Genomic DNA, 116507 nt, shown 5'->3' with positions numbered 1-116507 from the left:
CAATCCAAACGGACCCTCAATAAACTAACAAAAATATTTTAGCGATCAACAGTGATCACCACTTGTAGTGAGATAGTCTTCCTCGCCAGTCCTAAAAAAAATGTTTTTTTATTCTCAAAACTCTCTCTCTCTCTCCACCTAACCTCCATCCGGTGGTAGATGAAACATACCTTCTAAATTGGGAGATGCAGTGGATGGCTTCTTCAAATCAATGTCTCAAACACACGAGGTCCAAGAGTTTGAATCATTTCTTCCTTTTGATTTGTGTATTTTGTATCCAGTGGATGGCCACAATAAATAAAAAAATTCTTTCATTTGGGGTTCTTAGGGTCCGTTTGGATACAACTTATTTTGTTGAAAATTGAAAACACTGTAGTAAAATAATTTTTAAATGTGTGAATAGTGTTGTGATACCTGTGAATAGTGCATGAACAGTGCCTTTTGTCTCCTGCACAATGAATCCATGTGATGTTACTGTTTATACGCGTTGAAAAAAAAATGCAGAAAATGCAAACATGAACCCAAAATGTGAATCCAAACACTCACTTAGTTAAACAAGTTTAGTATTTTGATTTGGATTTTGGGGTTTCGGGTCATATTTCAATGATTTTGGGTTTTCTATTCAACTATTTTGGTAGCATGGGGTGGTGGGATTAGGAATTTAATTGTATAGAATTGGGATTTGGACAAAACTTATGTACAATACCTTAGGTGGTGTTCTTTAAGTTCCCTTCTTAAAATTTTGTCATGTAGCTACTTAACTTAAAAAATACACTTCCATTCATTAAAAAAAAGTCATATGGCAAAATCTTAAGAAATGAACCTAAAGAATAGCACTTAAATACTGTACCTAAATCTTGCTTTTGGGATTTTATTTCTGACCTCCCATATGTGTGGGTAGTTAGCACTTAAGTATTGTACCTAAGTCTTGCTCTTGAGATTTTTATTTCTGAACTCCCATATGTGGGTAGTTGATGATTGGGTCGCATTGGACTTAATTTAAGGTGGGAAGTTGAGTGGGCATGGGGCTTATGACATGTAGGATTAGTTAATTATTATTTTAATAAAAAAGCTTGACAAGATGTTACTTCGTTTGCCACGTATGAATTTCTCGTTACTGAGACCAAAGTAGAAATGGTTTTCAATTTTTAGGGACTAAAGTAAGTGCATCTAAAAAGTAGGGACCAAAATGGGAATTGGCCCAAAATATAAGGACCAAAAGTGTTTTTTCCAATTTTAAAAGTTTTGTGACCAAAATGGAATTTCATGCAAAGTTTAGTACAAAAATAATATAAAAAATGTTAAATTTTATTAACTGACCTTAAGGTTTGGGCTAATGCAAACCAAATCCAAAACATTTCAAAATTGACCAATTTGGTCCTTAAAAAACAACTTGTCCCTAAACGGACCAAACATCATTCCTGATTCTCTCTTCTCTCTCATCTACCTCTCTCTCTCTCTCTCTCTCAAACCTTCTCTTCTCTCTTCTTTTGCCCTCACTTTCTAATCTGATACACCTAGAAAAACCTCCAAGAACCCTCAAATAATCCTAGAGTACCAGAAAAACCAGCACAACTTTAACCCAAAAATACCCAACCCTCTCTGAATCCGTAAAAATAGTACCAAAATCCCACAAAGGCCCTCCCTGAAAATGCCACCAAAAAATCTCTTTCAAAACTAGGAAATCTCTTTGTAAACCACCATTGAAATCTTTTGAAAAACCCAACAGAGACCCCAAAAATCCCAGCCAAACAATACACAAAAAATCAACACAAAAAGAACCTAAGATGACCATTGTAAACCTCAAAAGAGAAACTAGAAAAATCCATGTCACACCCCAAGATTGGCGTCATAATCCCGTAAAGAACATTGCCCAAATCTGAAATGCAAAGCCCATGCCACAATCCATGACGCCGCCATAAAGACAACAAAAGAGTTCGTTGACGGCGAGATTCAAATCTAAGCACCACCACCACCATCGTGTGGGTTCCGATGTGAGATAGAGAGAGGGATGAGAGTTAGTTGATGGCATTACTAGCTTACGTGGTGGTGTTGCTAATGGCAGTTTCGTTGGTGGCCAAGGCTTGGAGAGAGAGAGAGAGAGAGGAGAGAGAGAGGAGAGAGGAGAGAGAGAGAGAGAGAGAGGAGAGAGAGAGGAGAGAGAGAGAGAGAGAGAGAGAGAGAGAGAGCATTTACACTCTCAAAATCTAGTTTATAACTTGGAGTTTGAATTCTAAGAGAGATCAATTGCAAGTGAGTGTTTTGAATGCAATAACTTTAGATATTGTTGCAAGTCTTGATCTTCTTCAAGTCCCCCTTTTCTTTCTCATTTCTTTTGTTTCTTGAATTTGCTGAAACCTTGAGAATTTGAGTTGGGTGTAATGTCTAATAGGGGTTGCTGTCTTGGAAACACATTCTCTTGTATTTCACTTTTGTGAACAGCCCACTTAAATGTATAAACCAGCTTCGTTTTACTTGTATTTATGGAAATTTTGAGCTTGTGCTGTCATGGTTAGTAGATGTAATTTGTATGTTGTATAAAGAAACACATATAAGATGTCTAAACATGTAATTTTGAATTTTGGAATGAAACGAATGATTTGTACCTCAAAGATGTGAATAGTTTGTATTTTGTACCTTGAAAATGAGTTTGTACCCTTCTTTGATAGGCTATGAGCATGTTTTTGTTGTGAAAACAACTCTTGTATGCCTCAACTGGGAGGCATGATTGAACAGAGAAAAAGATTTTTATTAAAATAATATATTTTGTTTTACATTCATTACTATAGTACGTTGTATATTTGATAACTCATTGTTCATTGTAAAAAATATAGCAATACATACTTAGATAAACATGATTTTGGGTGCATTGGATGGTAAAATAGCAATGTGGGGGAGGGGGGTGGGTTACACCCTAATGCTTATGCTCTAACGGTGTAGAGTGGGGACATGAGGAGGGGGTTTAGGTTCTTTTTGGCATTTAACATTATTTTTGGAACATTTTAGTAAGTTGCCAAATTTATAAAACTATTTAGCAAACTAACATCTTCAATACTCGAGTTACAAGTGGTGGTAATTTGATGTGGAAGAAAAAATACATGTGGAACTCGAGTTTATTCCAATTGCTTTGTTTACATTTTTTTTTTTTTTTTTTTTCATTTGCACGTACACAATTTTCTTGCTAAATAAATGTGTTACTTTTTTATTTTATTTAAAGAGAACATAACTGAATGATTGCTTTTTTTTTTGTTTGTCACTCTTTTTTTTTTTAATTGAACATTATTTTTTAATAAAAAAATATAAGTAAATTTATATAGGCTCAATTTTTTTTTTTTTTTCACTCCTATAAATAAATTATTTATTTAATTTTTTTATTTTATACTTTTTCTGCCCATCCATCATTTTCTAGGACTCAAGAGCATTGCACCCCTCCGAGCAAAAGAATAGTTTGCCGTGCACACGCGGAAACCTCAACCCCAAAAGTATTCCTCGACATATCTCCTATCAACCCCTTCGGCTTATCTCTTTCTTTTTGAATTGTCTGAGCTTAGAAAATTGTGATGGATAAATCAACCTTCAATGAAGACGACGGCGGATCAGATTCAGATGATATCTCCCACTCTTTTATCTGCTGCGTCTGCAGGTCACTCTCGTCCTTAACCAATCATTTCTTTTTTTCTTTTTAAGTTTGATCGCATCGATATTTATTTCTCAGTATCAACTTTATAGAATTGCTTTGATTTTTTTATTTTTAATTTAAAAAAATACAAGTTGTTGTATTGGAGGTTGGTCAAGAATGGATATGCTCTCAAAGCATTAGTTTTTCCAAGAAAGCAGCTTAATAGATAGAGACTGAGTTAGGATTGAGGAAAAGATCTCTTGATACGATCAATTAGGATCCAGATCATCTCAAGAGTATCATATTTGTTTCGAAACTTTGCTGTGATGAAAGTGATTTTGAGGAAGAGTGGCCCATAAGGGAGGTCCCAGGGATTATGGATTTTCCTTCTGTTGTTGGGTTGTAAAGTTGGGTCCTTGCCTATGACTTCTTTGTGATTGCCTTTCGGATCACCCTAACCCTAAGGGTTAGTTCAATCAGCAGGGGACCAGTGGCGGAGCCAGAATATTTTTCAACATACTATTATTACATAGTACATAAAAATTATTACATTTCATAAATTCGACAAACTATTATTTATTATTATATTAAACAAAAACAAAACTATTATAGACTTTTATATAATGTGTGAAATGCTGTACGGCTAGTTAACTGGTTCCATCAGAAAAAAAAAAAAAAGTACAGCTAGTTCACCATCACAATTTATTACAATACATTCAGCCAAAGTTTTTACTTTTAGTCAGCCAAACAGGTAAATGTCATTTGTGATTTGTGAACTGCTTTACAGCAGTTTTAGCAGACAGGACTCTGAAGCAAGAGAGAAAACAAAGATAGAGTGAGAGAGATGTACCACCGGTTGGACTGGTTTAGCAGTTAAGTTGAGCAGATGATCACAGACTGCAAGGGGTAGACTTTTTTTTTCTTCTTCTTCTATTTATTATAAATAAATTGGTGATTTGGGATTTGTTAGATGAGATCTGGGGTTTTGTTAGTATTTGGACTTTGGATGATCATGGGCAAAGGATTGGGCCAGAAGGGGGGATCTTTTTTTTGGGCCTTTTTTGTACCCATTCCATTTTATTGTTATTTTTTAAAGGGGTTTTACTCTTACTGTGTTAGTTCAAAATTATGAGCTTGAAGGAGCAGATCCTATAATTTTAGGGGGGGGGGGGGGAATGAAGAAAATTTTCTTTAATTTCTTTTTTTTTGATAGGTAATAAGAATATTATTAAAACAAACTACAAACAAAAGCAAGCCCATACAAGGTGTTCATGATGGTGAACACAAGGAAAAGCAACAAACACACAAACAGCAACAAAGAACAAGAACAAACTTAAAGAGCAATACTAAGAGAAGAAATAAACTCGAATATAGTGGAGCAATTCGAAAAGCCCCAACACCTAGACCAATCAATAAGGTCTTCTGGCATAGAGCTTGTAATTGAACCAAGGATTTCTCGGTATCCTCAAAAGAGCGCCGATTTCTTTCTGTCCAAACAATCCACATCAAACAGCCAGGAACCATATTCCAAATGTCTGAATTAAATTTTCCCAACCCAAAACTCCAACAATACACCAAGCTTTCCATAGAGCCTGGCATGACCCATTGTGTCCCAAAGATCTGAAGCATATAAACCCACAGAGAGTGAGCTACCGGATAGTGGAGGAGAAGATGATCCACAGTTTTCTCATTCCGATGGCACATACAACACCTATTCACCAAAATGCGCCCCCTAAGCATAAGATTATCCAATGTAAGGATCTGCCCATGGACCGTTGTCCACACAAAAAAGGCCACCCTCCTAGGGATCTTAGCTTTCCAAACACCTTTCCACGGAAAATTGGAGGCAGCTGCACTCCTAATGATATTGTAATAGGACCGGGTTTCAAACTTGCCTTTCCCTTTGAGACCCCAGTGAGAAGTGTCACTCCCACCACCCCTAGGGATCCGAGATTGAATTAACTCAAGGAAAGTTTTCTTTAATTTCTAAGTTTATTATCAATTATACTGACAAATAATAGAGATTTCAAAAAGCTGGGGGGGGGGGGGGGGGGCATGGTCCCCCCTAGCTCCACCACTGCAGGGGAATGACTTATGAAACTGATTTTACTAGTTGAATCTCCTTTTCCCCTCCCCTTCAGTCCAATACTTCACTTACTTATAAAAGGGGGAGCTGGCTGCCCCCCGGGGGGGGGGGGGGGGGGGGAGGTGAGATGATCATGCTTTTAAAGAGCACCATATTTCCCTTCTCTTTTTCGTATGTCCCCATACATGTTACTAATAGGATAGAGAAGTTACAGCAGGAATCTTTGTGAGAAGGAATAGGGAAGGATTTTTAATTTCATTTGATAGATTGTGCTGTTGTGTGGTTTCCTATTAGTATTGGTGGATTGGGTGCTAGGAAATTAAGCACTTTAATACAGGTTTATTTGGGAAGTGGTTGTGGTGTTATGATGTGAAATGTAATTAGTTGTGCATCTGAATATATTAGGAGAGCATGATCGGTTGGGGACCGTACCTCACAAAGCAGAGGTCACTAGTTTGAATCTCTCCTTCCTTCTTTCCTTGGGGCCAAAAACAAACTTATAAAAAAGAGAGATTCTTTAGTGGCTTCTTATATGGGGAGATCAGAAGAGGGTGGTGTTCATTATTGGAATCCATTAGGATTGGGAAGTGGTGTGATTGCCTTTTATATATTTTCATTGTACTCTAATTTCCTTTCGGGTGATAAAAAGAGTAGATTATGTTGGAAATTGGCATGTAATGGAAATTTTGAGATTCGCTCTTTTCATGCAGCTGTAAGAGGATTAGTGATTCCCTTCTAAGAGCATATGGTGTGTGATGGTTCCATTGCAAGATGTATTTTTTGTGCATACTGCCTTGGGTAAAATATTGACAGTGGAAAATCATATTAAGAGCAGAATAATTGTTGTGTACTGGGGTTGAATGTGTGAAAATTCTAGTGAATTGGCTGATCAATCTTCTGATTCACTGTTTGATGGCAGCAGATATGTGGTCATTAGTTTTTTCTCCATTTGGTATTCATTGGGTGATGCCAAAGAGGGTTGTTGAATTGCTGGCTTCTTGGAAATTATGATTTGGTTGTCAAAGGAGTGGTGACATTTGGAATGATATTCCGCATTTTCTTACATGGTCTACTTGGAGGGAATGGAATATTCAAACATTTGGTGGTGAAAAAAATTCTCTCATATTAGAGTCTTCCTTTTTTGAGATTATTTTATCACTTGATGTTGACCTTTAGGCATGTTAACCCCCCCCCCCCCCCCCTTTTTTTTTTCTCTTGATTGTTTTTATTTAAATTTAGTATTGTGATTTTGTAGAGACTTTCTTGTACTCCTGTGTACTTGGCATTTTACATATGATGTCTTTACATGCTGTATGCAAACTTTTTTTTTTTTTTCATTAATGGCTTAATAATGCTATTTTTGGACTTAAAAGAACCAAAATGTCTACATTGACTAATTTATGAATAATATTAACTTGGCTAGTTTTATATTAGTAGGTATTACTCTATAGATTTTGTAGTCCAGTTCTATTCTTGTATTTGCTTATTATTGGTTTTATTTTGAATGGAAACCTTACAAATTGAGTTCACTCTTATGTTTCAGGGATCTTTTGTACAAGCCAATAGTGCTGTGTAAGGGTTTACTAATGGCTTGAATGGTATGAATTTTGAAATGCTTTTACTCTTCAGTAAATTATATCATTTTCTTGCAGCTTGTGGTCACATATCTTGTTTTTGGTGTGTTCACCGTTCCATGAGTGGAATAGGCGAGTCTCGCTGTCCTACTTGTAGGCATCCATATATTCACTTTCCTACCATCTGCCAGATGCTTCACCTTCTGCTCTTGAAGATGTATCCCGTTGCCTATAAGAGAAGGGAAAATGAGATTCTTGGTGAGCTTCATAATTTTTATTTGAGGTGCTTACATTATGCATGCATCCACAGTCAGATGACACTATTCATTGTTAATGACATATATGACAAATGCATTAATATAAAAAACACTCTTGAACTTGAAACTTGTACGAACCTTTCAATCACCTTCAGAAGGATTAAGAATCATGAATTTTTATTTACCACCATATCATTAAATTCTTCTTGAATTGATCCATAGCATTTTTTTGCTGTTGATAAATAATGGAATTGTATTAATCAAAACTCCATGTACACTGGGGGTGTACATGGATAACAGAACATCAAACGCTTAAATTACAATGATCAAGCAATTCTAAAAAATTAGAACAAGAAAAAAGATTAAAGGACGAACTCCACTCTAGCAAGGTGTGAAAAAGGAGAGATTTAAGTTCCAAAATAGACCATTCCTTCCCTTTGAAACATCTTGTGTTTTGTTCTCGCTAAATACACCATAAGACACAATGTGGTACAACCCTTCATAAATTAATGCTCTGATGTCCACTGAAGGAACCTTGCCAACTAGAAAATAAATTAGTAACACTGTGGCATAACCCATAGAAGTCCAAATAGAGTCCACACCATAGACCATAGCTCATAAGCAATAGGACAATGAAGAAGAAGATGATTCACTGATTCCTCACTCTTTTTACACATTCAGCACCAATCTACAACTATGACATCCTTATACCTTAAGTTTTCAAGAGTCAAAATTTTACCTAATGCGGCAGTCCATGAGAAGAAAGCAAGGAGGGATCTTTGAACGCCACATAGGTTTTCAAGGGAAAAGAGTGTCAGGAGTGGAGGAAATAGAGAGATAGTACTCACTCACTTTAGAACTCTTATTCCCTGCCGGTTTCTTACAAAGTTTGTCCTGTCCTTCACCATTAAGAGGCATAGAGTTGATAAGATCCAGAAAAGTGTAAAATTGTTCCATTTCCCAATCTTGAGCATCACTAGAAAATTGAGGATTGCAGCCTTTGGTTAGGAAAGTGCATAACATCCTCAGTAGAAGACCCCTTATTATAACTTATAAAGCTCCGGAAATGCCTCCCGGAGAGTACAACCCCGACACCACACATGATGCCAAAATTTAATTCTATTAACGACAGCAACCTTGAACTGAATGGATTTCAAAAGGGCTGGTTGGCCTTGTCTTATGGTTCTCCAAAGACTAACACCATAAAGATTATAGACTCCTTTTGTACACCAACCACCCCGATCATTCCCATATTTAGTCTCAATGACCCGCCTCTAGAGGCGGGTTGTCTTTGTTCCATATCTCCATAACCATTTCCCCAACAAAGCTTGATTGGAAATTCTCAAATTTCTAATGCCCAAACCGCTGGACTGCAAGGGTGTACAAACTTGGGCCCACCTAACTAGACGGAATTTAGGGGACTCATCTATCCCACTCCATAAAAAATTCCTCTAAAGCCTCTCAATACGATTAGCAATATCCACAGGAATAGGGAAGAGTGATGGGAAATAAGTTGGCAAACTTGAGAGAGTGCTTTTAATTAAAGTAATCTTACCTCCCTTTGATAAATATAATCGCTTCCAACTCGCTAATTTCGCTCCATTTTTTCTTGAATAGGTTCCAAATCGCCCTATCCTTGAATTTAGCACCCAAAGGAAGTCCCAAGTATGTCATTGGCAGAGGTGACTGTCTACAACCTAGCAATGCCACAAGCTCCCCCATTAGACCTCCCTAATTGGAACTAATTCTGACTTAGCCAGGTTAATGTGCAGCCCTAACATCGCTTCAAATGAGGATAAAATCTCCAGAAAATTATCAATCTAACTAATAGATGCATCACAAAAAATTAAAGTGTCATTTGCAAAGAGAAGACAGGGACACCATATGGGGAGTATTAGTCCTAGTACCAATAGTGAAACCATAGATGCGTCCAGCCAGAACTGCACCATCCAACAAGTGGCTTAAAACCTCCATAACAATAGCAAATAAGAGCAAGGAGAGAGGATCACCTTGGCGCAGCCCCCTAGAGCTCCCAAAGAAATCCTTAAGGGTGCCATTTATCAAAATTGAAAACTGAAAATCTCATCATGGAGATACAAAACAAAATCCACTCTCCATTTCTTAGAGAATCCATAGCATTGCAACATATACATAAGAAAATCCCAATTGACATGATCAAAAGCTTTCTCCACATCTAACTTACATAAAACACCTGGTATCCTTGCCTTGAGTCTGCTATCCAAACACTCATTAGCTATTAAAATAGAATCTAGGATTTGCCTATCCAGAATAAAGGCATTCTGACGCTCAGAGATAATCCCAGTAATCACAATTCTTAGCCTGTTAGCCAACTCCTTGGAAATGAATTTATAAATATTGCCCACTAGACTAATAGGTCTAAAGTCTCACATTAACAGCATCTACTTTCTTTGGAATGAGAGCAAGGAAAGTTGCATCAAGGCTTTTCTCAAAGGCAGCTTGTGAATGAAAGTTTGCAAGAATCTCCATAATTTCAAACTTTAAAAAGCCCCAACAAGCCTTAAAAAAAGCCCCAACAAGCCTTAAAAAAAGCCATTGAGAAACCATCTTGTCTTGAAGATTTATTGCTATTACAACCTTGGATGACACTATATACCTCCTCTTTCTCAAAGGGTCTATCTAACCAAACAGCCTCCTCCGCAAAAATCGTAGAGAATTTCACTTTATCTAGCATAGGTCTTTGATCCTCATTCCCGGAGTATAATTGTTTGTAGAAATTGGAGATGCATGCTGATATGGAATTTGGATCCGATGACAACTCACCATCCACCATTAGATTGTTTATGGTATTAAACCTTCTGTGGGAGTTTGCTATTCTATGAAAGAACTTTTTTTTTTTTTTTTTAATGATAAGTAAGATGAGAATATTATTAAAAAAAGAATAGCAAGAAAAGCACAAAAACTTCACGATAGTGAACAACGGAAAAAATAAACAAAAAAACAAAACAAAAAGACAGAAGCAGCCTCTAATCTATACTAATAGATGAAAGAAAATCCAAAAGGGTAGAACAATCCGAATAGCCCCAACAACGAGACCAATCGAAAATGGTCCGCTGGCAATATTCTAATAACTGAACCATAGTTTTCTCCTCATCCTCAAAAGACTGTTGATTCCGTTCAGTCCAAATAGTCCACATTAAACATCTTGGAACCAAATCCCAAATATCTGAGCTATGCTTCCCAAGCCAATGATACTAGCAAAATAATAAGTCCACAACTGAACCTGGCATGACCCATTCCATCCCAAACAATTGAAGCATATACATCCACAAAAAATGAGCTATCGGACAAAAAAGTAACAGGTGATCCATAGATTCCGCATTACAACAACACAAACAACAACGATTCGCCAAAGGGCGACCACGAAGCATAAGGTTATCCAAAGTTAGAATCTGACCATGGGCTGCTGTCCACATAAAAAAAGCCACCCTTTTAGGAACCTGAACTTTCCAAATTCCCTTCCAAGGGAAAGTGGAAGGAGCTGCATTTCGAATTTTATGATAAAAGGATCAAGTATTAAACTTCCCACTACCATTAAGATCCTAACAAAGTCTGTCACACCCTCCTTCCCTAGGAATTCGGGTTTGGATGAAATGAAGAAAGGAGTAGGAAGCCGCCAACTCCCAATCATTGAAGTCCCTATGAAAACTTAAACTCCACACTCTGTCATTATTACCCACAGGAGGGCTTAACACCTCAGAAATACAAGCCTTCTTATTAGCTAAATACAAAAATAACTGAGGATAAAGAATTTTGAGAGGAACATCACCAGTCCACTTATCATACCAAAAAAGAATGCGAGAACCATTCCCCACCACAAAAGAGAAATGCTTAGCGAAAGTTTCCCACCCTTCACTAATACTCTGCCATAACCCACAACCATGAGCCCTACTACAAGCTCTAGTGCACCAACCCCCTTTTCTTTCCTCATATTTCATGGCAATGACCCTTCGCCACAGATGTGAGGTTACATGGCCATATCTCCAAAGCCATTTCCCTAATGGGGCCTGATTAAAAGGCACCAACTTCCGAATTCCTAAACCACCCAACTCACGCGGTAAGCAAACCTTTTCCCAAGCCACCAAAGAATATTTGAAACATTCAACTGATGAACCCCACAAAAAGTTCCTTTGGATGCATTCCAATCTAGTTGCCATAGCTTTAGGGATGGTAAAAAGGGAAAGGTAGTATGTTGGAAGGCTTGAAAGGGTACTCTTCAACAAGGTGAGTCTATCACCCTTTGACAAATAAAGTTGCTTCCAGCCTGAAAGCTTCTTTTCCATTTTCTCAAGGATCGGATTCCAAATAGAGGCTGTTTTGTACAAAGTACCCAATGGCATACCCAAGTAAATCATAGGCAAACTGCCCACCTTGCACTGAAGGATATTAGCCAAATACTGAATGTTACGCACCTCCCCAATAAGGACAATTTCACTTTTCCCCACATTCACCTTTAGACCAGTAAAAGCTTGGAAACAAGTCAAAACTAGCCTAATAGAAAAAATCTGCTCTCTAGAGGCATCATAGAAAAGAATGGTATCATCAACAAATAGGAGGTGAGAAACTCGGATACCAATAGAATTAACATGATCCATATGAAAACCCTGAATGAAACCCCCTTCCTCAGTTTTCTTTAGGATACGACTTAAAACCTCCATGATCAATAGAAAGAGAAGGGGAGACAAATGATCGCCTTGTCTGAGACCTTTAGAGCTACCAAAGAAAGCAGCAGGAGATCCATTAACCAGAACTGAGAAGCGAACGGTAGAGACACATGTCTTTATCCATCTCCTCCATCTATGCCCAAAGCCCATCCTCTCCAACAGATAAAACAAAGCGTCTCAATTCACATGATCATATGCTTTCTCAATGTCTAGCTTATGCACCACCCTGGAGTACGACATTTTAGTCTACTGTCTAAACATTTGTTAGCAATAAGCACCGAATCCAAAATCTGTCTGTCACCAACAAAAGAATTCTGTGACTCCGAAATAAGTTTATCCAGTACCTGCCTCAATCTGTTAGCTAAAACCTTAGACAACAGCTTATATACATTGCCCACTAGGCTGATAGGCCTAAAATCTTTGATATTTATAGCATTATTTTTTTTTGGGATCAAAGATAAGAAAGAAGCATTCAGAGACCGTTCAAACTCTGAGCTCCTATGGAAATGATCAAAGAATGCCATCTACTTCCACTACACTCCAGCATTTTTGAAAAAAAGCCATAATGAAACCGTCAGGATCTGGGGCTTTATCACCCTCTCTCATGAAGAACCTTTACCACTTCCTCCTTAGAAAAATCCCTCTCTAATTCAAGCCGCTCATCCTCCTCAATTCTAGCAAACTCTAAACCGTCCATAGAAGGGCGCCAAGAAACTGACTTAGAGTACAACCTCTGATAAAAATTGACCACCCTAGACCGCACCTCTTCTTCATCCTCATAGAGGACTCCATCTACCTCTATACCCCGAATATGATTAATTCTTCTATGGGAGTTTGCAACCTGATGAAAGAAGCGAGTATTATTGGCCCCTTCCTTCACAAATAAAATCCGGGACTTTTGTCTCCAAGAAATCTCCTCCAAAGAGACAAGATGAGCAATCTCTCCTTTAATGTGAATACGACGAGATTGATCCTCTGGAGAAAGACCAGACAAGTTCTCCCTGGCATCCAAACCCAGCAATTCAGATAAAAGACATTTCTTCCTAAAGGCCAGATCCCCAAATTCCTCTTTATTCCACTTTTTCAAGTCCTCTTTAAGAGCTTTTAATTTACGAGCCAGAGAAAAACTAGGAGAACTCGAAAAGCAATACCCATTCCACCAATGCCGAATCCTTTCTACAAAACCCTCTTCTTTCAACCATATATTCTCGAACTTAAAGGCAGTCCGACCTCTTTTAACATTACCTGCCACTACCAAAAGAGGGCAATGATCAGAAACTACCCGAGGGAGTACCCTTTGAGACACGTTTCCAAAGTGATCTACCCAATCCACCGATGCCAAGGTTCTATCAATTCTTGACATACAAGCAGACCCCGAATCTCTAAACCAAGTAAACGAAGCCCCTTCAAGGGGTAAGTCCACAAGGTAATTAGCCTCAATGAAGTCTGAAAAAGCAAACATAGCTGGATTAAAAGCCTCACAACCAAGTCTCTCACTCGGGTATCGAATGGTATTGAAATCCCCAAAAACACACCAAGCCGTATTCCACCTAGAGTGCATCCTTGAAAGTTCCTCCCACAGAGCACCTCGCATATTATCCTCATTAGGCCTATACACTCCTGAACAAGCCCATACAAAATCATCTGTAACCCCTTTCAGTAACACATTAACAGAATACAAACCAACAGCACAATCAACTTTTTCAAAAACTCTCTTGTCCCAAACCAGAAACACCCCCCTGCTGTATTGACTGCATCTAGAACAACCTAATCCAGGAACGGACTACCCCAAAGGCTCCGAACAATAGAAGAATTTAAAGAAGACAGCTTAGTTTCTTGAAAGCAAACTATATCACACTTCCACTCCTTGAGAAGGTTTTTACATAGCTCTCGTTTCTAAGGATTATTTAATCCCCTAACATTCCAAGATAATAGCCGTAAACTCATTTAAAATTGGTAATCGCCCCTTTACCTACTGAGAGGTCTCTGTTCCTCCCCTTAGATGTTACCCCATCATAATTAATAGAAGAAAACAAACCTTTGAGTTCCCTAAGCCCTTTCTACTTAGAGTTCACAATATCTATAGAAGACCCAACACTAACAACATCAACACAATCTTGTTCAAGAAGACGGAACAGAGCCAGGCATTGATCTTCGTGCTTAACAATAGGAAACCCCACAATTCTACAGAAATTTTTCATCAAGCTAAAAACCCATTTCGAGTTTTTCACCGCTGACCCTCGAACCTCTCTCTCACCACCTTCCTGGATCACCTCCAACTCCTTATGATCATTGGGATCGCATTTAGATAAAGGTGAGCACTCCAAAGAACCATTCTTGTCCTCTCCATGAAATAAACCACTAGGATTAACTTCACTGTGCTTCCATTGCAGCAGAGGATGCTCAGGCCCTTCCTGTAACATCTCAACCCCATCCAAATGGCTCCATTTTTCTCCCTTCACACCTGAAACCATCATGGATTCATCTCTCTCTCCAAAATAGAGACCCTCCTCACTACCTAGACCCAATAGATGAGAAAAAGAGTTTTGGGCAGCTCCCTGATGCCGAAGATCAGAAGGAACAACATACCTAGGTCCCATCAGCTTCGCCGACGACCCATCCTTCAAAACACCAACTAACGAAGTCTGGTTCTCTACCCTCAACCTCCAATTTGACACCTCCACACCAGAAACCTTGGACCTGGACCCTTCCGTTGCACTTGCCGGCGACCCAAAGACCTCCGTCGCACTCGACAGTGCCGCCGCTATCATCGGCGTTGTTGCTAACATCGGCGACACTGCAGTCACTGGCGACCTAGGAGCCTCCATTGCACACAAGCTCTCCCCTTGTACCCACGAGCGCTGACCATCGCATCTCTCTATTAAAGGTATGGGTTGGACCAATGTACCCTTAAGTGAAGAATCTGTCTCCACGGGATGGGCTTTGACAAGCTCACTAGATTGGTTTATAGGTTCTGGCCCGCCACTTGAAGCCTTGGGCCAACTGAGAACCTTTGAACCCATATAAGTTACAGATCGTTTCTCGCCCTCAGGTTTACTCACTCTCAAAGCCAATAAAGCAGGAGTCAGCTTAAAAGTAACAGCTTGCGTGGGTTTGCCATTAATGACTGAAACTTTGCCATTTAAAACTGAACCATTTACTGAAGGTAAGCTAGGATTCCCGTTTTGCCTCAAAATTGCTCCAAATTTTTCAAAGTTCCTGAACTTTTGCTGATGACCATAAGCAGAAAAAAGTTTCCCACTCTGGTCACCACCAACGGACTGACCACCACCACCACCACCATTTTTGGATGAAACTTCAGCCAAAGAAACCGGTTTAGCACCAGTGAAAAAATTCTTCAACTCTCTCTGAAACAAAGACCAACCTGCACGGTTGGAGCTTGTTGGTATCATAACACACCCTTGGCGAGCCCCACCATAGTATTCAACTATGACCACAAAAACACCAGCCTTATTCGACCTCCCACAAAATTCCAACAACTTATTATTTTCCCGGAAACGTTTGCAAATGGAAACTTTACCGGAACCCAATCACAAATATCAGCAAAACAAGAAAGGATCCACTCCAATCCTTTACGTCCTACCCAAATAGTGTGCTTGACATGCTGGCTGCTCTCATGTATAGCATACGAATCATGTCGCCCACCATTGAAAGAAAAAGAGAAAAACTTTGCATCAATACGGAAAGGAAACTTTCTCCCCCCCTGAATCGAAGAAGATGGAGGGGTAATAAGGTTTGAAGCTGGTTTGGTATCAGTTTTAGGTAGGGAGATAACGGGTAACAGTGGAGGTGTAGGCACAGAAGGTTTAAAAGGCAATGTGGATGGCTGTAAGGGGTATGGCAGTGGGCAAAAACTAGAAGGGATAGAGGGATGGCAAAAGGTGTATGAAGGTAGACCAAAAGGTGGGAGTTGAGGTGGAAATAGAAAAGGATAGGGAGGGAGGGAAGGAATATTTGGGACAGTCGATGGTAGGAGGGGGAAGAGAGAGGGAGTTGGGGGGGGGGGGGTGTTGGTGGTGAAGGTAAGGGAGGGGGAGGGGTGGGGGAGGGAGAGACTTCAGGTCACCACCCAGCATACTCAACGAAAAAGAATAAAAGAAAAAAGGAAAAAAGTTGTAGAGCCCCGCACTTCTATGGAAGAACTTAGTGTTTCTATCCATGTCTTGGATCCAAAGGGCCCTAGATTTCTGTCTCCAATAGATCTCAAACATAAGAGTTACGTTTTCAAGCTCAATGCAAAGCCGTTCTTTTTCCAAATTCTCATCATCGGTTAGAGGACGACTATCTTCCATCAAATATAGCTCTTCAAGATCCTTCCATAACTTGTGCATCTTATTCTCTACATTGCCAAATTCTTCTTCATTCCATTTCTTCAAATCTATCTTTAGAGCTTTCAATTTGCTAGCAATCCAAAAGCTAGGGGAACCTTGAAAATGATAGGACTCCCACCAGGTTCTCAATGTCTCCACAAAACCCTTGGCCTTCAACCACATATTCTCAAAGTGAAAAGGGCAGCTGCCCCTGTGAAATTTTCCTCCTAAAAGAACTGGAAAGTGGTCTAATAATAACCTATGCAGTCTTTTTTGACGAATGTTAGGAAAGTGCTCTTCTAAATTAGAAGATAGATGAAACATATCAAGCCTAGACCACAAAGCCACCTCTTTAGAATTAGACCAAGTGAAAGTAGCCCCTTCCAATGGTAAATCTATAAGACTGTTCAAAAATAAAATCTGAAAATTCAAGCAGAGCCTAAATATAGCCAATCCAAATGTTGACAACCCCACAAACTTCGTATCTTCCGCCTTGTTATCAATTCCATTTTTGTTTCCTGAAGACAAATAATGTTAGCACCCAACTTCTGATCATATTCTGAATCCAAAGTCTCTTGTCACCATCTTTCAGCTCCCTAACATTCCAAGAGATAATTTTCAGATTCATTGATGCACCATTGAATCCTGTTCCTCACTTGCACTTCCTGACAAAGCAGATTTTTCCTCAAGATTCCAAGAATTTAGCAAACTATTCAATTCTCGACGCCCTTTAGAACTTGTCTTAGCCTCTTTCTTTTGAGAGCATTCTCCCTGCACTTTAGTTTTCTTCCTAGCCTCCAAAGCTAAAAAAATCCTTTATTTCTGCTTCAAAGCCTATTAAGGAGGTACCCAAAGACTTCCTAAAAGCTTTAATTTCATTTTTCAACCCATGGTGATAATTGTGCGGAAGCACCCACCACATCTACAAGTGGAACATCTGGGTTAGCCATGGCCAAACGTTGCACAACCAAAGATTCTTTCATCTTTTCCCAGTTTACAAAAACCCCATCAGAGTCCCACAGCTCACAGTCCAACCCTAATACTACAGAAATATTATCCAGAGCACCATCACATTCATTTGCCCAACTAACAATATGCCTTTCTTCCTTGAAAGTGGTGTTACCTTGTCCCTCAGGTCCCTCAAGATCATCAAAATCCAACATGCTCCTAGGTGAGTGGTATAGTGAGAGAGGGATAGTTATTTGCCTCCCATCACGAAGCTCCAAAATCCATTTTTCTGAATTGCCCTAGGTGTGCTCAAGATCCTTAACGAAATTCTTAATTGAGGGGCAAGGCTCAACATGACCTTCTTCATCAGTAACTAGCACCAGAGCCGTAGGAAAATCGGGCCGTGAACTCATGTGAACCGAGACTGTAGCACTGTTCACTGCAGAAATGCTCGACTGAGAGGGGAGAGTGATGCCATTGGTCAACAGTGGAGGATTAGTGCCCAACAAAACACTGGCAGCCTATTGGTGATCTAGTGCAAATAGGTGAGGTTTGACTTAGAAGTACTTGGCTTTTGTGAGATGGGTTGGGCTTTGGGCTTAGGTTTAGGAGCCTAGTTTCTGTCATTCCCATTTTGGACCTTGAAAAATTTCATGTTGGGCCTCATTTCATTGTTATTTTGATTGGAGCCCACATCTTTAATATTAGAAGAAACAACAACCCACTGCCCCTCCTTTCCACGCCCCACAAATAAAAAGATGTCTAGAGTTAGTAAATCTCTTCTGGCAATTACATTAATATTTGACAAAATATCCACCCCAAACTTTGCTCCATGCTTCCCAATATACTTTCCCCTTTCCATTATTTCTTGCACCACCATGATTTTGATGTCCATTAGCCACCACCACCGCAGCCTTCAGTGCACTCTGTATTCTATGTAACGTTCCTTGATTGGTAAGAGAAGCTGGTTTTAAAGTTTTCCTCAAGTTGAGGCCAAAGCCTTGCTAGCCACTACCCAACCTTCCGTCAGGTATCTTTATGTTGCCCTTCCTTCAACCATGAAGAAGTTCAGAAACCATTATAAATGTGCCACGGGCGTTGGACCCCAATTGAATGATGAAAACCATATCATTCTCTCTATAATCGTTCTTGCATAATGCCAGGTGATTGCTTATAAATCAAATCCTCCAGGTGGAACAAAAATATGTTTGCACTCTCTTTCCCCATAAAAACAGAGTGCAGCAATGTGTGAACTCTCTCAAAGATCTGTAACAAGAAAATAAAACCCCCTTCCTCAATGGAGAACTCAAATGTTTTGGATTCAATGAAGAAAAACGTGGAACCACCCATTGCAAATAGAAACAAAGCAGCAGCAAACAAACAGAAGAGATGGAAAACTACCGAAATTCCTTTAATTTGTTGTGGTTTTAGAAATCACATTTTGGTCCTCCATACAAAATTGACCATAACTTATTAAATAAAACCCAACTTAGAAATTGTTTTAACCCTTTTTGATTAGTAAGTTACACATGCTTCCAATGTGTCTTGAACCCATGACCTCACATAAAACTAGAGTTCATTGGGAAAAAAATTGTTTTACCCTTATAACTAGGCCCTTAAAATAACACTACTTTGGAAAGTAGACATTGTTTGTGTTCAGGGAACTAAATTGGAGTTAATTACAAGGGGAGTTATTCATAGTTTGTGGGGAGGTCAGCATGTGGACTGCATGTGCTTAGGCTCTGTGGGTGCTTAGGGAGCAGTGTCAGTGATGTGGGACAGTTGGAGGAAGCAATAGAGAATTTTTCAGTTTCGTGTAAATTCTAAAATGTGGCTGATCAATTTGAATGTGCATTTACTGGAGTTTACAGGCCTAATTGCGTTAGAGACAGAAGGCTTTTATGGGAGAAGCTACCTGGGTTGTGCAGCTGGTGGAATGTTCCTTGGTGTGGTGTGGTTTCCCTCTGAACGTTCTGGCTCTGACTATTTTACTCAGGCTATGTATCAGTTCTCTTATTACATTTCAAAGCAAGGCTTGATTGATCCCCCTTTGGAAGGGGTGAATTTCACTTGGCCTAATTCTCGTGAGGTGATGTCAAGGTCTAGGCTGGGCAGATTCCTTTTCACAGCTAACTGGGAGGATAAGTTTCCATCTATCTGTCTAAGGAGGATGTCTAAGTTGCTATCGGATTATTTTCCAATTCTTCTAGAGGGAGGCCTTATACATTTGAGAATATGTGGTTAAAGGAGGAGGGCTTTGTGGAACGGGTACGCTCTTGGTAGGAGTCTTATCAATTCCAAGGAGCTTCTAGTTTTATTTTAGCAAATAAATTGAAGGTTTTGAAGATTTTGATATAAAGAGATGGAATGTGGAGGAGTTTGGGAATATAGAAGAAAGGGGGAAAAGCTGGGATTGATCTTCATGAGTTGGAGTGTTGAGGACAGTCGTGATCTTATGGTGGAGGAAAATTTGGAAGGGAAAAAATTCAAGGTGATTTAGAAAAAATGACACTTTTTGGAGGGAATTTGTTGGAAGCAAAAATCAAGAGTTCTTTGTATTAAAGAAGGATATAGGAATACAATTTCTTTTATCATATGGCAAACTCTCATAGAAGATTTAATACCATTGATACACTTATGGTGAATGGGGGAGATGTCTATGGATCAAGGGACTAGCAAAGTGTATTACTCAATTTTATAGAGAGCTGTTTTCTAAAAATGAGGTTCATTGACCTGTTTTGGGTGATGTGGAGTTTGGAAGGATCCTATGTGGATAGATACGACCTTTTGAGGAGGATGAGGTGTTTGGGGTGGTGAATGGTTTCAATGGTGATAAGTCGCCAAATCCAAATGGTTTCTCTATGGTTCTTTTTCAGTCATGTTGGAGTATTCTGAAAAATGATATTATGGATGTTTGGCATAATTTCCATGCACAAGCTGTGCTCAAAAAGAGTATTAGTGCTTCTTTCATTGTTCTCATTCCTAAGAAAACTAATGTTGTAGAAGTGAAGGATTTTCGACCTATTAATTTGGTGGGAGGGATGTATAAGATTATTTCCAAGGTGTTGGCTAATCATTTACATGGGGTGGCGTATGGCCTTATTTTAGATTTTCAAAATGCCTTCATTAAAGGTAGGTAGATTTTGGATTTTGTTTTAATTTCATCTAAATGTATAAACAGTAGGTTGAAGTCGGGAGTGTCGGGGTGTTATGCAAGTTGGATGTAGAGAAAGCTTATGAGCATGTGAATTGGAGTTTTCTCAATATATATGCTCCAGCAGTGTGGATTCTCAGAAAAATGGAGAAGGTGGATAATGTGTTGTAGTTCCATTATCAAATTTTCTATTATGATTAATGGTGCCCCATCTGATTTTTTTGGGAGCTCTAGGGAAGTTTCTCAAGGGAGATTCTCTTTCCTTGTTACTTTTTGATATTGTTGTGCAGGCCTTGAGTCGTATGTTGGATGCAGCTGTTACAACGGGTCAGTTTTTGGGCTTCTCAATAGGTTTAGCTGGTACATTGATGATGGTGTCTCATCTCTTATTTGCAGATGACACGCTTATTTTTTATGATACTAACTCCAATCAAGTAGTTTTTTTGCATGGGATCCTTGCCAGATTTGAGGTGGTGTTAGGGTTGAATATTAATTTAGGGAAGTCAGAATTGGTTCCAATTGGTGATGTGCAAAATATGCAAGAATTAGTGGAGATGTTGGTTTGTAGGCAATCTTCACTTCCTCTGAAATATTTGGGTCTACTATTGGGTGCTACCTTTAAAGATAAAGACAATTTTGAATCCTATTTTGAAAAAGATGGAGTAGACATTAGTTTGTTGGAAGAGATTGTATTTATTTAAGGGGGGTAAGGTAACTGTTATTAGAGTACTCTTTCTTTCTTTTTTTTGATAAGTAATAAGTTATATTGATAAAAAAAGGAACACCCTAGTGCACAGGGAGTGAACAAGGGATAAGAAATCAAATACAAAAATTGCAAGAGTCTAGGAAATCAATAAAAGAAGGGAATGATTGTTTTTGCAAAGCAAACAACCAATCCCTTAAAGTTCTAAAAAAGAGTAGCTTGAGGTCCGGAATAGATCTCTCAATATCTTCAAAACATCTACTGTCTCTCCCTCCAAAGACACCATAATAAGCAATGAGGAATGATGGACCAAATATAACCATTTCGATGACGACCAAAGCTGCCTTGCCAACATCGTAACAGTCCCAAAACAGTGTGCGGCATAACCCAAGTTACTCCAAATAGACCCAAAACCATAGACCATAGATCCATAGCAAAAGGACAATGAAGGAATAGATGGTTAACCGATTCACCATTTCTCTTACACATGTAGCACCAATCCAAAATCCACACCTTCCTTTTTCGTAAATTATCAATCGTCAAGCATTTCCCTAAGGCAGCAGTCCATACAAAGAAAGCTACTCTAGAGGGAATCTTTTGCTTCCAAATACTTTTCCAAGGAAAACCATAGAAGGTGGTGCCAACTAAAATTCTATAATAATCACTAACTAAGAAACCCTTATCTTTGCCAGGTATCGAACACATTTTATCCTCACCTAGCCCCCTTATAGGAGAACCATATATGGTTTCCATGAAGTTTGACATAGCCTCTAGATCTTGAGCATGCACACTCCTAAAGAATCTCACATCCCAAAAGAGGACACCATTGGTGGACATCATAAGCTCAGCCACATTGGCATCCTTATTCCTGCAAAATCTGAACAAGTTCGGATATCTAACAGCAAGAGATGTCTCTCCACACCACCGGTCTTGCCAAACACATCCATATTTCATCTCTATCACTTGTCTCCAAAGGGCATCTTCCTCAATCCCAAATCTCCAAAGCCGCTTCCCAAGTAAAGCTTCATTGAAAAGTCTTATCTTCCTTATCCCTAAGCCACTCGAAGAAATAGGAGCACAATCAGTAGCCCATTAAACCAAATGAATTTTAGTATCATCTCCAAAACTGCCCCATAAGATTCTGCTAGAGCCTCTCAATTCGGTTAGCCACACTAGCAGGCATAGGAAATAAAGATAGAAAATAAGTGGGTAAATTAGATAGGGTGCTTTTGATTAGGATGACTCTACCTCCCTTGGATAAATATAAGCATTCCCAACCCGCCAATCTTCTCTCCATTTTCTCTAGAATTGGATTTCATATGGTCTTATCCTTGAATTTAGCACCCAAAGGAAGACCTAGATATTTCATTGGGAGAGAACCTTGCTTGCAGCCAAGAACAACTAGGAAAAGGTCAATATTATGGACTACCCCAACCGAAACCAATTTTGACTTGCCCAGGTTAATCTTTAGACCCGACATTGCCTCAAACCAGATAAGAATCATACGAAGAATCAAAATCTTTTCTAAATCAGCCTCACAAAAAATTAGCGTGTCATCCGCAAAAAGGAGATGAGATACTGCCATGGATCTTCCCTCCAAGTTACCCACACTAAATCCCGACATGCGTCATTCATGAACTGCTTTATCCAACATTCTTCCAAGAACTTCCATCACCAAAACAAACAACAATGGAGACAACGGATCACCTTGCCTCAAACCTCTGGTGCTACCAAAGAATCCACAAGGAGAGCCATTAATCAAGATGGAGAAACAGACTGTAGATAGACAAAAGAAGATCCAATGTCTCCATTTGGCAGAGAATGCACTTCTTTCTAACATCTGCAGTAGAAAACTCCAGTTTACATGGTTAAAAGCTTTCTCAACATCCAACTTACAAATCAACCCCGACACCTCAAACTTCAATCTACTGTCAAGACATTCATCAGCAATAAGAACAGGGTCAAGGATCTGTTTGTCCCTCATTAGAGTATTCTTTCTAGCTTGCCTATAATTCCTGTCTCCTTCCTGTTCCAGTGAAGGTAGTGAATCCTATGGAGAAATTATAGAGAGATTTTCTTTGGAGTGGTATTGGTGATGATCCAAAGTACCTATGGAAAAAAGGTTTAAGGCTTGTAAGCCAATGCTAAATGGCAAGTTAGGTATTAGGTGTTTGAGTAGATTTAATAGTGCCTTGCTAGGTAAATGGTTGTGGAGATATGGAACAGAGAGAGATGCCCTTTAAAGGAGGGTCATAGAGGCGAAATATGGGAGTGAATGGGGGTGATTGTGCACAAAATCGGTGGCAAAGGTGTATGGTACGAGTGTGAAGTTTTGGGAGGATGTATGGTGTAGGGATTGTTATCTTAAGGTGGCTTTTCCTGAATTTTATTGTATTAGTCAGGCAAGTGAGTCTTTTGTGTCCGAGGTCATTGTATGTTTCTTTGATGGGAGGATACATTAGGGACATTTAGTTCTGTCGTCTAGTGTATGATTGGGAATTAGAAGCGTTGACCTTGTTTATGGATATGATCTATTCCACAGATGTGTAGGGTGTTCGTTCTAACAAAGTTTGTTGGAAGCTAGCTATGATTAAAAGCTTTGAGGTTCAAGGTTTTTATCGCTCTTTATCCCTTGCTTCTCTCATTTCATTTCTATGGAAAATGGTGTGGCAATTGAAGGTTCCTCCTAGAGCAGCTTTCTTTTCATGGTTTGCCTCTTTAGGTAAGATTTTAACTATAGATAATCTTTGAAAGAGGCATATTGTATTGCTTGATTGGTGCTATATTTGCAAAAGTTGTGGGGAATTGGTGGATCATCTTCTTCTTCATTGTCCTATTGCATGTGAGCTGTGGTCTATGGTTTTTTGTTTGTTTGGTATTCATTGGGTTATGCAGTATGGGGTTGTCAAGTTGGTAGCTTCTTGGCTGCTCAGGTTCAGTAGACATCGAAATGTCACTCTTTGTAGGTTTGTGCTGCACTGTTTGCTATGGTGTATATGGCAGGAACATAATGCTAGATGCTTTGAGGGTTATGAGTGGTCTCTTCTTGAGATAAAGTCTTTGTCCTTCCTTCTCTCTTTGAATGGAGTCTAGTTTTGCCATCTTGTTCTTGTTTTTCTCTTGCTGTTTTAATTGATCATTGTAATCTAGGCTCTTAATTTGTACCACTAAAGTACATTTCCAGTGTACTTGGGTTGTCTGTTTTATTAAAATTTGTTACGTTACTTATCAAAAAAAATTTATACTACACACAACACTTTCTTAAGCAATGTGGGACATATTCAAATAATGCTTCATAATTTAAATTGTTTTACACTAGCTCAATGAGAAAATTTAGAAGTTTTGAGCATGACCACATTATTTCTCAATGCCTTCGAAAATTAAAAAAAAAAAAAGAAAAAGAAAAAGAAAAAGAAAAGAAGGAGAAAAGATTTATTGATGTTTTTAATCTGTTTCTCATTCTGTTAGCTTGTCATCACTGTAACTGCTGTTGTAGTGCTCTTTTGTTTTTTTGCAGCAAACAGTCATCAAATCATTATTTTTAATTTGGCACTTCTCATATTTCATGAAAATTTAAGTTGTTGCCTTCTCTTTTTGCAGAAGAGGAAATGGAACAAGACACATTCTCACCACAACTTAATTCTCAAGCATGTAATCATTGGGGTGATCCAGCATCTTTCTCTACCATGGTTTTTGAGTCAAATTCATCATCAGACCCATCGTCGACTAGGAAAGGGGAAGCTTATGCAAATACGGAGGTGTTGATGTCCAATTTACAGGTTCAAGATGATGGCATAGGCACTCTTGTAGAAATCTCTGATGGGAATTCTGAAGTAATCAGGAACATTGTTGTTGAAGAAAAGTATTGCAAGCAGGTTTCAGTTGCTGATGTTCTTTGTTTGGAATGCAAGCAACTACTATTTCGTCCTGTGGTTCTTAACTGTGGCCATGGTAGACTGTTCACTTAAGTTATTCCTCTTATATGTGATCAGGTTTCAAGTTATCTGTTATGGAAAATATTTTTTAGTTTATTTGTAATTATGCTCATTTTAATTTATTTTATTGTGCAGTATATTGTGAAAGTTGTGTCATCATCCCAGCTGTTGAGATGCCTAAATGTCAAGTTTGTCAAACTTCACATCCAAGAGGACTTCCGAAAGTTTGTTTGGAGCTTGATCATTTCTTGGAAGAACAATTTCCTAAAGAATATATGCTGAGAAGAGATGGTATTCTGCTCAAACTAGTTGATGTTGAGCACAAGCATCCAACTATTTGTATGCCTGAATACTTGATTTCTCATTTTAGTGTTCAAGTATAAGTATGAATTGGTTCTTAAAAATATATTGGGTTGTAGAATGTGCCATCTGTTTTTAGTTTAGTGTAGCCATATAGGTGACATCATGTTTCCTGAATTCATATAATCTGTTTTGCTGTTCTTGTTACATTTTTCACCCTTTTTTGTAAGTTGAAATCATCAATCTTGTTCATGTGGTAGATACTAGAGTATAATCAGCCCTCCAAACTTGTTGGATCTTTAGACTAAAAATTTGCTATGTGTGTGTGTGTATATACACACACACACATATATATACACATAACAAATTACATACACATATATATACGTGTATATATATACATATATATATATATATATATATAGAGAGAGAGAGAGAGAGAGAGAGAGAGAGAGAGAGAATAAGTCCCATTGTAATTAGAGTTGAAATCAAGGTACCAATGATGTATGGATAAGAACAAATGAGATTAAACATTGAGTAGTGATACAAGAGGGTGTTTTGTGTCTTGTACACTGTTTAAAATTAACCTACACTAGCATACTTATTGATGCATATCCTGAATACTTCAAAGTTAGACCTGTCTGTTACAATGCTAGTATATGCTTCCAGGTTCAACAGGGACTGCTAAACAAGGAGAGCCTGCTAAACAAGGAGAGAACTTACTACATTGGTCTGGCCCTCACTCAAGTGTTCATGCAGGATATGGTTGTGATTCTTGTGGGGTAAATTTTCTACTTCCATTTCCTGCACGTGCACTGATGCCTAGATTTTGGTAGTATATGCCATATTTGGTGTCAGACTTGCAAAAACCTGTTTACTCCATCCATTCATCTTGGGTTAGTTGCCACTCGGCATGGAAATTATCTTTTCAATTAATTATATGTTGGAATTATTGTTTATGCATTTGGGCACTTTCACAATGTTGTCCATCTTCATTTGCTTGTGTCCATAATGTGAAGAAATGGGTTAAGCCCCCTCTTTGTAGGAGAAACCATATTGTTTCAGCTTGATTATTTGATAGTTTTTGATGCATTGATGCCCCAAACAGTGTTATGATGCTTACTCTTTTTTAATATTTCTTGAGTAGATTTGTTAATGGAACTGTCAACTTGACATGCACATGCTAAAACTTAAATAGTTGTATTTATGTTATGTGCAAAATATGCATGTATATGTTGCAACTCCTAGAGTGTGGCAGAGCAAACATGTATTTTCAATGATGTTGGTGTTTCATATTGATGTGGTCCTTTCATTTATTAGAAAAAAAGACCCTTATTTTGAGCAAACAACATAGATGTCTCTCTTTTAATTACAATATTTTTATCAGCTGCCTGTTGTAGTGTGTTTGGCATCCTTCAAGTGATCTGCATGATTCATTTTCTTGATAAACAAAGTGATCTGCATGATTTTTCACTGCATTCATTGATTATTTACACTTTATGCTGTGAGAGAGAGGTATCTTGAGACCATATAATAAGATGATTTTCCCTTCCCCAGGTGGTGTTTACATGTTAATCAATACTAGTTTGTCAGAAAGTTGGGGTTAGGACCCTGTTGGGAATTGTGAAACATAATGTTCATAGGTACTGATAGACTCAAATTTTTCTACATTGGATGACTCAACTTCTAAGTGGCACCAAAAATTTATACAATATATTTTTTTTTGGGGTTAAAATTGTATGCAATATCATAATATCTCAGGTTTGTGTCTCTAGATTTTCCCCATAATTGGAGACAGATACAGATGCAAAGATTGCAAGGAGAGAGCTGGTTTTGACCTTTGTGGTGATTGCTATAATACCCAATCCAAGCTTCCAGGGCGGTTCAATCAGAAGCATACCCCAGAACACAAGTTTGAGCTTATAAGTAATGCTCGTAATATGTTGAGGCTGACTTTACAGTACAACTCCATTGTAATTGCCTCAGAAGATTCAGAAAATGGATCTCCTGCTTCCAATTTGTCCAGTGATGCTCAGGAGAGTGATGAGAATGATTTGGCTGATCCTGTGGCCTTCCATGATGCTGGAGATGATCAAACTGGTTCCCAATCAACCTCTTGAAAATATAGATCCAACTGAAGCCATGAGCATCTTTTCTTGGTTATGGAAGTTGCTTCCAAGCCAGCAAAATTAGGCTTCAACCATTCAAGGCACAGTATAAGCATTTCTGGTCTCTTATTTCCTTTTGAATTGGTTGCATTGTTACATAAAATATCTTTGGACTCTTATTTTTATCTTTGTATAACTTTTTGGTGTTTATGCCCTTTCAGATTGAAGCTGCTCTTGGTATGTGAGCACAATCAACCTGGTATTCTCATCAATTTTTTGTACCAAGTGTCAGCTCATTTGCTTCATGTTGGTCACACCAGGGTTGAAGACTTGATAAGATATTTATAAATTCATGTGATGTATAATGGATTATATGTAAAGTGAAAGATAAGTTCGTTTTGTGGGTGATGAATGATGACAATACGTTTATGTATAGTAACCCAAACACAAGATCTTCCTAGACAACTTGTGAGTGTTCATGTTAGGCCGATATGTAATACTATAATCCGTGTGCTTCCTTGTGACATTCCACACTCTTATCTAGTCGTTGTATGTGTGTAATTTGTTGGTATCCCATAAGTCATCAGTTAGTACTCATGTATGAGATTGGCTGGTGCACATGGATGCAAATAGTCCAATGGGAAGAATTTTCGGAAACATTTCATTTCTAAACAGGAGTTTTCATTCCAACTGTTTTGTAAATGAAGGGGGATTTTTCCTACACTGGGGGGTATCAATTCCCCAAAATGTGCCATATTTTTTCATAGTTGTCACTGATCAGCTGATTGTCCTTAACCTCAATGAAATGGGTTTAAGCAAAATAGAAGGGTAAATTAAAATGCATTTAGCAAATTCCATTATCCAACCTGGAAGGAGACTAAGCCTGATGGTGATCTCCAGGTGATATTCTATGGAAGACGTGCTCAAGAAAGAGTGATGAAACTAGCGTGGTAAAGGCCAATAAGTCAGATCACCCTCATCAGTAACCCAACTACTGTATCGCAAAAAGGACAACGTCCACATACAACCTTGGGTATAAAATTTGTAATGCATTTTAGGATTGCTCCAGATAATCCGTCCCCTTTTTTTTTTTTTTTTTTTTTTTTTTTTTTTTTTTTTTTTTGAGGTTCTCTACGAAGCAGGGCCTCCTCCATTTTAGGGAAGAGAATTCGCATAGGCCCTAGGTAGTGTTCATACTTCATCGTCCTTTGTATCATATTATATGTATGATAGAAAAGTTGCCCAAGTCCTGTATTTGGTCTCATAATACTGTAGTCTTTACTCATTGACATGCATATTGAAGCCCACCAGGAATATGAAAACTTTTTGAACCCATTTCTAGTGCAACTCAGCTTGCAGGGTATAACAAGTTGAACCACCGTTGGAAAGCTGCTTTTGGTCACCATAACTAAAGTCTGGATTTCTTTTCGGAAGATGAGCTCTAAGCTGTATAGCTTTTAAGACAAAGATGCTTGAATCGAAAAGCTCTTTGCACATAGAACGTTTGACAAACTACAATGATAAAATACTTTGAAGTAGTTACACCTGTTTAATAACCAAATTGATAAAAAGCTTTTTTAAGTGTGAAAAAAAGACCAGAGAGAATAGAACAAAAGTGCTTTGTTCTTCATACTTAGGGTCTGTTTGGATACCACTTATTTTGTTGAAATTGAAAATTTATTTCTAAAAGTACTGTAGATAAAGGTAAAAGTTAGTTAAAATAGTATAATGGGGCCATTAATAGTACCAAAAAGTGCAGTGGGGTCTATGAATAGTAGCAAAAATAAGTTGCATAGTAAAATATTTTTAATTTTTCATTGGTATTCAAACACACACTTAACAATGTGTTCCAACCTTATTCCTTGTACCTTTTTGTGTGTGTTTATTTTTAAAAAATAAATCCAGTTAATTCAATTAATGACCTTATTATTGTTGTTGTTATTATTATTATATTAAGTTCTTGCTCTTGTAGAAAATGATGGACAATATGTGCCATTTGAAATATAAGAAAGGGAATTTTTCTTAATTCACCCTAAACTATATCCAAATTACACTTTACACTCAATTGTCAATTCTACTGTTATCTTGGATAGAAAACTAAAATTTAGGTTGCATAGTATAATCGATGGAGTATAGTTTAGGGTGAAAAATTGCAATTTCTCCTTTGTTTTTAAGGGATTGAGAAGTGCAATTGGGGCATTTCACGTGGTGTTGTCCAAGATAATTGCAGAATTGACGGCAAAGTGCAAAGTGTAACATAGATTATAGTTTAGGGTGCTAACTATGCATTATGAAAGTTTAGGGTACAAAGTGTAACTAAGGATATAGTTTAAGGGGGTAAAGTATAATTTTCCCTTAATTATTTATATTAAAAGTTGGAATAATGCTAAACAAATTTTTAATTCAAAAGCTTCAAATTCCCAATTTTAGGGAGAGAGAAAATGATCTTTAACAAAATTGCCAAACGAATGATAAATTTTACTAAAGAGACTATTAAGCCCTCTTAAAGCTCTTTTCCCCTCTAAATGCAATGCCAGACGGGAGCTTGAGTCAATAAAGTCCCTTATTAATTACTACAGGAACCAAGGGACATGGGAGAAATGAGAGAATAAGGGAAAGTAGTCGAGATTTAGGCCCTATTTGGTCCTCATCTCATCCATCTCTCATAATTCATATTTTAGTTCTCATAACTCATAAATCATAATTCCCTACTTTTTTTTCCCTTAACTCATTCCAATTCCTATTGGACACCTGAAATTCCCTTGGTTTTTGGTTTGTAAAAAATAAATTATAACTCAGATGGTGGGGACTATGTCAAAACAACTACTTGTGTGAGACAGGATTCATTGTCTCTCTTGCCATAGCATAAAACCTGTAGAAAACAAATTGCAAATAAACATTGCGATCTTAGAAGAAAAAGCCATTGAAACCCATAGACGCTCACTCAAGTCTTCCACCCAAACCCAAAGATCGGCGGCCTTTCTCTCTCCCCAGACTAGCGGCCCTTTCTCTCTATTGTGCGATGTTGATTTCCAAAAGTTGGTACTCTCTCTCTCTCTCTCTCGTTTTAGGGTTTGGAGGTTTTTTTCCCTAGGTTTTATGTGTGTTGGGGAAGAAATTTGTGAATTTATGCATGGATGAAAAAGGTTAAGGGTGAAATTAAGTACAATAGGGTGGCGATGAAGTTTTATAAGGAGAAATTTTTGAAGCATGACAAAGATCCAAATGAGATCATAAAGTCTTTGAATGACTACAGCAAAAGGCAAGTGGCAAAGGTACAATGGAAGAGAATGGTGGATGGTTTGTTAAAGAATGGCAAGTTAAAGATTTTCCTAATGTCTCTAGAAGCATGAATGGGGAGCCTATGGATGTTTCTATTGCATTGGGAATATTGGTTTTAGAACTTAGTGAATGGCCATGGTGACTTTCAACAAATTCGATGAAGTTATTTTTAAATAATGAGAAGTTGTAGACACCTTATTTTGCATTTCTTACTATTTGAGCCCTTGTTCCCCAATGACAATATCACTAAAGGGCTTATGATTGGTCAAGGGCTTAGCTAAGAAAACTCTTTAGGTTGAGGGATGTTTTGGTTTTTTAAAAACCTTATAGAAACCCTAGTTATGCCTACATAGGAACACAACATGCATACGAAGCCTTCAACCCTACGCACACAGCCTTCGGGCCTACTTGCGCAGGTAGGGGTTAGCAGAGTTATGTAAGAAAACTTTTTGATGGAAACCGTGTAAAGGTAATCCCACATAGTCGATTCAGTTAAAACATCTTTAAACTAAGTTTTCTTGGCTAAGACCATTTTATGGTCTAAGTCCTCTAGTTAAATTTTACTAGCCTTCTAGTTTCTGTCTTATAGATTGATGAAGGGGAGCAGTCAAAATCAAGCTCTAAGAGCTTCTTGCTTAAATAATTTTCTTACCTTTCTCTTTCCTTCTCTTTAAGTTTAATTTTTGTTTTAATGCTTTTATTAATTTGCTTTGTAGTGTATGTTTACAATTTTAATAATTAAAAACATGCTAGGTTAGTTTAGATGTATTTTATTTGGTTATTGTATGTTTAGGTTTTGAGTCGGGTTGCATATGCAGGGTCGTCCCTATGCACACAACTCCACAAGCTTGCATACACTTGCTTTTATATGTGCGCAAAGGCTTAACCTAGAATTCTAAAACTTATTAGTTTTGTGCCTTCCTTCTATTTAGATAGTCTAATACATGTTCTAGCTCTCTATTTGAGTTAGTTTATGTATGTTTAGGTAAGTAGTCAATAGGTGACCTACCCACATGATTAGATTGTTTAAATTAATGATTAAGGTTTGATATATTTGGAAGAACACATGGATATGAACATGTATCTATGTATTGGTGTTGTGGTGATGCAGTGAGGTAAGTCAGGTATGTGCATGCATTATGACATGAACATGCATATATGATATGATGATATGATGAATACACAATGATGTGATAAACATGTGATGATGAATGCTTGTTGCCTTATGATGACATGATGATGTATTCTTGCTGCCTTATGAGTATATATATGCTTACATGTATGCTAGGACATTTATGTATTAGAACTAGAGTATTTATGAGCATGCATGACTAGGATAGCCTATTAGAGGACCCCTTAATAGAATTAGGGTATTGAACACAATGAGTGAAAGCCAACCCATGGGCCAGGCAGGGTTAGGTGCTTAAACACCTTCCCATCCCAGTATCTTAACTTTGAACCTAGATTTTGGATTTACAAGGTCTTTTACAAGGGGCTTAAGTTTGGTTCTTGGGACTAAATCATATGGCAACTCCCACTAAACCATTTGCCCTTGGTCCACTTAGCTGCAGTGTATTCCCTAGAGCATGGCGGCATGCACAACAAGGGGAGTTAAGACCCACAGATGGGCACTTGCGCCCATAGTGGCGGCTTTGTTGAAGATAGAAAGTTAGAATCCGATGTATTCTATATCCTAAATCTAATAGAAGCTCCTTTAATTTGGTTTCACACAATTGCACATTGGTTCACCATTGTTACCCCAGTTGGAGGTGATTGAGAAAGATTCAGCTCCATTTGGGCTAAACCTTTTTGAAGTTCACCCCAACAGTCCATGTCATTGCCTATAATAGGCTTTGCGTACAATAAAGGGTTGCTCACCAATCCATTTTGGTCCATGTAGGCCTTAGGTTGGAGCATAGCCCCTCTTATTGTAAGTGACCTATTGATCTGGTCCTACACTTAGAGTGATCTTTGATCTTATCCAAAGAGGATACCCTCGATGTATGTGTTTGTTCAACCTTATCCTTTGGGATCATAACCTTTAATTTTAAGGACCAAAAAAAAATGGTCTATAAGGTATAAAATGAAAGAATGACCTAGAAAGTTATGACATACCCCAAGACTTTTGGATGAAAAGAAATGAAGCTCTCTCAAAGTCTTATCCTAAAGCACATAGGGCTTGCCATAATCATAAAGTTTCATAGGACCATAGCCCATTTGGTGTCATAAACCCAACCAAGTGTTTTTCAAATAAAAATCTTAGGCCTAAAATAATATGCTATAGTCATTGCATCCAAAAGGATCCTACAAAGCCTTTCAACATCTCTAGTCTTGGGCTTCGTTGATGCATGTAAAGGCTAAGATGATGTAAGAATCATAGACCTTGAGAGAAAGGTCATAGTGCCTTCTAGCTCAAGGGTTAGTTCCAAAAAAAAAAAGTTGATGATTAATAAAGATGTGAAAAGCCCATGAGTTATGAACATAATACAGGCCAATATTTGAAACAAAGGGTTGGGAATCTTTAAGCCCACTTTGATGAAAGCCCATGAGTGTTTAAGATGAGTGCATCATGTAAATGGACCGAGCCCTAATGAAACTACAGGCGAGGGTCATTAAAGGAAAGAGATCTTTTGTAAATGGTTTCATCAAAATGAACTTAAAGATTCCTAAGAACATCTAAAAAAAAGATCAAAAAGGCTTTTAAAGTTGGGACATGGACTCATAAGAGACTTTTTGATTTCAGGCATCATAGCACTACCCACTCAAAGAAATCATGTCCTTGGTTCCACTTGGGTCCAACCATCCGGCTCGACTTGTTTGATAAAGATTGACTTTAAGACTACAAAAAAGATGGCTAAGTGGGGGCTCACCCTACTCAACTAGAGGAGGCAAAGGATAAGAGGCCTATAGATGAACAAGAGGAAAGAGAGAAGTGGGATGATGGGAATAAATTTGACTATGAGAAGAACAAGAAGTTTGATTAACTCATTGCTAATTCCTTTGCAATGAAGGAGAATGTGAAAATTATGCAATTGACCTTTTGTACGGCCCAAGCAATGAATGACGTCCTTTATAGCATTTGCGGTTTGAGGTCCAAAGCTACAATTCCTCTACCTCCCAAGTTTAAGGTTTATGATGCTAAAAAGTTTGATGGGACTGGAGATGCAACACAACATGTTAGATGATACATAATCCTAATTGAAATGAATGGATTAGATGATAACATAACCTTTTATGCAGTTCCTTTGTCACTTACAAAGGGTGCTTTAAGGCGGTACTATAACTTGAATCCAAGTAATAAAATTGTGTGGAGTGAATTGGTGGATCTATTTGTGAAGCAATTTGTCTTCAACACCATGATTGATGTGACGTTAAACGATTTTAAGACAACTAAATAAGGATCCAATGAGACATTTTTTTAGTATATGACAAGGAGGAAGGGTAAGGCATCAAAGATGGTCAATAGGTTTACTGATAAGGACCAAATCAACATGATTATCAAGAACTTGCTTCCTACATACAACAATAGACTTCTGTCAATGTCTATTAGTTCCTTTAGAAAGTTATGTGATTCTGGAACTTGGATTGAAGATGCTATCAATATTGGATAGTTGGATAAGAATAACGGGATGCCTCCTATCGAGAAGACATATTGAGGAGGTAGGACCTACCATAACATAGCCAAGAAAGCTTGTTGAGGCCTGAGAGTTCTTCGACATAGGAATGACCCTTGCTCAAGCCTATGCGAATCTAACCTCCAAAGGATACCTTAAGCCTTGAGATCCAACACTCATGCCTAATCCTATGCCTTCTAGCTAAAATCTCAATGAGTTTTGTCAATTCCACCAGAAACTAGGCCATAAGAAAAACTGTTTCCACCTTAGGCATGAGATATAAGATCTTATAGACAATGAGACTTTACTGAATCCAAACATCATCACCAAGCCCAACATCCAAAAGAACCCCTTGCTTAATTACTATTAAGCTACTCCCTCGTATCAAAACTTCATTAAGTTAGAAGAAGGTGATTGAGGTTGTTCCCAGTTGATAGAGGTAATGGAAATGGACATGGTTAAGGTTCAATTTGGAGGAATTTGGGATGAGGAAGAAGAAAAACTCTTGAGTGCTATGGCCATTTGGGAATTTGCTTCCAAAGGAATGTCCAAGCTTAAGAAAAAAACCCAAGAGAAAGTGTAATGAATGTCACAAGAAGTGCGAAACATTACAAGCCATCCTTAAGGCAACTGAAAAACAAAATGAAGAAGATATGGTCCTTTAAAATCTGAAGAGGACTCAAGCTCATATGTTATGGGGAAACTGATGGTTTCTCAAAAGCACCGAATAGACAATGGGTCCACATTGAATGTATACCCATTTAGGGCTACTCTTAAGATTGGTCTCAACACGGATAGTCGAGATTGCTTGCAAGATTGTCCCATTGGATATAACTATAGAATTCATATGGTGGACACAACACAACATTATAATATTTTGCTGAGTATGGCTTCAGCCCATAGGGGTTGTTTCCTCCACCTAGCATCATAAGATTAAAGTGCCATGAAAATGAGGAATTATATTGATACATGGGGATGAAGAGAATCTAGATCCTGTGTGTGAAATCAAGGGTATGGCTAAGGAACTCTAGATGAGTGAATTTGAGTTTGTGAGCAAGATTGAGTATGTGATATAGGTTGAGAACTAAACATCAGATTTGCTTCCTTTCTGCAAATAAGAAGTGATAATGATGATGAGGAAGGTGGGTTATATGCTTGGTATGGATCTTAGTAAGATGGAAAATGGGATATTTGAGTTCCTTGATTTCAAGACTCAACTGACTAGAGAAAAAGATTTCTCGAGAGCTTTAAAAGGACCATAAAGAACCCAGATACCCTCAATGAGAACTTTGTGAAATAAAGGGGAGTCTTTCCCTTACTATAGTTGCGGTTGAGGAAGACCAAGAGGAAGCTAATTGGATGGACTACATGGATTTAGAGGTGATGACAAAATTGCTGACATTAAAGTGGGAGAGGGACATGCTGACCATCATCTGCGAGGAACCAAGTGATCCTTCTATAGTCATCATGCCTGCACTCTAGCATTTGGACTTGGATTGGTTTTTCTAAAGTCATAGGAAAAATGTCTTGTAAGTTCTAACCTTAAGAAGGAGTGTTTTTGCTCTTCAAGTTTTAGGGTGGAGTATCAATTGTTATTCCCCAAAGGATGGGAATGTAATTACAAAAACGTTTTTGCTAACGGGAGCTGATTGGCTATTGTTAAGGATGCATTATAGAATAAACTAATCTTAGTTTTGGGGAGTAGAAATAGTTTGACAATTGTTGTGTGTGTGTGTGTAAAGTTGGTAAAAATTTAATCATTTTAACACAAAACTATAATGCCCTTTCAAGTTAGAATTTTCATCTACCCACCCCACCCCACCCGATTTAGCTTTTATCATTTTGTATTTTATTATTTCACTATGACGCCACCTTCCCCTCCTACCAACATAGAATTATTTTAAAGTTTATAATTCAATGTGGTTTTTTTTTTTTTTTTTTTGGTATTTAAAACATAAATATGTTGACTATGATATACATTAAGTTTTCAATAAAATTCAAATATTTAGGTGGATTGAATTTAGTTTTTTTTTTTTTAAAAGAACTAATGTTTGTATTTTATTGATTAATGCAACTAAGTATTTAAATTTAATTGGAGAAGTAACTGTAGGTAGTGATATGCTTGAGTCTGCTTTTGGTTGCTTAGTAAAAGACACTTTGTCTTATGTAAACGCTCTTCAAATTTGTTTTTTATGCTTTGACAACTCATCTTTAAGTATTTTTGAGATTACATCTCCTAAATTCAAATATATTCATGATATTGGAGCAATTGAATAATGGTTTATAATACATATATAAGTATATTGCATAGATAAAGTAAGTCATTTTTATATATTTTACCTATAAAAGTACACCAAAAGTCTTGCAACTCAATTAGTTGACACCTCTTAGTTTTTATAAGATATTTAGGGTTTAAATTGCTCTTCCCCTCTTGTAACTATTGAAATATAAAAAAATAAAAAAATAAAAGTAAAATGCAATCTCATATATAATAGTACAATTTAGTCTCAGTATTATCTCATAAATACATATAATACCATTAAAAAAAGGGAAAAGAAACATAAAAATCATAGTATATTGCATTCAAAATTTAAGAATTAAAAAAAAAAATCTTTAAGTACTTCGCTATTTCTGTATGTGTGGATGAGCCAAGAGGTTATTGGGGGGGGGGGGGGGTAGAAGCTGTACATGAAAGTTAGATTATCAAAACTATGTGAGGGGATGGGTGATGCATCTAATAGTACATTTAAGTGAAAAAACTTAAGAACATTAAAAATGAAAAATTTAACACTTTATTGTCGAGAGAAATGGAAAGCCTAACATGAAAGTAAAGAAGACAAAGGGGAGTACATGGAAAATCCTTTGGAAGGGATGAAAAACCACCGGTGAGCAATGGGAGAATGTCCCTCACTCTTTAGAGCTCTTTTTTATGTAAAAAATGAAGGTCTTTGTACAATGGTAACGTTCTTTCCCAAAGAAAGCCTTTTCTCTCTACCTCACTTTTCTACCCAAACTTTCTGCTCATTCTCTTTGTTTCTCTAGGTTCTTGTCCTAATTGTTCAACAACATGTTTCTCTTATAGTATGAGGAATGTTGTAAAGTACATATAGACAGATGTCAAACCATGATTCTCCATTTGAATCTCAATACAGCTATTGTACTATATTGAGCCTGGAGGAGAGAGAAAACACACTAATGTTAGGGTAGTGGGATGGAAGGCGGTTCTGCTACAATGTGGGGAGCAAGCCTTGGACAAGAAAAGGGACATCAGGGGCACTAGGATTGATACATGTGTCTTCAACGGTGGTTTAACATGAGCTTAGCCAATAAGAGGTGTTCTATAGCATCTAACCATAGGGGGTCGCTATCTCCATTTTGTGCAAGTTTTTGGGTGTCTATGTCAGGTAAAATCTGACTATTCCCCAAGATGGTCGCCCTGTTGGCACAAACCAAAGATCCCTCTCTTCAGCTAGCTTTTCCTTTCCTTTGCTCACAGCCATTCCACAGGTAAGGTCTGGATCCAACCACATCAGCACTCTCACGTGCCTTTGTTGGTGTAATGTACAGAGGCCATTTAATTTGATAATAAAAAAAGAAATATTTTTGTATGAGTTAATTTTGGTGAAGTATAATCAAGATTGGATGATCAAATGGAGAACGATGTGGTCAAACTTTAGTAGGGATTAGTTTAACCCAAGTCAAACTTGGTCAAACTTCCGAGATGGTCAAAATAGTGTGCATATGTGTCATGCAATATTAAAACCCTTGTTAAATAGGCTGGTCTCACCTTACCAAGCTGTCTTTGTCCCTAAAAGATGGATGACTGAGAATGTGATGGTGGATAACAAATAGTACACTCTTTTAAGAAGAGTAAGAAGGGGGAAAGAATATTTGAGAATTAATCAGACATGCAAAAATATGATATGATAGAATTGAATTTTCTCAATTCACCTTTGAGTGGATACCAAGACAAAGCAACAAAGTTGCTCATATGTTAGCAAAGTGGGTGAAGTTCAACTCTAGGTTGGGTTTGCTTACTCTTTGGGAACCACCTCCCTCTATTTTGAATCTGGTTATTTGTAAATGTTTAAGCTCCTAGGGTTTGTTGCTCTTATTCTAGCTTGCTGGCTAGCTCTTATTTTCAATTGCTTTGATGTTGCTAGTTTTAATAATATGTTTTTGTTAGTTGTATTGTTGATTTTGTGTCTTCTGTTATGATAGATTTTAGTTTTCTTTGTTTTTTGAATGATATCTACCTTTCGACAACCATAAAAACCCAATTTACCTCTTTCCCTTCTACCACATCTCACAAAATACAACAAAAATCACAAACTCAAAGCATTCTCTCCTCCATTGGCACGATTTAGTTTGAGACAACAAACACTATTGATTATTTGAATTTTAAATTATATATTTATTATTAGGCCAATATATTAATCAGTTTTTGGCATAGGCGGGAATCGAACTCCAAATCTCTTTATCATTAAAAGACAAAGTTTAAAGGTTATATGGGTCCTTTTGGACAATGCCCAGGCCCAAGTAGGAACAAGGACCCCGGGCCCTTTACTTGTTGTTTTAAGGAACTAGGTTTGGTTCACAGCAGCTAAATGGGCTGATTACAAACCAGATGGTGCACAAAACATGAATCCTACAACACATACATGCTAGCAAGCAAGAAATATATGCATTAAACAGCAAGAAACAGTAAAGGGGCAATGTGGTAAAGAAAAACACAAAATAAACCGTTAAGAATCCTAAAGACAATGTGAAATATTCCATTACTTTCTTGATTGTGTAATACATTATGCTCACTAGGATGTGTTACAAGGTCCAAATAAGTTCAAAAATCACAGACTTAGATGGCTCTTCAAGCCTCTAAGACTTGTAAAGTTTGAATCCAAGTGTGTTCTCCAGTGGCTGTTTGAGGATACTGGGCGGTATTTCCCTCTTTTTTCATTCTTTTTTGAATTCTAACAGAGTTTTCTCAATGATTCTACTCTAATTAACTGTTGCTGAATGCCCTTCACCGTTAGCTGCTTCCCTTATTTATAGTGTCATTTTAGGGTTCCCGGGATACCACTGATTCCCCCCATTTATTCCCTAGGTACCAGAACCAATGTTGTGCTAGCAACATTGGTGGCTGGACCCTTTTTCATTTCTCATAATTTTCCTCTTTTGGTGTTTTCTTCCCCAAAAGTCTCTTGCTGATTGTTGAGGTCTAAAAAATCACAACACCTAGGCCTAAAGAAATAATACAAGGGACCATAGAAAGTGAAGCTAAGAAAAGGTGGTAAGCCCAAAAGGCTTGAAGCCCAAAAGCCATAAAGGGACAAGCATTGAAGCCTATGAGAAAAGAAGGAAGAAAAAGAAAAAAGGCCCAGTTTGTCAAGATCGGAAGATTGAAGAGAGACCAGCGTAAAGAGCTGAGTCGGGATCCTCAGAGGCTACCAAAGGCTTAGGATCCTCGAGACGTGTAACACAACTAAGATAGGATTAAGACAGCTCAAAGGAAATGTTAAAAGAAACACAAGAAACGAAGGACAGAAATGTCCTTATCAGGCACCAGAGATGCAGCAAGAAAAGTAGAAAGCTTAAAGTAACCACTCACAATGTAAGGGAATGGTACTTCAGGGAACTAGAATAAGGAGCTATAAAAAAGGAAGTAGCAGCAAAGACCTTCGAACTAGCAGAGATGGATTCTGCTCACTTGGGAAAAATGACAAAGAGGAAGGACGGCCAAAAGCTGAATCATAAGGGGTAAGAGGTTTTGAGGAACGTGAAATTAGGAACAAATGCACTCCGGAAAGGAAAGTCAGCCATGGGCTTTCAAAGAAACAACACCAAAAGGAGGAAAATATGAGAAACAGGGAAAGGCTCAACCTTCTAGGTGATGGGCACAAAATGGGCTCTGGTACCCTAGGAGCAAAATAGGAGAATCAATAGTTCCTCGGGAGCCTAGAATGACACTATAAATGGGGGGGGGGGGGGGGAAGGCAGTCAACAAAAGGGAGGAATTTTTGAGCGAGCAATAAAAAATCTCGACAAGAAACCATTAAGAGAACTTTGTCAAATTTAAGGGAAAACAGTGAAATATCTCCTGGTATCCTAGAAACAGCCACTATAGCACATACTTGGATTCAAAAGGGTTCAAATTTTAAAAGTCTTAGAGGCCTGGATAGCCATCAAAGTCTATAATTTTTGAGCTTATTTGAACCTCGTATCACGTCTTAGTGAGCGCATTGTAACCATAATTAAGAAAAACTAATGAAGTATTTCTTATTAATTTGAGGATCTCTAACAATTATTTTGTGTATTTCCTGATTACTTTGCACTCCTTTGCTGTTTTCATTGTTGTTCAATATAAATATTCTCGTTTTGCTAGTTTATGTGTATTGTAGGAAACATGCTCTGTGCACCACTTGATTCTTAAATAGCCTCTTTAGCTACGGTGAACCAAACCCAGTCCACCAAACCACAACTATTTAACCCGAGATCCTTGGGCCAGTGTGTTGAAGAAAAAGATACTCTTACATTGACTTTCCGTTCTGGGGTGTCCTTAGAAAGCTGACCTTTGGTCTTTCTTCCTTCAAGGCTTCTAAACCTCACATTCTTAGACTCAGCTTTTGGCTGCCTTTCCCTTTGTCATTTTCCCAAGTGAGCTGATTTCTTCCTATCAAGTTGAAAGTTTCCCAGCCACTTCCCTTCATCGTTCTTCTTTCTGCGTTGCCCGAGGTACCAGCCCCTTGTTCATGAATTGTTGGTTCCCAAGCCTTCTGATTTCTTTTTGCATCATTGGGTGGCTGATAGGGACATATCTGTTCTCATTCCTTGTGTTTCTTTGCACCCCCTTCAAACTGTCTTAATCCAACCCTGTCTTTGTTGCATGTCCCGAGGATCCCGAGCTCCCGGCAGTCCCCAGGTATCCTGGCCCAGTTCTTACCACTGGGCTCCTAAGCGATTTTCTGACCTTGGTCGGTTGGGCTTTTCTTCTTCCTTTCGTTTCATGAGTTTTAAGGCTTACCCATTCGTGGGTTTGGGTTCCTCCTTAAAACCCTTAATGGATTTGGGCCTACCATCTTTTTTCTTTATTGCAAGTTCAAGTATTTTATTTTTTATGGAGTTCAATTCTCTATGCCATTTTAGGCCTTGGTGCAACATTGTGACTTTTTAGACCTCAACAAATGTTAATCTTAAACTTTGTCTTTTCTATGGCATACTTGTTCGAATGCTCTGCCAACAAAAAAGAACCTCAAGAAGCGGTAAGTTCTTGATAATCCCCAGTGCAGCCAATGTAACAAGTCCCCTAAAGATACCTAGCATGCATTATGGAGTTGTGATGAAATTAAAGGCATCTAGGATTTGACTTTCAATTGGATTCAGAGAGATTATCCACACCTCACCAATTTCAGTGATCTAGCTAATCTAGTCGGACAATAATCCTAGAATCTAGAACTTTTTTCTGTTGTGGCTTGTTCAATTTGGTTTCGTCGAAATAAAATTCAGTGTCAAGAGGAAACAATCTCCCTCCTAATAACTTTTGAGGTAGCCACTACTTTGTTGATAGAAATGAAGAACAACCCCAGGACCCATGTGATCCTGCCACAGAAGAAAGAGATAACATGGAAGCCACCGAATCATGATATGGTGAAAGCCAATTACAATGGAGCTGAGTTTAAAGACTCTGAAGAAGCTGGGATAGAAGTGGTGTTTCAGAATGCTTGTGGCGAGGTGATGGCCACTATTTCAGAAATAATTCTTTACCTCCCATGGTGGAAATCTTGGAGATATTGGTTGCAAGAAGAGCTGCTACACTAGCAGTTGAACTTTGATACTATTGAGTAGTTTTTGATGGAGACTTTGAAATTGTTTTTAAGGCCTTGTTGAGGGGTGTCTCCCCGCTCTCGTCTCTTGGTCTTGGTTATTCGGTAAAAGACTATAGGTCTATTAGAGCATCCGCAGTTGGGCTTCTAAATGCCATATTTAAGCATGTTTTAGCATTAAGGCATTAAAAGTGAGCTCCAGCTAGACTTGTCAAATTGTAAAATTGTAAAAAAATTTACAATTGTGCTACAGTACCATCTTAAATGTAAGATGGTACTGTAGCTCAATTCTAAAAATAAATATTGTTTTTTATGCAGCACTCTCTCTTTACTCTCTCTCAGCATTCTCACTTTAGCTCTCTCTCTATGTGACGGTGTACTCACTCCCTCTCTTGTTCAAGACTTGCCACTATAGCTACTTGGGCCTTTTGCATGGAGTTCATCGTGGGGCATGTGGGTTGTGGCTAGTCGTGCGTGGAGATCAGTGTGGCGAGGTGGGTTCTGATTTTGGGTGGGTTCAGATGGGGTTTTGATCGGCGGAAGGAGATCGGGTTTTGATTGCATGGGTTTTTTTCCGATGGGGTTTTGATAGAGTGGATTTTTTCGGTGGGCGTGGTGGTGGTGATCAGTGGTTTGTTGGGGTTTGGCGGCAGTGGCGTGGGTTTGGTTTTTTACCGTGGGTTGCTGTGTTTTTTTTTTTTGGTTGGTGTTGACGGTAGATTATGCGTTGCTGGTGCTGGTGGTGGTCTCAAGTGTGTGTAGTGCAGTGGTGGTGGTGATTGTGGTTCTTGAACAGAAAGAAAGAGAGAAAGAATAAATAATGGGTTGTATTGTAAATGATGGTGAATGTGTGATATATTATTTTATTGTGTTGAAATATTATTTTAATGAGTATAATAGGAAAATAAAAGTTGGGATGCTGGGAGTTTTGTAAAATTGTATTGTATAATTGATAAAGTAGTTTTTTGGAATGGTAAAATAAGATGAGATGGCAAAACCGGTTGAAGATGCTCTTACGGGCTCCCTAAGAGCTCCTATATTGAAAGGCAGGGCAACTTTGTGGCCCGTGCTTTAGGTAGGAAAGTTAGACTTTCTTTTCCTTTATTAGATTAGATGGAGTCTGTTTTGCTAGAGTTTTTTTAGCCTTGTTATTTCTAATTTTTCAATTTAATGAATAATCTATAAAAAAAGAAAAGAAAAAAGAAGAAGGTAAAATGTGGTTAGAAGTCACTGGATTCATATGAGCATAACATGTTTGAGTTGCAAGATCAAATCAAAACATTGAAAAAGGAGTTGAGGAAGAAGCTGTTTCAAATCTTATTTTGAAACAAATACCATAACTAGGGCTGTCCAGACCTGACTAGAGCTCGACAAGAATTGACACTAGCGGGTCGAGTGGCGGGTTTGATTCCCCCAAACCCGAGCAACCCGAACCCAATTGGAGTTATATAAAAAATCTAGCCAAATCCTGCAAAAACAAGCTAGATCTGGCGAGATCTCGACCAGATTTGGCAAGATCTCGTCTAGATTTAGTGGGATTTTGCCAAATCTAGCCAAATTTTAGCAATTTTTAGTGAAAAAATGTAGATTCCGAAGAAATTTTCTAGATTCTGGCAACATTTTTTTTTTCTTCAGATTTCAATGACTTTTTTATTTTTATTTTTGGCGACCGACCGAACTTGACTTATGCTCACCCTCACTCGAAACCAACTCGACCAATTTTTCCAGCAGTCAATTTTGGGTTCCTCCACACTTCACCCGATGCTGGGAGGTTGAGTTCAGGTTGGGTCCAAAACTAACCCAGCCCGACATGTGGATAGGCGTAACAATAACAACCAAATTAGAACTTTATCCGATGATTGTTGTAATACACTTTTTTTTTATGCCATTTCATTACATACGGTGTATTTCTTTGTTGTGGAATGCTTTTTTTTTTTTCTTTTTTTTTTTTTAAATTTTTTTTTATACTAACCACCTCATGGTATGTAAGCAAAAGTGAAGAAAATTTTGCGTTAAAAATGTCTAGACATGGATTTATATGTGCTATGTAGACATGGACCGTTTAACAGCAAAATTAGGGAACTTCAACCTCTGTCTTCTACGATGCACCATTTTTCCTTCACCGTTTCATTCTGTACAATTGCAGTGCTTTCTTTTTTCCTTTCTTTTGTCGAACAACCCTAGTGTATAGTTCAAATATGATATAAATCCGTGCATCACACGATTTAACAACTAATTTTTTTGGTGTACATTTAACAACTAATTTATTCTATATTAACAAGACCCTTTAAAAATAATTAAAAAAAAAAAAAAAAAATGAAGAAAGAAGGAAAGAAAGGGCCCACCAAGAAGAATATGAGGAGAATATTAATAAAGTGCTGCTGCTGTTAAATGTTACCTAAAAAGACCCCTTCCTTCCGGCCTTCTCTATCTCGTGTCTCAAACCTAACTCTGTTTATTTAATTTTCTCCATTGGGAGAGAAAATGGGAAAGTATATGAAGAAATCGAAGGAAGGTGAGGTGGCGGTGGTGATGGAGGTGTCCTCCATTGGTATATGTACAAGAAGGAGAGCCAAAAGTTTAGTAGCAGCCCAGAAACCTCAAAAACCTATATCTAAATCTGACTCCTCTTCTCTCTCCTACCTTCAGCTCCGCAGCCGCCGCCTCCACAAACCACCTCCTTTACTCCTTACTACTACTACTACTCCTTCAAAACCAAAACCAAAACCAAAACCCCACACCATTTCCATTTCCAATTCCACCCTTTTTGATTCTTCTTCCTTTGGAGATAATTATTTGGACTTTGATGCCAGTCCCAGACACAGGTTCATTCTCTAATACAACATGCCCTTTTTCTTTTCTTTTCTTTTTAATCATTTTTATTTTTCAATGCATATGCATGCAAATGTGATTTTCAATTTGAATGCTCGGTTGGTTGGTTGGTGTCCTTTTTTTCTTCTGTTCTGTAAGTATTAGTAAGATCATCTTTTTAATAAATCTTTGGCTTCAGCTTTTTCTTCACTTTTGTACTAAATACCTCTTTGTGCTTTAAAAAATAAAAAACCCTCCTTTCTTACTTTGTCCTTAGTTTTTATTTTTTAACGAGGAAATATACAAGAAAAATTGGGCTTTTTACTGTAAATTTTTTTTTTTTTTTTTTTTTTTTTTGGGTTAAAAAATCCTAGCTAGCTTGAAAATTGGAATTATTAAAATCTTGGATTTTTTTTTTCCTGTTCTGCTTATGCAACTTAAAAAATAGAAAAAGAAAAAAATAATAATAATAAAGGAGGTACATTTCTCCACAACTTTGGTGGACTCAGGGAGGGCCTTTTTCTTTCAAATTATGTCTGGTCTTTTTTTATTTGTTATTATCTTTTAATTTTTTGGGTGGATTTCATAACTTAATGTACTCCTGGGTGTAAATTATGTCGTGTCCAATCACAATCTTTTTGTTTTTTTCATGATTTCTCTTTGGCATGTTAACTATTTTCTTTGGATGGGTCTGCCTTTGTTTCTGATGTTTTCACTGTTCATCTGATCTATCAATGTTTGCAAAATCCGTGATATAAATTATTTCATGAAAAGATGGTGACTTTCTGAGAGGGCCTTTAATGCAGTTAATGTATCTGCAACTTGGGTATCTCATAGCATAGCAGGATTCAATAATCGCAATTTTTGCGCTTACTGCTCTACTTAACTTAAAAGGTCAACAAGAAAGTCGTTGTCATTGAACTTTAGGGCCTATATATATATATATATATATTTTTTTTTTTTTTTTAATATCAATGTAAATATGGCCCTTCCTTGAAATTGGATATGCAAATTCAGTTCACCTTTTGGTCTTTCTAGAGGTGCTCGGTGCTGCTTCAATGATACTAGAAAGGGGTAATGAATGTAATACTTGCAATACTGTCAGCAATTGTCTTTTGTGTTAGCAATAAATATATCCTATTCATGGGGCCTTGTTTCTGACCAAAACGCGTATCTGGGATACTCTGTTTTGTGGGGGTGGGGGGGGCCTGTATTTCGTGACAAAAAAAGTTTGTAGATCTCTTAACTCTAAAAATTATTCCTTGTTAGGTTGTGTATTCAAAATTTAATACAGTTATGCATGCAATGTTGTATTGTGATATATATCATATATTGGTGTTTTGTATATAGGAGTAGCAGCAGGGAGAGCACGCCCTGTAGTCTGATAAGGGACGCGGATTCTATAGGAATCACCCCGGGTTCAACGACCAGTCGAACTTCTACTGAAACTAACCGAAGAGTTAGGAACATCCCAACAACACAGGAGATGGAAGAGTTCTTTGCCCGTGCCGAGCTGGAACATCAGAGAATATTTATTGACAAGTAAAATTGACTCTTATTTATCAGCAGTGCACTGCTAGTTCTTCTTTCATGTAGAACTGCGATAATAACTCTCTTTTTAATTGTATTTATGATTTTTCCAGGTACAACTTTGATTTTGTGAGTGATTTGCCCCTCCCAGGACGGTACGAATGGGTGCAGATAATTCCCTAAGCCGAGTTCGTTTAATTGGATTTATGGTGGAGCATTGCAAGTGCAGGGAAGTGCATGTAAAGTAACTAGCACTAAGACATACGATTTTAGTTATCGGTAACATAACCAGAGCTTATGAATTACACACTAACCAACTTAGAAAACCAAAAATCCCTCCTTCAAGAGGAGGAATCATTGGAGAGGAGATTGGGTAGGGTAGTTATCGGTTTTGGATAGATTCATCAAGTGTAATTTTTAAGCAGTATGTCTAATTAACTAGATTTTCATTTCCAGTATTTTCTTAATATTTCAGTTTTGTCTATATTTAGGTGAGGATGAACAATCAACTGTGTCTCTTTGGAAATAAATCAACTCTTCTCTTTATTTGTGTTTGTTTTATTCTATGTTTTGTACCATGAATTTTTTGATAATGCCTTCTGTGAACTGATATATTACCTGCGTCTCTAATTTAAGTCTTGATGTTGATGTTCTAATTAAATCATATGTGAGATTGTTTTCTTCATTGGATGCTTCAACTTCTTGTGAGTGGTCAAGGTAGTGGCAGTCATTGCTATCAGCTATCAGGGGACCCAATTGGACTAGCTGGTTAGGTTGACCATCGTTGGTTTAATCAATTCAACAACTTTTCTTTCTTATTTCTTATTTCTTTTTTCTTTTTTCTTTTTTCAAATCCATTTTGCATGAAGCTCTAACATAATAACAACATCCTTCACTAGTGATGTTTGAACATTTTTATCCAGTTCCTCTACGGACACACAAAATCCTTTTCACATCTTACCTACATGACATTTGAGGTAGTGTTTGATTAGGTTCACCCTAACAAAAATAAAAACACAGATGGTGTGAAAAGCTATGAAACTCTGGGTGTAAAATCTCTCTTTTATATCCAACAATACTTCAGACATAACCAATTTAACTACTTTTTTCACAAAACTTTTAATTGGTCCAACGTTATTTTCACATAGACTACCATTAAAATCATAGCCTATTGAGAGAACTATCCCTAATATTCAAATTGAGCACGTCTATTGTGAAGCCAATCAATGTGAAGATGTTCCTGCAAAATTTGAAACATATCTAATATCTTAATGGTACCTTTGATAGAGCCGAGCATTGCTATAATAGACTAGTTAATTCTTAATGTTATGCATATCTTGTTTCTACCCAAAAATAAAAAGAAGAAGAAGAAGAAGAAGAAGAAGAAAATCACCACTTATTTCTCAAATTAAAAGTCTGGCGACTGAATTGGCAACTCGGCCCCCGTATACTTTAACTTAGCAAATCAATATCTACAATTTAAAAGCACCATTAGTGGTGGGGTAGTTGATGCAGTTTTGGATTGTTACCTTTCTATCTTACTTGAGAGTTTCACAGATTCTTTCTGACATGGAGTTCTGGTTGATTCTTAAAAGATTTCCCCTGTGAATTTATTTTAGTAAAAAGTAAAGCTGCTTGAGTTTGTCAAAGGGACCATTACTAGGGCCTTGTGGTTGTGGAGCATGAGAATTGGTTCTTATTAAAGCCTATTCACATGGGACACTGTACGTTTCTGCACTGATTACGTCACAGACTGCAACATAATGTTCAACATAGATTTGATGATGATGTCTTCTCAACGTTTAAATGATGAAAGGCCTCTCTCTCCTCTTCTATCTTCCATCTTCTATTCCACCCACCATATATTCTTTTCTTTTAGCAAATAAATAAATAAAATGTCTTCAACTTCTTTTCGAAGACTGGTAGTTGCAGTGCCCATGCTTTGATGCTTCTTCTTTTTTTGCCTCTTCGTTTGGAAATCTAACACAAAGACATTTATCAAAATACCTTATATAGGGCTAGTGGGTATCAATATGTCATGGCCTTGTTTGTTTGTTTTTTGACCTTTTCCTTAGCCATGCATGGCCATGGTTTTAAACTTTTCAAGCTCCTCTTTTTTCTTCTTCCACTCTTAATTTTTTTATTGAAACATATTTAGTTATTCCTCATTTTATAGTTGCATTCAGTATTCCTACTCCACTAAGCAAGACATTTATAATATCCAATTGTTCCTCACATGTCCAATTATTTGTGTTTCTGAACTTGATGATTAGGGAATAAGTGGGAGCTTTTAGATTCAAACTTTCAGAGTGTTAGAAAATAATTAGATAGCTGTTTCATATTTAGTAATCTGACTGATTAGATTTATAATATTTTATGAAATTGACTAAATTATTTTCTCTAAACTGCAAAGCTTTTATTCTTGCATGAAACAAAAGTTCACATGTACATATCTTTGTTGGTGTGGGTGTGTGTTTCAAGCACTTTTATTATTTTTTATTTTCTAGCCATTGGAAATTTATGTTGGGAAATAAAAGATAAAATAGCCATTGGACTATTATGAGAAAAATAACATTTAGGCAATAATGGTTTGAGCTTTTATGAGTGTTATTAGTAATCAATAACTATGGGTTATTATTGAGTAGCATATTTAATACTCATCACACTCTTTCCTATAAGTTGTTCTTGAACCTCCGTGAGTGGAAGTGCGTCCATCACGAACGTTGACACTATAATCTAATCCTGAAGGGTTATTTGGCCAAGAGAACCAGTTGTCCTGAGTTTTACTTCGGATAGCACAAATCAATCTTTAATGATAACGCTTTTGCAGCGTGATTCTATAGTGTTGTGATATTGTTCATATATATATATATATATATATATATTTGTTCTTTCTAATTTGAATTTTAGATAAAATACTTGAGATAGTATTTGTTGTATTAAACTTGTTTATTCAATGATATATTTCTAACAATCTTAAAGTTTGACTCGTGTTTTAAAATGGATAAACAAGTTATTAATACATTTTCGGATGGTTCTCACCTTAAACGTTTTTTGTACTGTGATGTATACAAAACTCTTTTTAGATATGTTAAAGACGTTTAACAATCATGGGTCAATTGGTTTTATTTTTTATATATACAACAGTCATTCTATTGGGTTTGATTAAAAATTGTTATTATTCTATTCAATACTGCCATTTTGTGTTTTTTGTTTTCATAAATATATATACTCAATTCATATGAAAGATTGTAGTTTATTTCATATAATATTATAAAAGAGTTTCTACTTCCACGTTGGCCGTGAACATTATTTGTTCTCTCTTATGGTATCTTCATCTAGATAACGAGAAAAAGCTATCAGTAAATATATGTGGTTTAAGAAATATTCTTTTGAGGGAAAATTATCGTGTATTCCTAGAGTATTATAAATGCGTACTCTCTCCTCTTACATGAATGATGGGTCACACTAATTAAATTCACGATGGAATCTACCATTCATGTAAGAGGGAAGACTACGCATTTATGGTATTCCGGAAGTATCTAATAATTTTCCCTTTTTGAGATTCATAAAAATTAATTGACGATATATTTCAATTATGTGAATTCTCATAAGAAATGAGATAAAATTTTATTTTTGGTACAACTAGGAAAAAAATGGTGTAGACTTATGGTGAAAGCATTCCTATTGTTAAGCGGGAATAATGGTGCCTTATTAACTTGGTATCATATTGTATGATGAAGGATTCAATGACACCATAATTTAATTAAATATTATCTTTCGTGCTAAAGTATTCAAGTGATCACTTATGATTGTGTGAAGGAAATGTTTATAAAGTAAAAAAATGAAGTTAAAAATGACATAAGCCTATCTTGGTATATCTCAAATTGTAGAGGGTGGTTGGCTAAGATGTTAACAAAAGCTAAAAGAAGAATACCTCAAAGTGTGGGGCACTTGCCTAAGGTCATACTACATGAATCTAAAAGGAGAAAACTTAGTTCGCAAACATGTGTTTGTGTATTTTTTGCCTATGTTTGTTGTAGTTCATGCTATAGAATTCTTTTCATCAAGAGTGATGTATTTAGAATTGTATACTAGTATTGAATCTTAAAATGCTATATTCTTTAAGTATGTGTTTCCTTTGGAAAATAAGGAAAATGTGTTGCATGAATTTATTGATACTTCTAATGATCTTGTTGTAATGTGCAAGAATTGAGAAAATGTATGTGAGCTAGAAAGGAAAAGAGTTACCATAATGATTTCCTTACATGTGTTGTTGAAAATGAACATGTAAGTAATTATGATACAATTAAATTTGTTGATGCACCATTATGGTTGGAAGCTTTTAACAAATTATTAGATTATGTCTAATCATACTTGGAATGGGTTGAGCTTCCACCTAAGGTTAAACCTATTGGTTGCAAGTGGATCTTTGAAAGAAAATTATAACCAAATGAGATTATAAATAAGTGTAAGGCATGCTTCGTAGCTAAGGGCTATAAGCTAAATTATCATGTTGATTATTTGATACTTATTCTTCAGTTATTAAGGTTGCATATACATGAATTTTATGTCATTGCATTTATTTACGAACTTATTGTACATCAAATAGATGTTAGAAATTCTTTACTAAATGATGATTTAGAGGAAGATTTATATGGAGCAACCCAATGGTTGTGATGTCTTTAGAATATAAAGTTTGTAAATTGGTTTTAAATCATTGCATAGATTAAAATAAGCACCTAAACAATGAGAGTCTCTTCTTTCTTCAATCACTCTGCTTAGACAACCCCCCCTCCCCCACCACCTTTTCTTTGAGAAAATTTAAGTCTTAAACCCTATTCCTTGATATTGTGAGAGTGCCTTTTTTTGTGACACTCAGGCCCAAGGATCCCAGGCCGAATAGTTTGTGGTTTGATGGACCGGGCTTTGATTCAACACAGCTAACAGGTTGTTTAAGAATCAAGTAGTGCATAGGGCATGTTTCCTACAATACATGTAAACTGACAAGTAAGGATATTTGTATTGAAAGACAAATCAAAACAGCAAGGTAAATGCAGAGATCAAAATAACAAAAGCACAAAACAACGCTATAAGGATCCTTAAATCAGTGAGAAATATTTTATTGAAATTTTCTTTGTTATGGTTACAGTACGCTCACTAAGACGTGATACAAGGTTCAAGCAAGCTCAAAAATTACAGTCTTGAAAGGATACTGGGAAGTAATATTACTAACTTTCCCTGAGTTTTCTCTTCTTTACAAAATTTCATCAATAGTTTTTCACTCCTCAAAATCTCTCTGCCTTCTTCGCAACCTTCCCTTCCTTTTATAGTGATATTTTGGAGTCTCAGGAGAACCATTGGTTCCCCTGTTTTCTCTTCTGGTTAACAGGGCATGTACCGTGCCCATCACTCAGCAGGTTCTATTCCCTGTTTTTCATTCTTCCCTTCTTTTCAACTTCGATTCCTTTGAAAGTCCATGGCTAGTTATCTATTTCGGGATATGCTGAGGTCACGCCTTTCTCGATCCCACTGTTTGGCAGTTCTTCCTTTTTGCCTTTTTTCCCAGTCGGGCGGAATCCCATTCTGCCGGTTTGAAAGTTGTCTGTTGCCATTCCTTTTTTCGTACTTCTCCATTCTGGTTCCCCGAGGCGCTTCCCACTTGCGCCATGAGAGGTCGTTGATTCTTTCTTCTTTTCTTGTTGGGTCGTTTGGCGCTTGTGGCTTCTACTCTGTCTTTTTTTTTTTTTTTTTTTTGTCTTTTTCTTTCGAACTGTCTTAATCTTTCTTTGACTTTGCTTATGCGCCTAGGAGGATCCGCACCTCTTGGTAGTCGCTGAGGATCCTGGCTATTTCTTCTTCAATCTCTTGACGTGGGCTTCTCTTCCTTCTTGATACTTCTTTTAGGCTTCAAGCCTCTTGGGCCTGCCACTTCTTCTCTTTCGTGGTCCCCTTGCACCTGTTTCCTTGGGCTTGGCTTATTTTCTTTTGGGCTTGGGCACTGTGATCTTTTTTTTAGACTTCAACAGATACAAAAATAGGTATAGGTGAGCCAATATGCTTGGACTCCATTGGCTTTTTCCTGATATAAAAGCCTGCCTTTTAATTTGGGCAAAAATAGCCAAATAATACATTTTTGCAAACTATGTTGCAATCTATCATTGCTTTGAAAATATGTAGGATCTATCACTTTTTGGGTACTTGAGTTTGGCAAAATCGAGTTTTCCATAGTATTCAAGTTCCACAAACTCGAGTATCATAAAAAATTTTCCAGCAAATTTGAAGTTTTCTTTTTCAGAGAAGTTGAGGTTTTAGAACTCGAGTTTCAAAAAGGTGGTAGATCCCTACATATTTTCAAAACAATGATAAATTGCTAATTTTTTTTTTTTTTTGCTAAGTAGTGATAGTGGGCCATTTTCACCATTTAATTTGTCTAATAGTACTATGATGCACTTACTTTGAAACAAAGAAACCAAACTTATGTCAGTTCACCATCTAGCCAGACTAGCCACAGAAGGTTGGTTATCAAGCACTATTCAAATGCTTCTGTTCTTTGGTCTCTATCTTGCAACATCAGCATACATTAAGTGGGTAATGGAAGAGCCACTCCTATCTACCATGATCCAGTTTTGAATTTGTCATTGAATCCAAAACACTTCAAAACTGACATTATAAGGTGCTAGTCAACACGATTACAATGCTTTTTTGGTAAATCCACCTTGATTCCCACCATACCAATTTTTTATTCTCTCTTCTTTCTCAAATTCTGGATTAGTTACTGCACTAATTACATTTTTCAGTAATATATCTGCCTAGAACAAATGCAATAATCAGTTTGCAAAGAATTTTTTACTTTTAATTTATTAATTAAAAATAATCTCACAATATAAATTATTCATTTCCTTCCACTATTCCCTTTATAACCATAAAATTTTTCCTCTCTCTTCTATTTCCTTTTATTCCTCTCTCTGCCTTACCTTTCTCTTCCCCTCCATTTTGCCAAACAATGTTGTTGCTTCTTGAATGCTATTTACCACCTAACTCTGAGTTTGGTTGCAATAGAAATAAGGAAAATGAAAAGAAATGAATAAGGAAAAAAAAAAAAAAAACTTTTCATATATATGTTTGGAAATAGGAAGGAAGAAAAGAAAAGAGAAAAATATATTTCTTCTTTCCCTTGTTTGGTTTGCAAAAGTAAGAAAAATGCATTTTTGTTTTTTTTTTTTTTTTTTATGCCCCCATAATTTGAAAGGGTTAAAAGTTATGTGCATAATTGTAAATTTTTGGTTAATGAAAATTCAAATGTATATTGCCTAAATTTTTTCATGAATTCTCTCTCTATTTCTGCCTTGCCCAAAATGGACATATTGCGCACAATGTGGGTTAGATCGGCATCCTTTTCTTTTCCCTCACATAAACCAAGCAGAGGAAACGTCTTTTTCAACCCAACCCAACCAAACCCTTCCCTTCCCTTTAAGGGATCCAAACGCGGTGTAAAAGGAATAAAAGTCTTCCATGGAAACTAGTGTACCACATAACGGATAATAGTCTTTTCAATCAAAAGACCTAATCAAGCTAAGTATTGCCACATATAAAAATTACGAGACTACTGCATTTTCTTGTTTTCATGTCTATTGATCCACTGCATCTTCTTTTGCATTGCATGGCAAAGCACTACAATCCTGATCTCTTTATCTGTTTGTCATTTAATTCTTGCTATACTCACTAACCGCATACCATGAGCAAAAGAAATTCAAACACAATTCTCTGCTACCATTCTACCAAAAATTGTACAAATAATACTAGTCCATTAATAGATACTGATTTTGAGACAGCAAAAAATAAATAATAAAAAAACTGGGGGAGACTTCCAAAAGTAGGACATTGTTGTTATGAAACCTCATTTGAAAGAGGACGACAGACACAAGCACACAGATGCAAATTCATTCATTCAATCTTCTTTGACATACTCAAAAGCCCTCAACAGAATGCTTCTTGTATTAAAGATTCATATAGTTCCTGCCAAACTGAATAACTTGGTTTCAGAAGAACACCACTTCAGACAACTAAAATTCTTTATAATAGAGTGGAGGATTTTCAGTAGGTAATATATTTTGGGATAGATATATTCCCCTTTCCAAACAACTAATTAAAAAACAACTTAAACAAGCATTCACATTGGTGGTGCTAAAATAGCTAACTCAAAACACCAAAACCACCCAACATTGGAGGTGTTATATCTAAAAAAATTTAGCTACATGCTACAATAAGTTGCTACTAGTAGCAACTTACTATAGCATATTGCTAATTTTTTTAATTATATTTTATATTCTCTCTCCAGTCAGTCTCCTCTCTCTCTCTCTCTCTTTCTCTCAAGTTAGTCTTTGCCTTGCTCTCTGACTCTCTCACTGACTCTCCTCTCTCTCTCACCGTCGATCTCGCAGCCAGGTTTGTCAGGTTCATGGTCCGTGGCTTTGTGATCTGATTTTTGGTTTCGGTGGTTTTGGGTTTCAGTTAATTTTGTTGTGGGTTTCGGTTGTCGTGGTGATGATGGTGGGTTGTGGCTGTTTGTTGTGGTTGGTGTTGTGGTTGGTTTATTTGTTAATTAGAGTTGCAGTGGTTTTGGTGGGTTTGAGTGGCGGTGGGTTGTGGGTGATGGTTGGTTGCTAGGGTTTTTCCTACCAGTGGTGGTGGTTGGCAGTGGGTGTGGGTTTGCTGGGTTGAGAAGAGGTGGTTTGCTGGTTGTCCTTGCTTCAAAGAAGAGAGAGAGAGAGAGAGATGGAGAGGAAGATAGAGAAAGAGACAGAGAGGAAGAGATAGAAAGAGGGTGAAATTAATACATAGAGAGTGAAATTAATAATAAAAAATGAATAGATTGAAAAAATAAGAGAAGAGATATAGGGTGTATTATTAAATGGGGTGTTAAAATAGATAAAACTTTTTCGCACCACCGATGTGAATGCTCTTATAAGAACCTGAGTGTTTATGGTTTGTGAGGTAGATTGGCTAATTCACAGTAGCCAAGCCTCCAAGAGAAATAAGGGACAGTTGAGAGAAAAGAGAGGAAAAGACTGAACTATGCCTAAAAATTCATGAATTCAACTTACAAGTACAAATCAGTAGTTATGGTCAAGCTATTAAGCTCTTTACAAGACAAAGTCAAGAGAGGCTCAAGATTGATTAACTAACTTCCAGCTCAGCAAAACTGACTTCTACTACAATTATCACACATGCTCAATTACAAAGTCACATGTCATATGTGCTTTTCTTAGGCTACACCTGATTGCACAAGTCAAACACACACACAGCTTACACTTGCATGCATGTGTATGCCAGGCTAATGCATCACTTGGTCATCACTTGATCTGTGACAGCTTCGTTAGTAAGTTCAGCTCATGTTGGCTATGTGAGATCCTTAACAATGCTTCCACGTTTAGAAGCAAGGAAAGAAGAGATGTGTACTACAGTTTATATATCCTAGTAAAAAAATGCTTAAAAAAAAAAAATGAATGTTATAACAACCAAAAGTTAGTCCCAAAATTTGGGGGTAGGCTAAATCTGATGAAATCTTTCAGAACTTACAAAGTAATAGTAATGTAATGTAGTCAGGACAACCCATAAAAGCCATCTTCAAGATGTCCTTCAAGATCGAAAAGTGTTGCAATTTAAAATCTTTACAAGGTCCCATCCAGTTACAGCCAAATCATCTAGTGAGAAGTCAACATCAAATAAGCCAGCAAGGTAAGCACGACATACCTAAAGCAAGTAACCTTTAAGCACGTCATCATATTATGTGCAAGAAATGCCAATGGCAATCCTTCATAGTAAAACAGAGATTACCTGCTCCATCCCTCTAAATGAAATACCTATGGACTGGGGGGCGATATGTGCTCTGTATGCTTTGTCTCAGCCATTTCAACTTCATATGGACTGATATCAGAAGATTTCTCATTCTCTGTTGCCATTGTTTTCAGTTTTTCTAGTTGAATTGCGCACAGCTCATATCTGATAATTGATGCAAGAAATCACATCTCATAAGTTACATTTTGAAAGAGAGAGCATTCAAGTGGTAAAAGAATTATTATCAAAAGAGCAAAAAAAAAAAATCAATACTATTGTTCCAAAATTTTCCTCCATTGTACCTCTTCAATGAACTTTTAGCAAAGGGACAGAGAAGAAAAAAAAATGTGCAAAAAGGTTTAGCATAATTTAAAGTTAGCTTGAGCTAGTTTTATTATTCTAGTTAAATGATTAAATTTACCATTTCATCATAATTTAAGCTTTTGGGACAATCGATTATTTATTTATTTATATATTAGGAGAAACATAGCCAAAAGCCACAAACCACTCATACAGTTTTCTTTTATTGGTAACTATTCATGTACAAAACACTAACTTGTTCACAATTCCTTATTTATATATATATATATATATAAAGTAGTCAAGGCCCAGCTAAACTTAGAACTTAGAAGCCTCTAGCTGAGTCAAGTGCGATTATAAAATAATTGGCTTAAATGCAAGGACCATGGTGAAAAAAGACACCCACAGCCAAACACTGTCGGACAAGTTACAAGTTTAGGTAATATCTGATCCGCACACAGCACATTTCATCCTCTCAGGGAATTGTTCATTAGATAAAAGATTCTCATGGTGTTCTGTGAGAAGTTAAGGGTTCACAGGCAAGAAAAGTAATATTTGAAATCAGTTTCATGCATAATTTAAGCTTTAGTTTCAATTATATTGGTGCCAGGTATATGGAGTGTGTCATTTTCTATGTATCACTGGAAGTGACTAATTTTTCTACACTGCTATTGGTGTGTGAGGCTATATAGCAAAATTGAAGAAACCTGTCTTGTAAAAGGCATGGAGATGAGAATTTGGACTCGAATAAATATGATGTTCATCTACTTATGTAATTGATTGGAAACTGATCACTGCCTTTTCATTTTTACAGACAATGTAAACTCAAACAAAAATTCTAGCTACCTAGCACTCTTCTGCTTGGGTGAATCATTTGAATTTTATTTTCTAAAGATAGAGTTTAAGTTGAAATAGTTGTGGTAGTGATTATGGTGGTCCGTGGTGGGGATGGGACAATAAAAAAAACATTGTGGTGGAAGTGTAGTTATAGTTGATAGTGGTGGAAGTGGAGGCAATGGCAGTAATTGGGGGGGGGGGGGGGGGGGGAGAGGGGGGTCCACTGTGGAGGTAATGTAAATGGGCTCAACGGCCACCCCCGCCTGCACCAGGGGGGGTAAATCAAAGATTCTAGAGTTGGTAGTATTAATGGTACTGAAGCTTGCTAAAAGGTAATGATGATCCCAAAGCATCATGGTACAAAAGCAGCTGTGACGTGGTCACCAAGCCAAAGTCATGGTGACGCATTGCCAGTAACAGCACAGATGAATACATGTCACTAAAACAGGGGGCAACTGTTGCCATGGTTGTGAAAGCTACGGCATTTGTGGCAAGGTGGCTGCTGAAAATGACAGCAGTCACCAGAAATTATAAGCAAAAGAGACAATGATATCCATTTTCAGTCATAATATGCGGTATCAGCCTTTATACACACACTTCTAATACCAGGTGACTAGTTCTTCTTTGCTCCTTCAGTTATCTTTAGATCAACAATATAAATAAAGTGAATCTTGATCAAGTCAAAAACTTGCTTTAGCTTCCAATTTAAGAAGCTAATATTGACTTAATAAATATTTAAAAAAAGAACACTTGGCTGACCAGAACACACCATCATCATCCATACTTGGCTCGAACTTATTGGAATAACATTGAAACCTGACACCATTCATACTATACTAGCTTGTTTGGATGGAGGGGAAGTAGAGGGAGGGGTATGGTTTTATTAACCTTGTTTGGATGTTTTTTATTAACCTCCTAACCTCTCTTTTCTAATTCCCCAAATTGGAGGAACTTAGACGGTGAGGGGTTCCTTTTATATCAAAAAAATTTAAGTGATCAATTTTTCCTTTATGATGTGAATTTATATCAATTTCTTTAAAACTAGTAAGTTACCAATGCAATGCACGGATAATGTTGTAAAGTTTTATGTAAGATGGTTTTGGAGAATGTTTTATATGTATTATAGCATAATTGTAATAGAACTTTATTAGTAATGAGTTCTTCATAAAATGTAACAACTATAAATTGCACACATATATTTATTATAATTATTCAATTAAAGTAATGAGAAAATAAAAAAACAACTTTGGAGGAATATTATAGAACAAAAGTTGATATAGAATGTGTCTTTCTCTTTCTCCTTAGTTCTAAAACAAAATAAACATCTCAAACTCAATCACATTATTTACAAAACCCACAAATCTACAAAGTCCAACCTTAACATCAAAATCGTAATTGCCGCTGTCACTCAATATAAAATGTAAGCCCCCTTTCTTAGTTGTAGCCAACTCATATGGGTTAAAATCAGATGAAACAACAATGTCAGAGTTCGGTAGGTGTTGTCAAAAGACTGAAGGTAAATAACATCGTTTTTGGTCTGTGTATATTTGACATGGGATGACATAAAGGGCTATGGGTAACTATATATAGTGGGATAGAAGTACAAGAAGTAAAAAAAGTGAATTAAAATGTAAAGAGTTTTGTGTGTATGTGTGAGGGATGAAAAGTCTTAAAACAAAACATTGAACCAAAGGATACAATGAATATTTATTTTTTAATTAGAAAAGTCTTGAAACATGAAACCAAATGAAACAAAATATCAATATTTAATTTCTTCTTATCTTTAATGTGGCACTTGAGAATATTTCAATTCTCTTTGCATAGAATGCCCCACTTGGTAGAATCTCATGCTTTCCCATATGAGGTCTCTATTTTATTTTATTTTATATATATATATATATATTGATTAGCAAATGAGAGTCATAGTTTTCAATTTATATGATCAATCCCCTCCCCTCTCCTTTCCGTACTTAATTTTTATTACATTCAAACAAAGGGAAGGAGTAACTAGTCCCCTCTCCTCTCCTCTTCTTCCTCCCTTACCCTCTACTCTCTTCTCCCTCTAGACTTCCAAACACAGTGCATAGTTTCTCAACACCATTTACCTCACTTTTGAATGAGATACCCATTATTTATGAACTCTCAAGGATTTATAAACCTATGATTGATGCCTATTTTTTTATATTTGAATTTACTTTTAAAAAAATAATGGTGCCTATTTGGTGTGTGTAGGGAAGTGGTTTTAAACCCAAGTAATGTTGCGCGCCCCAAGTAAGAATAGGCCCAATATTGACCGGCCCATTCCGAAGGTAGGCCTTTCTATGGGAATCTAACCTCAGACCATGGGATTAGGTCCGGCACTCTTCTCACCCAGTAGATCGGAGATTGGTAAGCTAAGGATGATGTGCTTGTCAAGCTGCCGAGGAAGAACTTGGAGAGATGCAGAATTGTCTGAGGATTCAATCTGAAGCTTCTTGATAAAATAACAATCACCTCTGCATTAATGAGATTTACCTGCTTGGCACAGTCATTTTTATTGATGAATGACTGGCCTAAACAGTGTTGAAGGCCCCAAAAGTCTCCCTCCATCATGAAAATTGGGATGCTTGGCACAGTCACATTTATTGATGAATGACTGGCCTAAACAATTTTGAAGGCCCCAAAAGTCTCCCTTCATCATGAAAATTGGGAAGCAAGAGCCTGATGGGACAAGGAGCTCCCAACTGTACAGGGACAGCACATTCCAGAGAAGAAGGCAGGGCAGATATAAGAGGGCAAAGAGAGGGGGGACACAGAAAATTAGAGAGAGAGAATTGTAGAGAGAAAATACAGTATTATAAGAGATTCAGGAGCCTGTTCTTGAGCAAATTGTAACAAAGTGTATTATGTTGTCTCTTGCATGAATAATACAGTCTTTTCTTTGTAATTTTACGTAGAATCTTGTTCTTGTTCAAATCTCCCATTGTGGATCATTAGTAACCCCTCCTATTAAATTAATTGTGGCATTAGGGGACTATTTGGATTGAGGAGGGAGGGAGGGGGAGTGGAGGGGAGGAGAGTAGAGTTGGCTGAAAATAGGCTAATTTTGGGCTAATTCTTATCAACTCTACTCCCCCTCCCTCCCCCTCAATCCAAACGGACCATAAGAGTTTAACTTAGTTTTTTGACTCTCACATGATGTATGACAATATTTGTTATATCCTTAAAATGCACTTTCAAGGTAGACATAAAACACTTGATAGGCATGTTGATAATAAAAATATTTGAAATAGAGTATATACATGATTCCAAAACAATGTCAAATTTCACAATTGATTAGCAAAGTTTTTTTTTTTTTTTTTTTTTGTTGAGGGGGGGGGGGGGGGGTGTTGAGAAGAACAATGCAACATTTCAGGCATGTAACTCAGGTTATAAAGAAACAAATTCAATAATTATAAGAAAACGTAAGCACAAATGCACCCTCTTCTCATGTGGTCAAGCTCTGGAGTCGAAGAAACTTATTGAAAAATGGGGTCCAATTTATTAGATAATGTAATGAGCACAACTAGATTTTAATTATTAAAACTTGAAAACTTACTCAGCTATGTGGCTTTTGACAAGCTTAAAATATATTCTCCAAAACTGTCTTTCCTTCAAGTGACGAGGGCAAAGCATATATCGAAGTTTGGAAATTTCCTGAAAAAAAAAGAAAGTGTTTAAAAAGAACCACTTCAGGTATCAGTGTTACTGTTTAGGCAGCTTAAACAGTAACAGCTACTAAGTGTTAGGTAATGACAATCAAGAAAGATTTGACTTGGGTGTTCAAGGCAATGTATTGGACATGGGTTCTATAGTTCATTGAGAAAATATGAAGTTTCCCAAAAATCCAAAAAGTGCAATGAAACAATATTCTTCTACCCAGAGAAAAAGACCCTGTGAAGGGATTTTTCCTTGTCAACCAGTTGGCACAAACACCCAAAAATGGGGGAAAACAAACGCAGCCTAAAAAAGCACTGAAATTCAGATGCAAATCATCAATTGGAGTATGAAGATAATATGTAACAGCACAATACTAGACTAGATAGAACATTCCAAAAATAATTAAGCATAGCTGAAAATGCAAATTATACAGAATTCCTTGGCACACAACACAACTACCATAGTTGTTAGTTTAGTTTAGTTGATGATAGTGATACCCAAAGTAAAAGTAAATATAAACAAATAAAAGAAAATGGTGATTAGAAAAAGAACCTTAATTTTGGAGAGCACAAGAGTAGCATGACTTTGTTGCCACTCTGAAAGATCATTACGGACATTGCCCCTACTACTTGTTGTCATCACGGTTTCACTACCACCATCGTCATCGTCATCTGCAACCACAACCACAATCACATGAATGAGAGTCATTTTATTTATATATATTTGTGGGTTTTCATTTCATTTCATATATCATGTGTTGTTACCTTGGAGAGGGAAATTCTTGAAGGTGTCGAAAGTGAAAGATTTGACGAAATCAATGAGTTGCTCCGTGATTCCAAGTTGTTCTTCATCTTGGGGTTTTGGGGGATTGGGATTGGGATTGGGATTGGGGTTGTGTTGGGTGCTACTTTTGGTTGTGCGTCGGAACCACCAGGACAGGTCCATGTGATTGTGATGTCACTCACAAACACAGGAATCAATAATCACTGATCAGTGATTATATGAGGATCTATATTCTCATCAACTCAGCAACAACTTACTAGTATTTGTATTTGTTTGTGTTAAGAGATTGATCTTTGGGACTCGTAAAGACAAGAGAAGTGAGTGAGAGAATTGAGAGAAAAAAGTGATGAGAGAATTTTATTAATTCTTTGCTCAACTTTGTATCCACCCAAAAATAAAAAGGCGAAGAGTTTTGCCTTAACATTTGAGAATGTAGGGAAAAAAATTTTGGTAAGTCTGGGATATTTTTGTTGGTTAGTCCGCGTGTGGGGATAAGGGCTTTTTTTTTTTTTAAGTAAACATTAATATTTATTAAAATAAACACAAAAATATTAATATTAGTGTTTTAAATCGAGTTTATAATACATTATATAATCCCACATTAATAGTATCAAAATTCAATAAGTGGGTCCCACTGCTCATGTGAGAGAAAGGAGGAGGAGGAGGAGGAAGCCATGCTCCTCCAGACTATACAGTAACTACTCGAATGCAAGATATTGTAACTCTGCCTTTTGTTTTCTAACAAGGACCTAGACCTAGTGTAGCACTTTTTATCTTTCTTAAATTCTAGTCACTTGTTAAGATTAAGAAAGGCCAATTTTACTCACATAGACATAGTCCTTATACCTAAGGTGAATCTCAGCCAACCAACAAAAAAGTTTTGTGCAATATATTGTTCAAAATTATCTCTAAAATGCTAGCTAACAGATTAAAACACGTGTTGCTAAGTATTATCTCACCTACTCAAAGTGGCTTAATCGCTAACAATGCTCTTATTGCCTTTGAGTTGCTGCACACAATGACAAATAAGAGATATGGCAAGGAAGGAAGGGGGTATAGCATTGAAGTTGGATATGGCAAACACCTATGACTGTGTGAAATGGAATTTTTTAAGGGGTATTATGGCCAAATTGGGCTTTGCCAACAAATGAATAAAAGTAGTAAATGCAGTGTGTTTCTTTTTTCTATCCTAATTAACGGATCTCTAAAAGGGGTTATTTTCATTAAGACAAGGGTACTCAGTTCTCCCCCTATCTCTTCCTCTCATGTGTTGAAGGCTTTATCTTCTTCATTGCTTAAACAATCCCAATTGGATGGATCTTTGAAGGTTTTGGGTGCGAGCAAGTTAGGTCCTAAACTGTACCATTTATTATTCACATGATTGCATTATTTTCTATCGAGTCGCTATTCCAAAATTGTTCAAACATCCAAAATAATTTGGATAAGTATGAGACAGCTTCTAGTCAACATGTGAATATCTCCCCACTACTCGGATTTTTCTTCAGTCCTAATACCAACTACCAAGGCAAGACATAGACATCAAATCCTATTATTGTTAGGTGCACAGCACAGGAGAGAAATTGGTTTGATCAATATTTGTGGCAGATCGGTTCTTGTTTCCCCTTTTTACATACAAAGTTATTTCTCCAATCCAATAGCTACTGTAGATATGTTTAATTGATCCATATATAAGATCTTGGAATATTCCTCTGCCTGAGCATGTTTTTCTTCAAAAGGGTGTGGAGAGCACAAAATCTGGGGAGTTCTTTATCCATAGTACATTTGTTTTTGGAAGGAGAAAGTTCTCGAGCAGTCCAAAATAAAGATAATTGGAAGCATGTTTGGTGTTTAAAGCTTCCTTCAAAGATCAAAAATTTTCATCTTGCTAGATGAGGTGTTCCAGTTAAGAACCTATGCCCTGTATGTACTAGCCTAGTGATGTGGGATATCTTGGCCAGTCAAATTCCAAAAGGTTAGATCCCTTTCAGACTTAGTGGAATCTGTTTGAGAAATTTTTTAAGGTCCCCAGAATTTGATTGTAAGAAATAAGGACTTGCAACAGAATATAAACAATCGGTTTTTCGACATACCTCTCTTGGCCTAAACCGACGATCACACAGGAGCTTTGAGATTGTTCTACGCTGTCTAGAGTCAGCCTAACGTAGACCAGCTATTCAAATACGTTCTAAATTCCAGTTTGTATAACCCACGAACCAAAAACGTTTATCTGATGGTGTTGTGCACTACTAGAGTGATGCAAACATAAACCATAACCTAAGAGCATTACAACACTCTGTAAACATTATGAGAAATGCAGAATTTGTTCACTGTTCAATGGGTACCACTCTTGGTGTTTATATACACACTACTCTATTAATATTGAGTGGGATAATGGACTTAGTGGAGTAGAGTAACGATCCTAACCATTACTCCATAACTTTTGGGTGTTACAATTTTCCTAAGGTATACAGAAGGACATGCCCACTTTGGGTGTCCATCCATATTCTTTTCAGTTTCTAACACCTCCCACTCATCCACTGTGGGCATGGCCCTATTGTTCATCTCTCAATGTGTTTCTCAGTGCATTCATACTGGCAAATAGGTTGTGTGACCGCCGAGCACACCTAAAAAACATATTTGGGAGCACTATACTAAATCTTATACCAAGACCAACATAGCAACATCCCTAAAGTGTCTCGTTATGCCCTAGACATTTATTAACACATCAAGTCAAGCATCTCTAACCCCTCTTGAGTATAATACTCAGACTTATGCTTGATCCATCATAGCTATCTAGATGTACTCACGATTATTTCGCTACCATAAGCGCTATAACCTGTCGACAGTGAGTACAAATATAAGGATGGGTTACAAAAATAGTCTTTCCTTTGCACTCATGTCCTTTAACTTTGGTCCAATCGCTTTCCCAGCACTATCCCTTTAGACCAAATCCAACATGGCCATAGGTAACATGCCAAAGTAGCAAACGTTAAAATCTCAGCTTCATGACATAGTCAAAAGTGACAAGGGCATAAGTAGGATCTTAATGAAAGATCCATGGGACTCACATGGTGAAGAAGTAGGGATTTATTCTCTCACCTCCATTTTTGGTCGAGCAAGCACATGTAGTATGAAATACATGCTACGGTGGAATTCTCTTAAGTAAGAGCGTATGTCTTAACTCAATACACTGTACAAATCTTAGTCTAGTCGCTACTCAAGTGCCTAACTCAAGTCCTTTATTCGCTTGCTACCTCAGGCATCAAATAAGGTCTCGCATCTAGCTAACCACAGGCTACATGGACAATGGGTTATCCATGTAAGGTCTACTTAAGATAAATATATTATAGACCTCATCTTAGTTCCAACTAAGGCGGCATCTGTTTGTGTCAACCATCTATATATGCTACATAAACATTAAATGACACAATGTCTCATCTCTACTCACTACTTAAGCGCCAGAAGCGATCGCTCGTGTGAGTGAACCGACCTAAGCCTGCCGACATACCTTTCATACCATAGAACTCATCATATGGTATATGTGTGTGTAAACATACATATTATTAACTGAATAACATCATATACATTTAAAATAAAATATCCCAAAAGAGGACAATAAATGGTAACTAAAAACAACATATCATCATATTCTACATAACCCTAAACTCTTAACATGAGCCTGAAAGGCATCCCTTCCTATAGGCTTTGTTAGGGGATCAACAATCATGAGGCTTGTAGAAATGCATTTTAGAACCACTTCAATGTGAGCAACCATGTCTTGAATGTAGTGATATCATATATCAATATGTTTAGTTTTACCATGATACTTAGGGTCTTTAGCATAGGCAAGTGCTGCCATGTTATCACAATGTACCGTAACGGGATCTGAGGCATCCTTGACAACCTCAAGATTCTGAAAGAACCTCCTCAACCAAATTGCTTCCTGAACAGCTACTGAACATACTACATACTCAGCTTCCATAATTGATAATGCTATACAGGGTTGTTTCTTGCTACTCCAAGTGATGACGCTATTATTTAGCAAGAAAACATATCTAGATGTAGATTTGCGTTCATCTAGGTCACTGCCCCAATCAGCATCACTATAGCCAATCATAAGCAAATCTGAACTCTAAAAACAAAGGATGTAGTCCGCTGTCCCTTTAACATACCTTAATATCCTCTTGACAACTTTCCAATGAGCAAGTCCTGGATTAGACTAAAATTTATTGAATAATCCAACAACATAACATATATCGGGCTGAGTACACATCATTGCATACATCAAGCTTCCAACTGCATTAGCATAGGGAACACGAGCCATCTTTTCTTTTTCATCTTTAGTCTTAGGACACATATCCAGGCTTAAGCTCTCATTTTTGGCAACTGGAGTATCTATGGATTTGCAATTATGCATTTGAAAACACTCAAATACCACTGTCTAAATGACTGCTTTAAACCATATATGGATCGCTTAAGTTTGCACACTTTGTGCTCTTGACCTTTGGTCATAAAGCCAATAGGTTGATCCATATAGATTTCTTCATCTAGTTCTTCATTGAGAAAAGCTATCTTAATGTCCATTTGGTATAATTCCAAATTCAAGTTTGCAACAATGGCCAGGATGAGTCGAATAGAGGCAAACCTCACAACCAGAGAAAAAGTTTTCTTGTAGTCAACACCCTCCTTTTGAGTGTATCCTTTTGCCACTAATCGAGCTTTATACCTTTCTATTGACCCATCCACTTGCTTTTGATTTTAAGAACCCATTTGTTTCCAATTGCTTTTTGCCCTGACGGTAGGTCTACCAGATCTCAGACCTGATTAGTCCTCATAGACTCTATTTTATCATTCATTGCTTTCATCCATTCATCACTAACAGAAGATGAGAGAGCCTCTTGCACAGTTCTTGGCTCATCATCATCCTGTGAAGCAATCATGAAAACTTACCCCTCAATCTCAAAACGACGATGAGGAACATTACCACAGGTGCTTCTATGTGGCTGAGGTTGTTGTGGATCAACTTCTAGTGGTGTGCTCCCACTAGGTTGTGAGTCGCTCCCACTGTCTCTAGGAGTTTCAAGAATATCTTCCTTGTCTTCTACTAGTCTACTTGGAATGCCTCCTTCTTGATCCATCATTTCATAAAGAGTTAAGTTCTTTTCAACCTCACTTTTTTTAGGGAATTCACCTTCAATGAAATCAACATCATGTGACTCCAAATTAGTCACACTTCCATTAGATTGTTCACCTATCAACACATAGCCTTTAGAATGCTCAGAATATCTTATAAAGATAAGAAGTATTGTGAACATAACCTGTTGAACCCCATGGCCGCAAGTTATTCAAGTCAGGTTTCTTGCTAGTCCATAGTTCATAAGGTGTGGAAGATACTAATTTAAAGGGCACTCAGTTAAGTATATAAGTTGCAGTCAAAAGTAGGGATGGCAACGGGTCGGGTTCGGGCCGGGTTTTTTGAAACCCGGACCCGACCCGCGAGTCTACTCATGTTACCCGGACCCGACCCGTTTAATAAACGGGTCTTTTTTTTAGCCCCATACCCGGCCCGTCGGGTCTCCGTGGGCCCCGCGGGCCCCGTCCAGCCAGCCACTTCTGGGCCTAATCCGTGGCCCAATCTTATATATATATATATATATAAAATAAATAAATAAATAAAAACTCAAACACAAACAGCAAAACAAATCAATCAACATTGTTGAAATGAGATTCTTAGACAGAAAATAAATAATAAATAAACACAAAAAATAGAAGAAATAAAACACCATTTATCACATCAAAAAAAAAAACTCCATTTATGGACCGATTTTTACATTAACACAAACATCAACTCCGATTCACATTTAAACCAACTCAAAATATACACATGCATTACATTCTATACAAATCGAATCCTCAAACAAATACCCAAAAACTACTGAGTGAGGAAATGAACCCAAAACAAAAATGAACCAAAAAAAAAAAAAATGAAGAACTCAGACCACTAAACTGACTAAAGCTCCATCGGCGGTGCTCCGATCTAACAACACGACCTCATCTCTCTCTGATCTAACAATCCCAAGCTCCGATCTATTGATTTCATGCTCCTCCGTGACAAACGGCAACCACCACGAGATCTTTGCTCCTCCACGAGGGTGAGGTTGGGTCGGTGAATGAATGAGAGTGACGGTGAGGATTAGATGTGAGTGTGAGTGAGAGTCAGTGAGGGGAGGATGAGATGTGAGTGAGCATGAGAGGGAGAGTCTGAGTTAGTGAGAGTGAGGCGGCTGAGTTGAGAGAGAAATGAGGGAAATGAGTTTTAGGGTTAGAGTTGATGTATATATATAGGTAGGTTTTTTTGTAATTTTAAATATATCTAACCGGGTCGGGTCGGGTACGGGTTCGGGCCGGGTTTTTACCAAAACCCGAACCCGACCCGGACCCGCTTCGGGTTTTTTTTTTTTAAACCCAAACCCGACCCTATTCTTTATCGGGTCGGGTAAAATCCGACCCATTAGGATCGGGCCGGACCGGGTACCCGCGGGTCGGGTAGAAATTGCCATCCCTAGTCAAAAGTGCATCCCCCAATATGAAATCGGTAGGTTTGCTTGCGCCATCATTAACCTAACCATCTCTAGCAGTGTTCAATTTCTCCTTTCCACCACACCATTTTATTGCGGTGTATAAGGCATTGTTAACTGCCTTGCAATTCCCTTTTCATCACAGAGCTCCTTAAATTGCTCAAATAGATACTCACGTCCACGATTAGTTTTGAGAGCCTTAATGCTCTTGTCTAATTGATTCTCAACCAATTTCATGTATCATCTAAAGCAATCTAAAGCCTCAGACTTATAAGAAATCAAATTGACATGACCATAATATGTATAGTCATTTATAAATGTGATGAAGTAGCAACCTTCATGCCTTGTCCTCACATTCATTGGACCACATATATCAGAATGGATTAGTTGCAATGGAAAAGATGCCCTTGTGGCTTTTCCAAACGGTTTTCTTTATCACTTTCCCACTAGACAATGTTCACATGTGGACAAAGTGACCTTAGCGAGATCACCCATAAGACCTTCTCTAACTAACCTAGTCATTATCTCTTGCCCTATATGGCCAAGCCTAGCATGCCATATAATTGAATTGTCAGAAGCATTATTAGATGAAGTAAAAAAAACTAAACTATCATTATTATAATATTTAATATCCAAAATTAAAAAACCATTTGAAATAAAACCACAGCCATAATAAATTGTTCCCAAATGCAATAAAACATAATTATTTTCAAAAATAAATTAGAAACCAAGTCTTAACAAAATAACTACGGAAAGTAAGTTCCTTCAGATTTCTAGAGCATACAATACATCATGGAGTAACAGAGTGCGACCACCTTGCAACTCTAGCTTGTAGGTACCAATTCCAAGTTATCTCCATGTTAGCTCCATTTCCCACTTTGATGTCTCTACTCCCAATAGGAATCCGATGGGACTCCATAAATCCCACTCTATCTCTTGCTACATGTTCTGTTACTACTGAGTCTACAGTCCACATAAGAGCAGAATTAGCGACAAGGACATGACTAGTTACAAAAACATGGTGAGATGTAGGATTAAGTGCTACCTTTTTTGGCTCAGTGCAATCACGAGCAAAATGTCCTTTCTTTTCACAATTATAACAAGTGAACTTAGACTTGTCCTTCTTTGCACGCTTTCCCCTAGTATTGCGCTTGACAAATTTAGCCTTCTTAGGTGGTGGCCCATTAGGTCTCTCTTGTCCAGGAGCATAATCGGGTTGCTTGCGTTTAGACCTAGATGCCTTACGCGAGCTAGTCTCAGCCATGTGCACAAAACTAATCGGCTTGGCTACTTCAAGGCGCTCAACTTCAAGTTCCAAGTGACGAGCCACATCATCAAATGTTTTGATGTTCTCATTATGTGTCAAGTTTTGACACATTGTCTCCCATGAACATGGTAGTGAACGAATCACTACTTGGACTTGTTGTTCGTCAGTAAGATTGTTTCCAGCTGATTTAAGCTCTCGAATCATGGAGGACATCGCTTTAAGATGCTGCTTCATTGTATGTTCAGAGCGCATCTTTTATGAATCAAATTTCATTGTTAAGCCATGTAGTCTAATGGCTAATGTCCCTTTATATCTTAGCTTTAATGCTTTCCGCATGTTTTGCGTAGTTGTATACTGCTCAAATTCACCAATCAAGTCATTGTGCATGCTACTTAACATTGTAAAGTGCGCATACAAATCTTTCTTGCGTCAACTTTCATAGGTAGCAAGATCACATTGGTGTTGCTCAGTGCTTCTCTCATTGGGTTTAGTCAACGAATGAGTCAAAATCTCTAGAACTTCTTGCTCATTTAGCACATACTGGATTTTGCGGTGCCAAATATTGTAATTTTTACCATCCAGTTTCTCTCATTTATTGAGATCAGCAACTATACCTTTGGAAGCCATTTCACTACAAAATTTCACAAATGAGACATTACACATTTCAAAAATTTTGACGTTCGATCTAAAATAAACTTAGATAATCAACACACGTCGCAAGATCGAAAATTTGCTAAGCTTCTTAATCATCTCTCACACCACTAGTGTTTATTACTAAGCTTAATTTTAATATATTCATGCAAAATTATGTATAGAAGATAACGCAACTCAACCATACTCCCACTGTTCCATATTTCAATTCTAAAAATATTTACAAAATATATGTATTGAAAATAATTCACCAATATTATCGATTAACTATTAAACCAAACATGCTATCACAATTTAAACTCATGAGAACAATTCATATAGGCATCTCATTATTTCACTAAGAAATAATTATTGTTTTGTCGCATTAAATATAATATTTATCTTTTATACTATATTTCACTAAGAAATAATAATGGAATTAAACAATTTACAAAATTAAATAAATTTCATATCATTTATGCATAAACCTTTTACGTTTCATGAGAAATAAATGCTAGGCTTGTATAGTATAGTATAAGTTTCAATGAAATAATTGGATGGATTAAATACAATTTTAATCCAAATAAATTATTGCAAATATATCACTGGTCATGATATAGAGTTGGTCATGTACTTATGCCCCCTTTTTTTTTAATAAAAAAATGGTGAAATAGATGCAATAGGCTTAATATGCACAAAACAAAAGAATCTCACAGGAAACAAGGATCCCAAATGTAGCACACGGACCCACTGTACAGTGCATGCTAAAAGTAACTAAGTAAATACAAACAATATTTAGGAAATAAATTATTCTGGGACCCCCTTTTTGTTTTTATTTTATTTGCTATCACTCTAGCCTTTTTGGCAAGTGAAAGACACGTGATGTGCAGGTTGTCTTCAACCTTCTTCCTTTCAACTTCTTTCAGCAAAAACAAGATTTAGACTAAAACTTTAAAGGTTTATATCTTTTTCATTTCAAATAAGCTTTTGATGTACCATATACCATTTAAAGCTTATAACATATAGATTCATAATATGAAATTATATTTTGCAAATAGAAATCATATAAGAGCAGTTTTGTCCATAAAGTTTCGGTATTCTAAGTTTTGTTAAACTATATCTCATGGCACACTTAGAGATTTGCTACGAAACTTAAGGTAGATATTAATACATGTAATATAAACAACATATATTAATTTCAAGGCATGAAATGCTCAGAATAAAAACTTACCATTGAAGGCCATGTGAGATGCATAGAAATTCATAGCATATCTCAGAAGCATAAAAAGGATTAAGAACTAATCATATATGCCTATAATATTGAGAACAACCTATAAATGCTCTGATACCAATGTAAGAAATAAAGACTTGTAGCAGAATATAAACAATTGGTTTTTCGGCATATTTCTCTTGGCCTAAACCGATAATCACATAGGAGTTTTGAGATTGTTCTACGCTGTCTAGAGCCAGCCTCCAAGCAGACCAGCTATTCAAACACGTTCTGAATTCCAGTTTGTATAACCCACGAATCAAAAACATTTCTTTGATGGTGTTGCACACTACTAGAGTGATACAAACATAACCCACAACCTAAGAGCCTTACAACACTCTGTAAACACTATGAGAAATGCAGAATTTGTTCACTGTTCAATGGGTACCACTCTTGGTGTTTATATACACACCACTCCATTAATATTGAGTGGGATAGTGAACTTAGTGGGGTAGAGTAACGGTCCAAACCATTACTCCATAACTCTTAGATGTTACAATTATCCTGAGATATACAGAAGGACATGCCCACTTTGGGTGTCCATCCATATTATTTTTAGTTTCTAACATTGATTAAGGCCAGTTCTAAGTTAATTAGCAAGAGCTAAGTCGCACCCAATAATTCATCAGTGATCCATTCCATGTCCGTAGATATCTCATTTTGTACCTCTTATGACTTGAGCCCCCTTTCCCCAATGACGACATTACTTGGAGACCCAATGTTGATTTAGGGCCCAACCTCATGAATCTTTAACTTGAAGGATGTTTTGGTGAAGAAAAATGAACAAGAAAACTCTAAGTATGCGCATGCATACCCCGTGTATGTGCGTGCATGTAAGGTTTCAGATTACCTGCAAGGAAATTTTTTTGGATATAAAATCATGTAGAGTGAATCCCACATTGGGCTAGGAGCCACCCTAACCCCTCCATGATCACTATAAAATTGTGAATCAAATGGGAGTTTTATTCAAAATATCCTCATGTTAAAGTTTTACTTGGTTATGACCTACTTTGACTAGTACCTTCGAGTTTAAAGTTTAATAACCTTCTTGGTTTTGTTATTGATTAGATTAACTGAAAGGAACGATCAAATCAAAATCTTTAAAGAGTTTTAGTGTTGAGGTAAAGATTTAAACTTTGTCTCTCAATTTTCTTGTTTGTTTGTTTGTTTGTTTGATTTCTTTTGTGTTTTATTGCTTTAATATATTTGTTGTTAGCTTAGGTTTGTTTAGTGTTCATATAGTAAGCATGATAGGTTGCTAGAAATCTTATTTCGATTGTTGTTTCCTTGTTGTTTTTGGGTTTGTGTCTTTGGGTGTATATGCGTGCGCATACTCGTAGCATGCGTATGCATGCACATGGGGCACACATACCCCGTGCATGCATAAGCATGCTCATGCCCAGAAACCCAAATTTAGGGTTCTTCATGTTTTATTTATTTATTTATTTATTTTTAGTTTTCATCACATTCTTAGCTTCTTTTTAGTTCAATTTTCACATGTTTAGGTCTAGGTTAGTAGAATAACATGTTTCACATGCTTTGGTTGAGCAACATGAACATGCATAAGAACATGAACAAGTATTGATGCATAGGTGCTGTGATGCAATGAGGTAATTGAGGTAAGTGATGCATATGAATATTAACATTCATCTATGTTGGCTGAGGAGTTTGATTATATTTTGTGATGTCATGCTTGAGTAATTGAACATGCTTGATAAATGCCATGATGAATATGCTTGAGATGCCTACTGCCTTGTGAATGATATTTGTGATATGTTCATGTCTTGATGTGTTTGTTGCCCTTGGTTATAAGCATGCTTTGTTAGATGAATGATAGGATTTCTTTACATTTGTTGCAATGGGATGATATGCCATGTTGTATGTTAGATACATGTTAGAGTGTGTGTAAATCTAGACTTTAGAATAACATGTTAGAGGACCCTTTGATGGGACTAGGATTTGGCCCAAAAAAAAAAAACACCAATTGAACTTATTGGTAAAATCCTAGAAATTTCTTTATAATTCTCTCCTTGGTCCTGTTAAAGGGTACTAGTTGAGCTAATTAAAATCATTGAAACATAGAGTATCACCTTTTAAGATAAATAAGTCAAACCAGCTAGAGCTCTTAGCTTCCCTTGCTGCAGAGTGCAAGAGAAAACTGCTTGTACTTCTTCACCTATAAGTAAACTGAGCAATAAACATCAGTAAATAAATGTTTAATAATATGATTACAATTTTAGATTGGTTCTACTCAGTCACTGCTCCCTCATCTCTTTGATTTGTTGGTGGTCTAAGGTTAGGCCGCATGTTAAATTAAAAATATGACACTTGACTTAACAACTTCGGTTAAAGGACATAATTAAGAGATATATAGATTCCACGACCATAAACTCCTTCCAAGTTTCAGGGCCAAAGCGTGACATGTATAACTCCTAAATTTGCTGATGCTCCCTCCCTGCCTTTTCAATTATTATTATTTTATTTGAATAGTTATGTCAATCTCTCTATGATACATGGCTTTTTTTTTTTAAGACTTTTGACCAGATCAATTTCATTTTTGTTCCCATCTAAAAAAAAAAGAAATAAAGAAAAAGAAAAAGAAATAAAGAAAGGAGTGGCGGTGGTGGAAGATATGATATCAAATTATATCAAATATGGGGGTGGGTGGGCCCAGTAATAATCGTACATGACCCACTAGAGGAGGTGGGTAATCATAAATCATATCTCATACTATTATCAAATTAATAATGTGGCCAGCCCAGGCCACCCCTCTCCCTATCCTTCTTTTTTATTTATTTATTTATTTATTTACATGGAAAGTGAAAAATGGCAATGACAATCAACGACTTTCAATTTCCTTCCTTCAACATTTAGGTCCCGTTTGGTACGCAAGTTTAAACACATATTTTTAATTTTTAAATAATATTACACATATTTTCACATATTTTTTCACCTATACGTATTTTCAAAAAAATTAAAAATTATTGTTTAAACATACGTACCAAACGGATCCTTAATTTCCCCTTCTTCTTTTGCCTATTTGATTGACCTGTTATTAGCAAACCCAACCTAGAAAATGAAGCTTCAAAAAAACTTTTGGTTTTTTTCCAAATGGGCGAATTCTGCCGCCAATTAGATTTTTTATTTTTCTTAATTATGTATTATATTATGTAGTGTAAACACCTAATAAAATTATAAAAATTATATATAAATATACGTATTTGGAAGGTATATTCATTATAAATTTGGAATATATTTAACTAATGACCAATTTAATCATCATTTATATAATAATATTTAACAAAGCTAATTAAATAAATCAAATTAACATATATATATATATATATATTTATAACAAACACAATTAAATTGGTTAAACTTTAGAGTGATAATACATGATATAAGAGCCAAAATAATAATTTCTTTTTATAATCTTGCCTAATTTACTTCATTTAAGTCAATGCTATTATCATGTTCATTATCTTGCAAAATTATTCTTCATTGACATTTTCTTCATCATCATCAACAATTACACTAATAAACTAGCACGCCACAACAAAAAAAATAATAAACTTATAAAAATAATAACAAAAATAGAAAATTATTATATTTTCAATTAATACATTATTCGTAACATGAATTTTTTTTTCGCAAATATGAAAATGAAGTGTCAAGTGTGTAGTCCAAATTTTGTAGGAAAAAAACAAGGGGAAAAAATTATGGACATGTTATTTTATTAGATTCAATTAAGTAACCCAATAATTTTTTATTAAAAACTTATTTAAATCAAATAAAACCACAAATTTTAACCTTCAAAAAAAAAAAAATTAAACCCACATATCTATGTATCGTACGATACATACGATTCAAAAGATACGTACTTACATATCGTACGATTCGTGAGCACTTTTGATATGAAATTATTTATACACAATACAAAACGTATCACATATCATACAGCACTGACAACTATGCGAATGACTCATGTTTCCATAATACTATATTTGATAATTTATTCCCTAAAGAAAGTAGTCCCCTTTCCCCATTATAATACCTAATTATAATTTTTTTTTTAAAAAAATACTATAGAATAAATTACACCAAAAGGAAATCCCTTTATTAGATTTCATATTTTAGTAGTATGACGCACTTGTAAAAATTTCTTCCTTGTTTTATTATTTCCATAGAAAAACTCCCATCTGTCTATGCTTTCATTACTTTTTATCAACACTACAAGTGACTTCATGTGGACTTGTGGCAGATTAGCCAGCAATGCAATAATGGAAGATCAGGACGTTTTAATCTTTTTCTATTTCTCTAAAAGTTTAATAGCATAAGTAAAGTACTTGTCCGTTCTTCATTTGAAGATCTCCAAAAATTCTATCTGTTAAATTAAATAATTAAATTCATTATTTTTTAATTTTTTATAATAAAAAAATTGATAATTTATCATGATATCATGAGCAATCATGTTTTCATCTTATCTTTCATTTTAAGAAAATTCTTACGAGTTAGACCCACTTAAGGGCAATGTTATTGAGCCAAATATTCACTAATTTTTCATTAAGATCTTGCTTTATATTTGAATCCAAGTCCTTTTTCATAGAAGAACAGATAAATATTATTAAGTCACAAGCCTTTTTAATGGCTAATTTGATTCTTTTTTTAATTTTATAATCACAAAAGAGCGTTAATTAAGTTAAGAGACTTTTAGTATTAATTTAAATCTTTATTGCACATAAGACAAAATAAGTTTGTTTGATGTTTTTTATACGTTACATTGAAGATGATATCATTTCTTTCAATAATATGTTTGTGGTGTAATTGGTAAACCAGACCATGCACGCCTGTCTGTTAAACCACGCCTGTCTGTGTTTGCAATTGCAAGGCCTGCTTTTCCACTCTATTGCATTTTGCGCATCATATCATATCACAAAAAGGGTTTGGATATTTGTGCAAATAGCCGAAAACAAAAGGGTAAAATTAAAATGAGAAAGTTTTAAAGGACAAAGAGAATATATTTCACTTTTCACCGTTTAAAGGTGAAATAATGTCAAAAGCTGTTAACTACTTTTGTTCCCGCTTTTTTTTTCTTTTTGTTTGTAATGAGTACAACAATAGCCAAAAGTCACATACACTGATACACCTCCTTCTTTTCCGGACTTTACCTGTTTCAACAAAGACTAATAATAAAATCTTTAATTAAACCAACCAAAATCCTGATATTGATGAAGTGTGATAATAGATGTCAAAAATGTGGATTCAAATTAGCTTAACTGACAAATTCTCTTATTGTCGGCTCCAAAGTTTTATCGGCTACTCTATATTCTATCCTTAAAAAAATATATAATACAAGTGTATGACCCACAACCACAAGACAGGCCCATTTGCTTTTGGACAATTGCAATCTATGGCTTTGAACATCATCTGTTTGACAAAAATGGCCAAAGAAAAAACTTCACTACCAGCAACATCCCCAACTGGGTTTCTGTCTTTGTCTCTCACTCTCCTCACTTCATTGTCCTTTTCTCCTTTTCACATTCCATTTTTCTCCATTGGGTTTTCTTCTTGCTCTCCATGGACCTTAGTGACAAGCAGCAGCAACAGCTGTCGTTGGCTAAGTGTGCAAGGCAGCGATGCAATGAATGGTTTGTTTTCTGTTCTGGGTATTTTTCACTTTTCTCAATTGTTTGACATGTTGTGCTATGTTTTCATCTTCTTATTGTTGTTTTGTTCATGTGTACCTTGTTTTTATTTATTTATTGTTGGTGATGCAATGAGTGAGTTCTTTCCATACTCTTTCCATGTTTCCATGCTTAGCTCACTGCCGCTTTCAGATGATTCACTTTCAAATTTTGATCTTTTGTTTTTTATTTCTTCTTTTTGTTTATGTTGTCTATGACGACATTTTCAATGTTTATGTGCTTCAGTTGTTGCTTCTATCTGTCTAACTTGTGAATTTTAACTCACTCTTATAAATTAAGCTTTGACATTAGTTTTCATTAAACAAAAATTGCAACTGCAAATCGTTTTGTATTTGACCAAAAAAAAAGTTATAATCTTTCTTCCTCTCCCCCCTCCTTTTCGTTCCTTCCTATTGAATATATATACTGCACATTTTTACATCATGTGGTGAACATCAGTTAGTTGAATCATATTTTGGAATGTAACCTTTTGCATCTTTGTTCATCCATTAACTGTCTCCCTAGTCCTGCCATTTTGTTGAGTCACTTTATTTGTCATATTAATCTGAGATTTTCCTGCATGCATCTCAGTGAGTTATTCTTGACTCAGATGGGTAGGAAATATCCTTGCGTAATGAGAAAGAGAAGTTTAATCTGGGAAAAACCCTCTCTTGCTTGAGAACTCATTTGCAAAGCCCAACAGTTTAAGGCAAAGATTCACATCCATTGAGGTTAGGCATAAGCCTAACATCCAACAGCCTTAAAGCATGGGAAGTAAATATTTTTAATATAAAATAAAATAATTGTATTATATTATGATTAATTGATTCTAAAATATAATTGGATTATAAAATATATTCTGGTTTTCATGAGAGACTTATTACTATAATAGTGAACATTTTAATAAACCTAGAGGAAAAGAAGAAGAATAAATTTAGTGCTGGACAATTTCAATAAATTTGCATCCAATCTCCCAAAAAAAAAAAAAAAAAAAAGGAAAAAAAGTTTTCAGTAAGATAGGACAGTGCTAATAAAATCCCCAATTTGTAACTGAAAGGAAAAGGCAAAACACAAGCCTGAAAAAATCTTACTGGATTCTTATGGTGCCAAAGGTTCTTTTGTAGGAGATTCTCTCTCTCTCTCTCTCTCTTTTGGTTGGGTGAAAACAAGCAGATAATTTTTTTTCCTTATTGTTTAGTGTAAACCATGGTCAACTTTGTTTCATTTATAAAGTAATTAGTCCAGCTGGGCGTTTGCCTTTAGAATAGCAGAAAAGATGAGATATTTGGGTCTTAAGTGTGCACTTAAACTAGAAGCATAGTGATCTTGGAGAGCCATATTAAAATATATCTGCCTTGGGCTGTTTTTTTTGTGCCTCACCCCCAGGGTGCACCTTTTAAAACATATTGCGAAAACACAGGGGTCCCAGTCCAATTTCTCAATGTCTTGACTTTGTTTAATATATAATTTGATCTACTTCTCAATATTCTTAATATATTGTATTTCTTTTGATTATGATTGGCTTAAAGTTCCTTACCGTGAACATTTTTTTTTCATATAACTGTTCCGTGTTGTTGCTACTAATATTTAAGAAAAAGAATATTAAGAGACTAAAATTATGGATCCAAAGTGAAGGAATGAGTTAAAATTGATGGTTTGAGAGATTTGTATATAGGGTACATTACACACGTGAAACAATACATGCATCTTTGTTATAAGACTTCATTGTAGATTTCAGAATCCTATGAAACCTAAGAAATATAATAGGTTTTGTGATGGTTGGCATTTATAGATATTTATAATTCCTTGTTCTAAATTTGAAAGTAAATTTAAGGCTACTGTAAGTTTGTGACTATTGTATAACATTTTAACAAACATGTGATTCTTATAAGTGAGTATCTAATCTTCCAATTGGTTATTAATCTATGTGGTACACTTATTTCTCTTTTACTCATCTGGATTGTGTGGTTATATTTCAATAATCTTCTAACTGCTAGCTCTAGGTGATTTCTTTGAGTTAAATCAATAGAATATTTTTATCAAGCAAGAGTTTAAACCATATCCTTTTATTTTTTTATAAGCTAGTCAACTTAACCTTGAAAATTACATGTTCGTTTTTCCTGTGAATGTAAGCCTTCTTGTGAAAATAATTTCCTGTGAATGTAAGCCTTCTTGTGAAAATAATTAGCTGATAACCTGTTGTAGGATTTTTCGTGATGTTCCAAGCGATATTACCATTGAAGTTAGTGGAGGGACATTTTCATTACACAAGGTAACAATATGCTTTGTTTACCATGATTTTGTTCACTATTTTCTGATTGAGTATGCCTTTCTGATGGATGAAGCTTCTTTTACTAAATTTTTGGTGGTGCCTCTCTTCAAATGCAATTTCAGTGTCGTATCTGCTTCAGGGGTATTTTCTTTTTTGTAAACGTAAAGAATGAGCGAAATAGATGGCACTCTCAATACATTTTCAGGTGGTTAAATCTAGTTTGGTTGTCCTATCTTAGGTTATGAAGAGCAGATGCAAAGTATTATTTGCTAGTGAATTCTACTTGAAATGTGCCCTTGGGCTCAAGTGGTAAGATGTGGAGACTGGCCTTAAGTTCAAAATTTGCCCCCAAAATTACAAGTGGACATCAACTAAAATTCAAGTTCTCTAGAATGGTAACTTGAAATTGGAAAAATAAGAAGAATCAAATAGAAAATCAGACAATTTTTATGCCAAGGAAAAAAAAAAAATTGTGTTTCATTTAAATTGTCTGTGATCAATTGGGAATTTGCAATAAATTTGAATTGTCCAGATCATTTGCAATTTGTTTGGAATTTTTTTTTTAACCACTAAATATACACACAGATTACATGAAGTACGGACATGTTCTATCCTTGGAGATGTTTTTTTCAACCATACCAAATTTGCACATTGCTTAGTCATTTTTTTTATACACACTCTTGGATTTGTGATGTTCTTGCTCATGTGCTTGAATGGGCTAGATAAACATCGCTTAAATTATTAGAACTTGCTTTAAGCACGGTGATTTTTTTTTCGTAGTTCTCATGGTTCCAATAGCCTTGATTCTTAAATGCAGTTCCCTCTTGTCTCTCGAAGTGGACGAATACGGAAGTTAGTTGCAGAACATAGGGATTCTGATATCTCAAGGGTGGAACTGCTTAATTTACCAGGAGGTGCAGAGGCATTTGAGTTGGCAGCAAAATTCTGTTATGGAATCAACTTTGAAATTACATCCATGAATGTTGCTCAGCTGTGCTGTGTTTCTGATTACCTTGAAATGACCGAAGAGTTTTCGAAAGATAATCTTGGTTCCCGTGCTGAAGAATATCTTGAGAGTATTGTTTGCAAAAACCTTGAAATGTGTGTTGAAGTTCTGCAACAATGTGAAAACCTACTCCCTCTTGCAGATGAGCTGAGAGTAGTTAGCCGTTGCATCGATGCAATAGCCTCAAAGGCTTGTGCAGAGCAGATTGCTTCAAGCTTCTCACGCTTGGAGTACAGCAGCTCAGGGAGGCTTCACATGAACAGGCAAGCCAAGAGCGAAGGGGACTGGTGGATTGAAGATCTTTCTGTTCTGCGGGTTGATTTGTATCAAAAAGTCATAACGGCAATGAAGTGTCGTGGGGTTCGTCCAGAGAGCATTGGTGCATCCCTTGTGAATTATGCACAGAAGGAGTTGACAAAGAAATCCAGCTTATGGAATCCATCTAGCCAGGCAAAAGTTGATTTGCTTTCAGGTTCAAATGGGCATGAAAAACTGGTGGTTGAGACGATTGTCAGCCTCTTGCCCATTGAGAAGCTTGCTGTTCCAATCACTTTCCTTTTTGGACTCTTACGAAGTGCAGTGATGCTTGATTGCACAATTTCTTGTAGGCTTGATCTGGAGAGGAGGATTGGGTCCCAGTTGGATATTGCTACTCTCGATGATCTTCTCATCCCTTCTTTCAGGCATGCAGGTGATACCTTATTTGATGTTGATACGGTTCATAGGATTTTGGTAAATTTCTCACAGCAAGATGATAGCGAAGACGATATGGATGATGCTTCCGTTTTTGAATCTGATAGTCCCCATTCACCTTCCCAAACTGCCTTGTTCAAAGTTGCAAAATTAGTAGATAATTACCTTGCAGAAATTGCGCCTGATGCAAATCTCAAGCTTCCTAAGTTCATGGTGATTGCAGATGTTTTACCAACACATGCACGTACTGTTCATGACGGGTTATATCGAGCCATTGATATTTACCTGAAAGTATGTGTTACTCATCTTTCCTTGCAATTTTAGATGACACAAACATTTTTTTTCCCATATGAAACTGACCGATTTTTGGAGGTTGCATATTAGAGATACTTGTTCTTCCTTCTTCACCCAAGTATCCCCCCCCCCCCCCCCCCCCCCCCCTAAAATTAGTACAAGATATATTAGTCATAAAAATCAAGAAAGAAGGAAAAAAAATCTCAACTAATTCTACTCTTTCCCATGTCAAACTAAATCTTCTTGAAATATATTTACCTGAAGTAAACAAGGTCCATTTATACTAGTGATTTCTTCTTAGAAATTCCTTGTATCTGATTCTTATGTGAATGCATATTCAGGCACATCAAAATTTATCAGAGTTGGACCGGAAGAAGCTAAGCAAACTGATTGATTTCCAAAAGCTCTCTCAAGAGGCTGGTGCACATGCTGCACAAAATGAGCGTCTCCCTCTCCAGTCTATTGTACAAGTGCTCTACTTTGAGCAAATAAGGCTCCGAAATTCCCTGAGCTGCTCTTATGGAGACGATGACCCCAAGCCAACCCACCAGTCATGGAGGATCAGCAGTGGTGCACTAAGTGCAGCGATGTCTCCACGAGACAACTATGCTTCATTGAGAAGAGAAAATCGTGAACTAAAACTTGAGCTAGCACGGTTACGGATGAGACTAAATGATCTTGAGAAAGAACATGTTTGTATGAAGAGGGATATGGAAAAGTCCAATTCTCGTAAATTTATGAGTTCTTTCTCAAAGAAAATTGGTAAACTGAGCTTCTTTGGACATAGTTCTTCAAGGGGATCAAGTTCTCCATCAAAACATTCGCATAGAACAGATTCTAAGGTTATTGAGAGAACATGTGCAAGTACAGAGTAGGTAATTAACATCACTTGGAATCTTTTTTTCCCCCCTGAATTTGTTGAGTCTGTATGTCATGTTTGTGGTAACCTTTTTTACTAAATTTTTTTTTTCGCCACCTTGTAAATGAGTTCTGGCGCTTTGACGTAGCAAGAGAAGGGGGCTCTTCTCAATTGCAAGTGATGGTTTTTGGTGATTACTACTTTGATGTTTATACATATTTCAAAGAATGTCTAATGTGAACATGCATAAAATGCTCATTGTATTTAATTTTGTTGGGACTTAATTCATTATGAATTGATTTTGAGATGAATATTTTCTGCCTTTTGTTGGGACTTAATTCATGATGAATTGAATTTGAGATGACTAGTTTCTGCCTCTCCTTCTAAAATTAGCATTATCTTCTTCATGGAGTTCTATTTTCCAAAATATAGAGATAAAAACTGGTCGGGCTTCCTTAGTTTGCTTTCAGGTTAGATCCTTTACTGAATGTTTTATGTTGTTCTAAGTGCCAAGGATATGTGAATACCCAAAATGTTATTAGACCCAGAATTTTCATATAATGCCTATGACTGACCCAAATAAAATTTTAAATGCTCTCTATCTTTAATGTCGCAATGATTGCAATGGATGTTATGTCATGTGTGTTTCTAGGATCATGAACTATTTCACTTCTTCTTTGCCACGACTCTAAGGTGGTAGATTGTGAGTCCTATCACTTACATATAGACCTACCATTTTTTTCTACCACTCACAATCTGCTACATCACAGTTGTGGAAAAGAACTTGTAAAATAATTTGTGGTCCTAGATTTTTTTCGGTACATCATTTCTAAAGTGAAGCTCTTTGCACTGCAAGTTTGTCAATTATTCAAACTTCAACTTGTATAATATCTGTGGGTTATTATTATTATTATTTAATTTTTTATGGGACCTAGGAGGTGTTTAGGGAATGTACACCTCAAATATAAAATGTTAACTATCGAGAATTGTTAGAAATAAATTTAGTTATTTATGATGTTGAGGGAGTAAGCCATGAATAGTTATATATAATTAGATTGTAACAGATATTGTTGCTTTGTTAGGCTGCCAATAGAATGAGCCAAGGAAAACTTTGGTGTGATACACAAATTGTACTTTTTCTTTGTTGTTGTAATCATTTTTGAAATAAATGATGTCAAAAATGCTAAACTTGGCTGACCTATAGTTTTTAGATCAACATGTACATTCAGTCATTTTGTGCTTTGTTTCTTTTTTCACCAGTAGTAGTATATTCAGCTGTTGTTTTGGAAAATCCTAAAATTTTCGGGACCAAACTTAGATAACTTTTCTAAAAAATCCTTTTTTTGTCTAATCTAGAGGTCCAGTTGGTTTCACCCAAATATAACGTCAACAAAAAAAAAAAAAAAAATGTAGGCCCATTGCCAATAAAATATAACGCCAAATTTTTTTTTTTTTTTCTCAATGTCAAGGGAAATAAAACCTAAATGTAGGAGGGTTACAACTTACAAGAAAGGGAAGTGCATGACAGGTTGTGGTTCATGTTAAATTTCCATATATGCGAACCACTGGATACATAGAATAAACAAATCTCAGTAGAGAAATTTTAGCTCTCACACAGAATCCTACAGGGCCATAATCATTCATGCTACATAGAAAATATATATATATATATATATATATATTATTCCCAGAGGCATCACAAATTTGGGTAGTCTACAAATTCTGGTGGACAGACTGAGTGTCTCCTTTGCTGCTTGGCATCATTGATTGATAAGTTGAAAGTTACCCTAAGATGAAGGAACTTACGATTACTATCTGCTTTCCTTAAACAAGGTTTCAACATGGTAACCTGTCTGCTAGTGCCACATTCAGACAGTGGATCAGGATTTTCTGTTTTAGGCAGTTTTACACTGATTTGATTACTGGTGTAATAGGTATGTCTAAATTCAGTTATCGAATCTTCCAGTTTTATCTGCCTGAATTTTGTTGGAGATCTCTTGTATTTTTCAATCATCTGAGGCTGAGGGAAATACTGTAATGGGGATTGTTTTTTGTGTTTATTTTCATAATAATAATAATAATAATAATCTTGATCCCTAGGCTCATCCCAAGACATGTTTCTAAACTGAGGCTTAAGGCCGAGGTTGTGCTTTGGTGTGTTCCCAGCGTTTGACTCGATTGATGAATGATGTTTCTGGTTGACATGATGATTCGGCTGCATTTGTCGAGAAGAAGAAGAAGAAGGTTGTTGGCTGCTGAAGTACCATTTTTTGGCTTTTAACAGGTGATAGATTGTGCGATTAGGAACAATGAAGAACACTTTACCAGGAACCAAAACTGCCTCAGGTTTAACCACAATATATGGAAACTCAAACACATCAGGCCGAGTAACCGAGTGCCTCGGGTTCCTCCTCATCACTTCTGCAGCAGTTATAGGTTGTGTTAACATCTCCACATACCTACCTGGGTGCACCAATTTCAGTACACCTTTCTCCCTTGTTATAGCTCCCATATTCTCTCTCTCTCTCTCTCTCTCTCTCCCCTTATTACCAGATTACAAAGTGTAGAAAATTCAAGGAAGAGGGAAGTTGAGGTACCATCCCATTTCTTTTTTTATACTCTCTGTACCGTCCCCACTCCCCTCCTCCTTCACTCATCAATGACAACAAAAAAACAGGCGATTATTACTGTGAGGGATCTTTGGAAAACGTGATTGTTTGTTGGGGTTGGATAATTTAGTTTATCTTAAAAGATCTTCTTCTTTTTTCCTTTGCCAACAAAGCCAAAAAGGAATCAGATAATTCGACTTATCCAATTTTTTCAATTGGATATACCACCCTACTTTCTTTCTTTCTTGTTTGTGTATGATACATACTTCTAGAGCTTCTCACAAAATGTCAAAACATTTGCGTTTTTTATATTCTTTTTTTCATTATTGTGGGTCTTTTCATTGGTGTTGCCACTGCCACATGTAATACAACAACTCTTAGGGGCGGCTCAAACTAATGCCTGTATTTATATTGTATACAGTATACACACGCAGTAAGAGAGGCATGGCATGGCAAAGTATTACTTCTAGGCTCTAGCAAGGCTTGGATGAAATCAACCAACAGCCCATGGAGATAAATCAGATATTGTTGGCATTTCCAAAAGTAGAATTTGTGACTGTCACAGATCTACTGAATAAGTTAACACCATTGTTGTTAAACCCACGGAAGAAGCAAGCAAATTAAACGAAACAACGTCGAACATAACAATAAATAATGAAACTAGAGTCATTTAGTAAGGTAAGTGTTAGGAAATTCTAGTTTTGATGTATACCGTGTCCAATTTTATTGTATTTGCTATCAATTACTTTTTTATTATTATTTTATCGAGTTGTATTGCACATGATATTAGAAATCTAGAAAGGAGATAATATATGGACTTTATTCTTTAACCGTTCGTCCACACAATAGTATTGATTCTAAAAAATATATATCTTTCATTCATAATTAATGCAACGCCATGCATTAAAGAATGTAACTCTAACCCTTTATGAAAGTAACATCATCTATGTATATATCCTTCATGTAGAGAGAGAGATTTTTTGAAAGAATAATGTTATGTTCATTTCATTTTCACAACAAGTTTTAGGTGACAAGTTATTACCAATTCTAACTTGGGCCATCACAAAAATTATTTTTTTGCTCATCAATGTGAGTCATTAGTCAATGAAAAATTATATAGCATTGAGCCCTAAGAAGTAATAAAAACCCCAATATTCTAATCCCAAGGGAACAAAAACGGTCATGAAGTGTGGATCATTAGTCAAATCTCCTTTTGGGGCCAAAGTTATTCCAAAAAAAAAATTAAGCAATTTCCTCTTTCAAACCAAGGTTTGAATCCCCATTTTCCCACCTGTTATAATTGAGTTATCCAAAAAAAAAAAAAAAAATTGACTACAGCTATGTGGTGTTCAGAACCTTTTCTCATCGGATCAAGTTTGTAATATTATCAAACAATAAGATCATGGTACTTTACCTATGGCACATCAAGGACAGAAGATTACATCTGAGATTTCAGAGGGAAAATTACACTGGCATAGAGGAAAACAAGTACATAATCATTGCCAGAAAGAAGTGAAATATCCTACCATCAGTGATTTTAGAGTCCCAAACATAAAGATAAAACAAGGATCATCCATCACTTATATGACTTATTGCAAAGGTCTTTCTAATTTCTTTCTTGTGATTTCAATAATTATGCAGGTGCAGATTTTGTATAGAAGCGAATGCCAACGGCCAAACCCAAGATTAGAAGGGGAAGTAGAAACTGGAGAACCTTGATAATGAACTCTGGTGTCTTGTCCTGATTGTAGTGAGGCTGCTTGGGAGGAGTGTACTTAGTTTTGGTGGGGATGGATGCTGAATCAATGTCTCCTACATAGAATTCGTCCATCATTGCTCTTGCACTGCTACTGTGGCCCACGTCCTCAAAATCATCAGTTGCATCCTTTCCTGCAAACCATACATCACACATGCGGTATCAGCAGATATTTCCAGATCCATGATTAAACGAATGTCAAAACACTGCAACATTTATCTTACCTGTTGCTGACAACAAGACCTCATCACCACCAGGATGGTCCTCCAAAAATTTTGTCACATCAAATACCTGTTCCAGGCCTCCAGCACATTAGGATAAAATATTCAAGGATATTGCAATTTGCAAAACCACAAAGTAACACCTCAAATCATAGAAACTCAAGCATGATGAGGACCACTAATGTTAGATTCGAACCACTTTCCAAAAATGTAGATTGACTCTTAAAGCTCAAGTCTTGAGGTGCTCTAAATAGTTCAAATGCAGTTTTCTTAGGCACAAAGCACAGGATTCTCTCACATAAAATGATTAAAAAAAGTATAAATTTGGGGAATAGTAGAGGACGTGGAAGTCCCAAACACAGATTTTAGATTTCCTAATGCAGAATGAACACCACATAGACGTAACTTAAATTTCTTTCTCTACATTCTTCTATTAAGAAGGATAACCTTTTTTTTATTTTTTTAAATATTTTATCTAAATATCACAACTATACCACATTACCACCTATTTTGTATTCTTTTTCCAATCCGTAAAGGCCTTTTCTCCCACACTTTTGAAATAAAACCATACACCTCTACAGTTCTACTAGATAACACTTCCCCTCCCTATTACTTCTTCTAGCTAAAGGTTAGTCAGTAGAACAAATTTGACCTCAAGAAATACCAAATAATTGAACTGCCCGATCCATTAACCTTTATTACACAACAGTGCGAGAAGTGGGGTTAACAAAAGCTATTATGCTTTTCCTCTAATAAGACTAAATAACTGTTCATGATCACTTACTTAAGAAATATACACACAAATACTCACAGCAGTAAACAAGAGGGGCTGGGAGAGAAGACCACCTCCTTAAAAATATGGGGTAACACCGATCAGAACCTCTCTAAAAGCACCATATAAGTTCTCAGAGGTCTTCTAGCAAGTTTTCCTCTAATGCAAACGACGAGTCCTTATAGGAAAGGTATTTTTTAAAAAAAATTACAGAAAGCAATACCTCCATAGCTAATAAATAAATAATAATGGCTAAAAATTTTATTAAAATATCAATTAAGTATAGGAGTAAGGAAAAAAAAAAATTGTAAACAGGAAAATACTTCAGATGTAGTATATGAACAATCAAAGAAGAAGAATTGATCGGTCCATTAAGGCACCAAATAAGTGGAGAGACTGGATAATTTCTACCCTAGTAATCGCCAAAGAGTTTCATAAATCTACACGGTTCTATTTTTCCTACAATCAGACTATAAAAAAGCATGGAAAATGAAACCTTAAGTCTCTCCATATGTGTGTTTAACAATGAGATTATAAATATGAAAAATGTCTACTTTTTCACCAACGGAGTTAAAAAAAATGATTGATATGATTTGGGCGTAAAGTGTCTTCTACCAAAAGCGACAAGACAAGACAGTGAACTCAAGTTAGAGATTCAGGCTCTCAAAAAATGAAATTGGCTGTAGCTGTCAGATTGACTAATGGCTCCCTGAACCCGCAAGCAAAAGTGAGAGATTTATTATGCGCTGCGATTCTGTTAAAGAGAATGATTGAAAAGCATCCTCTCGTCTTTCCATACCAATCTCGCAGCCTCAATCAACATTCAATACTACTAAGATTATAATCATGATGATCTAATACACACAGATTTGGAACTTCCACTCCTCAACATTAATTTATCAATCAAAAATCAATCCCCTCTACAAGATATGGTAAACACATTTCACGTTTCTATCATTTTGATCTCTTATGTCAATCTTAGGTCCCAACCATACAAGGCAGAAGTGCTAATCATTATTAAAATAAAAAATAAATAAAAAAATTGTTATTGGCAATATTAGCTCCAAATCCAGAAGCAAAATCTGCTGAGATCCAAATCCGTGAAAGAAAAAGAAGAGAACCCAATACCCATGATGAGTGTGTGAACATGAATATGACATACATACATACCCTGCCTTCAATGACAAGCCAGCAGTCCTTTGGGGTGTTGTGTTCAGAGACCTGAGCAAGTGAGTAAACCTTGCGCTCTCCTCCACCCATTTTTTGTTATGTTTGGAAAGCAAGAGCAAGTGTATCGTTTTGTATATCAGGCGTGGATTTCAAAGGAAATGAGAGAGAGAGAGAGAGAGAGAGAGAGAGAGGGGTTGGTGTTGGTGTCGAAGTCAAATATCAATGGCAGATTTGATGGGGAATTTGGGTTGGTACGGGCCTCTTGACTTCTTACCGCTTACCAACCGCCTAGCTACTAGATACTTTCTTTTCTTTTTGAGAAACAGCTAGCACTCTTTTTCTTTTTCAATTTTGGTGCTGTTGTTTATCATACTTTATATTATAGTTTATATAATTTTTTTTTTCATTTACAATAAATCATTTTAAAATTGTGATAGAAATTGTGGCATAAAAATATTTTTTTTATAGATTTTTATGTGCAGAATTTTTTTTAAGAAATTATTTTTTCATTAGTTAATTGCATACTTAATGACAATTTTTTAATGAAATTGTATAAAATTTCTAAATTAAATAACTTTGAAATTTAGAGACTCAATTGATCAATTGAGAGTGAAAGCAAAATTAGAAGGCTTAGATGGTACACATTAAATTTTAGCCTAAAAATAAAAATCTTGAATGTTTGTTTAGGATTGGTTTTTTTTTGGTTGCATTTGGCACATTGTCTCCTACCGAGCACCAACTACCAAATAGTCTATTTTCTTTTCTTTTTTTAATACATAGTACTTTTTTGTCAAAACATTCATTTCATTTCATAATAAAGTCCAAATTTTGATTCTAAAAAAAATGTCCGAATTTGATTTTTGTCTCTTAAATTTAGACATCCAGAAATTTATTCTTATTTCCTTCATCTAATAATAGGAATTGTATGTGTAATAGACCATGTAAAAATGAGATTTAGATCCTCTAGATTTCCTAGAGTACTCTACCAAATAGATTTTCTTAAATCTTAACAATTCTTTAATGATTTAATAGTCTAGATTTTACCATGTCAGCATTCCACTAATAAATCTTAATTGTTTTGTTTACAACATTATTTTATTATTTTAAGAGTATTGATAATGGAATATTAACATGATAGAATCTAGACCCTTAAATCATAAAAGAGTGGTTAGGATTTAAAGAAATCTATTGATAGAGTACTCTAGTAAATCTAGAAGATTTGAATCCGTAAAAATGACATGTTAGAAAACAGAAATGACCTAAAATAAATTTAACAACAGATAAATGAAGAAAAAAATTGCTACATTTAGGAAATCATATAAAAAGAAAATATTCAAAATTTCAAATGAAGACCTTGGAAAAAGTCAAAAGGAAGTTCTCTTCCAAAAATAAATATATTAAGTGTACGTTTGGTAAACTGTAATGGTAATTACATAGGAATAAGAATAGGTATTACAAGGAATAAAATATGTTGTAATGTAATACTTATTGTAAGGACACGATTTTTAACGGCCCGGGGATGACATTGGGCTTGTATGTAAAAGGCCCGAACAATATGATTTGTAGAGAGTGGGATAGAAAGGCTGGACCTTGGTCGTTGGGCAACGGTTTAGTCAGGATTTTCATGGAAGCCCATACGAAGGTGGATTTGGCCTGTGTAGCTAAGCCTTACACGGATGTGGTTTGAAAGGTCTGACTCCTCGGAATTAATCCGAGGAGCAGTATCTTCTCACCATTCTTCCTCCTTTTTCTCCTTCCTTTTTCGGGGCCTCCCCTCCCTTTTTAGCTCTCTTTTCCCTTTTATACTAGTATTCAATTCACCTTCTTCATCTACGTGTCAGTTTCTCCTTGTTTGGGGCAATTACTCGTCCTATAAATCCTCACGTCAAAGTGGTTGGGAAAAGCTGGATAGCATGGTATGGGGTATGTGCTTGTCAGGTGCTGGGCTCCACGTTATGGTGTTGACAGCTTTCTCGCTTGTACTGCTCTTGTACTGAGTTTGTCCTTTTCTTCAGGCGTTTTATGAGGCGTTGAGCGTGAAGTTGTCCTCGGCTACATTCTTGGGCCATTAAGGGGTTCTCATCATACCTCCTCGACTGTAGGGCTCCTCGGCTTTGGCTTTGGGCCCTTAATGTGAAGTGGGCCGGGATTCCAAATTTCAAGCCCCACAATAGCCCCTCAAAATCCTGCTTCCCGACTTTTTAGTTGGGGAGGAGGGTTTTGGTGATGCTGAGCCCACCTCGTGACTTGCTCAAGTTCCGTACCTTACTGCTGCTTGTGTTCTTCCATTTGCATGGGAGATGTGCCGAATTAAGAGGCATTACTTTATTCTTCATCCGCGCAGTGTCCTTTGTCGTTTCAGTATTCGAGGCGCGCCTTCACGAGGACCTTTAAATCTTGCGGTGGCGGATGGTGTTGGAAATTGTGCCAGAGCTGCCTTGTCCGCAGCGTTTCTTGGGAATCTGCTCAAATTAAATGACACCACCTTACCCTTTATATAAGCAAGATAGGTGGTTGTTCTCCTGGCATATAAACCCTTTTGCTCTCTTCAAAATTATAACCTTTTATCCATAACCAGTTCCCACATCTAGTGTCGTCTTCCCTTAGTGCAACATGTTTGAGGCTTGGGTGGAGGTGGAGGAACCTTACCCGCCACAGAGGCACCGAACCCTTCCAAGACTTAAGGTGGTATGGTCTGGGCAGGGGAGGCACAGATTCAAGGTGACCTCCCGCTTGGATAAGGTGGGAACGGTACCTCCACCTTTTTCAGTCAAAATCCGAAGCAGGTTCTGGTCACATCAGATTTTTGGTGTGTCAGAAGAAAGAATTTCCGCCATCAGCGTCGTCTGCCTTGTCGCAGGCAAATTTTTGTGGAGGCTCCTCAACTTTCGGTTCTCAGCACCTTTTCTTCAACGGTGCGGGCCTCAAGTTGGGTTCCCTGCACCTTTTCTTCAGCTGCGCTAGCCCGAAGCCGGGCTCTCTACACCTTTTCTTCAACGGTGCAGGCCCCACGTTGGGTTCTTTGGCTGCCTGAGTTATAGGCATGTAAAAGTATTGGGGAATGGCTTCCTTAGACGAAATTTTGAAGCTGCAGCGCGGCTCTTCTCTGCACCTCTTCTTCGGCTTTTCCTTCATTCCTTTGTATCTTTACTTTTCGCTTGTGTAGTTAGTTTTAATATGAGCTTATTTAAGCTCCTTCATTGTACACTGTACTGTTCTTTTGTCTTAATAAGAAATGAATTTGCTTAATCTCAAATACTTTTCTTTTCTGCAACAACTACTTTGTGCATGAATATTAAATATACACTTTCCTTTAATGATACTTAGAGCAGGAAAAAACCTTAAAACAAATTCCTACTAGTTTGAACTTACTGACATTATCAAGTATAACAATGGTAATTCTCAATAAATTAAACTCTTGGAACTAACCGAGATAACGGCCGAGCGCTATGCGATGCATGCAAGACAAATGTCTGAGAACGATAAACTCTAAATAATTCATCCGAGAGGGTAGCCGAGCAGTGAGGGACTTCGATTGTGTTTTTGGTAACATATTGCTCTGTATTGCATCAATCCCTTTGGTACTGAGGATCCGAGAGTAGACTGGGGAATCCATGCAGTTTAGGGATTAACCCAACTGTTAATGGGGAGTTCTCCTCGGATAGATTCTAAGGTCCATGTAACGTAGTTTTTCTTTTAAGTAGTTGGTTTCCCTATAGGCTTGAGTCCGAGGACCATGCAAGGCCTTGGTTCTGTCCAAAACTTGTCGTTTTTCTTTTAAGTAGTTGGTTTCCCCATAGGCTTGAGTCCGAGGACCATGCAAGGCCTTAGTTCTGTCCAAAACTTGTAATTTTTCTTTTGAGTGCTTGGTTTCCCCATAGGTTTGAGTCCGAGGACCATGCAAGGCCTTGATTCTGTCCAAAACTTGTAATTTTTCTTTTGAGTGCTTGGTTTCCCCATAGGCTTGAGTCCGAGGACCATGCAAGACCTTGGTTCTATCCAAAACTTGTAAGGACACGATTTTTAACGGCCCGGGGATGACATTGGGCTTGTATATAAAGGGCCCGAACAATATGATTTGTAGAGAGTGGGATAGAAAGGCTGGACCTTGGTCGTTGGGCAACGGTTTAGTCAGGATTTTCATGGAAGCCCATACGAAGGTGGATTTGGCCTGTGTAGCTAAGCCATACACAGATGTGGTTTGAAAGGTCTGACTCCTCGGAATTAATCCGAGAAGCAGTATCTTCTCACCATTCTTCCTCCTTTTTCTCCTTCCTTTTTCGGGGCCTCCCCTCCCTTTTTAGCTCTCTTTTCCCTTTTATACTAGTATTCAATTCCCCTTCTTCATCTACGTGTCAGTTTCTCCTTGTTTGGGGCAATTACTCGTCCTATCAATCCTCACGTCAGAGTGGTTGGGAAAAGCTGGATAGCATGGTATGGGGTATGGGCTTGTCAGGTGCTGGGCTCCACGTTATGGTGTTGACAGCTTTCTCGCTTGTACTGCTCTTGTACTGAGTTTGTCCTTTTCTTCAGGCGTTTTGTGAGGCGTTGAGCGTGAGGTTGTCCTCGGCTACATTCTTGGGCCATTAAGGGGTTCTCATCATACCTCATCGGCTGTAGGGCTCCTCGGCTTGGGCTTTGGGCCCTTAATGTGAAGTGGACCGGGATTCCAAATTTCAGGCCCCACACTTATTACTATTAATTTATTTGGGAAAAACATAATAATAGAACCCTGAAGACAATGGAATGAAAGTAATTTTTTTTCCAAAATTAAAATATATTTTAGGAAATATTTTATTCATATAATTACATTTTCTAAAAAATAATATTTTTTAAATTTGAAAGAGAGATTAGTTATTTTTTACTTTTTTTTTTAATTTTCATAATTGTTATGTGCATATGGAAAGTTTGTTTATTTAGAAATATATTAATTTTAGAAATTAATACACCTACTAAGGAATAACTATTACAACCCTTGTAATGATGAATAGTTATTCCTCATTTTAAAGAATAATTATTCATAAGAAATGACTATTTCATGTAATAAAAACATAACCAAACTATTGAATAACTAAACCATAGGAATAACTATTACATTACAGTGTCTATTATAATCTACCAAATGTACCCTAAGAACATTCACATCAGTGGTACTAAAAAATTTAGTTTTTAGCACCTCAAAATTTTATTTTATCTATTTTAAGTTTTAACACTCTATTTACCAATACACCCTACCTCTCGTTTCTTATTTTTTAGATATATTTATTTATTTATTTATTATTTTCACTCTCTATCTATTCATATTATATATATATATATATATTAATTTCACCATTCTGTGTGTGTAGATATATTTATTTATTATTTTCACTCTCTCTCTCTCTCTCTCTCTATATATATATATATATATATATTAATTTCACCATTGTGTGTGTGTGTGTGTGTGTGTGTGAAGCAAGAAAAACCAACAAACCACCTCTTTTCAACCTACCAAACCTACCGATTAAAAAGCCTAGCAAACCACTAGCCACCACCACCGGTAAAAACACAAGAAGTTAATATGTGTGATAGCAACTAGCCACCACCCATAACCCACTGCCACCACCCCTAAAACCTGTGTCAACATCGCAACCCACAACCCACTGCCACAATCGCAACCTAATTTCAACCCATATCTTAATTTCAACCCAAAATATGATCTCAACCCACAGTCCAACCTCAACCTAGACCCACCCCCAACAAACCCATCCCAATGACCTACCACCACCACCACTACCAACACTAGCAACAAAACAACCCACCACCAAGAACATAGAATGTTGATCTCAACGAACTCAAGTGGAGGCTTTGGGTTCGGTTGCAAGAAAAAGTAGAGATGCATTGAGTGAGTTTGGTTTCAATCAAGAGAAATAAGAGGGAGGTGCTAAGGCAAGAGAAAAAGAGAGAAGAGAGAGGACTAAAGAGAGAAAATATATTTTAATGAAAAAAGAGAGAGACATTGAATAAAAAAAAATTGATTACTTTGTAGCTAAAGTAATTTGCTTTAAATGGCAGTTTACTGTAACTAGTTGGTAAAAAATTATAAGCTAAGCACCACTGATGTAGCATTTTTTTTAGCACCACCAATTTTATGAGAAAATAACACTAACAAAGAGAATAGGTAGAGGAGTTTCTTCCTCTTTTACTCTTTTTTTTTTTAATTGTTTATCTTCGCCGGTATTAATTTTTTCAATATTAAACTCATAAGTTCCATCACACATTGTTGGCGTGAAGCCGTGAAGTCCAAAATACATTTGTAATTGTGTTGTTCAAGTAATGAAATATTAAAGGGCTGTTTGGATTTTAAAAAATGCTCACTCATCACTTAAATATTATTACTCTATAACTCATTACTTATCATTGAAAATACCATAACTTCCTAAGTGGCATGTTTGGCACTTGTTTCCAACTTTGATAACTCAAAAAATTTTACCTCGTCCTCGGCACAGTCTAAGGAGATCAGTTCTTATATATATATATTACTTTGAAGTTGGTTACAAATACAATTCTAATTGCTACAGTGTTTCTTTCTTAATTCTCCGATCCCATTCTCTGAAGGCCTCCCTCCTATTTTATACTATCTCCCTTTTCTCATCTCTAACCTCCACGTGGACATTAGATTGCTTGTGTTGATTATTGTCCCATCAGCACCCTCCTAAAGTCTTTGGGGGTAGCTGTAAGGCTGAAAAATACTGTTCAGATATCACTTCCTCATTAATGTGGTTAGAGAGTTAGCTACAGAACATTCAATGCGGTGGTAGCAGCTTTCTCTTAAATATTTGCCAACTCCCATCTGTCATGTACGTTCACAATGCATATCTTTATCAATAGAATTTCCTGGAATGTCACTTTGAATGATAGAACACACCTTTTGACCTTTGCTTCATTTAGCTAAGGAGATACTCCTCCTCGGCCTACCTTCCCCAATATTCTCATTTGTAGCTTACTCATGGGGCTCTGAGTTTTACATCTTTATTAATGTTTATCTGTCCTTGGACCACTCAATGTTCTCAACCAAGGCCTAAGGCCCAATATATACCCTTGGGCCCCTTATCCCTACAGGTACCTTATTCCTAATTTTGCTAGAGAAAAAAAAGAAAAAAAAAGAAAAGATGAAGACAAAAAGCCTTGTTATGTAGAATAAAATAAGTTGATGATATGTTTTTTAAATAGTAGGGTTTTAGGATATGAAAAATTTACAATTTAGCTCTTATCAATGCGGGGTGGGTTGGGTCTATAAAATCTAAACCCATTCCCACCCTGCCCCGTGGTGTGAGGCTAAAATCTCGCTTCATCCCCACCCTATCACCTTTGCGGGGTGGGGAAAACCTGTGTAGGGCGAAGCGAAGAGGGGCAGGTCAAGCGGGGTGGGGCAAAATTGCCATCCTCAATTGCAATTTTGAGATGCATTCTCTTCTCTGGTTCTTTTCTTGGCTGCCTCTTCAATCTTCATCATGCATTATTTATTTATTTATTAGTTATCAGGAGTTATCTTCCCAAATGTAATATCCCATAGTTGACTTAGCTCTCTCTCTCTCGTTGGCTGGTTTCAAATTTGGGTTTTTTGTTTTATCGAGTTTAATTTAGGACAACACCTGAATAGAAATGAATTGTCACATGACCCAGCACATGTGTAAGTTTTTTTTTTTAAATAGTTGTCATGTCATCTATATATATATATATAGCCAAAGCTCATAAAAAATCTAATTAGATTTTAATTTTTTTTAGAGAGTTTCAACTTATGGTGTTCGCTCCTGATGATAGCTCTTTATTATCAAACTAAGACACCAATTGGTTTTTGGTGTAGGCGAGGATTGAACCCGAAATATCTTATTCAATCATCAGAGACTTTATCAGTTGAGCTAACTGAAACCCACAATTAGATTTTAATTAAATTTTCAATTTTGCACCACTTGTTTCATTTAATTTTTAGTTTTATGCCAAATGAATTATTGGGTGTAAAAATCGAAGAGTCTGAATCCAATTAGATTCTAAATTGGATTTCAATTGAAATTTAATTTTTCGCTATATGTTCATCTAAGTTTTTAATTCTTGTGGCAAGTGAATGATTGGGTGCAAAAATTGAAAAGTCTAAAATCAATTAAATTCTAAATCATATATATATATATATATGTATGTATATAATTATAATTATTTTTAATTACACCCGTGCATATGCACGGAGTTATATCATTATGCTGTTAGATACATAAGCAAAAAAACTAATGAAGTTAACAAATGGACTAATAGTTTTATTTTTTAAATTTTGGGATTGGTAGATAATCTCTAGGAGTTAGGACCAATAGTGCATTTAAACCAATAATTTCATATATAAAAAAATCATTATAAATGCCTAATTCTATAATATAATCATAATATTTTTTATTAACAATTACATAATTATCAAATTTCATTAAAGACCAAAATATATATATATATATATATATATATTTATATTATTAAATTTTCTTGTGCATTCACGTGCTATCGGCTAATGCAATATAAATTTGTTGGATTCATGGATGGAGCCATGGTTTTAAAAAAATATATTATTATATATATGGGTACTAATTTTAGGAATTTTGTTTTATAAAATTATATTTTTGCCCCTTAACAATATCGTTGATTTTTTAAAGAGTATTGTTATAGTATTTTTCTACAACATTTTTACAAACTGTTAAGGTAGCAAATTTTTATTGGTTTGTATTTAGGCACACCACTTACATTATTTTTTTTACTTACTAATAACCAGTCATCACATCAGCAATTTGTAAGAAAAAAATTGTAACTCTAGTATTTTCCTCATTTTAAAGACCATTAAAGAAAATTATAGATCTAAAATCCAAAACAAAATATACAAGCCCCAAAAAAATTAGTCCAACAACAAAAATTATCAATAGTAAAACTAAAAAAAAAAAACCCTAGTCAACCAATTTTACCTGAAACAAACAACCTGACCCTTAAAAAATTTTAAACAAAATAATTTTTTCTTACCCAATAGCACACACATCACACACACACACACTCACACACACACACACACACACAAAACCTCCTATCAACGGCGAAGCAGTAACAGAGCCAGAGGTCGAAGCCACTGCACACAACTAGCAACCGCTTCTCCTAATTCTAAGTTCTGGCTCCATCCCTAGTTGGATTTGCATATGTAAATAATTATTTGAAAATTATTTCCAAGTAAAATCACTATAAGAATACATTGCTTTTTTAATAGGGAGATAGACAGAGAGGTGGTGTGAGCCTGTGAGGGGGAAAAGGGTTCAAACCACGTACATGGAATATCACAAAGGATACTTTCTATAGGAATACTAAGAGTATAAGTTTTATATCCAAGGAAATTAAAATATCCTAAGACATTCATTTATCTTTAATTTCCTTAACTAGGAGAGAGTATGATTTCTTCATTTCCAAGTTGATAGTTTAGAAATGATAGATTTGAGCACTTTATCATTCCATTGATTGATGAGGTTGTGATATTCTTCGTTATCTGGTAATGGTGAAGTGATAGGCTTCTAATTGTCATCAATCTTAGAGAGGGCTTTTATGTTAGTAAAGATAAGTCATACAACTCATTAAGATTTTTTCTAGTGGCCATGTCTTCTAGAAAATCCTCAGCTTTTCTGATTTGATCTACAATTGGCATGTAGTTCATGATATTTGAGTAAAAAACAACCTTTTATAATCCATTACCATTAATTTTTTTGAAGGTTGAATCTTTTATTTCTTTTACTTTATCGACAAGTTACTTAAGCTTTTGCCCAATTATTTGTCTCATCAACATATAATTCAATAGTTACAACAGGGAAGGGGGATTTAATTCTAAATGTCTCTGTTGGAAAACACCAATAGGTGTTAGTTTAGCAATAAAAATCTTGGCAATTGAATCCATTATCTCACTCACTAACTCATATTTATGAAAAGGAGATATGTTATTATTGTTTAGTTTTTTGACCGTGGGAAAAAACTAGGCTTGTAACTAAACCTTTTAATTTTTAATATATATATATATATATATATATTTTTTTTTTTATGTGATGGGAGATATGTTAGTAAATAGTAAGTTTAGAGATTATAGTCATTTCCTTAAATTTGTGATACTTCACCCAACCCTTTTTTAAATTTTAATAATAATAATAATAATAAGTGGCGGATCCTTAGTAATATGTTAAGAATTTATAACCGAATTGTTGTATAAATATTAAGATTTCAACTATTGCGACTTATTGAGAAATCTCATCTTTAAAGTTGTAATTATGTTTCTTCTGTGAATAAAATCTTTGTGTTTCTTTATATATATATATATATATATATATATATATATATTACGACTTCTTACTTCTTATTAGTTGTTATTTTAATATTTTGTAATTCGTAAGCAAGCACCATTCGATTTGGATAAGCCCAAACATAGCTCATAGCCTTCCATTTGGTTATAGTTTTTAAAAATTGTTGTTTAAAAAGATGTAAAAATTGTGATTTAAAAAGTGTTGTTGAACAACGTATTTTTAGTGTGAATAAAACAAAAAAATGTGTTTGGTATTATAGTTTAAACAATATTTTTCATTGTTCAAAAAATGTAAAATATGTATTTGGTATGTATGTTTTTATTGTTCAAAAAAGCTGACCCGTATTAAATAACAAATTTGTAATCCCTTTTTTATCCCTTCTTTATCCCATTTCTTTCCCTCTTTATCCCTTTCTCCAAATCCCTTTCTCCAAATCCAAGATGATAACACAGTAATGGGGCGTGAAGACCGATGATATGAGAGTAGAGAGGAGAGGAGACAAATGTTAGAAAAAAGTTGATCAGTGGGTCTGGATACAGTGAAAACTGAGTTCAATTTTTATTACTGTTATGCCATCCGAATCATCTGTTCATTGTTTAAAATCACAGCCAAGCACGTTTCAAACAATATATTTCAAACATGAGTTTTTGAGCAATCATTTCCAAACAGCCCTATTTTAAACTCTGTCACCAAACATATTGTTGAAAATTTTGGACACACTGTATTTTCAAATGACAAACCAAACGGTTACCGTTGTGCCATCGGAACAATGTCAGTTTACCTATATTTCTATTTTCTGATATGATTACTTACAGTATTATTATTTTTTAAGCAAACAAAATAAATAAATAAAAATACTAAAAGATTGTTTGTTGTTGGGCCATCGAATCAACAACCACAATTTCTCTCCACCTTTATCTTGGATTCATGCTGCGTTGAATATTGACAGAAGAAGGTTGATAAGGTTAGGTGAATCATTAAAAAATTGGCCTGGCTTGAGACTGGACTCCACGGCAGCATTCATTACACTCTACTATTATGCACACTGCACAATATAAGGCAAAACTTCTCACTTCGATCCATTTTTGCTTGTAGCTACCAATTTTCTCTTCTTCTTTTTTTCTCTTTTTTTTTTATGGGAAAATTATTTTAGTTTAGTAAGAGCTTCTACCTTAATTGATTGGCTCATTCTACCGTTTTAAACGAAAACTTCTGGAGTTTAAATTATCCTCCCTTTATAATTTTCAAATTTATATAAAAAAAAAAATGATGATTTGAGCTTATATTCTACGCATTGAACATCTTAAAAATATCAGATAACTATGTGTTCAATTTGTTGACTATTTTTCTTCTCAAAAAAAAAAAAAAAAATTGTTGACTATTCTATTTATATTTTAACAATATTTTTTTTTCCAAAGTGAAATGACTAGTATAACCTTGATAATTTACTCACAATTGGAGCATTTTAATATTAATTAATTAAAATGAATAAATATTACAACATAAATGTAAAAATGTAAGAGTGAATATGGAAGATGAGGAATTAGTGAAAATGTTTAATCTCACATTGAAAAGGAGAGAGACTATTTTGTTCTTTTTAATTATGGTGATTAATGGACTAATATGAATTGAACTAGATATTGGGCTAATTACATGCGCAAGGAGGAGGTGAAGGGTGGAGGTATCAAAAGTCAAAGACGGTTTGCACCGGTTACAAGATTTAGCCAACCAAGAGCTTGAAATCTCCTTAAAGAGAGCAAGTGCCATGCCTCATTTTAAATAGTATTATGTAATTTTTCTCATAAAATTAATAATATTCAGAAGTATTATTTAGTTTCCCTTTGTATTATTTCCATTATTATTGTGTTTGCACCAACACCTACCATAGGGGCCATGGAACCAAAAACTCGATAGTCTAAAAAAATCATTAAGGGCCTGTTTGGTTACTTACGGGTTTGTATTCATTTTCAAATAATATACTTTTTTTTTTTTTTTTTTTTTTTTTTTTTTTGTGTTTAGCACCAATTTTGGACTAGTTTTTCTTTTGCTCAAATCCCTATATTTTCTGACAAAACCATTTGTCATTATCACCGGCTAGAAACCATTGCCACAACACCAGAAATAGACGAAAACTAAAACCCACCGAAACCACCATCATAATCCAATACCCAACCCAAATCTTCACCAAAAAACCCATCAATACAAACAAATTTCATCAAATCCCAACACAAACAGAAAACTGTGTCCTTTTTTTAGTACAAAAAATAAAATTTTCTTTGGTTCAATTCCTAGAAAACCAAAAACAAACTCGAACCCATTAAAGAGATGGGCAAGACTTGGGTTAATTCCAATTTGACATATTGGTTGGAACCAAAATGATTACAAAGATTCTCGTTTCTTAGCAACCAAACAAAGAAATTGCTAAAACCCTAAAATGAAATCACAAAAGAAACCATCAAACAATAAACCCCAAGCAAATTAGTAAATAAATAAATAAATAAATAAAAAACCACAAATCAAAAGCCAAAGATAACAATATTGAAATTTTGATACCTAGAGATCAGAAACCAAAGCCCAACAAGTCTAGCAGTCAACCCACAAATTGTTTCACAAGAAAACGGTTCCTAACAATTTATTGTTAAAAAAAAGAAGAAGGAAAGTACAGATAAAAATATCGTAGAATTTTCGGTGGCGGGAATGTTGAAGACACACGAGAGAGTGACATCAAAGAGAGAGAGAAAGAGAGAGGGGTTAGGACTGATCTGCTACCGAGAGAGAGAGAGAGAGAGAGAGTAATTGAGGGGACATGTCTCTACTAGTGGGACCCATATAGTTGGTTTTATTATGAAAATGCCATTGTATCCATTTTCACAAAAAATGAAAACGGTAAAAAGGTGTTTTCGTTTTTTGTATTCAAATCCACTTTTTTAGGATATTGAAAATGAAAACTGAGTACAAATTTGCAAACCAAACCAATTTTTTGTAGTGGATGCTGATGATTCCTTGATTATCAGTGGGTTGATAAGACTTGAACGTTGATCTTCGGGCTATCTCCTGTAATACCAAAGACACAGAATCAGAGAGGACCGGTAAGGACCGGCCAAAAATCCTCCGATGATCAAGTTAGTTACTTTGAACTCTCTGTAATGAAGAAGTATTCTCTTAGAAGTAAGAAAAATGTCTCAATACCTTTTTCCTTCATCGAAGAAGCCTTATATAGTGTGTGGAACGGTTATCTGTTTGGTAACCGTTCCCAGTGTTGAGGAGTCCGGAGAATTGGGAGTAACCGCTGTGGAAGTTACCTAGGTCGGACGGGCCGATGAACTCGTCCATCCATAGTGAGGATGGACGAGACCTTCATGAGGAGCTCGTCCACTTTTAGTCCATCCATAATAAGGATGGACGAGACCTCCAGGATGATCTCGTCCACTTTTAGTGAAAGACGGACGAGATCATCTTGGAAGGCTTGTCGTTCATAAATGACGAGTAGATCTTGAGGTATTAAGCTCGTCCATATACGGACGAGGGTCGCTGGTACGCTTGCAATTTTCTCCGCCTATTGTTGCTTCTGTCGTTGGACGAAACATATGGACGAGTTATGGACTTGGGATTATTTGTGACACCATCAGATGCCACAAAAATCTGAAAATGAATATGGAAAACTGCACTTTTTTCCTCTAACCAAACAACCTCTAAGCTTATCTGAATTGCACTAGTGACAACTAGCACAATTGTCACTATTATTATTAAGTAATAGTGATGATGCCAAAATCATCAGTTTTGGTCACTCGCCTAATTCGAAGTATTAGACGATCTCGTAGGACCTGCAAGATAAAGGAGAGATAGATCGAATAGGCCACCGGGTTGTGCCTGATGGGGGAGCCTTCGATGCTTAAGTTAGTATCAACCCACATTTTTCATATTTAGATAGTGTTTTGTAGTAACTTTTGACGTACCTTTGCTAGTGAGACAGATTGTCCCTTTCATAGGTGACTTAGGTAGTTGTTGTACATAAATTAGGGTGATTATTACCTTGATTGTAACATTTTTTGTCTTGATGAGAGTTTAAGACCTTTGATGGTCGTTATTGAATGTGTTGAGCGGTTATCTTTGATAGCCTACTAATGATGCAAGGTCGACCATATTAATGGACGACCTAATAATTTTTTTGGACTCATCAAATAGAAATGAAGAGTTTTGGAGGATCTGCAAGGAAAGAAACACTTATAGAGTTCACCGATGTGTTGCTGGACAAAAATCCTCTGATGCTTAAGTCAGAACTTCACAAGAATCCCAATAAACTATGAAAGTGTAAGAGTTAGTGTTTTTCACTTGTACCTTGGAATGAAGGAGATTTGGTGTTTATATAGAGGTTTAGAGTTGACCACGTTTTCATGATTTTTGCCGCTTTTCTCATAGGAGGTGTGATTGGAGTTATGGAGTTAATGGTGGTGAGATTCTCAGGGTTCATTCCATTTCTAGAAGATGTAGGTTGGTGGAAGGATCTCCAGGCGTGGTGCGTAAGAGTTTCCATTTTTGAGCAAATGTAAGGAAAGTGACGCAAACATTTGGATAGGTGTGCTATTGTCACCCGTGTCACCGCACATGTGGGATAGACCACCATGTGAGGTGAGGTGTGTACGAGTGAGAGAGTCTTGGTGCAAATGAATGAGAGTCTTGGGCCTCTTTTAGCTCGATGAAAAATTGTTCCTTATCAATAGTTTACATAATTTTGCTTGTGAAAGATGAGGAAGGTTGATATACTCATCATAGTGATGATGTTGGACCATTTTTCTTATTTGAACAAGGAGGGCATGTTCACTAAACATGAGATTTAGGGAGGGACATTTTTTTAAATAAGGTTTTTGTTTTGTTTTTTTTATTGATAAGGACAAAATGACATAGTTTTTGGAGATGAGGCGACACTTAATGACCACTTCATGAATGTGGATTCTAGTTAGCTCAACTAGTAAAGTTTCTTATCGTTAAACAAGAGATTTGAGGTTCTAACCTTGCTTACACCAAAAAGGCCAATTGATGTTTGGGTGTGATGATAAAAATACAATCATTGTCATAGGTTAAAACTGTATTGTATTTAAAATAAAAAGAAAAAGAAAAGAAAAGAAAAAAAAAAAAAAACCACTTCATGGCTATAGACCGAAGGACTATTTTCTAAACAAAATTTAATGTTAGCAAAGTGAATCAAAAAATTAAAATTTTAGGAACATAATTGAAAAAAATTACATTTTACCACCCTAAATTATGCCCTATATTACACTACGCTCCCTAAATTATTTGAATGCACGGTTTGCACTTAAACTATGACCATTATTACACTTTGCACTATGACATCATTAGTTTTATTGTTAAGTTGAATGGAAATATGAAGCATGTGACTTGCATTTGTGTATTGCTTAAGTGGTACAAATTTAAAAAACCAAAAGCCTTATATTCCGAATCAATTAAAAACAAAACTTTTTTTTAAGCTCTTCCTTGTGTGCGTATTAGCCCCTCCTCAAAATCCTTGTAACCCTAAATTCCCAAAACAAAATTGTCTTTGCCACCACCACTACTCCACCACCGCAACAAGTAGCTACACAAGTTTGGAAAGTGGCATGATCTTTGTCACCTTGATAATGTATGAAATTTGGCTTCTTTACTGGCCATCTCTTGATTGATGTTGAAATGTCTGCAATATAGCATAGGTGTTGCGGAATTATATAGGTTGTTTCAAAGAACACTAATCCATACTTTGACGAAATAGTAAAATTTTACTGTCCAAAAGTTCAGTGCTTTGTCTTTTGTTCCATATTAAATATATATCATGCTTCATGGAACCTACCTCATAGAATAGGCATGGGATAGGGAAAGGCCAATACCTTAGCTTTTGATGTTCATCATACTTTCAAGTTTCAACTTTAAATTGACCGTTTCTTAAGGGATTTAGGGTTTCTTTTGAGCAGTGGTTTCATGGTGGTGGTGGAACGGTGGTTATGTTGAAGATGATTTTGATTTAGGAATTTAGGGTTGCAGGAATTTTAATTTGGAGGGAGGAGCTAATAAGAACGAGAGAGCTGGAAGCATTTTTTTAACTGATTAGAAAGAGGAGTTTTTGGTCTTTTAAGTTTGTGTCAGTTAAGTAATACACATATGCAAGTCATATGGTTTATATTTCCATCCAACTTAACAATAAAACTAACGATTAAGGTGCAAAGTGTAACAAGAGTCATAGTTTAGAGTGAAAATCGTGCACTCAAATAGTTTAAAATGCAGAGTATAATTTAAGGCATACTTTAGAGTGGTAGAATATATTTTGAACATAATCAAAATAACTCAAACTTTTAAGCGTGCAAATTACAATTTAATAATTAAAAAAAAAAAAAAAACTATTGTGCAAAATGGGTGTTTAATGGGTGAAAAAAGAGAGGAAGAAGCCCAAAAAGTTGACTGGCCAGAAAGAAAGAAAAAGAAGATAAGGCCCAGAGAAACCAAAATGGGTGTGTGTATAAACAAACTATAGAGAAGCAGAGGAAGCAATAAATAAATAAAAAAAACCCTAGCAGCAGCTCTAAATAGATTGAAAGAGAGGTTGCCGTTGGATTGGAATCGTTGAGAGAGAGAGAGAGAGAGAGAAAGCAAAATGGTATCAGGGTCAGGGATAAGAAAGAAAAGAAGAGAGTAGAAAGTGAAGTGAGAAAACAAAGTGTGAGGAGCGATATAGCATGCACCAATAGGCTACTCAGTTTTCTTCCTCTCAATAGCCTACTCTTTACCAAGTTAAGAATTTGGAGATTAAGCCATTTAGGTCCTTTTCCAAAGTAGGTAATTTCTATGACAGGATTTCCTTGTGAGATTACCCACATTGGAGATTGGTTCCCTTCTTGAACTTAAAATTGCTAAAGAGCTAAGTTTAGCAGACTAGTCCTCTTCCTTCTTTCATCACGATTGTTTAAATACTAACGTTATTTTTTCTTGTTACTGATTTATTTTTGCCATACTCATATTATCATATTTTCCTATTGCAAAATCGTTTAAATATTATCTTTGGTACTTTAGTTAAAATATTTTAACTATCTTGCTGTATTATGTTTCTCCTACCATAATGTTTTTATGACAGCATTCCCTGTCGTGGGCACATGACCAAGATCTCTGTCAGGGGTCTTAACTTGTGCACAAGTTGGCTTAAGGTAAGTTTCAATTGAGTTAGTTCCAACTCTCCTACCCCAGAATCATTGGGCCATAGTAAGACAGGAGCAGTCCAGCCCAGGATATAAAAAAAAGGCCCACCACAAGTGGTAAAGTATAATTTCAACATAATCAAAAGGACATAATTTAGTTACAAAATTAGTTGTAGGCTTAGGCTACAACCTTACTCAATATCTTTTTATTAGAGGTGAATTTTGATAAATCCACCATTAGATTACATTTTCTTATTATATTCTCTATGCTTGTAAAATTTTTTGAAAATTAAAGATTAATAATTATATCATCAATAAATTGTTTAAATTTCAAGTTTTCGTAATTCAAAATTATGCATAATATATAAGCTTATAGATCATATAGTAAATAATAACTGATTGACACAAAATTTGGCATGCGTATTAAGAGCGTAAAGATCATGCGATTCAATGATTAGATTTTCAAATTATGTAGTAATATTTATTTTATTGAGTAGGATTGTAATCTTAGACTACAATTAGTTTTGTAATTAAACTTTGTTCTAATAAAAATAACTCAACCTTTTAAGCATGCAAATTACAGTTTAATTAAAAAAAAAAAACTGTTGTGCAAAATGGTTGTTTAATGGGCGGAAGAAAAAGAAAAAAAAAGGGAAGAAGCCCAAAAAGTTGATTGGGCCAGAAAGAAAGAGAGAGAAGATAGAGGCCCAGAGAAACCAAAATGGGTGTGTGTATAGACTATAGAGAAGCAGAGGAGGCAATAAATAAAAAAAAAAACCCTAGCAGCAGCTCTAAATAGATTCAAAGAGAGGCTGCCGCTGGCTTGGAATCGTTGAGAGAGAGAGAGAGCAAAATGGTGTCAGGGTCGGGGATATGCTCAAAGAGAGTGGTTGTGGACGCTAGGCACCACATGCTTGGTCGACTTGCATCGATCATAGCAAAAGAAGTGTTAAACGGCCAAAAAGTGGTAGTAGTTCGTTGCGAGGAGCTATGCATATCGGGAGGACTCGTGCGGCAGAAGATGAAGTACATGAGGTTCCTCCGAAAGCGTATGAACACAAAGCCATCTCACGGTCCCATCCACTTCCGGGCACCTGCAAAGATATTGTGGCGCACAGTCCGGGGCATGATCCCTCATAAGACCAAGCGCGGTGCCGCTGCTCTCTCTCGCTTTAAGGCTTACGAGGGCATTCCTCCTCCTTATGATAAGACCAAGAGGATGGTTATTCCAGACGCTTTAAAGTCAGTCACTCACTCAATCTTCACTCAATCTCTTATATTTTAGTATTTTGAATTGATTTTTTAATGTTGTTGTTACTTGTTACTGTTGTTAGGGTGCTGAGGCTTCAGAAGGGACACAAGTACTGCTTGTTAGGTCGCCTTTCTTCCGAGGTTGGATGGAACCACTACGACACTATCAGGGTAATTAATTTAATATTCTCACTTTTATTTTGATACAATACAGTAAAATAAAAAATCGATTCACATTTTGACAACTATGATATTGCCTGTTTGTTTCGTTTGTCCTAGATCAAGTTCCAATCACCAGTTGTCTACTAGTTAGTCTTTTATAAGTTACTTGTTTCTAGCAACCCCATTTGTCTCCTTTCTGCCCCCCATTACATTTAGGTTTAATTAATTTATAATGCTGATGTTCTTAGATTTGAGGCTACCGCCTTTACTTTTCAAATGCTTGAAACTGTTGATTTTTGACAAATCTTGAGGAAATAGTAAGAGATGATTACGATTTCCAATTCATCAGTCCCCGACGTTGTGTATTTTTTGAAAAGGATTATTTTTTTTTTTTTTTTTTTTTTTAATGCTGTAAGTAAGATTTGTATCCTTCAGTATTTTGTTACTTGATTTGTTTGCAAAATATTTAATGAATGACATCAGTTTTTGAACTGCAGAAATATTTTATAAGGAATATAGTCCCTCATTTTAAATGGATTGGGTTCAAAATTTTTGGATGCACTTGGAACATTCATTTCAATTGCTGCTCATGGAATTTATACATATAGGTCGTCCTTGGTATCTTGGATCAATGGTAATGTGATAGGTTATGCTAGGACTTGGTCTAAAGGGAAATAGGTAAGTTGCTTAGAGGTTGCTAGAGGGTATTTAACTATTCAAGAGACAAATTCTATATTACCGATCAAAAAAAGACTCTTGGACAATAGCTCTCGGCTAGTACTTTCCATTGCATATGAGAAAAACTGATTCATTTACACTCAGGCCTGCCTATTTATAAATTTATAATTAGGCTTGGATGAATGCCATCATACACTCTCCTCTCCTATGATTGGTCTTTATTGAACTAACTGGGCTTCTAGCTTATATGATATGTCTAATTATCTTTGTTACAAATAGTGCAAGCTTGTTATTTGTTACAAAAGCTGAAGTACAAGAAATACACACAACTGGTTATGATGCACATCATCAAGTGGGCAGTCAAGGTCCCAATCAACTCAATGCCGAATGAACTATAAACCCCTATAAGAATGCACTGCTACATTATCCATTTTCCTTGTTGGACAATGATTGTCTGCTTTATTTTTTGGTAACTTGATATAAGGGTTGAATATTCGCTAAACATGAACCTGAAAGATAGTGTGTTATTTGGGCTGCGGTCAAGATAGTTGTTTCACTATACCCTTGATAGCAAGTTAGAGTTTGGATTAACAGGCTATAAGATATAAAAATCCTTGTCCATGAGTTGGTTTATCAACATGCTTATGCTGGCTTTTTATTGTTAAGATTAGCCAAATCTAAAAGTAAAAGTCATAGTTTGTGAGCAGAACTTGTATTCAAAGATTTCTAACCATTCTTTTGCCACAGGAGCTGGAGGAGAAGAGAAAGGAGAGAGCTCAGGTAACATATGAGAGGAAGAAGCAGCTGACCAAACTTAGGGTGAAGGCTGAGAGGGCTGCAGAGGAGAAACTTGGTCCCCAATCTGACATCCTTGCCATGGTTAAGTACTGAGGTTACATAGATTAGGCAGTTGCTTACCATTTTGTTTGAGGATTTTGTCGTAATGACTTTTGTTGTTTTTTTGAGATGGTGCACTATGTTTTGATAAATTTTGAACGAATATTGGTTTCTCTTGATTCGGCTATAGTATGTTTCTTTTATTGTCTCAATATACTATAATATTGGTGAATTTATTTGTCGCTTTCTTCCGTCTTCCCACTTCCTATACAATGGGTGTCTTAAATGTTTATGAGGTTCTATTTGGGCTCCATAGTTTCTCACCTGTGGTATTATGCTGTTGACCTGAGTAAAGAGCACAGCTTGTGATGTTTGCTTGCCACTGCTATGCTATTGATCAAATGAACTTTAAAATTCAAGATGTTATATCTGATCCCAGATTAGTCTTGTGCCCCATTGCTCCCCAGTTTACTTATGGTCTTCATTGTTGAAGGAAGGGAGGGAGAGGAGAGGAGGTAAAGGTGGCTAGTTTGTAATAATTTTTAGTACCTTCCGTCTTTTGTGGATTTTGCCTTCGAATTTTTAATGAACATTCCGTACAATACTAACTGCCATCTTGTAAATGTATTTCAAGGCCACCTTGTCCTATTCTCTCCTTCCTTTAAACTTGGTGAAAGATTTTGTTTGATATACTCACAGGTTTTTTCCCATTTTCTTCTTCATCCGTACCACTTAATCGGATCCGATCCCTTCTAAACCAGGAAACGAGGAAATATTGAGTCACTTGCTGATGACTTGACCTATGTAAGCGGAAATTATCTAAATTGGAATTATATATATATATATATATATATATATATCCTGTGTAACTCTATACCTTGTTTAAACTGTTGATTACACTAAAGAGATGCCTCAAAATTCACATCTTGTCTCTCCTAATTTTTCTCTCCCCTTGTCTCCTCCATGCATCCAAAACTCTACCTCTTTTCTCTCTGTCCAAAGTTTGTCTCTCTTCATATTCGTGTAAACTGTAAACTCCAATGGCTTCTCTAGTTTAGTGACAACACAAGACTAGAGATCAGTGAGGTTTGAGCTAGAACATGCAGAGATCTCTCACACTTTTCTTTTTTTAAACGACAATTTTCATTGCAACTCAAAAAAACTTTTAAACAAATCACTATGTATCTCTGTGAACAAGGCGCCAGGAAATCTGGGCATTCCTCTAGCCACACTCGTAGAGTTTACAGTAGCAACAGAGGTCAATGTCGAAGCAGGTCCGTTACATTTCTATGAACAGACTCATACCTTCCATTTTACATATAGAACATCCAATAGTTACCACGTGCTTCCTTATATACCACATACAATCATACAAGCACGGTTCACATAAAATACATAAATACTCTTCTGTATATATTTATTAAATCATTTAATCTTGCCAATTCTATTCTTGTCATGGGTAGCGGTAATATGATCTAATAAAATGCTAATTGGTGCGGGGCACCACATTTGTGACTTGAAGATTCATTTAGTTCATGTAATGCGATTAAAAATCAAATAGTCAAAATTACAGTTTTACCCCTGAAATGTGAAATGACAATTGTGATGAGGTGAGGTCAAATGTAAGTTGCAAAATGGAGTATCTACAGTACTTAATTAGCAACACATTTTAACCTTTCAGCGGCTTTGTCACTGCTGTCTAAGAGGGTTGTGAAGAATTTTGCAATATCCTTGGTTTTCACTCCAACCCTAAAGCTTTCAGGCTTGGTGGTCCTCTGCTCTGAGTCTGATACAACGTCAAATCTCTCGCTTTTGCTTTGTTCTCTTGGTTGTCTCTCTCTGTTACATTGTATTATACCAATGTCAATATATGGTAGGGTGGAGGTGAAAAGAGTGTTTCTAGGAGCAGAGTGCAACAAAATTGTGAACAACTTTAATGGGCACTTAAACAATATGTTAAGTAATTACCTCACACCATAAACAGAATCTCTACCACGTCCAAGGTGATCCTCATCTCCACTACTGCTACTGTCACTTCCAATTGTTGTTTAGCATGAAGGATAAAAGGTATAACTAGTTGGCAATCTAATGCAGTCTCCTCTGTATGTATATAAGCAATGAATAAGGTCATCTAAGCAAAGCTGAAAGTGTTAAGTGTGTACATTAAAAAGGAAGTAGTTTTAGCGACAAAAGGATTAAGATTCAAACAGCTTCAAAAGAAACAGAACAAAGGCATTATAGCTGAAAAGTGCAAGCTTCTGCATATATCTTAAACCACTCATGACAATTATCTGGCTCATCAAGAATTGACGTAAAAACGGTCCATTGAATCATAAAGCAACAAACAAAAATAACCATACTACTTTGACCCTGGTAGGTGCAACCCTAGATCCACAATTCAAGGGTTGTAGGACAAGATAATCCTACAACAGATCGCAATTTTAACAACCACAAACCATGCAGCCATGTGATATCTACGACAATAGAAGATCAAAAGCAAGAATAATTCTTCTCAATAACTCCACTATTTGAAATTTCAGACTGTTCTTTCAGTCAATTCCACAAAGGATAAACATTAAACTTGCACAGTGCACTGTTATTTAATACCATCATTGCTAATTTCATTTCTCATATTCATGCACAATACAAACCAACATTGCTAATTTCGTTTCTCATATTCATGCACAATACAAAACAACATGAAAGCTAGCAACAGAGTTTAACTCTCAATCTTGGTTTCTGATAAAAATTCTAGATAATAGCTCCACTTGGTAAGTCAATTTTGCTTCTCATTTATTTTACTCCACTAGAATTATTTCAAGTGGGAAGAAAAAGAAACAATTAGATCCTAATGCTACTTCTTACCTCAAAATCACAAACAGCAGCTAACACTTCCATTACAGCTGCAATCACCTCCTCTAGAACTCATGTCACACCACTAGAACTCTTGTCACACCACTGCCTCAGCCTCTACAACCACCAAAAGAACCAGCTTTGAGCTATGAAACCAGGTAATTTCTGACAGAGTATCATCATGCCCATGCATGCATTGTTTTAATCTAGAAAATCAATTTTTCTAATAGAACACAAGGCATAATTTTAATTACACCCCTCTGTAGAAATCGGATCAACTCAAAACTGGCATAAAAAGCCATTGTTAGAAAACAAGGATATAAGCACAATAATCTCATAGAACTGTAAAATATGTTCATTCAAATATTTACTATTATAAAAGGTATAGTTTATATGCCGCTTTAAAAAAAATTTTAAAAAGCAGCAAGCAGTATAATTTAAGCTACAGTGGTGTTAAGAAGGGATCATTCCACTATCATATCCATATTAGGTTCAATAGGATCTCTCGTGCCAAGTATCAATAGAAATTGACTAAAAATCCTAGAGCAAAAAAACAAAGATTAAAATAACAATTCCCATTTGAAAACCCTTAAATGTACAGTTGTCGAGTTACATCATTAACATGACCAACATCAAAAGCCAATAACAATGTAACTGTTGAACAATGATGACTAATACTATCTTAATTAAAAAGAAAATACAGCAACTAATTCCATCTATTAGCTTAACAGTCATAACACCAGAAACTCTTTCATCCAATCTAATTCTAGAAACAACAACAATCTAATTCTAGGAGCAAAAAATTCCAAGTCACACCACATCTACCGCTGAATATTAAGCATTGCCTTAGCCTCAGTCTGCTCCTCCAACAAACCATCACTCACATACTTACTCAACAGCTCAATCTTCTTTTTCTCCAACACCATCCTCTCTATTTCCTTGTCATCCGGCAATGGCACATGAGCCACAAACTCCCTCATCCCCTCCCTTTCCATCTCCTCCTTCTCCAGCTTCTCCCTTTTCCTCTTCTCCTCCTCCTCCACTTCCTCCTCCATCCCCTCAAACAACACCTCCTTCACCACACTCACCACCTCCCCACTCTTTACTGCCTTCTTTGCCTCCCTCCTCACCTCTTCCACTCTCCTCCACTCCTCCAGTGCCTCTGCCCTCATCTTCTCCTCTGCAGGCCCCTCCACCCTCTCCAGCACCCCATCCTCATCATCCCTATACCCATAATAACTTGCATCAATCCTCTTATATATATCGTATCGAGTCCTCCTTTTTCGTAATTCCGGAGGCTTCTCAAACAGCTCTCTCACTCCTGGCAACTTCTTTGCAGCACCAAAGTATCGGTATCCTGGCCCACGCCCACTAGGGTTGGGAACATCCACTATGTTTCCTTCTAGGTCCGTCATTTTAGGGGCATGTTTGGCATAATTGGGCCCACCGAGCTCAACAATGCGCCGTTCCCAATGGGATTTTTCCCGGATGAGTTTATTGATCTCGTCATTGAGGTCACGGAGGCGGTGCTCTCCAAGCCCTTCATTTTGGATTTCAGCAACTTTGCGGCCAATCTCACGCATAATTTGCTGGCGCCACTTATCGGCCTCGGCAAGGTCACGACATTCAGAGGCAAGGAAGGGACGACGCTCTTTTGGTTTCTTTTTCTCTTCAGCTTTGAGCGTAATGAATCTGTTTAGCATTGACTGTGCTTTCTCCTCATTGCGAGCCATCTTAGGGTCTTGTTTCTAGGAATGTAACGTTACAAAAATCTGAAAAATAGAGTCAAATTGTGAATCCCATAAGCCTTAAAACTCAAACCAAGCATCTACACCATGTACATTACAGTAGCTTGACACCACCCCATTCTTTTTTTTTTTTAATAGGTAACGAAAGTTTTAATAGAAATTTCAAGGAGAGAAAATATTGAAAAAAAAGAAAAAAATATTGATGGAATTTTTGGGATGAAAAACTGCCCATTCCTCAAGTAAAATTTGAGGAAAATCCAGCATTTTTCTAAAATTCTATAAATAAAAAAGAAGACATGGGCATCCCTTTCACTTATGAACTAGCAAGGAAACAACAAAGAGGATGATTTTTATAGCCATTTAGTTGTCACAATAACAAACAAAGCCTTAATCCTAAAATTTTTGAGTCGGCTATGGATCATCAACAAATTAGTTAGGTTCATACATATGTATTCTTTTCCTCCAATTTACTCTATCTAAAGTCAAACTTTTTGTTACTCCCTTAATTGACATGTCCTTTTTTTATTGCTTCTACTAATGTGATTTTTGGTCTTCCTTTACCTTTTTTTTTTTGTTCCTTTACTTGGATCAACTAATCTATACAAATCACTATGAATTACTAACCTTTACACTTAGAAACCACATCCATAATTAAATAAGCTAGTCAATCCAACTTTAGGCATGTTGGGCATCTAAATATCCTCAAGGGAAGTTAGAATCAATTACCAGAAGAATGTTGAAACCCAGAAACCATTATGGCTAAAGAAGGTATATTTGAGCAGAATCAAAACCAACACTGAACTATTTTTCTTTAAAAAGTTGCAAAAAATTGTGTCAATTAAATTTTTTTTTTTCAAAATAAATAATATTTAGAAACATTAAACAAGTTAAACTTGTACTTTGCTTCAAAAAAACAAAGCACATGTTTATTCCAAACTCATCATCTACATGATTACTCTCAATTTTGATTGATGATCTAAATTCATTCGGTATTAAAAAAATTCATACAGCAGCAACAACAACGTATATAAATAAAATTCCACTAAAATCATCCAGCAGAAACAATGTATAAAATAAATTAATTCAGGATTAAACATTTTTATCATCATCCCAATTCCAAACAAACCCCTAAAAAATATTTTTATATATTTAAATCAAACCAAGCAATTGCAAACCCAAAAAACAATGACTATTTTAAATAAATAAACCCTTCTATTCCTTTATCAAGAAACCAAACAAATTTTAAAAATAATTGAGAGTCAAGTATAGGGTTTCTTTCTCTAAGAGAGAGAGAGAGAGAGAGAGAGAGAGAGAGAGAAGTGGCTCACAGTCGACAGCGAGATGAAGTCGGTGTTGATGTCGTCTCCGGTGTCGGCAAGACCACAATCGCCGGTGTCTTTCTCTTTTATGATTGTCCACGATGAATGATGTTATTTACCACTTACCATACGGGCTGTCGTATTTCAATATTAACTTTCAAAAAGTGTCGTCAGGTTAGCTTAAAAAAAAAAAAAAAAAATGTAAACCGAAATAGCATTGAAATCATATGTTCCCGGGTGGATTTGTTCATTTTTTGGTAGTTAGGCTTATGACATTTCTGGTCATATTAGTGATTCTAAATGCACGATATATATATATATATATATATATATATTGAAAAAATGTGTAAATCACAAATTGAAATAAGTGAAAAATTATGACAATAAAAAAAAAAAAAAATCATCGCACGCATGAAGCGCCTATTTCATGTATGTGATGAGGTTAGTATTTATTTAAAGTAATGTTAGGAAAAGATCATAAGTAATTTAGAGAATTGAGAGATCAGGTAAGTAACATTACTTTAAACTTCTTAATTATGACATATGTTCTCAATTACAATCAAAATTCAATAATTATTAATTTTTTTAATAAATAGGCCAAATTTTAAGACATAATTTGTAAATTTGTAGTGATCAGTGGATTTAGCAATCATAACAGATTGTTTCTTAAAAAAAAAAAAGAAGCAATCATAACAGATTCTCCAAAAAAAAAAAAAAAAAAAAAAAAACCATAAACAAAGCCATATTACATGATAAAAAAATAAAATAAAAAAGCATTGAAGTAACCTTGTACACAAATTTTTTGTAGCCACGCTTCAAGAAGGAAGTTTGTGAGATACTAAGA

The 116507-nt window shown here is 36.1% G+C and overlaps 7 protein-coding genes across 15 annotated transcripts; 4 read left to right on the top strand and 3 right to left on the bottom strand.

Annotated features, from left to right (window-relative positions):
- The first annotated feature begins 3385 nt into the window (after positions 1-3385).
- On the top strand, positions 3386-28244 carry LOC126699227 (E3 ubiquitin-protein ligase PRT1). 4 transcript variants are annotated; one of them, XM_050396936.1, is made up of 8 exons: positions 3386-3643; positions 7249-7277; positions 7358-7537; positions 24976-25326; positions 25446-25601; positions 26280-26392; positions 27386-27819; positions 27940-28244. In XM_050396936.1, the coding sequence occupies exons 1-7, from the start codon at positions 3561-3563 to the stop codon at positions 27728-27730; spliced, it is 1257 nt and encodes a 418-aa protein (XP_050252893.1). In that variant the 5' UTR covers positions 3386-3560; the 3' UTR covers positions 27731-27819; positions 27940-28244. The 4 variants fall into 4 exon arrangements, with proteins under 4 accessions (XP_050252893.1, XP_050252890.1, XP_050252892.1 ...); XM_050396933.1 differs by having other exon boundaries at positions 25446-25649; XM_050396935.1 differs by having other exon boundaries at positions 25446-25649; positions 27386-27824.
- Positions 28245-44829: 16585 nt separating this feature from the next.
- Positions 44830-47321, top strand: LOC126699226 (cyclin-dependent kinase inhibitor 5-like). Its single transcript, XM_050396932.1, has 3 exons — positions 44830-45259; positions 46596-46787; positions 46889-47321. Exons 1-3 carry the CDS (start codon positions 44919-44921, stop codon positions 46956-46958), a joined length of 603 nt encoding a protein of 200 aa, XP_050252889.1. The 5' UTR covers positions 44830-44918; the 3' UTR covers positions 46959-47321.
- A 7242-nt stretch (positions 47322-54563) lies between these two features.
- On the bottom strand, positions 54564-62653 carry LOC126699225 (uncharacterized). Of its 4 annotated transcripts, XR_007646720.1 has the most exons (6): positions 62195-62653; positions 61983-62101; positions 61330-61427; positions 56616-56780; positions 56358-56482; positions 54564-54802 (listed from the first exon to the last, which is right to left on the bottom strand). XR_007646720.1 is itself a non-coding variant. In XM_050396931.1 (5 exons), exons 1-4 carry the CDS (start codon positions 62373-62375, stop codon positions 56642-56644), a joined length of 537 nt encoding a protein of 178 aa, XP_050252888.1. In that variant the 5' UTR covers positions 62376-62653; the 3' UTR covers positions 55840-56482; positions 56616-56641. The 4 variants fall into 4 exon arrangements, 2 of the variants coding, with proteins under 2 accessions (XP_050252888.1, XP_050252887.1); XR_007646719.1 differs by having other exon boundaries at positions 56358-56780; XM_050396931.1 differs by lacking the exon at positions 54564-54802 and having other exon boundaries at positions 55840-56482.
- Positions 62654-77341: 14688 nt separating this feature from the next.
- LOC126699224 (BTB/POZ domain-containing protein At5g48800) lies at positions 77342-83079 on the top strand. 3 transcript variants are annotated; one of them, XM_050396927.1, is made up of 4 exons: positions 77342-77624; positions 79848-79914; positions 80732-81904; positions 82249-83079. In XM_050396927.1, the coding sequence occupies exons 1-4, from the start codon at positions 77536-77538 to the stop codon at positions 82780-82782; spliced, it is 1863 nt and encodes a 620-aa protein (XP_050252884.1). In that variant the 5' UTR covers positions 77342-77535; the 3' UTR covers positions 82783-83079. The 3 variants fall into 3 exon arrangements, with proteins under 3 accessions (XP_050252884.1, XP_050252885.1, XP_050252886.1); XM_050396928.1 differs by having other exon boundaries at positions 77344-77606; XM_050396929.1 differs by having other exon boundaries at positions 77559-77606; positions 80713-81904.
- A 3639-nt stretch (positions 83080-86718) lies between these two features.
- On the bottom strand, positions 86719-89541 carry LOC126699223 (cytochrome b5-like). Its single transcript, XM_050396926.1, has 3 exons — positions 89295-89541; positions 87356-87422; positions 86719-87265 (listed from the first exon to the last, which is right to left on the bottom strand). Exons 1-3 carry the CDS (start codon positions 89382-89384, stop codon positions 87009-87011), a joined length of 414 nt encoding a protein of 137 aa, XP_050252883.1. The 5' UTR covers positions 89385-89541; the 3' UTR covers positions 86719-87008.
- An 18046-nt stretch (positions 89542-107587) lies between these two features.
- Positions 107588-109955, top strand: LOC126699222 (60S ribosomal protein L13a-2-like). Its single transcript, XM_050396925.1, has 3 exons — positions 107588-108057; positions 108150-108237; positions 109654-109955. The coding sequence occupies exons 1-3, from the start codon at positions 107669-107671 to the stop codon at positions 109795-109797; spliced, it is 621 nt and encodes a 206-aa protein (XP_050252882.1). The 5' UTR covers positions 107588-107668; the 3' UTR covers positions 109798-109955.
- Positions 109956-113151: 3196 nt separating this feature from the next.
- LOC126699221 (uncharacterized) lies at positions 113152-115901 on the bottom strand. The gene is made up of 2 exons (XM_050396924.1): positions 115673-115901; positions 113152-114368 (listed from the first exon to the last, which is right to left on the bottom strand). Exon 2 carries the CDS (start codon positions 114327-114329, stop codon positions 113418-113420), a length of 912 nt encoding a protein of 303 aa, XP_050252881.1. The 5' UTR covers positions 114330-114368; positions 115673-115901; the 3' UTR covers positions 113152-113417.
- Positions 115902-116507: the final 606 nt, after the last annotated feature.

Source organism: Quercus robur, chromosome 9 (assembly GCF_932294415.1).
Source record: "Quercus robur chromosome 9, dhQueRobu3.1, whole genome shotgun sequence".
Taxonomy (NCBI): Eukaryota; Viridiplantae; Streptophyta; class Magnoliopsida; order Fagales; family Fagaceae; genus Quercus; species Quercus robur.
Note: the sequence above shows the minus strand (reverse complement) of the source record. Positions and strands in the feature narration are given on the sequence as shown.

Coding starts and splice junctions, on each gene's coding strand:
- LOC126699227 (XM_050396933.1), top strand. CDS start 3,561: ATGGATAAATCAACCTTCAATGAAGACGACGGCGGATCAGATTCAGAT. Junction 3,644..7,248: donor TTTATCTGCTGCGTCTGCAG/GTCACTCTCGTC, acceptor CTTATGTTTCAG/GGATCTTTTGTACAAGCCAA. Junction 25,327..25,445: donor GGTTCTTAACTGTGGCCATG/GTAGACTGTTCA, acceptor TTTATTGTGCAG/TATATTGTGAAAGTTGTGTC.
- LOC126699226 (XM_050396932.1), top strand. CDS start 44,919: ATGGGAAAGTATATGAAGAAATCGAAGGAAGGTGAGGTGGCGGTGGTG. Junction 45,260..46,595: donor GATGCCAGTCCCAGACACAG/GTTCATTCTCTA, acceptor TTTTGTATATAG/GAGTAGCAGCAGGGAGAGCA. Junction 46,788..46,888: donor CAGAGAATATTTATTGACAA/GTAAAATTGACT, acceptor TGATTTTTCCAG/GTACAACTTTGATTTTGTGA.
- LOC126699225 (XM_050396930.1), bottom strand. CDS start 62,375: ATGGACCTGTCCTGGTGGTTCCGACGCACAACCAAAAGTAGCACCCAA. Junction 62,102..62,194: donor CAAGAATTTCCCTCTCCAAG/GTAACAACACAT, acceptor TTGTGGTTGCAG/ATGACGATGACGATGGTGGT. Junction 61,428..61,982: donor TTGTGCTCTCCAAAATTAAG/GTTCTTTTTCTA, acceptor TTTTTTTTTCAG/GAAATTTCCAAACTTCGATA.
- LOC126699224 (XM_050396927.1), top strand. CDS start 77,536: ATGGACCTTAGTGACAAGCAGCAGCAACAGCTGTCGTTGGCTAAGTGT. Junction 77,625..79,847: donor TGGTTTGTTTTCTGTTCTGG/GTATTTTTCACT, acceptor AACCTGTTGTAG/GATTTTTCGTGATGTTCCAA. Junction 81,905..82,248: donor CCATTGATATTTACCTGAAA/GTATGTGTTACT, acceptor ATGCATATTCAG/GCACATCAAAATTTATCAGA.
- LOC126699223 (XM_050396926.1), bottom strand. CDS start 89,384: ATGGGTGGAGGAGAGCGCAAGGTTTACTCACTTGCTCAGGTCTCTGAA. Junction 87,423..89,294: donor GGCTTGTCATTGAAGGCAGG/GTATGTATGTAT, acceptor GGCCTGGAACAG/GTATTTGATGTGACAAAATT. Junction 87,266..87,355: donor GGTCTTGTTGTCAGCAACAG/GTAAGATAAATG, acceptor TATGGTTTGCAG/GAAAGGATGCAACTGATGAT.
- LOC126699222 (XM_050396925.1), top strand. CDS start 107,669: ATGGTGTCAGGGTCGGGGATATGCTCAAAGAGAGTGGTTGTGGACGCT. Junction 108,058..108,149: donor GTTATTCCAGACGCTTTAAA/GTCAGTCACTCA, acceptor TACTGTTGTTAG/GGTGCTGAGGCTTCAGAAGG. Junction 108,238..109,653: donor ACCACTACGACACTATCAGG/GTAATTAATTTA, acceptor CTTTTGCCACAG/GAGCTGGAGGAGAAGAGAAA.
- LOC126699221 (XM_050396924.1), bottom strand. CDS start 114,329: ATGGCTCGCAATGAGGAGAAAGCACAGTCAATGCTAAACAGATTCATT.